The sequence below is a fragment of the Choloepus didactylus genome, chromosome 3 (genome assembly GCF_015220235.1).
Source record: "Choloepus didactylus isolate mChoDid1 chromosome 3, mChoDid1.pri, whole genome shotgun sequence".
NCBI lineage: Eukaryota > Metazoa > Chordata > Mammalia > Pilosa > Megalonychidae > Choloepus > Choloepus didactylus.
In genome coordinates, this window is record NC_051309.1 from 50,640,580 (window position 1) to 50,784,758 (window position 144,179).

Consider the following 144,179-nt stretch of genomic DNA (forward strand, 5'->3'; position numbering starts at 1 on the left):
CCTTATAAACACATTTTTTAAAGAGCTTTTGAGTCAAACTGTGTATTCATACAAAACTAGAGTTTAGTTTTTTCTGTTACTCAACAACTTACTTTGCACAAATAGAAAAACCAATAACTAAATTTATTTGGAAGGGCAAGGTGTTCCAAACAGCCAAAAATATCTTGAGAAAGAGGAAGGAAGTAGGAGGTCTCATACTACCTGACTTTGAAGAATACTGCAAAGTAACAGTGGTCAAAACAGCATGATACTGGCATAAAGATAGATATACCAACCAATAGAATCAAATTGAGTGTTCAGAAACAGACCTATGGACAATCGATCTTTGATAAGACATTCAAGCCAAAGCAACTTGGACAGAGCAGCCTCTTCAATAAATGGTGTTTGGAGAACTGGATATCCATTTCCAAAAGAATGAAAGAGGACTCCTCTCTCACACCTTATACAAATTCTAATTCAAAATGGATCAAGGACCTAAACATTAGCACTAAAACCATAAGACTTTTAGAAGAAAATGTAGGGAAATACCTTAAAGATCTAGTGATAGGAGGTGGTTTCCTAGCCTTAGGAAACCTTACACCAAAGCACGAGCAATCAAAGAAGAAATAGATAAAAGGGATCTTGTCAAAATTAAACACTTTTGTACATCAAAGGACTTTGTCAGAAAATTAAAAAGACAGCCTACACAATGGGAGACAATATTTGGAAACCACATATCAGATAAGGGTTTAATATCCTGAATATATAAAGACATCCTACAACTCAACAAGAGAAAGACAAACAACCCAATTAAAAAATGGGCAAAAGACATAGACACTTTTCTGAAGAGGAAATACAAATGGCTCAAAAACATATGAAAAGAAGCTCAACTTCACTGGCTATCAGGGAAATGCAAACCAAAGCCACAATGAGATATCATCTCACACTTACAGTAATGGCCATTACTCAAAAAACAGAAAACTACAAGTGCTGGAGAGGATGTGGTGAAACAGACACACTTATTTACCATTGGTGGGAATGTAGAATGGTGCAGCCACTCTGGAAGGCAGTGTGGTAGTTCCTCAAGAAGCTAAGTATAGAATTGCCATATGATCCAGCAACTCCATTACTAGGTATATACTCAGAGGAACTGAAAGCTAAGACATGAACGGACATTTGTAAACCAATGTTTATAGCGGCATTATTCATGATTGCCAAGAGATGGAAACAGTCCAAATGTCCATCAGCAGAGGAGTGGATAACCAAACTGTTGTATATACACACAATGGAATATTATGCAGCTATAAGACAGAACAAAGTCACAGAACACATAATAGCGTGGATGCAACTTGAGGACATTATGTTGAGTGAAGTTAGTCAGAAACAAAAGGACCAATACTGTATGGTTTCACTAATATGAACTAACATTGATGAACAAAATTTGAGAGTTAAAGCTGAAAACTCAGGTTATCAGGAGAGAGAAAAATGGTAGAGATCAGGCATTTGATGCTGAAGGATTATACAATGTTCAACAGGATTGACTGTGTAGATCCAGAAATGGAGAGTGCAGTGCTGTGTGATGGTAGGACAGTATTGTAGGTATACTGACCAAAGATGTCTGTGAGGAAAACTGAAAGAGGAGAGCTGGGGACATGGATGATACCAGAGGGAAGGATGGATGATAAAGTCTGGGACTGTGTAACTTAGTGAAACCTAGAGTGGTCAGTGATGGTGATTAAATATACAAATGTAAAAATGTTTTTATATGTGGGAGAACAAATGAATATTAACCTTGAAAGGTGTTGAAAAAGGGATGATATTGGGGAAAAATAGAATCAATACAACTGGAATCTGGGGTTAATAATAGCATTGTAATATGCTCGCATTAAATGTAACAAAGGCAATATAACAAAGCTAGATGTCTGTGAGAGGGAAGTGTAAGGGAGGGGTATGGGATTCTTGGCAGTGGTGTTATTGTCTGACCTTATTGCTGTATTTTATTTTATTTTTACTTTTTCTTTTATCCTTTTTATTATTCTTTTGTTTCAATTCTTTTTTTAAGAAATGAATATGTGTAAGTGCTAACTATGGTGATGAATGCACAACTGTATGATGATACTGTAAACAATTGTACACTGTGGATGATTGTGTGGTATTCGAATATATCCCTATAAAATTGCAGGGGGAAAAATAAACAGAGGGATACAGTGCTGGAGAGAACTTGGAGAGAGAGATATATGTATTCACTGTTGGTGGGGAAATAGAATAGTATAGCCTATCTGGAGGACAGTGTGGTGGTTCCACAAGAAGCTAAGTATGTGGGTGCCATAAGGTCCTGAAATCTCATTATGGCATATATACTTGGAAGATCTGAGAGCAGGGACACAAATGGACACTTACATACCAGTGTTTATGGCTGCTGTATTCATGATTTGCAATGGATGGAGGTGGCTTAAGAGTACATAGAGTGATGAAGAGAATGATGAACTTTGGTGTATGCGTACAATAGAATATTGAGCAGCTACAAGAAAGAATGAAGCTGTGAGACACACAACTAGGTGAATGGATCTTAAGTACAACATTTTGAGTGAAGTACACCAGAAATGAGAGGACAAACATTATAATGCCTCTCTAATATGGACTAATTATAATGTGTAAACTCTGAGAATTCAATCTTAGAGCACAGCTTATGAGGGGAACACTTACTGTAATGGTCCCTAGATTGCATGCTCTTACAGCAGTCACATCTATTCCTGAGTTGTAATGGTTATCTCTAAATTCTGAGATGCTGAGTTCTTGTGTATAGCCTGATCGGTCTCTGGAACTTTGGGTGTCTGTGTGACACCTGAGGCTAGGAGCTAGAGCTTGGCAGCTATCAGTGTCAGTAATACCCCATATGGCAGCTGTTGAAAGCTGAAAAATAGTTCAGACTTCAATCATAGATATGAATGAGGCAGATCTAGTTAGGACTAAGGCAAATCAGACCAAAGGGTAAAGGACGATACTGATTGGGTTTTAAAACTACAACTTTTTTGTGAAACCAAGAGAAGAGATGTTTATTTGGTGCAGGATCTGTATTTTCTGTAGCACACTAGATAATTTAATTGTATGATCAGTTTGTTTGAACACCATACGTGAATGGAGCTTTGAATGGGAAGTGGGATTTGGTGAGTTTGTACAGGCTGGAGTGAAATCCCCATACATCCCAGAGTGAAATGGGCAGAGAGTAAAAGTGTATTTGCATCCCCTCTCCCACAAGGAACTGAGGATAAATGCAGAAATGTACTTCCCCACCTAAGTTACTGCTGATTTTCTTGCAAGCATTGAGGACTGCTAATTTGATGGGCTGAGCCCTCCATCTGGAGATTTTCCCTTGTGAAGCTTTTTGCTGCAAAGGAGAGGCTAAGACTACTTATAATTGTGCCTAAGTGCCTCCCCCAGAGAGCCTCTTTGCTGCTCAGATGGGGCCCCCTCTCTGTCTAAGCCCACTTGGCAGGTGAACTCACCTATCCTCCTCCCCTATGTGAGACATGACTCCCAGGGGTGTGAACCACCCCCCCCAAGCAATGTGGGAAATGACTCCTGGGGATGAGCCTGGACCCAGCACTGTGGGATTGAGAAAATCTTCTTGACCAAAAGGGGGAACAGAGAAGAAACAAAGTAAGGTTTCAGTGACTGAGAGATTTCAAATGGAGTCGAGAGGTCACTCTGGAGGGTATTCTTATGTTCGATATAGATACCACATTTTAGTTTTGGGTGTGTTGGAATGGCTAGAGGCAAATATCTGAAGCTACTGAACTACAACCCAGTTACCTTGATTCTTGAAGAAAATTGCATAACTTGCACAGTGTTGGTTGTGTGATTCTGAAAACCTTGTGGCTCACACACCCTTTATCCAGTGTATGGACAGATGAGTGGAAAAATAGGGCCACAAAATAGGTGAAGAATGGGGGGGGGTGGAGGGAATGGAAAGTTTTAGGGGTCCTTTTATGCTTTTATTTTTATTTTGGAGTAAGAAAAAGGTTCAAAAATTTATTCTGGTGATGAACACACAACTGTATGATGGTGCAGTGAATAACCACACTGTGGATGACTGTAGTGTGTGTGAATATATCTCAATAAAACTGTATTAAAAAAACTAAATGAACAGTGAAGAGGAGAAGGGGAATGGGATGTTTTGGATGTTCTTTTTTATTTAAATTTTTATTTTATTTCTTGGAGTAATGAAAATCTTCAAAGATTGATCGTGGTAATGAATGCACAACTATATGACGATACATGAACAGCTGATTGTACACTTAGAATGATTGTATGTTATGTGAATATATCTCAATAAAATTGCATTATAAAACAAAAAATGTGGATTGTTGGTCTGCTTTTAATGAGAGGTTATAAAAAGTTTTTCTTAATCATCTGAATACTCTGTCCAGAAGACAAAGATTTTATATCATATCAGAATAATATCATTGTTGATGTTTATTTCAGAAGACAAGTCTTCTCACTTTTAAAGGAAAACTGTTCCAAAAGATTTGTTCTTTCACCTTGTAAAAGTGAGGTGCTAAAATAGTTTAACCTATTACATAGGAAATGTTGGGGAAGTATTACAATAATAAAAAGAGATTTTCTATCCTTCTGTGGTTAATTTGTATGGGTGAAATGTTACTCATATATTTAGAGATTGTATAAAATTCCTAAAGACTTGAAAATATTCTCACTGTCTGTGATGGTTAGGTTCATGTGTCAACTTGGCCAGGTGATGGTACCCAGCTGTCTGGTCAAGCAAGCACTGGCCTAACCATTGCTGTGAGGACGTTTGTGGCTGGTTAATAAACGAACAGGCTGGTTTTTTAAATCATCAGTCAATTAGCTGTAGCTGTGACTGATGACTCAGTGAAGGGCATGTCTTCCACAATGAGAGAATGCAGTTGGCTGGATTTAAACCAATAAATCAGTTGAAGACTTTTAAGCGAGACAGACAGAGGACCTTCACTTCTTGGGCTGACCAGTGAAGTGTTTCCTGAGGAGTTCGTTGAAGTTGCCAGTTCATTTCCTGAAGAGTTCATCAAACCTGTTCATCGAGGATTCCAGTTCATTCCCTGAGGAGTTCATCAAAGTTGCCAGTTTGTTTCCCAAGGAGTTCATCGAACATCTTCATTGGAGTTGCCAGTTTGCTGTCTGCCCTATGGAATTCAGAATCATGCATACCCACAGTTGCATGAGTCACTTTTATAAATCTCATATTCATAGATATCCTCATTGATTCTGTTTCCCTAGAGAACTTTAACTAATACACTGTCCATGTTATATTCTGATACTGATCTGCATGATATTAGGCAACAATATGATGTTGTTAGTCATGGTTTTGGTTATTCTTAGAAAAAGGTTACAGATCATGAAAACAACCAAATTTACCTGTCAGTTATACTACTTTGCTCTCACACTTCTCTAAAAGTATATATGGTCAGCTATAAGTCAGAACTTCGTCTTCAACAAAAAGAGACTTTAAAAGATTAGCAAGGCAAGTTTATAAATTATGCTCTATCTGTTAATTACTATAACCTTGGTAAATATGGAAAGGTGAGACAGGACAAAACTTCTGTATGGTTTGTAGTTGATGACTCCAATATAAGTCATCTGTTGAATGTTTTTATTTCTGAAAATAGCTTCATTTAGAGTGCTTGTAAGAAAATTAGTGCCTAGATTGTAAACTCTTACAGCAGTCACATTTACTCCTGAGCTTTAACTGTTATTTCTAAACTCTGAAATGCTCAGCTTTGTGTGTATCACCTGGTAGTTCCCTGAAACTTTGGGTATCTGTGTGATGCCCGAGTCTCAGACCTATAGTTCTGCAGCTCTGAGAATCAGCATTACTCCAGACAGCAACAGTTAAAGAAGCTGAAAAAGATATCGGAGATGTGAATGAAGCTGATCTGGTTAGGACTAAGATAAATCAGAATATAGAGTAAAGGATGATACTGTCTGTATTTTAAAACTTTAACTTTCACGTGAGACCAAAGGAGGAGATATTTACTATGTCCAAAATTTAAATTTTCTATAGTACATTATCTAATTTAACCTGCCTGGTCAATTTATTTAAACAACCTAATTAAATGGAACCTAAATAGGGAATGAGATCTTTATATTCTGTAAAGGTTAATGCAATTCACTGATGCATTTCAGAGTATTTTGGGCAGAAAATGAAAAAGTATTTGCAATGTCCCTTGAGGGACTAGAGAAAAAACATGGACCCATTAAACTTCCTCACCTGGGGAATTCCTGCTATTTTCTTAAGCAACAGGGACTCCACATTAATAAGCAAAATACTTAATGCCTAAGAATCACCCCCAGAGAACCTCTTTTTTGCTCAGATGTGGTTGCTCTCTCTAAGCCAAACTCAGCAAATAAACTACCTACCTTCCCCCTTATGTGGGACATGACTTCTAGGGGTGTATGTCTCCATGGCAACATGGGACATGACTCCCAGGGATAAGCCTGGCCCTAGCATCATGGGGGAAAGAAAGGGGAAAAGAAATAAAGTGAAGTTTCAGTGGCTGAGAGATTTCAAATGGAATCAAGAGGTCATCCTTGAGGTGACTCATGTTCAAGTTTCAGCCAGATATTTAAAACTGCCCCAGTAGCCAAGACCCAAACAACAGCATTCCCAAAATCCTGAAGAATATCCTGGGCTCTATCCAAGACTCTATAAAAGTTTTACAAACTAAGTTTATTTTTCAAAGACTTAAAGCCTCTGGATTTTTCCTATGCCAGATAAAACCTGAAATTCAAATGTGCCATTCTCTCTGTGAACAACAACCAGTTTCTTTCTTCTACCCCATAATGTCAACACCCTTGTTCTGGTTTGCTAAAGCTGCCATAATGCAATATACCAGAAATGGACTGGTTTTTACAATGGGGGTTTATTCACAAATTTATAGTTCTAAGGCCATGAAAATGTCCCAATTAAGGCATCAACAGGACAAAACCTTCTCTGAAGAAAGGTTGATAGCTTCTAGGGTTCCTCTGTCACATGGGAAGACACATGGCCAAGTTTGCTGACCTTCTCCCAGGTTTAGCTTCTGGCTTCCATGGCTTTCTCCAAAATGCTTCTGGGCTTATGTCTTAACTTCTCTCAGCTCTCTGCTTGTTTCACTCAGGTGTTTCTGTCTAAGTGTCTCTCTTAGCTTCTCTCAGCTCTTGTGGGTCCTCCTTGCTTCTCCTGGGAGCAAACTCAGATTACATATCTTAGTGTCGCTCCAAAATGTCTCTCTCAGCTTCTCTGTGCTCTCTCTTTCTGGGAGCTCTCTTAAAGGACTCCAGTAAAGGATTAAGACCCACCTTGAATGGTTGGGGTCACACCTCCATGGAAACAATCTAATCAAAATGTCCCATCCACAATAGGTCTGCCCCCACAAGATTGGATTAAAAGAACATGGCCTTTTATGAGGTACACAACAGATCCAAACCAGCACACCCCTTTTCGGCATGAAGAAGTTAGAACGGTCATCACCCAGATATTACTGAAGATTGAGAGAATGATCAAATGAGAGGGAGGAGTTGTAACCAAAAACTGAGGATTTAGGGAATGATTATTATTACTGAATCACTTTACAGGTATTTCTTTTGACATTCTTGTATATTAGAATACACAGAGGGAAATACCTGAAATCTCTGAACTGTAATCCAGCTGCCTTGATCTCTGATAATGGCTGTGTAACTATATAGCCTTTGTCTTGTGATCCTGTGATTGTAAAAACCTTGTGACTGACCCTCATGTGTACCTCTTTGTCTGGTTTTTCAACTTTAGAGTCTAATGATCATTAAAGACAGCCCCAATATTTATTAATGAAAAGCCTTTATCAGCCCAGAAGTAATCCATCCCAATTCCAAAGCTCCACCATTTTCTTACATATGTTCTGTAACTCATGTAATCAATCTGTGCATGCTCAATATTTAGATCATCTCTAACCTCATTATCTCCAGCCATTGTGCTCATTATCCTAACATCTGCCCATCTTTTGATACTATAAGACTATAAGAATCTCTGTAGTTTGGAGAGACAGATTTTTAGGTCGATAGGCCATCTGATTTCCTGCTTCGTGCCTAGCAATAAACTCTCTCTTTGATACCCCAGCATTTCAGGAATTGGTCATCTGAGCACCTCTCCTCATTTTTTCTTTACTTCTTCTTTCTTTACTTCTCATTCAAAATAAGGTCCAACTCATGTACCATCTCCTCCACTAAATATTTCCAATTAGTGTGCAACGTATATTGATACTTCCATTTTCAACTAACACCACTTTAAAATGTCCTATGTTGTTACTCTGCACATATGATTTCATCTATAGTAGCCTTGTCTTTCTAGCTAGATTTTAATAGTACCCCATATTCTGAGAAACTGTCATGGTATTAGGAAAAAAAAGAATTTGAAATGTTATAACTAGAATCTAAAAGATTAATTAAGAAAGGCAAGTGAATAAGGGATTAGGACACAAAATGTAAGTGATGATGCTATTTCTTAACTACTGGGCTAAGATAGTAATACAGAATACATTAAGTCTCAATGCTTTGGTAGGCATAAAATCCATTGTGAAGATGCTCTGGAGAAAAGGAAACCTAAGTGCACCTCAAGGAGGCAAGCTAATAATCAGTCAGGACTTCTTATGTGTATGTATGTGTGTTTGTGAGTGTGTTTAATTCTGTGTGAGAGATATCTATACATGTAGGTGAGTGGGAGAGGGGAGTATGTGAGAGATATCTGTGCATGTATGCGTGTGGGGTGGAGTAGGGGAGCAGAGTGTTTTTTCTTCAAGGAGGGAGAGGCAGGGAGTAATGAGCTAAATAGTGGCCATCCATGGGAAAATGTAAACTACTCTCTGGAGCATCATGATACAGCTCGTGGCAGATACTATGTGTTCTAGTTTGCTAATGCTGCCAGAATGCAAAACACCAGAGATGGATTGGTTTTTATAAAAGGGGGTTTATTTGGTTACACAGTTTACAGTCTTAAGGCCATAAAGTGTCCAAGGTAACACATCAACAATTGGGTACCTTCACTGGAGGATGGCCAATGGCCTCTGGAAAACCTGTTAGCTGGGAAGGCACGTGGCTGGCATCGGCTCCAAAGTTCTGGTGTCAAAATGGCTTCATCCCAGGACATTCCTCTCTAGGCTGCAGTTCCTCAAAAATGTCACTCTTAGTTGCACTTGGGATATTTGTCCTCTCTTAGCTTCTCTGGAGCAAGAGTCTGCTTTCAACAGCCATCCTCAAACTGTCTCTCATCTGCAGCTCCTGTGCTTTCTTCAAAGTGTCCCTCTTGGCTGTGTCAAGCTCACTTCTTCTGTCTGATCTTATATAGTGTGCCAATAATTTAATTCAGACCCACCCAATGGGCGGGCCAACACCTCCATGGAAATTATCCAATCAGAGTCATCACCCACAGTTGGGTGGGGCACATCTCCATGGAAACACTCAAAGAATTACAATCTAATTAACACCAATAGGTCTGCCCACACAAGATTACATCAAAGATAATGGCATTTGGGGGGACATAATAAATTCAAACTGGCACACTATCCAACCTAAATTTTCAGCCACAATACAGGCAAATAATGAAATAAATGACTTTAAAAGTACTTTCCATTTTAATCATTCTCTGCAACACTGACAAAAGCATTTTTAAAATCTTAAAATATTAAGTACAATAATTATAAAAGGGTATTCACTAGGTCCCAGGTATATTGTTTTAAGCTTTATCCAGCAGAAATAACAAGAAGTCATGTAATGGATGTGTGAGGAAATAAAACATCCCTGAATAGCTCAGTCTTCCTGTAAATGTCTGAGCCCCCTATGATTCAGAAATGTATACACCACAAAGCTAAGGAATGTCGGCTTTCATTTCTCCTGGAAACATTTTCACATGTCAAAAGGATTACATCTGTAACCATTTATTTTCCTAATGACAGAGCTAACTGCTATAATCCAAAAATAAAAAAATAATAAAATTTCCCTTATCTCCCCCAAAGCCAAAAGATTACCTCCTAGGACAGATACCAAAGTTAGCTCTGGAGGGACTGGAACATCATCTTCCTAGGTATTTACATTTCAAGGAACAATGTGACCAAGGATTTGGAAACTACCCAAGTCTGAGACACAAGGGGCTAACTGGCTCCTGGGGAGATTATTTATATACCAAAGGGTTCCTGTTAGGATTCAAGTCCATCATGTTTCCAGGGAGACTCTTTGAAGAGGGGAGGGAAATGGCTATCCCCTATTCCCTAAATAAGCAGAGAATTTGTATTTTCATCGCTCATCTATGGACTGTTTGGCTACTCACAAAGAACAATTGACCTGTCTTTCATTGCATCACCACAAGGTAAGGCCTGGGCAAATGGGGGAGGGAATGATGCTCTTACTATTAAGAAATCTGTCACTGATACAGAACAACTTGTGTGTACTTTCAGAATAAAATTTGTAAAGATGAATATTAAAACCCAACAGGATGTAAACTTCAGGGATTTTGGCAGTTCTGAAAACTCAGGTGTAAAAATAATACAATTTTTTCTAAATCTCACCATAATTTCTGCCTCCAATTGCCTTGCCTAGCACAAAACTTCAATCTTGGCTTTAAAAATTTAGCCTTTCCTGTAGTTTCTCACATCATCACTGTTCCATAATTTAGTAACCTGATTTCAAAAACAACATATGCTACATTGAGGCATCAAGGGTGGTATGCAACTGATTCTTGCTCATTTTTCTAGAGATTTTTTTGTGGTAATATAACTTGTCATAGAGTTCCTCCACATGAATGTTGAACATGGATTGCTATTGGAGTAGGTATTGAAAACAGTGATTTATCTTGCTGATTTGATCCCCACCTCAGCTATGAGGCATAAACATGCTTCTGAAATTTCAGTTCAATAATTCTAGTGTCCTCATCATGGAATTCCCACTCTGTTGGAGTTAAGGATGAGAAAGGTCAATAACTGGCACTCTCTTCCATATTTCTTAAATACCAAGCAATTAAGAGAAACAAAGGAGTTGGCTTAATGAAAGACCAAAATATCTGATAAAGGAGATGTTGAAGAATGGGGTTTTATCCTGATCGATGGGTTTCCTAATACTGAATCCAAAATTAGACAGACCTTCCCATTCTGTCCCAGCAGTACAGTACAGAGATGGTCCTTCTCTTACTTCTGTTAAATGGGAGAGCAGAGTAGAGCAGCTTCCTGAGCAAAGCTCACTCTGAACAGCCAAGGGATAAGGGAGTTCCAATTTCTTCTAAACTCAACAAATAACTCATTTAACTACTCAGGTAGGAGTTAGATTCAAGAGGCTACATGTATGCCAACAGATCTTCCACATAAAAGGAAAAATCAGAAGTGGGGAGGAAGCATCCCACAATCCCTCCCACACACCAATATTACAAAGCATTCTGTTCTCCTAAACCAGTGGGCTTAATCATTAAGTTTATGGTCAGCCAGGGGAGTAACTCTCCACCAAGGAAGGAAATTAGCACCTATCAGGGTATTCCTGCTTCCATCTTTATGAGTCACCTACCCTATTTGTGACTTTGGGTATCCTTTCGGACCTCTACTGGCAGTTTATAATTTTGAGCCCAGAATCCTACAATATGTATCAAAACACAATAATGATTAAATTGAATCTGGAAGGAGGATCTAAGATGGTGGCATAGAGAGGAGTAGAAGCTAAGTAACCCCCTTGGAACAGCTTAAAAAAAACAGAAACAACTAGTAAATAATCTGGAGTAACTGCTGGGGTACAAACATGACATCCACTCATCATACACCAACCTGAATTGGGAGGAATGCCCGAGATCACAGCATAAAACCTGTAAGTAAAAACTGCGGATCCAAGTTGGGAGACCCTTCCTCACACAGTCTAAGCTGCAAAGCCTCATGGTGCCAGAGAGACGCTTCCTCCCAGCAAGCAAATATAGCTCAGCTGAGCTCCAACTGGGGTTTTAATTAGCGAGTGTGAACTGCTCACTATGAGATATGAATCCCCAACAAGCAGACAGAGGCTTTGGGTGATGACTGACCTTGGAGAGACAGAAAGTCACCTCAGACTAGCTCTGAAGGGGACTTTCTGTTCCTTTTTTGGCTCAGTGAAGAAAGCCTCAGCCATTCTCAGTTCCCAGTGCTCTGACCCAGATGAGGGCAGAGATAGCACAGGCAGAGAGAGACCATTGAAATGCTAATAACCTCCCCCTAGGGAGTCTATCTTCTCTAAGAGGAAAGGAGTGGGGTCCAGGTCTACTACCCACCTTCCATTCAGAACCAGACCCCAGAGCCTAGGGGAAAACAGCCACACCTCCTTACACCAGTAAAGAATTACAGGCTAATAGCCACCACCTGCTGGGCAGAAAAACACTGTGATCTGAGGCATCACAGGGTGTACAAATTTTCTAAGACACACTCTCAGGGAAACCGGATATTGAATAATTCTTCCTCCTGGGACCTGAGCCCAGTCTGGTCTGGGAAAACCTGATTGGAGTAACCAAGGAAATTAGATGCCTAGACAACAAAAAACTACAACCTACACTAAGAAAAATGAAGTTATGGCCCAGTCAAAGGAACAAACTTACGCTTCAACTGTGATACAGGAATTGAAACAACTAATAATAAACCGATTCAAAAAGTTTAGGGAAGATATGGCAAAAGAGCTGAACTGTATAATGAAAACACAGGACATACATAAGGTAGAAATTGAAAGTTCGAAAAACCAACTAGCAGAATCTATGGAAATGAAAGGCACAACACAAGAAATGAAAGATACAATGGAAACATACAACAGCAGATCTCAAGAGGCAGAAGAAAACACTCAAGAACTAAAGAACAAGACACCTGAAAGCCTATACACAAAAGAACAGATAGGGAAAAGAATGGAAAAATATGAGCAACATCTCCAGGAACTTAAAGACAAAACAAAAAGGAAGAATTTAAATGGAATTGATGTCCCAGAAGGAGAAGAGAAGGGAAAAGGGGTAGAAGCAATAATAGAGGAAATAATCAGTGAAAATATCCCATCTCTTATGAAAGACATAAAATTACGGATCCAAGCAGTGCAGTGCACCCCAAACAGAATAGATCTGAATAGGCCTATGCCAAGACACTTAATAATCAGATTATCAAATGTCAAAGATAAATAGAGAATCCTGAAAGCAGTAAAAGAAAAGCGATCTATCACATACAAAGGAAGCTGGATAAGACTATGTGTGGATTTCTCAGTAGAAATCATGGAGGCAAGAAGGAAGTGGGGTGATATATTTAAGATACTGAAAGAGAAAAACCACCAACCAAGAATTCTATATCCAGCAAAACTATCCTTCAGATATGAGGGAGAGCTTAAAATATTCTCTGACAAACAGACAATGACAGAATTTGTGAACAAGATACCTGCTCTACAGGAAACATTAAAGAAAAAGACAGGAGTGAAAGGTTTGGAAAACAATTTTGGGAGATAGTAGCACAGCAATGCAAGTACACTAAATAAAGATGACTGTGAATATGGTTGAAAGAGGAAGGCTGGGATCATGTGGGACACTAGAACAAAAGATGAACAATAAAGACTGGGACTGTGTAACTTAGGGAAACCTAGGGTGCTCAACAATTGTAATAAAAGGTATAAATATGTTTTTACATGAGGTAGAACAAATGAATGTCAACATTGCAAGGTGTAAAAATAGGGTGGGATTGGGGGGAGAATACAATCAATACAAACTAGAGGCTAGAATTATCTGAAACATTGTATTATGCTTTCTTTAATGTAACAAAGGCAATATACCAAAGCTAAATGCATATGGGGGGGGGTGGGGAATAGGGGAAGGGTATGGGACTCCTGGCATTGGTGATATTGTCTGACTTGAGGTTAATGCTATCTTTCCTTTTGCCACTTTCTAGCTATCAAGTTTTTGTTTGTTTTTCTTTCTCTTTTCTTTTTCTCTTGTCTCTCTGACTTCTTTGACTCTTCCTCCATCTTTGTGGAAGAAATAGAGATGTCCTTATATAGAGAGTGGTGATGGTGCTCAATACATAAATATGTGACTATACGGGGAACCACCAATTGTTTACTTAGAATGGAATGTATAGTGTGTGAACAAAACCATCTTAAAAGAAATGGATTGAGGAAGAAACCTTGAGGGTACTATATTGAGTGAAATAAGACAGACACATAAAGCAAATATTGCAGGGTCTCACTGATATGAACTAATTATAATATATAAACTCATAGACATGAAATATAAGTTATCAGGATATAGAAATGAGGCTAAACAATGGGGAGCGATTGCTTATTATGAGCAGAATGTTCAACTAGGGTGAACTTAAATGTTTGGAAATGGACAGGAGTGATGGTAGCATGTTATGAGAATAACTAACAGTGCCGAAAAGTGTGTGAAGGTGGTGGAAAGGGTAAGCTCAGAGTCACGCATGTCACCAGAAGGAAAACTGGAGGTTAAAAGATGGGAATGTATGAAACAGTGAATCTTGGGGTGGACAATGTCTGTGATTAACTATACAAATATTAGAAATCTCTCTCACAAACTAGAACAAATGTATGTCATTATAAGTTAATAATAGAGAGGCATATAGGGTAAAAATATATACCTATTGCAAACTATATTCTACAGTTAGTAGTATTTTAACATTCTTTCATCAACAGTAACAAATGTACTATACCAAAACTATAAATCAATAATGGAGAGGGGCATGGTTAGGGGTATGGGAGGATCTGAGTTTCCTTTTTTTGTCTTTATTTCTTTTCTGGAGTAGTGAAAATGTTCTAAAAATTAAAAAAAAATTAATTGTATTGATGGATGCACAGTTGTATGGTGGTGCTGTGGGCAAATGATTCTACACTTTGGATCTTTGGATAGTTGTATGGTATCTGAACAATCTCAATTAAAAAAATTAAAAAATAAATTAAATCTGTAGTCACCCAATGGTCAATGCTGTTAATTTATTCCCAATTCTATTTCTTATACCAAATTATGACCAATACATTATCTAGCACAACATACCAGAGGTCCTTCAGTGAGATCAAATAACAGACTTTTAAGAAATTCCAAGGACAAATTCTGATATTATAAAGACATCCCAAAATTGAAACTAACTCCCTTAACAATTATTATACTACCAGGGAGGAATATTTTGCAAGCTAAAATAAGAAAACATACAAACAAACAAACAACAAGAAAACACTACATACACACAACTTAATTTTCATGCTCTTGTGAGCTACAGCTCAAAGACTTTAAATTAGAATACTTAAGTGAAAGTCCAACAATTATCCTGCCAAATTTCTTCTGTGGCTTCCTCATCCAGAGGCATTCTCCATGCCTAGAATGGGTAGAGTTCCTTCAGAGATTCTGAAATTGTATCAAGTCAAAGACAATTTTTTACCAGCTACATTTTAAAGAGTTCAAAGAATAGTGATCTGGAAAAAGATGAAGATGAATCTGTATCATACTCTCGGGTCCCTGATAAACTTGAAATATATCAAAGATTTAAACATAAAAAGAAATGAAAAATAAAGCCATACTAAAAGAAAATACAGATAAATTCCTTTATGAACTCAGACTGAGGAAGACATTTCTAAATGTGATCCAAAATCCAGAACCCATGAAAGAAAATATTGATAAATTTTACTACATTAAAAAATAAGCAGAGTCAAAAGACAATACTGGGATACTGGGGAAAAAAACACATATGAATCTCACATCACAGTTTGCAAAAGGCCAGTCTTCCTCATACAGAAAAAAGAGCTAGAAATCAAAAGAAAAAAAGAACAATGCCCTAGAAAAAAATGGGCAAAGACCATGAGTGACAATTCATAGGAAAAGAAATTCAAATGCCCTTAAACAAATGGAAAGATATTCAACTCATTCATATCTTATTATTAAATAATAAATACAAATTAAAGCAACACTGATAGCATTTTTCACCCATCAGATTATGAAAAGTTAAAAAATTTGATAATACTCTGCTGATGAGGTAATGAGATGCAGATCTCTCACAATGCAAACAGAATACAAAAAGATACAACTTTTATTGGGGGGAGGGGGTGGGATATGGCAATATCTAAACAACACTTTATAAGCATTTATCTTTTGAACCAGCAATTCCACTTCTAGAAATTTATACTACAAATACACCTGCCCCAAATGAAAAATACACAAAGTTATTTACTACCACACTGTAATTGGAAAAAAAAAAAAGAATGGACACAGTACAAGTGTTCAAGAGAGAACTATTTAAATAAAGTGTGATTCATTCATATAACAAAATATTAATACTATGCAGCTGTAAAAAAAGAACCTACATAGTGATATGGAAATATTTCCAGGATATGAGATAAGTAAGCAAAAACAAGGTGCAGGACAGTGTATAAAATTTATTTTCTGATGTAGAGAAAAAGAAATATTAAGAATACATATTCACAATTGTATGCATTTGCATTAAAAATGACACAGAAGGTATATGTAGTATCACAGGATCTACTAAGTAATTAACCAACCTAGTCTGACTCTGGAGCCAAGCTGCGTTAAGTATATCTGCCACTTACAAATTAACCTCTTTAGGCCTATCTATAAAATGAGAATTCTAGAATTCTTACCCCATAAGGTTGTTACATGGAATAAGTGAGTTAATATTTACAAAGTACCTGGCACTTAATAAGTAGAGTGTTTTTTAAAAAAATAACCAAACAACTAAATAATTAAAACCTGTAGAGGTGGGTAGAGACATGAATAGGAGTAAGATGTTTCAATGTACCTTTTTTATTTTACTTTAGTTTTTGACCTATGTGTATGTAAGTTAAAAAATAATAGTAAAAGAATATATAAACTTAACAAAGCAACTGGCCCTGAATCTATGAAATTTAAATACAAGCTTTGTCTAGATCCTAGAACAGTTACCTTAAAAGAATATTATGTTCTTAGAAACCAGAATTTAATGGCATCTAAAGAGGACAACATGGAAATATGCTTGGTTGCAGCCTCACCAGGATACTTGTAAGTTTATATCAGTAACACAGAATCCAGAAAAATCTTACCAAAGGTTAATTTTGACACTAAAAACTCATCATATCTGGGAAGAAAATACACTTACGCATACCATCTCTTCTCTCAGAAAATGACATTTGAGACATTCCTACATTTCTGAAAAGTTTAAAATTGTGCAATGAAGATCACCAGGTTTTACTTGAAATATAGTTTTTTTTTCTTATATGACATGATTAAAAATCTTCTTCATTTCCATTCCCCTCTTGAGCCCTGTTTCTGGCGCTCTGGGGCTGCTGGAAGTGAACTCTCTGAGGAAATAGGGTCTACTATTTCAAGTGGGCAGACATTTTCTATCCTATTGCACAGTGGTTCTTGCCAGTCTCTTGTTAAGGAATTGCTGAGCTAGTGAAACCTGCCTTATTTGTTTTCTCTGGAAAATCACTCTCAACAGATTCCTGAATTGAAGCTGCAATTGATGCTTCTGAAGCCTAAGTCCCGAGGGGCCTAATGAGAACTAGCACCTCTTCCCTGTGCTCCTTTAGGCACTGTCTTTCATCACTGAACTCTTCAGACCTTGAATAGCATTTTTCTGCTACATATTCTTCTGCAGCAGCAAAATATGCCTCTAGTTTTTCTTTTCTTCTATTTTTCCCAGGCACCTTTTAGGAAGTTTTACCTGAGTTTTTTGTTTGTTTGTTTGTTTTTTACTATTTGGGCTGCTTAGGAAGTTGAGTTCCTAATTAATTTTCTAAATGTTTAACCTGCTTATTTAATTGGTCTCCTCTCCAAAACATATAGGATTAATGCTGTTTGCTGGAAATCAATACTTGTTTTCTTATTTTTTCTAGGTATTAGGATGTTTTCCTGATATACTCCTCTATTTCTTAACCGTCATCTTCTCCAACCATTATGATGAAATCACTAAATTCTGAGTTTACTAAAAGCAACCATAGTTCAAACCAATAGTTTCCCCTCCACCACCCTGAACTGGATAATTCCACTCAAGGAATATTCCACCATCAGATTAACACCAAACCCACCCAAGCTTGTACTGACTTATCACTTTCCTGCCTGCCTGCTTACAATATGCCTCATCATCGCTGAGCCTTATCTTTGAGTCCTAATTCTCCAGCACGTTCCTTCAAGGCACAAATTATACCCGTATGTGTACTTAACAATGGCTGCATTTCCTTGAAACTCACCTGATGACACTTTGTGTATTCTAAGATCTTCCTAGGCTTCCCCAATCTGTTCCAATTGCTGATAGAATTGCCCCTTACCTGTGACCTCTCCATAATTTCCAATTTCCTTGCTAATTACAAAATCATTCCATCTGAGATCTTGCCTCTCACTCTTTGATTAATCTGGTACCCTTCTCTTTTGATTTAGTAACAACTAAACATCTCTCCCTTTTCCAATACTCTGTTGAGTATTTAGATCTCCTTCAATCTCCATTTCCTTCTTATAAATGTTTACCTAAACTTAATTTATCTGTTACTTCTGTCAAGTCTGTGCCCTAATTTCTCAAGTCTTCTCCTTTTAAAAAGTTTTCTTTTCCAGCTCTGGCCTAGCTTTTTCTTTTGTCTCCAATTTCCATTGCTCTATATTAACAATAAAGCCTAAGTTTTAAATTACTCTAGCATCTCAAATTCCTAAGCAAATTGATTAATCACAGCCAGAACATTCCAAGCATAAGCTTTCTGACTTGCCTTCTTAGCCTCTGTTTCTGCAATAATTTCATTGAGTTGTTTCTCTTTAACTCAAGAGGAAAGTATATGCTCTTTATTGTAAGGGCTCCCATTCTTTTTAATTTGATACCACCAACATCCTATTGGCAGAGTCACAGTTTGTATCTAAGAGATCACAAGTCATGGTCAGAGCATTTTTAATTATCAAATTCAAAACCAACTTGATCACCTTGTAGGGGTAACTTTCAAACTTGTGGAAAAGTCACAAGACTCCAAGATTAGTCCCCTCTAGCATTCCCTCTCTTGACTATAAAGAAGAGTCAAAACAATATAAAAGAGGATCAGAATTTGGGCAGACTAGTATGCCACCTAACCAGGTCTGGCACTACATTATTTTCTTCAGAACTGCTAGATATAGTAAAACACTTGGAGACCTGAAAGGCCGGTACATGAAAAGGCTCTCTCTGTAATCAAATCCTTGTCTCCAATCAAGCCAACTTAGGAAAAAAATATGTAGAGTTTAAGTTTAAGCAGCAACAATCGTTTGGCCAGGACTGGATATAATAAGGAAGTCTCAGCACGCTTGGTAAGATTTTACTTGCTGAGGCCTATGCCATTGCTTACAACCAAAAACCTGCAGATATACTGTTCTAGTTTGCTAATGCTGCCAGAATGCAAAACACCAGAAATGGATTGGCTTTTATAAAGGGGGTTTATTTGGTTACACAGTTATAGTCTTAAGGCCATAAAGTATCCAAGGTAACACATCAACAATCGGGTGCCTTCACTGGAGGATGGCCAATGGTGTCCGGGAAACCTCTGTTAGCTGGGAAGGCACGTGGCTGTCATCTGCTCCAGAGTTCTGGCATCAAAATGGCTTTCTCCCAGAACATTCCTCTCTAGGCTGCAGCTACTCAAAAATGTCACACTTAGTTGCTCTTGGGACGTTTTCCCTCTCTTGGCTTCTCCAGAGCAAAAGTCTGCTTTCAACGGCCGTCTTCAAACTGTCCCTCATCTGCAGCTGCTCTCTCAGCTCCTGTGCATTCTTCAAAGTGTCCCTTTTTGGTTGCAGCTCCTCTTCAAAATGTCACTCTCAGCTTCACTGAGTTCCTTCTGTTTGTCAGCTCTTTCATATGGCTCCAGTGATTTAATTTAGACCCACCCTGAATGGGTAGGGTAACACCTTCATGGAAATTATCCAATCAGAGTCATCACCCACAGCTGGGTGGGGCACATCTCCACAGAAACACTCAAAGAATTACTATCTAATCAACACTGATACATCTGCCCACACAAGATTACATCAAAGATAATGGCATTTGGGGGGAGATAATACATTCAAACCGGCACACAGGAATGATATTTGCTCATATAAATAAATAGCCATTCTCCTTTGGATGAAACTGCCATAAACTACAATAATCCACCAAAGACAAAATATGCAGCCACTGCCTAGTCCAATACTGCCAAAGCTTAACACCTCCCACTCAGCCATGCCAGAAACAAAATAATTCCACAACTTGTTCTACAACAACTAGATTCCCTCTCCTTTTTCTCATTTTCACTCTATACCCTAGATGTTGGGATTTTAGGAGGGTCCAATTATGTGATGTCTGTCTCACCCTTTGAACCAACTGAGATATAAAACAAATGGAGTAAAAAGCAGGAAGGAAAATCAAAATATTTCCTTAAAATTGCAGAGTTCATTCTGAAGACAGCGGCTTGTAATTGTGGGAAAAGTCAGGTTTACCAATATTGAATCCTAGAATTCGACCCACCAACGACGTCACAAGGAACATCCAACAGGAGAAGGACATGAAGGGAGATTCTATGTTTATAATGTTACACCCTGCAGGGGGCAGAGTAAAAGGCATACTTCCTGCAGGCAGCTCCTTCCCAAGAGGAACAGGAAAGGAAGGGGTAGGTCACAAATGCCTACTTTCTCCTTCCAAACTGACCAATCATAAACTAGCTGCCCCTCCACAGGTGGAAGTAAAGTGATGAGAGATGTTAGGAGTGTTGTTCTAATACAAGTCTTTCTATCGTGAAGGAAAAAACAACATTGCGAATGTGTTTCCATTCCCCAACATGCATAATCACTTCCGCTGAGGGTCTTCTATATCACAGCATCCTTTGCTACTTCTTCAACTCCACTTGGTCATGAGGGAACTTTGATCCTGCTTGTGACCCAAAGTGAGTTACAAGTCTCTTGAAGTGTATCTGACCTCTCCAAATCATTCTACTTAACTATCTCTAATTATTGTGACCATATAATATATTGTCCATCCTGGGATCCTTGAAAGTGAAAAGGGGGCACTAAATGTAATTCAAATTATGTGTTTTTGAGATCTTTATCTATTATCCCTCAAATTGGTTTTACATTGATGGGCCTACAAACAGCACAATTCAACCTTCATTTTGAAAAATAAAAAATACTTCTAAAATTTAAAATAACAATTCTTAAATATATTATTTTTTAAAAAACTTCTTAAATGTCTTCATATTGATAATATAAAGGTTAAAATCACATAGAGTGATTATTCTTGTTACATATTGATGTATTTTAATTAGTTTTTCAGCCTTAATTGTCTCTGATAATGAGTCACTGGTATTTTTCTAAAATTTAAAAGAACAAGTTTTAATATGGCATCATTTTTAAATTTTTCATAAAATTGTCTAGTCTCAAATATGCATTTTATGTTTGATAAATGTGAAATTGTTGACACTTGAAATACATAAGGTAGATTAATATAGTATATGATATATTATCTAGTATGTGATATGTGTTATATATAATAATTAAATTGAGAAAATGAGGTCAGAGAAATTCTGCTGAACAAAAAAAATCCTCATTTCTATTTTTTATGTTGAAATGTGTACATTTAGCAACCCAAAGATTTCGTGAATACTGTCTTTTTGCTTCTGTTCAGTGTACCTATCTTCAACAGATACTTGCATGAGACACACCTCATCAAATAAAGTTTCCTTATTTATAATTCTTTTGAATGTTTTGTCAAATTTAGATGCTGCAAATTGGAAAACCTCTTCAAATTCATTTTATTCCTCTAAGAATGTGAATTTATCCAATTATAATACAAGCTCTATCAAAAGCGTCTTCATATAAGGTAAAATATTCCAAAGCACACATACAGAATTTCAAAATTAAATCTTTACCTCATTTAAGATCCAATTAAAACTTTTAGCTTATCTCTTAATTTTGTACAGGTAAAGTTAAATGTCTTCCTGTGTCATGAGCTTTGCTTTCAGTGACTTCAATCTGCAAAATCTACAAAACCTAAGTTTTATTTGCAGCACAGTTGTTGAATTTTTTAATTAAGAATTTCCAAATGATCCTGAACACAATTCAACAAAAATCTACACATCTTTATAGAAGATAAATACCTTTGTAGGCCACTTAGATTTATTTTTAAAGTTGTTTTTTAAACAATCAAATATTCCTAAAATTCTTTTTAGAAGCAACAAAGAGAGAAACATGCATAGTATATTTGTCTATTTTTGCACTTAATTCTAGTTTTATCACAGAAGATTTAGTAGTTTGATTCATCCAACTGCTTTATATGACAATATTTGTGAATATTGAAAATTATAGCTTACATTTCAATTACAGTTTGGATGCATTTATTATGTTCATACCATAGCCAATCCAAAGGATATCTTTGCTCTAAAGGTTTTTCAATTTAAATAAATTTGTTGTAGTATGCCCTTGTGCTCCACCCAATTTGAATTCATGTTATACTGCAAATAATTTTATTTTAAATGCTATTCCTTTTTAATTGAATTAAAAAATAGCATTCACAATAATAGCAGGTTTCACTTTTGTAAAATGAACTTTATAAGCTTATAATTCGATTCCATGAAGTGAAAGAAAAAATTTAAATATCATTGAATGTTAATTACCTGATTTTCTATTTGAAGCATGTGATAACTGACACAAAACTGACATAATGTAAATGTGACGTTCTTCATCTGCTTATATATTCAACACATCATCAGCCAATATGTTTCAATATGCATGTACTAGAAAACTCAGGATTAAAAATAAGAAAAAATGATTTGATGAATAATCATTTGTCCTAAATGAAAACTTACATTTCATTCTTTATATGTGCATGTACTTTGTATAGCCATTTGTTAATTTCTTGTCTTCTAATACAGAATTTCCTAGGTTGCTCCAGCAAATGCCATGCAGACAGATGACTTACACATTGGGAATTTATTAGTTCATGGTTTTGAGTCTGAGAAAGTCCAAATAAAGGTGATGTCAAAGCAATGCATTCTTTATGAAAATGGAACTTATGGGGCTGGTTCCTGGTGATCCTTGGTTCTTGGCTCCTCTGTTACATGGCAATGTATATAGTGGCATCTGCTGGCACTTTCCTACTCTTCAGCAGCTTCTGGCTACTCCTTCTGTGGCTTTCTATCCGTCTGATGTTTCATTCTGTTTATAAAAAACGCTAATAATAGGATTAAGACCCATCCTGTGCTACACCATAACTGAAGTATCCTCATCAAAAGGTCCTATTTACAATGGGCTCACACACACAGGAATGGATTAAGATTAAATACATGTTTTCCACACAGCTCCAAAAAAACACCATATACAATCTTCTTAAAATAACTACTAACTTTTGAAGTAGATGCTGATGATTCTTCATCAGATTTATGTCTTCTGGCTTTCATATTACTAATGGCCCCATGGAGGATGATAAATGACACATTTTATGTAATTTATGCATTATTTATCGACTTTCTTGAAAACAGAAATTTAGTATTTAAAATCTCATTAAACATGAACTTTTTTTTAGCTCATTGCTCCTAAAAAGATGTATTGAATACCAAAAGCTTTACCAAATCAAATATTTATGTATTTATAACTATAGTAAAACACAAAACAACTGTAGCAAGAGCATTCAGGCTCTTCTGCTGTTCTCTATAAGCTCAACAGCAGCATGATTCAACCTTAATTTCCTACATATTTTCTATCCCCTTAACTTACAATTTTCCACAGTACCCCATATGGACAACAAGACCAGAAAGAGTTAGCTGTCCTCAGCTGCCAGAGTCCCAGAGAACCTTATTTTATTAATGAGTGTGCTGTATAATATACAGTACATGCTAGGAAGGTGTAAGTTATATTGCGTCTAGAAAGGTAAGGAAACAAAAGATAAGCTATTGTTGACTGTCTTTCAGGGTTTGACTCTGTGTTAACATCAGAATTTTGAATACCATACACATTTCATGTATTTCTAAATGACATCATGGCAGAAGCCAGAAATACAAAGACAAGATCTAACCCATGTATGGGATTCTTGGTGTTAGTGTTGTTGTCTGACCTTTTTATTGTAATTTATTTTATTTTTCCTTTTGTTTTTAGTTGTCATTTTTTTTCTTTTTTTCTTTTTTCTCCTCTTCCTCTATCTTTGTGGAAGAAATGGAAATATCCTCTTAGGGGTTGTGGTGGTGAATGCCTAACAATGTGATAATACGAGGAATGGTGTTTCAAAATGTGAACTGTGTGAGACCAAAGAAACTGATGTTTATTTGGTGCAAAATCTATCTTTCTGTAGCACACTATAAAATTTAACTTGCATGGTCAGTTTATTCAAACACTGTAATTACACGAAACTTTGAATAGGGAGTGAGATTTGAGTGGTTTGTACAGGTTAGTGTGAAGCCTTGATACATCTCAGAGTAATTTGGGCAGAAAATAAAAATGTGTTTGCAAAGCCCCATTGAGGGACTAGGGAAAAATGTGGGAATATTAAACTTTCTCACCTGGGGAATTACTGATATTCTCACAAGCATTAGGGACTACAAATTTAGAAAGCTGAGCCCCTGATCTTGGGGCTTGCCCTTATGAAGCTCTTTACTGCATAGGAGGCTAAGCCTACTTATAATTGGGCCTAAGAGTCACCCCCAGAAAACCTCTTTTGTTGCTCAGATGTGGCCTCTCTCCTAAACCAACTCTGTAGGTAGACTCACTGCTCTCCCCTGTACATGGGACATGACTTCCAGGGGTGTAAATCGCCCTGGTAACATGAGGCATGACTCCCAGGGATGAACCTGGACACTGCATTGAGGGAATGAGAGAGCCTTCTTGACCAAAACGGAAAGAGAAATGAAACAAAATAAAGTTTCAGTGGCTGAGAGGTTTCAAATGGAGCTGAGAGGTCATTCTGGAAGTTATTCTTATGTGTTATATAAATATCCCTTTTGGGTTTTTAGTGTATTGGAATAGCTAGAAAGAAATACCTGAAACTGTTGAAATGCAACCCAGTAGGCTTGATTCTTGAAGACAATTGTATAAGTATATAGCTTACACAGTATGATGATGGGATTGTGAAAACCTTCAGCTCACACTCCCTTTATCCAGTGTATGGACAGATGAGTAGAAAAATGGGGACAAAAAGTAAATGAATAATAGGCAGGGACGGGGGAAGGGATGTTTTAGGGTATTCTTCTTTATTTTCATTTTTATTCTTGTTCTTTTTTGTGTGTGGTAATGAAAATGTTCAAAATTTAATTGTGGTGATGAATGTACAGTCATATAATGATACTGTGAACAATTGATTGCATACTTTGGATGACTGTATGGTATGTGAATATATATCAATAAAATTGAATAAAAAAACTAAGTAAAAAAAAGATCTAACATACCCACTCTGAAGTACATTAATGCACATGAACAAGAATTTTTCACCAAAAATCAGAAATCTTCAATATGCTCAAAGAGATGAAAGAAAATACAGAGAAAGAAAGGATATCAAAAAAACAATGAATGAACAATATAAGAAACCCAATAAAGAGAGAAATTTTGAAAAGCAACCAAACAGAACTATTGGAGTTGATGACCACAATAATTGAAATGAAAACTTGTCAGGAGGGTTTCAACAGCAGTTTGGAGATGGCAGAAGAAAGAATCATCAGACTTGAAGATGAGACAATTGAAATGAGTCAGGCTGAAGAACAGAAGAAAAAAAGAATTATAAAAAGTAAAATAGACAAAGAGACCTCTGGGACACCACCTAGCATACCAATTCAAGCAAGAAGGAGAAGAAAAAGAAAAAGAATGTGGTGGTTTGAAGCTGTATGTACTCCAGATATACATGTTCTTGAACTTAATCTTTTTCTGTAGGTCTGAACCCATTGTAAGTAGAACCTTTTGATGAGGTTACTTCAGTTAAGGTGTGGTCCACCTCAATCAGGACAGGGACTTAATCCTATTACTGGAGTCTTTCAAGAGCAGAATGAAATTCAGACACAGAGAGAAAGCTAGAGGGAGCAGCCAAAAGCTGACAGTCTACAGAATCTGGAAAAGAAGGGAGAGGTCAGAAGAGGCTATCATGTGCATTGCCATGTGGCAAGCTAAGGACCAAGAATTCATGACAGCCAGCCTGAGATTGCCACAGTCTTCAGGGAGAAGGCATCGCATCACTGATGCCTTGATTTGGACTTTCTTTTAGCCTCAACACCATGTGGAAAATAAATCCCCATTGTTTATGTCAATCAATTCCATGGTGTAAGCTTGAGCAGCCACAGAAACTAAAACAAAGGGCAGCCACAGAAACTAAAAGGGCAAGAAGGGATATTGAAAGAAATAATGACAGAAAATGTCCATAACTTAGCAAAAGATCTGAATACACACATCCAAGAAGCCCAGGGAACACCACACAGGATAAACTTGAAAAATACACTCTGTTATGTATTGATCAAATGGTCAGCTGCATGGCACATGGAGAGAGTTCCAAAAACTGCAAGAGAAAAGCAATGTGTTATGCATAAGGGAGTTGCAATAGATTGAATGCCAATTTCTCATCAGAAACCACAAAGTCAAGAAGGCAGTGAGTTGAAATACTTGAAGTGCTGTAAGAAAATAGCTGCCAACCAATAATTTTATATCCAGCAAGACTGTCTTTCAAAAATGAAGATGATATTAAGACATTCTCAGATAAACAAAAGCTGAGGGAGCTCATCACCACTAGAACTGCCCTATAAGCAATGCTAATGGTTTGCCCTACAAACAATGCTAAAGGGAGTTCTTCCAACTGGAAGGAAAGGACATGAGATGGTGGTTCAAAGTAGCATAAAGAAAGACCTGCAGTAAAGACAACCATTTGGATAATTATAAATGTCAGTGCTACTGTATTGCATTTTTTAGTATGTAACTCCATTTCTTACTTCCTGAAGGTGCTAAAATGCAAAAGTATAAAAAGTAATGATAAATTTATGGCTTGGGAAATACAATGTCCAAAGGTATAATTTGTAAGAAGTACAAAAAATGGTGGGAGTATGGAGGAGTATAGGATAAGTGTTTGGGTATGCTATTGAAGTCAAATCAAATATGATTGTTATATATTTAGGATGTTAAATATTATCCCCATTATAACCACAAGGAAAATATATGAAAAATATATCCAGATAGAAATGAGAAGGCTTTCAATATGGTAAAACACAAAAAAATCAAATACATATAAAAGTAGGCATTAACAGAAGAATTGAGGGACAAAACAGGTATAAGACTTTCGAAGACTAAAAAACAAAATGGCCAAAAAAGTCTTTCATTATTACTAGTAACTCTAAGTGTAAATAGATTAAATTTACAGTCAAAGACAGAAATTGGACAAGTGTTGAAGAGGATGTTGAGAAAGAGGAACACTCATTCATTGCTGGTGGGAATGTAAAAGGGTGCTGACACTGTGGAATTCAGTTTGGCAGTTCCTCAGAAAGTTAACTATAGAATTCCTGTATGACTTGCCAATCCCACTTCTAGATATAAACCCAAAAGAATTGAAGGCAGGGACCTGAACACGTATTTGCACACCAATGTTCATTGTGACATTATACACAATTTCCAAAAGATGGAAACAATCTAATTGTCTATAAACCAGAGAATGGATAAACAAAATGTGATATATACACATATGGAATACAATTCCTATGTTAAAAAGAATGAAGTTCTGATACATGCAATGATGTGGATGAACCTTCAAGATATGATGTTCGGTGAAATAAGCCAGGCACAAAAAGACAGATATTGAATGATATCATTGATATGAAATAATTGGTATAAGCAAACTCATAGAGTCAGAATCTAGAATATGGGTTACCAGAGGATGGTGAGGGGATAAGAAATAGGGAGTTGTGCCGGCTTATATATATTATGACCCCCAGAAAAAGCCATACTCTTTGATACAATCTTGTGGGGGCAGATGTATTCATGTTGATTAGGTTGGAACCTGTTTGTTCAGTGTTTCCATGGAGATGTGACTCAATCAACTGTGGGTGACACTATTCATTGGATTATTTCCATGGAGATGTTGCCCCACCCATTCAGGGTTGGTCTTTATTGGATCACTGGAGTACTTTAAAAAGAGCCACAGGCCCAGATGCAGCTACCGCCAAGAAGGACACTTTGAAGAATGCACAGGAACTGAGAGAGGAGCTGGAACACAACCTGGAATCAGCAGACCCCAGCCATGTGCCTTCCCAGCTAACAGAGGTTTTCTAGACGCCAGTGACCTTTCTTCAGTGAAGGTATACTTGTTGATGCCATAGCTTGGACACTTTTATGGCCTTAAGACTGTAACTTTGTAACCAAATAAACCCCATTTATAAAAGCCAATCCATTTCTGGTATTTTGCATAACAGGCAGCATTAGCAAACCAAAACAGGAGTTAAGGCTTAAAATATACAGAGTTTCTAGGTAGAACGATGGAAATGTTTTGGTAATAGATGGTGATGGTAGCATAACATTGGAAATGTAATGAACAGCACTGGAAATATACATCTGAATGTATTTAAAGGAAGAAATGTTATGTTGTATATATGGCACTAGAATAAAATTTTAAAAAAAATCTATGGAACTGCACAATGCAAACACTGAACCCTAAGTTAAATTGTGACCTCTAGTTAATAGTACAGTTATAAAAATGTATTTTCATCAGTTGTACCAAATCTACCACACCAATGCAAGGTGTTAATAATTGGGAGGTGCATGGGAATTCTGTATTATATGCATGATTGTCCTGAAAATCCACCACAACTTCTCTAATTAAAAAAAAAAAGAATTATATTAGAAACCAAGATCTGGATGCTGTGTACACTCACTACTACTGGAGTGTCATTGCTTCTTAGGCCCTGTCAGTGGACAGAACTAGAAAATGTACATGTATACACTAACCCACAGGGAATTTTGCTTCATATATTTTTAGGCCATATGCTAGATAGACTCAAACTTGGATTTGTTATAAATTACTCATGAATTAAACAGTGTGTCATTATGAAGCTTTCCTCTTTCTCTCTAGAAATGCTTTTTTGCTTTAATGTCTGGTTTGATAGTAATACATTGACCTAAGTTTTGGAGAGATCAATATTTGCCTATTATATTTCATCCATTTGTTTTCTTTCAACCTCCCTATATCCTCATGTTTAGATGTAACTTACAAACAGAAAATAGTTGATTTTAAACACTAGTCTGACAATCTCTGACTTTTTGTTGGAACATTTAGTACATTTGCATTAAATATAGTTATAGATGTATATGGATTTATTTTTACTACTGTACAATGTCATTTTTTCTGTCCCATGTATTTTATGTTCTTTTGGATTGATTTTCATTATTTCTTTTATTTTGTTACTTTAGAAGTTATACTCTCTGCGGTGTACCCCAGAAAACTATGTTCATAATCTTAATCCATTGTAAATAAGACCTTTTGATGAGATTATTTCAGTTAAGATGTGGCCCAACTGACTCAGGGTGGGTCTTCATCCTATTACTGTAGTCCTTTATAAGCAGAATGAAATTTAGAAATCACAGGAAGGAGCCAGAAATCAACAGAATCCAAAGAAGCCATTAGAGACTGCCATGTGCATTGACATGTGACAGAAAAGCCAAGGACTAAGGATCACCTGCAGCCAGCCCCAGAATGCCACATCTTCTATGAGAAAGCATCACTTTGATGATTTTCAACTTCTGTTAGTATCAAAACTCTGAGCTAATAAATTCCCATTGTTTAAGCCAAAAAAAAAAAAACAAAATCCCCAACAAATGGCATATTAATATAAGGAATTCAACAAATCACTTTAAAATTAAAAGTGCTAATTTTGGTTTTATACACATAATATCCTCCAAGTACTTCTGCACTTACTTTACTTTTATTCCCATACCTTCCTTCTATCTTTATTTTTTTACATAATAATATAAAGATCACTTTGTATTCTAAGGAAATCAGTTAGGAGAAAGGGCTGATATTGTTTTATATTTCTATCTATAAAACCAGCAACATTCAAAAAAGTAGCTATATTAGCAACAATTAAATTGTGTCCCCATCAGGACCATACTATGCTTTCTGTTCATATGTATCTGTACTTCTGTGTAGGTACCTGAACCACAATACAAGTTAAATATATATCACTTTATATTAATTGAAAAAGATTCTTTTCATACTGTCCTTTCCATCATCAAACTTTATGTATTGTTGTCCAAGGTAACTTTTAATTGTACAAGATTTAAAAATTGATCTACGAGTAGTAGAATAGCATTCCTACTTTATGTAGTTTTCAATTTCATGTATTCCTGGACAGCTTTAAAGCCATTATGAAACTCCTTTGAAAATACCTATTGACCACTGTTTCTCAATGTTCCCACAATCTTAAAATTCTTGCTATCATTTTTTTTTATTTCTGCCCTCACTCTAGGAAAGCATTTTGAACGTGCTAGTATGCCACATGCACCAATATATTCTTACTAAAATACGATTTTGATAGAACAACAATATAGTGCCAATGTTCAATTTCTGAAAGCAATGGAATCAATTCTGTCCTATAATCACTTATCAGAACATTTGCTTAAAAAGTTTGGTATCATCTGAGTAAGGGGTGTTTTGTATGATTATTGTCAAAGAATCAAAAAATTTATAACAGCCATCAAATGGCAAACAATATTCTCAGAGATATAAAGAAAAAAGATTTTTAATCATGTTAAGATGTGAAGCTTGTTCTTATATTTTCTAAATATATCCCTTTATCAAGTGGTGGGTGAGAAAAAGACAGTCAAGAATGTTAGAATTACATTACTTCTCAAAAATCTGTAAGCTTATAATAACTTTAAAATCTATACATCTGAGTCTTCCTCAATTTCTAAGCAAATGTCAGAATTATGATTATATAGCCATTTTAATACCTTCAATCCAGAGCATTAAAAATATCATGGTTACACAATCTTTCATTGGAACTGTGTGTAGTATTTTGTTTTGCAAAAATTTATAAATGAAATAAATAAATGTCAAAATGTTGGCATGCTGTCATAGGTCAGTTCTGAGATTTTCTTAAATCAAGATTTTATTGAAAATTATGTTCAGTGACATACTACTGAGGTTGTTAGTTTTTAATGTAACTATTTTAAATGGAATACATCGCTTACTGAACCTAGAGAAGGTTGGAATTTGATTTTGTTGAAGCCACCTGTCCTCTTTGTTAATCAAATAAACCTACAATTCAAATTTTCCAATCAACTAAACCTACTAAGCATCATACCAGGATCCTCAGTTTTTCAATGGACAACTGGACATGTTGATATCTTGTTACACTTACAAGATAAGACTGTGAATTTCTTTTGATTAAGGAGCATATCGTCTTATTCTTTATCCGATTTCATTTGAATAATTCTACAAAATGGGTGTGGGGAACATAAGAAAAATGCCATGAATTAAGTCTACTCTGGAGAATCAGAAATGGCCTCAGTGAGTGGAGAATTCTTGCTGTAGTTTATGTAAGGTTGCCTGCAAAACAAGAACACAAGAAAGGTAATCCATGCGAAGGATTTACTTGACAAAGGCACCAAGGTATGGTAATGAAGATACTTTCAGAGAATGGCTCAAAATACTGGGAGGTTAAATCATAAAATAGGTGGAGAGGGTGAAGGTGATGTCTGAGTTGGATTGTGTTGGGTACTGAATGTAATGGTAAAGAATTCATATTTTATCCCAAAGGTGATGGAGAACCAACAGGAACTTTAAGGCAAGTGTGAAATCATCAGAGACATCCTTTTGAAATATTTTGACGTGAGTATGTAGAACCGGCAGGGTTCAACAGACTTGAGATTGAGAAGCTGGTTAGAAGGCCACTACTTAGCACAAATACAGGGAGTAATTGTATAATGGGAAAATAGCTTTCATATCAATCAAACTTAATGATTAATGCCAGCATTGTAAATATGTTCTTTGAGGAATATATTTAAATAATTCGATTAGCATGGTATCTAAAGGGCATTTTCAATTCTATGTGTGGTTCATTATCTTAGAGTGGCCAGAAGTTATTATTCTAATAACAATGCAATCTTTTTAAAAATAAACTGCAATAACTAACCCCCATATTTGCTTTTCTGCTATATGAAAATTATTCCTCATCTTACTTACGAGAGAAGAATACATTTTTTGTATTTGTGGAGGAGTATCACATATTAAATGATGTATTGTTTAGAAAATTGTGTACTTGAAAATATGCAAAAATTAAATATGCCTCCACCCTTTTTGTTTTGCATGAGGAGGAGAAGGGGATTTTTGTTTTCTTTTCTCTATGGCACTAGTAGGAACACCAAAAACTATGATGGCAGGATTTTTGACACCTTGTTCACATTAAGGGGACAGCAGGCAAAATGGAGGAAAAGGAAAGCAAGGAAGAAATGAAGTATATCAAAATGTTGGAGTACCATGCCAAATGAGGAATCTTCCTCTGTTAAGAATACACATGTATCAGACTATTTAGTTTTTAACTGATAAATACATATGAAGCATCTTAATGATAATATTATTACACAAGTAGAAATATGGGCCTTGTTTAATAAATGATGCAACTGATTAGCATTTATCTTAATGCTGATGATACAGATTGATGAATCTCTTTGCTTAGAATGCCCAGTTGATGAATATTACCCTGAAGTATTTTCGAACGTGAACACCATCTAAACCAATGTTAAATGGATGACATTTTACATTCTCCAGATTCAAATGAGAGCGGTAACATTTAAAAACTCACATGGCGGATGCATCTTTGATATCAGCAAAACACACTAGAATATAATAGCAACAATTTCAAGTAATTTTTCTTGTGAGAAAGATTAATTTTCAGAATATATAGAGGATGATAATTAAGGTTGGGTAACATTGCTAACAAGTTCACAATTACTGAACCACCTTGGGTTTATTTTCATAACCAAGTGATTAGCATTGAGCTTCTGCTTCCAATTAATCAGAAAGAAAATTAACCTTTGACAATTATACTCCTCAAAAAAATGAGTTAACTATACAGAAATTATTTATTGAGGGTTAAGATAAAAGACACCAGCATAATATAAATGATTGAAGTAATCCAGTTTGAAAAGTCATTATACCTCCATATCTTCCATTAATTTATTTTCATGGCATCTCTGTTTGTGGCTGTGTTTGTGAATAGTCTTAGAGTTTTGTTTGACTTTGATTTCCACTTTCTTCTATATTACACGTGCTTCTCTATTGCCAATATTGAAAATAAGAGGCAGGCACTTTCTGACTAGCATTCTATTCAATTGGAAACAGGATCCGGTGATCAATGAGGCCTTCATAAATTAAAAAATAAAAAAAGATACAAATCCCTATACAAAAAGGGGCTATACACTTCAAGTATTAGAATTTTAGTAGAAATGTTCTCCCTAGAGCAAGGAACCACATTTGACTGAACAAATGCAATTAAACATAGCAGGAAATTAACCAATTAATGTCATACAATAAGTGAAAAAAAGAACACTGTTTATCTTATGTATTTTACTAGTATGTGTTCCTATAGGAGTGTTTTTGAATATGTGTGTGTGTGTGTGTGTGTGTGTGTGTGTGTGCATGTGTTGTGGACAATCAAGGTCAACTTTTTCTTCTTCAGGTACTTTCCCTTTTTTTAAAAGGAATAATCAAAGGCCTGAATTTTTTTTTTCTTCAGAAAATAGTTGTTCAGCACTCGGAGAATTACACCAGAATGTTTCCTGGTATCTTATTAAACCTAGAGCAAAATTTAAAAAAAACTCATAGTTTTCAGTGTGCTTCATCTCATCAAAATAATTATAGCTAATATTCTGAGCTGGATCTATAAAAGCATAAGCTCACTTATTTTCATTAGAAGTAGTCCCCTTCAGTTTCTCAGAAATTTACTTTGTACTTCCATGTTAGGATTAAACATAGATTGCTATACTTTATCAATCTTAACCCTCTCCCTCAGGTTGAACACATTAGGGAAATATATATATATATATATATATATATATATATATATATATATATATATACACATACATATACATACACACACACATTTATTTTTATATTATGCCTTTAGTTAATGGAAATCACATATCAAAAAGTTTGTCTTATGCCCCATCAGGTATCATGAGACCTACAACTTTTCTTCAACCATGCCACCCACAGAAAATTTTCCCTACCATGAAAACTTGGCAAAACTGAAATCTAGATAGTGGTATTAGTCATGCTGGGAATTAGAGGTAAATGAAAAACTGGGAATACTCATGAAAGGAGCAAGGCTTCAAGAATAAAATATCATTGCATAAAAAATACTGTGACAAATTTAAAAAAAGGATATTTATACAAAGAAAAAAAATTCTGAAACCAAAAAAATATTCTGAAGATATTTGTGTTTATTGTTTTCAATTTAAATAGAAAAATGCTTTAGATGGATACAGTATTTTAATGATTCAAGTTCTGCCCCAGGGCATTTATATTAAAATATAAGTATCTTGGATTAAATTTTACAGAAATTTAAACTCTTAGTATTTTAAAGTCTCTCTCTCCAGTGAATAATTCAGACCTGAATTGTTACACAATGCCATGATCATTTATCATAGATATACATTTTGTTTTAAGCAGAAAAGGAAGCTTATTGCCATGAATAAGATTAGTTTTGTGAAGCAAAGGAAGTTTGCTTAGAGACAAAAATAAAAAAACATCATTTTTGATTAATTATTTAAAATTGCTAATTCAACATCTTGTAATGTCACTTATTTCAAAGCACATTTGCAAAACCAAAATCGTAATAACTATGTGCTCCTCACCATAATGTAACAGAGTAATGCTCTTAGATAGTATTATTTCATCGGTTTCAGAGGGTCAAATTGTTGCTATGAGCTCAAGAAACATGTACTTTGTAGGAAACTGTATTCTCTGTAAAATCAAACACCTGTATGTCTTAGCAAACTTTAAACTATTTTAAACACCACACATCACTTTTGCTATTCTGATTGCACAAAATTATGGCACACAAAGTATATATCAAATATATTTTTATGGTATGATGAAATATGTATTATTATTTTCAATTAAACTCCTAAACAAACAATTTAAAATTATTCAAAGGGAGAGAGAGCTTCATTTATAATCCTCAGTTTGTGCAACACTCCAGTTGAAACAAAGACAAGACTATTTCTTTTTGAACTCTCAGCATTTTCAGCATCAAATGAATTACTAAGGAGTTTTCATCATTAACGATAAACCAGAAAGTTTAACCTATTTCAAAGAATGGCCATTCAGTGTCTTATCACATAGAGCATGACTTTACATGAAGACTGGATTTTGATTAATTTTTATATATAGTGAAAATCTGTTAAAATCATCAAACCTTACCTTATCAATCAACAATAATTAGTCTCAAAAAAATGAAAGCTCTGATATATTGTATGTTTGAATTAGCAGACCACTTACATAATCACTAAAATGACAAGCCATTTTACTACACTGTGTCAGCAACATCTGCAAAACAGAATGCAGAATTCAGTTCACAAATACAAGACTGAAAATGGATGTCAGTGAAAGGTTAATTGCAATAAGAGATATTTTCTGTTATCAGAGTTTGTTTTTCTTACCCCAAAGGAAAGTGTTCTTTATTCATCCCAAGTAATGATTCATGTAGATACCATGAAAACCCAATTTGCATATTTAAATTGCCTTTTAAAATAGTATTATGTAAGTGGTAAGATAGTGATATCTTATATTACTGTGATGGTTAGGTTCATGTGTCAAATTGGCCAGGTGATGGTGTCCAAGTGTCTGGTCAAGCAAGCATTTGTCTATTATTGCAAGATATTTGTGTCTGGTTAATAAACCAGAAGGCTGGTTTATTAAATCATCAGTCAACTGAATGCACCTGTGACTGATTACATCAATGAAGGGTGTGTGTTCCACAATGAGAGAATTCAATCATCTGGATTTAATCCAATCAGTTGAAGACTTCTAAGGGAGAGAGAGAGAACCTTCACTTCTTTTTCAGCTAACCAGCGCCTCCTGAGAAGTTCATTGAACACCTTTGTCGGAGTTGCTAGTTTGCTGCCTGCCCTACGGAATTTGGACCCATGCATCCTGCCCTACGGAATTTGGACTTGTGCATCCCCACAGTTGCATGAGACGCTTTTATAAAATCTTAAATTTACAGGTATCTCTTGTTGGTTCTGTTTCCCTAGAGAACCCTAACCAATACAACTACCATCAACATAACTCAGTCCTATATATTTGCCAGACTCTTAATTACTACTATAGAAAGAATAAAATGAGATGTATTTGGGGAATTATATAAACAAATAAGTCCAAAAAAAATTACATTAAAGAGATGATGTGGATTGGTATTGAAAAAATTCCCCCATTGGACCTCACATTACATGTTATTAGTAAAGTACAAGAGAAAATTTTTATCAATGTAAATCCACATCATCTGCTTATTTTAAATAATATTTTACTGACACCATTTGTTTATTCTCTCTGATCACACACATGCAAAAATCCCAATACATTTCGGAGAAATATTTCCAAAGTAGGTCAAAATTTATATAAACCATGAAATAAGTAGAAGTAATGAAAAGTCTCTTATACCTAACACTAGCTGAATTATTACAGTAGAAAAGTGGAAGTAGATTATAAATAGTTTTAAATTCTAAAGTTAAATATACAATTTAATTTATCCTATATAATAAATTATTTATATTATACATAAAAATTATCCTGTATAGTATAATATAATATAGCCAACACTGGAATACCCTGGAGTGTTGGTGACATTTGAAATACATTTGTTTCGTGCAATTCTTTATCTAAAGTTATTATTTTCAATAAAATTACTGGGTTTATTAGTAAAATAATACTCTTGAATTTTCATAAATTTCCTACATTTCCTTTTGCATAGTTTTATCTCCATTTTGATGTACAGATACTTGTCATCAGTAAAAGGAAAGGGCATCAATTTGATTTAAAAGTACTTAAATTTCGCAAAGGTGTGTTCCCTTTATTTTTAGTGGAAATTATTAGTGATAGTGGAAATGTATATTATTAAGAATGCATCAACATTTTCTAAATTTCCACTAAACTAATAATTATTAAAACAGAACTTAAACTTGTTTATCCTTATAATTAAAGGACTGCATACTCTACTAATCTACTGATAAATTGAAAATATAAGCAATGTAAGAGAATCAGCACAGGGAGTGAAATACATGGCTGAAAAGTGAAGCCAAAGAATCAAAGGAGAAATAAAAACAAAAGAGAGGCAATCCCACAGACATAACTCTAGAATTCCCTAAGGGAAAATAAAGAAAAGCCTGCACAAATTCTACCCAGAAAAATACAAGAAGCATTTCCTTGTACATAGGAGTTCTTTCTAGCAATGCCCTAGGCCTTTCCAGTATTCTGAGATGCCATATGGCTGGTTTAATCCAGATGCCAGCCTCCAATGCCACCAGATGTGCAAAAGGTAAAAGCCACTTAGCTCTGGTTATCAAATCAGTAATAGATACTCTGGTCAGCCACTGATCTAAAGGAAATGCAAATGATGGATGATGCTACTACCAAATCAGAAGGGGGCTCAATTAAAGATGGTGAAATAAAAGCATTTTCAATTCACTCCCCTCTAATGAAGGCCCTCCAAGAATAACAGAAATGGTGGAAGGTTGATTACAAAAACAAAAAACAGAAAACAAAAAGCATGCCCATAATTATACAAGCAATTGACCACAAACTGCATAACCAATAGCTTTCAAATAGGGAGACATTTGCGTGTAACTTGGACCAGAAAAAGATTTCACTGAAAGTAAGTGTTAGGGCCCTGAGAAGTCTGCCAAAAACTGATGCCACCATCAGACAGAGTGTGGACAGGCAAGAGAAAAACAAACCTGTCCTCATAGAATTCCAGTTATATATTCCTAAATGGTAGAAGATGGAAGGAAAAAAATAATAGGCTACCTTCTTCAATAGCTAGGATACAGTCATCTTGGTAATATAAATGGGGTGGGGGGAAGAGGGAACAATAATCTCTAGAACAGTATCAACCCAGGGAGACTAAAACTGAAAGAGCTTTACATTATGATCTACATAGACTACCTGAATATCAAAAATAGAGACCAAATATGGCCCCGGGCAGAAAATATAACAGATTTGGGGAGGCAGGCTTGAAACCTGAAATTCAAATAGCTGTGGTGGACTAAACTGGCTCACCCTCCAACCACTTCCCACACTATAGTTCAGTAAAACACTGTCTTCATTCAATGATTAACTGAAAGAAAACATCCCAGAACATAGGCAGAGGAAGCAATAAATTAAAAAAAAAAAAAAACTATACATAATTAATCCTCTGTAGCCTCAAAAAATTATAGACATAATCTCACTAATAGAAAATGAGAAGCTCAAAGAAGAGATGTAATGTTGCAATAAAAAATTATAAAAACAACAGAATGAGATGAAACATTAAATGGCAGAGACCAAGCAAGCAACGGAGAAAAAAAAAAAAAAAAAAAAGAAAGAAAAGAAAAAAAAACCATTATGAAGTTGAAAGTTACAATAGAAGTTACAAAACAAAATAAACATAACAAAAAACTCAGTTATGGTTGACAAGAGTTGAATAAATAATACAAAAAATTTAGAATAAAGATACAAAAGTGACTGTAGAGCAGTCGCTCTGTAAGCAGAGCAGTGACAAAATAGATTCAACATAACTAGCACTCCTAAGCACTTTTTTTTGTTTCCTAAAGAAAAACATAAAAACTTAGACATAAAATAGAAGAAAACTTTCCTCAAATAAAGATTGAATCTCTTACTTTGAAGAAACTATCTAAAATTTGACAATTTTTTCAATTTTACTTTAGTATTTTTATCTTAAATTGAATTAAAAGTAAATTTAATTTTTTTAAAATTTAATAGTAGTATATATTGTATATATGACCTCTATGTTTATAAAGTTATCTCTTTTAATCAATCTACTATTCTATAAAAACATATCTGACATGATATTCATCAAATATTAACAACTTTTGTGTGGTAGGATTTTGCAAATCTTTTAAAATTTTCACAATGCTTGTTTTTATTTTTAACAATCATGTATCATTTTACAAATGATAATGAAGACATTGGTGTTAAAAAAAGAAATGGAAGGAAAATTTTAAATGGGAGAGAAAAGAAAAATGGGACTCAATTATTCCACTACCTCTAAATTCATGGCCCTCCAGCCCACAGTTTACAGAGCAATCAGGTCATCTCTAATATAAAAGCATACTCATATACTTTTTATCTCATTACCCTTCAATGTATTCAGTAACTTGCCACCAATCCATAATCAAATCCAATTTGTTTAATAATTTGCACAAAACTTCTAATCCTGCAGCAAGAGGTCTTTCCCACCTCAACAACTCTCACTTCCCCACACATGCCCTTTTCTCCAGCTTCCCTGAACTGTTTGTAGTAAAAGTTCCCCCATGATCTTTCAAATCTCTATCCCTTTTAGTGGTGATAAAAACTCTTTCGATTTTTTATTTGTGTCTACATGAGAGGCTAGAACTCCCAAGTGATCCTACAAAATTCAGTTCAATATCATCTCTGTTCCAGTTTGCTAATGCTGCTGTTATTTTGCAATCCAGAAATGGATTGGCTTTTCTAAAGGGGGTTTATTTGGTTACAGAGTTATAGTCTTAAGGCCATAAAGGTGTCCAAGCTAAGGTGTCAACCACAATAGGGTACCTTCACAGAAGAGTGGCCCTACATCTGCAATATCTCTGTCATCTGGGAAGGCATGTGGCTGGGATCTTCTTTCTTTGCTCCCAGGTTGTGTTTCAAAATGGCTTTCTCCCAGGACATCTCCCTAGGCATCTGGGGGTATTCTCTTAATTTCTCCCAGGCAAACTCTGGAGTAGCAAAAGTCTACTTTCAACAGCCATCTTCAAAATGTTTCTCTTGGCTGCTGTACCAAGCTCCTTCTGTCTGAGCTCTTTTATAGGACTCCAGTGTTTAATCACTCATTCAGGGTGGGGTCCAGATCTCCATGCAAATAGTTTAATCAAAGGTATTACTCACAGTTGGGTGGGTCACATCTCCATGGAAACAACCTAATCCAAAGATTCCAACCTAATCAACACTAATACATCTGCCTCCACAAGATTTCTGTAAAGAACGTTAATCATGGAAATACACTTTTGGGGTACATAATACATCCAAGCCAGCACAATCTCTGTGAAGCTTTCCGTGCCATCACTCTCCTTTCTTCCCCATCAACGTTATATGCATTCTTGTTCTACCCTCTGTATCAGTGCCTTGCTGATGTAAAAGGAAAACTACTAATGCCGATCCTCTTTACTTACAATTTGGGTGTTTTGTTTATGAATGGATTACTTGCATTAAATTTGATTTTTTAAAATATTTCATTAAAACCTTATATCATGATTATAATTTGGGTACCCACTTACATTTTTGTGCCCAAAGCTAGCAAGTGCTCACTCACTTCTCCCTAGTCCCAGCCCTGCTCTATATTACTGAAACAATTATAATATTCTATGATTATTTGTCTTCACATCTATCATCACTGTCAGATTATGACTGACCCATGAGAAAGGAACCAGTATTCATTTATCTTTGTATGTATAATAAACAGCACCAACCCCAACAATGGACAGGTGCCCATTTCATGGGGGAAACAAAACCCCACAAAAAAGAAATAAACAATAGTCTTTAGTCTTTAGAGAATAAAATCTTCCATGAGGAAAAAGTCTCCAATATAAATAGAAAGATGTTATTTAAAAAAAGGGGGGAGGGGGAGATAACCTTAGTTTGAGGCAAGGCATGGGCTTAAGTAATTGACAAGTAGAACTAAAATTGGTTGCTTTTTCCATAGACATCTATTTATGGCACAAAGTTCTTAGTGTATCTATTGCAAGAATATGGTTGTATTTAGGCTACTATGAGAATTAGAGAATATTAAAATGGAAAGGAACCTTAAAGATCATTTATTCTATGCCCTACCTTTTATAAATGAGAGTTCAAGCCTAGAGAGTTTAAGTGACTCATCTAAAACCACAATACAGTCAGAAAAAGTCAGGTGATGTGTCTCTCAACCTGGTGCTTTTCCACTGGAGATTATTCAGAAATTTAGAAGAGAGAACCACTGGAAAATAGAGGATGGGAGAGTATAGATGTTTGTCTAGGCCAGGCAAATTAACCAATTCATGGGTAAAATACACCATAATTTTTAATGTGTTGTTTGAAATTTGGTTGCCGCTAAGGTGAAGTGATTGAAAAACGACATTTCAAAGTCCATTCCAGCCCCTGCACTTTTATCTTTGTAACTAACTTTTCTGTGACTCACTTCCATCTCTAAAAGAGGGTGACTCTACTATTATTAATAATTCCAAATTTGTGAAGTCCAGTTTAAAATGTGCATTATTCAAAGTACTATGTGAATGAATAAATGCAAGGCATTTTTAACTATGGATTAATCATGGAAATACATTTTTATACCTAATCATGCCTGGAGGAAATTGGAAATAATAATGTAGCAGTTAGTCTGGAATTGAAATCTAGAATATATACACTTGTACTGAATAAAACAATTCTAGATGTAATCTTTAAATGATAGAGACATACATAGGTATCATTCTCAGCCAGAACTGTTCTACTTTAGATATTACCAGGACTTTGAACTACCCTATTTACTCTTCTGAGATTTTATAATGTTTAAAAGTGGCTGGTAGTCATTGAAACAGTGTGGTTCTGGCCCAAGGATAGACACATAGACTGACAGACGGAATTGCGGATGAGGAGATAAACCCCCACATTATGGTCCATTCTTTTTTGACAAGGTGCCAAGACCACTCGATAGGCAAAAGTGTGGTCTCCTCAACAAACGGCAGGCAGATAGTGCGGCATGCCGAAGCCAAAGAATGAAGCTGGACCCCTTCTTCCTGCCATCGACAAAAGGTAACTCGAAATGGGTCAAAGACATTTATGCAAGAGGTAAAACTAAAACTCTTAGAAGAAAACATGGGGGCAAATCTTCATGACCTTGGGTTTGGCAATGCACTCTTAGATATGACACCAAAAGTACAAGCAGCAAAAAAACACAATTAAACAGATGGCACTTCCTTGAAATTAAAACTTTTGTGCATCAAAGGACAGTATCAAGAGAGCGAAAAGAAAATCTACAGAACGGGGGAGAATATTTACAAATCATTTATCACATAAGGGTCTAGTATCCAGAGTGTATAGGAACTCTTACAACCCAACAAGAAAAAGACAAACCACCTGATTAAAAAATGGACCAAAGACTTCAGTAGACATTTCTCCAAAAAGATATACAAATGGACAGTGAGCACAGGAAAACATGCTCAACATCATTACCAATTAGGGAAATGCAAATCAAAACCTCAATAAAATACTACTTGGCATGACCATGAAATAAGAAGAAGAAACAGAAAATAAGAAGTATTGATGAGGATATGGGGAAACTGGAACCCTTGTTCATTTCTGGTGGGAATGTAAAATGTGTAGCTGCTGTGGAAACACATTGGTGGTTCCTCAAATAATTTAACATAGAACTTCCATATGACCTGGAAATTTCCTTCCTGCATAAGTATCCGGGACAACGGAATACTGGTGTTCCCACAGACACCTGTCCACAGTGCTCAGAGCAGCTCTAGTCACACCAGCCACGAGGTGGTAACAACCCAAACGTCCCTTATCGGGTGCGTGGGATAAACCCAATGTGGGGAACCCACACAGCGGAGTATCACTCTACCAAAAAAAGGGATGAGGTGCTGGCCCAGGCCACACAACAGATGAACCCCGAAAACATGCTGAGCGAAAGAAGCCAGACACAAAGGGCACGGATCGTTGGTTCCGTTTCCATGAAATGTCCCGGATGAGCAAATGCTTAGAGACAAAGGAGATGAGTCTGTGCCTGCGGCTGGTGTCAGAGTGCGGGAACTGGGTGACAGCTGAGGAGTGTGGGGTTTCTTCCTGGGTGATGAAAATGTTCTGCAGTTAGATAGTGGTGATGGCACACAATTTGTGAATATCCCGAAAAGTGCCAAATTGCACACTTGAGAGGAGTAGATTTTATGGTTTGTGGAATTACATCTCAGTAAGAAAAAAAATAAAAAATAAAAATAAAAAAAATAAAAGTGGCTGGCTTTTCACAAAAGTGTTTCATTTAATGTACCTTTGAGGTACTAGGAAGATTGAAATGATGACTAAAATAAAGAATTTAGCTTTGAATGAGTTTGATGTAATTCAGTAGGAGAAAAGAAACCACACATTATTATAACCATTGTACATAAATTAAATAATTCTTTATTTACCAACGATTAAACTTTCTGGTCAATTTCATCTTCAAATTAACAGTTAGGAATCCTTGGTTAACTGTCCTTAATGTTTGTTTAGCCACTTGATTTATTTTAAAATCTTCTTCATATACAAAGGTAAGAAAAAATACAAGTTCAACTGGATCTCTGGCCTACAAATCTAAATTCATTTATTTTTTATTCCTTTAAAATCTAAAAAGATTACAGAAGAATTAAAAAGAAAAGCCAATGGAATATCTCTTAAGAACAGATCAATAAATAAGAAGGAGAAAATGATCCTCATCAAAGAAATAAGGCCATTTCATCAGAATAATGAAAACAAACAGCTTCCAAACGCAATTTCAAGGATTGTCCTCAAGCCTGGAAGCCAATTCACATTCATGAAATAATTTATGATAAACTTTTTTGTGCAGGTACTCTTTATTAAATATATACAATATATACAAATTTATTGGGCCTCAATTTGTAAATGAGGGGTTTGCACTAGATAATTTCTAAATCTTCTTTCAGCCTTAAAATGTGATAATTCTATGAAACATCGAGAGACATAGCCAAGAAAAAGTTCTCAGAAATGACTAACAATTAATAATTGGCATTTGTACATTTTACAGATCTCATATACAACCATCCCAAGATAATCTAACAACTGAAAAGTCAACATCAATAAATTAATAACAATTCTTTTCTAGAAAATAAAATCCTGTTTGCAAGGTGTCCATTACTATCATAATGCTACCCCAAACACTCAGAAAACATTCACTGGCACATCCCCAGATTGGGTAGAGAGGTATAGAAGAAAAATTTGGAAACAACACAAACAAAAAAATGAGACCTGGACTGAGCTTCATAAAACAGCTGCAAAGAATGAAATTAAGTTGTTAAGCCTATCCAATGAAAAAGAAAAATCATTGCTTGAAAATCCTTTTAAATTGCATATCAGAGTCAGCAGCATCCTGCCCTTTTGTTGTGATTTTTTTTCTTTTCTCCATTGTTTTGCTGCTCCTTTAATTATGAAATCTTCCAAAAACTCTCAGAAAAACAAACACAAAAACTGTTCAGAAATACAGAGCTATGGACACAAAAACTCTCCAGAAGGTAGTATTTCACCAGATAATGTAGATCTGTGTTGGGAAAAGCATCTAAATGCCTTATGTTGAATATATGTTTCTGATGTTTCTATTCTGTGATTCTGGTCAGATTTGAGACAGGTAATCTGTCAGATCTTACAGTGCCCCACATTTTAGTTTCAGGTACATGGTGCTTGTCACATACAGAATAATCTGTAGCACATTTTCATTATATTTTCAAAGTCAATTGTCCAAGTTGTACTAATGTTTACTTATCTCAAAAGTATCAAATATACTGATTATCCTTTATCAATATGGAGGAAATATATATTGTGAATATGCTGCCATACTATAAATTAACTTCCTTCAGTAAAGAACGCAAAGTTCTCTGCTAGTTTATGGCTCCTGAGCATGCACTATTTTACTAAAGTAATATTGTAGATAAATGCAAAAGAGCTTTCCTAGAGGGATAGTGCCTAGCATAGCAGTGAGAACACAGAAGGCTCTGAATAGATGTGTTGAATGAATACATAACTGAAAGAACTATTATCAAAAAGAATTCATACGAGCTAAACTTTGGTTGAGAGCACAGATTTTCAAGTCAACGGTTCAGTACTGTTTGGCCAACATATGAAAGGGAACATATTTTCCCTGGGCTATGCCTTTGCTTTTTGATGTAGCAGAGGTTTCAGTCTCTTGGCCAGTGTTTGTTCTTGTTTGTCTTTTTTTGTTGTTTGTTTTTTACTCCATATTTTGTTTAAGTGGGGAAGTCCTTTGCTTGCAGGTAGTAAGAGACTCTCCAAAGGTCACTGTGTATGGTACCTGATAAACAGTTCTCATTAAGGGCAGTGCCACTGGGTAATTCAGGTGGTTGTTTGATATTTGTAGTGTATATTTAAAAAAGTCATAGTCTGTTTTCAAGTTTCAATGCACAGATATGCACCACTTATCTCAAATAGCCCTATTCCCCTTGACCAAACTTTCCATGATGGGTCAGCATTTCATCTAATTCAAATGAGGAACTGATTCAAGAAGGAAGGTGATTTGTTTTCTCTTCACTGAGGAATAAACCACTTCTCCCAATTAGTGGCTTGCATATTTTAAAAATGGAAAAAATACATTGACTTTTTATTTTAGTAAAGAATAATGATTTATCTCTGCAAACATTTAAAAAGACATCCTTTTCATCATATTTTACGAAACTACTATAGTAATAAAACTACATAAGACTTTCTGATTTCTCCATAGTGTCCTTAGATAAATAAACAACCCAATAAACCATGTTAAAGACCCCAAATGTGACTGGAAAGAGAATACGGGCATATTTGTCTATTTTACTTGTGCCAGATCCAGATGGTTGTGGAGCAGAAGGAGGAGCAGTGGTTGACAACTTTCCTGAAGTCCCTACGATATTAACCGTGGTCTTAATTCGCTCTAGTCTTGATCCAAACACATGGTGGATAGTAGCAGATCCAACTGAGGCTTGTTGGGACACATACATAGCTTGACAAGGAGTGGAAGGAGGAGCAGACGGAAGTGCTCTTGCAGCAGATATGGCTTCAGCTGCATTTGCACTGCTGAATGGGTTTGGACTGGAAGCTAAGTAAGACTTAGGTGTGGTTCCAGAAGATTCCTGAACAACTGTGGAAGATTTGCTTGAATGGTTTCCCACCTCAGTTCTCTTGTCAACTGCAGATTCAGAGTGAACCAAGGCATTTGTTCTTTTTCTCATGTTCAAATTGGCATCCAGGTTCTGAAAAGTTATATCAAAAATTATACTGGTTACATAATTTTATGTAGATTTATTCAGTTTTGTGAAACCAAAATACTTAAAATTAGTCATTTCCATAAAATAAACCTTTATTAATAGCCTATAGTCACTCAACTTAACAGAAAAGATTAAAATGCAATACCTAACTAAAAGAGAATGTGCCTATATTTGAAATTGTAAATAAAAAATCTATTTCAAAATGTTATCCATTGATATATATATAATTAGAATTTAAATTTATGAAAAGATTAAGTTTTTAAAACAATAACTCAGGTCATACTTGATTTTATTTTAGGAATTCATAGCTGTACAAGTTCTTTGCTCAATTTTATTGCAAATAATACTCTGCAATATGTTGTATAGATTTAAATGAGTTTTGTATGTATTTGTTTTTTAAGCAGGAAGAAATATACATACTCTTGTGCACAGAATAACAACAATAATCATCCACGTGCATGACACTTCTTTTAAGAAAACCCAAAAAGCTTTAATTTCCAAATCTCTCTAATTTATCACAAATCACACACATTATTCTAAAATCTAAAAATTCTGACACATTTCAGTTTTATCACAATAGTGACAATAGAAAGGCAAATTGATTTTAAATAAAATGTTGTATTAGACATATAAATAGTATAAGCAAATAGTTGCATAAATAGCTAAGTTCAAACCACTAACAGAGTACTTAAATTAAAATGGAATTCACTATTTTCCATGCAATTTTTAGTTGTACATAAAAACTATATTTCAATAAAGCTGCATGTTAAACTATAGAAATTAATTCCATTATATTTTGTTAGTCATAACTATATGGCTAACTACAGATTGTCCATGTCAATGATGGATAGCAATTGCTCAGATGATCCCCAAAATTGTCATGTTTGACTCTAAAAGATACTATGATGTTTTGCAACAGTTCATCCTCCCTAATTTTGTTTATTCTAAGTAATATTGAGGTTGTATTGTAGTTATTTTCTGTATCCTCTCCCCCTACCATTTTATTATATAAATGATGGGTGATGAGAGAGAGAAAGAGAGAAGTAGCTCATAAATGAGTGATTGGAAGGAGCCAGCCAGCCTAGAGGGACAATTCACACATAATACACAAAATAGATAAAGTAGATACAATTAATTGAGAGCTGACTTTACAAAGAAAGTTTCATTCTACAAATATGAATCTTTTTCAGTACTACAGTACATTTACACACTCATCAAGCATGTCAAAAGTGTCCAATCCATATATCATAAAGTTTTGAATTGTGACTTCAAGGTTGCTGAGTAGAGAATGAAAAGAAGTCACACAAAACTCAGACCCAAAGCAGGCTTTAAGAGGTTTAGGAGGCATTCTTCATGTCAGCCAGGAGTATTTTTCTAAGCACATTGCAACACAACTAATGAGAATTCGTGCTCTAAAAATGGCACCTAATTTTGGTGTAGATAGCTGAAAACAAAATTGACAACAAAGCTGTAGACACCGTTACTTGCCCTGCACATTTCCTCTACAAAGCACTTTATAAACCTCATGAAATTAATCTTCAGATTTTGAATCCCATTTTACAGAATATAATAATCACTTATCAATTATCATTAATTCTAAAATGTTATACACATGGTAAGAAGCATAAGAGAAAGATAAGATATATCCCAAACCTTTAAAGACCGTATACTACCATTAGCCAGATAAAATGCACACTTACACACATAATACAACCAAAAATATAACAAAAAGTAAGATATGATCAAGAGCCAAACTGTGATGAAATGCTAAATACCATAAGAAAAGAAGGAATGAGAAAAATAAAGGACCAATGGAACAAAAAGGAGAGAAATATATTTTCAAATATAACCTGGTATTTACATACGGCCCTCTTCAAATGAAAGTTAGGTTGCCCATGACCTTTAGAGATCCATGTTTCCTAAGACTAAATTCTAAGAACTGGAGAGTTTCACTTCTAGCCAAAGTAGCATAATGAACTGAATTTAACCCTCCTGCCTGAAATGACAAAAAGAAAGGGAGAATAAAAAGTATGAAATAACTATTTCCAGTTAAACAATTATTTTCAGGACACTGGATATTAGACAATGTAACATCATAATCCCTGAGAGAAAAAACAAAATAAAACAAAACAACAGAAACCAAACTTGAGAGAGTTTCCATGCTGTGGTCCAGGGAGAACAGAGGAAGAAACTGGCCAATTCCCTGAATTGATGTGACGGAGCTGAGAGTCTGTGGAGAACAAGGTGGCCAGAGTTCACAAGTCAGAGTTCCAGAGAGGAGAAGGATGGACAAAGAGGGAACTCCTAAAATCTGAAGAGTCCCCATCAAGTATTTTATTGAGTGGTGATCAGTGCACTCATGTGGAGTAACTACCAAAGGTCAGGGAAAGAACCACCCCAAAAGATTAGAGAGAACACTAATCCTTTTTTTCTTTTTTCTTTGGGTGTGATATTCATACAAAGCCAGGAATAGTGCCTATAGTATGGAATAATTAGTTTTAACACTGTACTGGTCCTATCTAATGAAATTTAAAAGCAAGACCTCGAATGATGAAACTGATTCCACTTAACTGTACCCCAAAACAAAGCTTGGAAATAACTATCAGATCTTTCTGGAACTTCCCAAAATCCCAGCTGTGAATCATGTTCTATACGGTAGATTGAATACAAAAAAATGGCACCAATTCACTATCCTGCTCCATATTTATGCCTTTTGTAAGGTGACTTTCCAACTCCTTCCATCAAGAGGTGGAGTCTATTTCCTCAGCACTGGAATCTGTGTGGTCTTTCTTTGACTTTCTTTGGCCAACAGCATGTGGTGGAAGAAGTGATGGTATGTCATTTCTGAGTCTGGCCTCAAGAGTCCTTGCTCTCGCTTGCTTCTGCTCTCTCTCTTGAAATCCTGCCACCTCCACAAGAACGAGCCCGTGCTAAGCTGCTAGAGGATGAAAGATCACTTGGACCAGAGTCAGTCATCCCAGCAATGCCATCCTACATCAGCCAACAGTCAGCTGGACACTACGGATGTGAGTCAGTCCCAGCCAAACCTACTCAAGATCAGCAGAACCGCCCAGTTGACTCATAGACTTGAGCACAAAAAATAAATGGTATTGTATGCTACTGAGGTTTTGTGGTCATTTGTTATGTAGCATTATCATGGCAATAGATAAATTACATATAGCTTAATCACATAAAGGGCCCTGAAAGGAATTTTTGGCAAACCTATTTGAAGGCAAGATCCTCAGACATTCTAGGGTAACTAGAAATCATAGGGGACCTCTAGGGAGTACTGTTGTCTAACTCCACACACTAGTATAAACTATCACAATTTTTTGCACTTTATAATTCCATTCTTTTAGAATCATGTTTTAAAACTGGGAGAGATTTTAGGGATCAGCTTATTCCAGATATTCATTTTACAGTAGAGGAAATAAGAGCAGAAAGGTTGTGGTTGGCTGCAAAGTCGTTTGGCAAAGTAGTTGCTGCTCTGCCTCATTGTACAGCCTGTCACAAAGTGGAGGAGGCTTTAAAGAACTTAAAAAAAATTGCACTTATCTATTTGAATCAGCCAAGTATTTATAACAGTCAAGTATACTGTTAAGAAAAATTATTCAGGACTTGGAAATCATTAAGGAGTACAGTGTGTCCTTTGAATGTCATAATGGAGCATTGTTTAACAAACTCACCCGAGGATTATTTAATTCCCTAGAATTTACCTGAGTTTGATTTTGCTAGTTAATATTTGATTCAAGCCCAAACACTGTGCAGTTACAAGTTAACTTGTAAATTTTCTGTCCAGTAGAAAAGATAATAACCAAAGGTTATGGTTTTATTATCCTGTAGGATGGTAACCCGTTCTGTATCTAACCTACCAATCTTCTTTATTATTTTTTTATTGTAGAATATAACATATATCTAGAAGTAATAACTTTCCAACTGCAATTTAACAAGCAGTTAGAGAGCAAACTTCAAAGAATAGTATGGGTAACAGTTCCACAATTTCATCCATTTCCTTAGTGTGAAATATAACATATATACAAAAAGATATCTTTCAAAGTATTATTTAACAAGTAGTTATATAGAAAATTTCCAAAGTTGTTGTGAGTTAAAATACCATAGTTTCAGTTATTTTCTTATTGTGAAATATAACATATATACAAAAAGGTGATAGCTTTCAAATTACAATTTAACAAGTAGCTCTAGAACAAATTTCAAAGATGCTATGGGTTAGAGTTCCACCATCTCAATTCCTTCCTTGTAGCTATTCTAATACCTTAGCAACCAAGAAAAAGAAAATATAGAGATTCAGTATTCATAATCCTTTGTTAAATTCCATCTTGTCTGTTGCTACCCCTTCCTCTAGTTTAATCACTTACCCAATCTTCAGGGATGTCTAGGCAGTGACCTGTTCATGTTGAAAAGGGTTGTCGACTCTATGAGGAAAGGGGACACATTTGGTTGATATTCTTGAAGAAGCTATTGACTCTGGGTTTTGGGACTTAGCTGGCATAGGAGTTCCCTGAAGGATTTATGTTTCTGAAGAATAAACTTAGTGAGTGAAACGTTTATAGAGTCTCAGATAGGGCAACTCTCTGTGCTAGTGTCACATTTTAGAAATACGCAAGCATATCTCAGATGTATGCAAGCACCTATCTATATTTGTGGTTCTGATCTGTGGGAAACATGCCTTTAAACAAGCCCTTTCAATCCTATTCACCTTCAATACAGCTCTGATACTTATAATCCCATTAACAAACAATCATCACCCCATCCATTCCCATACCTTTGAATTCACCCTCATTTACATACCTGAACATATTAGATTATCATTGCCCCTCACTAGCTTCTCTGTCTATCACTAGGTCCCAAATATTCTACATTATAAGACATCTTATTTTAGTATTCCTTTTATTCAAAATGCCTAAAAATAACCACTCATCAAAAATATTTTGAGCCAGATTTATCATTTTAGTGGTTCCCTGATTAATGTGTTGAACAAATCCTTGACATATATCCATTCCATATTTGCATGAGTCATATTTTCAACATTTTGAAAACTATATTTTGACAACACCTACTTTTGGAAAAGTTACGTATATCAAAGAAATATATGCAGATTTAAAGAATATGCCTAGAAACAAGGGAGAGCCCAAGCCAAAGAGATAGGATCAGTCTAATGTGTTTGAAAAAAGGAATCCATGGAGCAAGAGATCTCATAAGAAAGGAGAGAGCAGAATGCACAGTGCCACTAGGATTACCAACTGAAAATAAAGATCAAATCCTTTTATTCCCAGCTTAAAAGCATTGCAGAATATAAAGGCTGTCTTATTAATCATTGCAGGCTAATGCACACAGTAGGAACCCAATTCTTATTTGAATAATTGCACTGAAATGAATACAGGACACAAGCAAGATACTTTTTTAAATTAAGGAATTAAGGAGAAAGTTTCAAAAACTTCCTACCTGTCTTCTGGATTACTTTTTTTTTTTTTTGTTTATATGGCACATTTCTAGATTACTGTGGTAGAGCCTGAGTGCCCAGCCAGAGAATGCCTCAGAAACCTTAATCTATATATCATGACCTATGTAGAGTAAAGCAGAATTAGATTGAATAGACTGATTTAAGGCTTAAATATTTGCTTTCCATAAAGCAGCCAAATGATACTCAGTTATTTTGTACTGACCCAAGGTTTACTCCTTAGAGAAGTAGTTGTCATTTTCTATAGTGACACACTGCAAAAGACTGAGAAATCTGCTGGCCTATGCGGTACAGGACTAATGAGGAATAAATATGCACATGGCCTTCAAGTTTTGGAGCAACTAAAGTGTCAGGCAGTGACGTTAGTTTCACACAGAGTGTAGACTCAGTGACTCTATCACTATTCAGCAGACACACAGTGGTTTCAAACAGAAAATGCACTTAAGCATCATTTGAATTTTAAAAAATGATTTACTTTGAAATCATTTTGTCATTAATCAAAATAGCCCAAAGCAAGGAAACTTGTGGGATAGAGATGCAAGGTGGCAGATTCAAACATCACCAACAAATTAAAGCAGCAACAGGCAACCAGGAGCAGATCCAAGCAATTCGTCAATCACGACTGTTATCTGACATAATTTCTGCAGAAGTACTGTCAACTCCAAAAAACGCCCATCTCAACGTATTACTCTAGCAGCAAAGAGATAAAGTGACTAAGACTAGATTTGCAGAATGCAAGTAGCTGCATTCATATTACTTGCTTGAAAAGCTAAAGAAGTTTAATAAAATGTAATTTAACCCTTTAAATTAAAAACAAGGCTAATAATGAACAGGTTCATCTTTGAAAATATCAATGAGTCACATTCTCAAAAAGTTTTTTCCAAATCTAATAATGTAAAAGCATTTATTCAAGGCCATTACTGCAGGCCTTCCGGAGTTAGCTACATATCTTATTTAATAAGGAAATAAGTATAGGAAGGGCAGCTGAAATCAAACCTCAAGGTAAAAATTTACTGAGGACTATTGGTAGTGTTTTTGGAAAGTACTATAAAGTAGGAATGAAAAACATCACCTCCAAATAATCATGCTAAATATTTCATAAATAGTTACAAAAGATTTTTCTCAGACTTTGAGCTCCAAAATGTAGAAATGTAAATGCTGCATTTCCTATTTATTGTATGTCATTTTCCTCCAAAGTTAGCACTTAATTCAAGGTTTGTATTTCCATAAGCTATACACATACATACTTTTCAATATAGGGCATTGAGATAAGAAATTTGTCTTTAATTTGGAATTATGAGAAAACAGTAAGCTTTCAAAGAATTCATTCATTGTGATTTTACATGTATATTAAGAATAGAGTTTAAAACATTGTCTTTAAGAGATGCAATTTTGTGGCCAGACAGTTTTGTTCTGTAGTGATACATAGTATATCTTTTTATCTGCAAATGTTTTGTATATGAAATAAATGGTTCTACTAGAGGAAACTACATTGTCAAAGACTTCATTAGTCAGAGCAGAAGTTTCCAACGTGATCAAGAGAACTCATCTGGGATGCTACCTGGAATTGGGCTGGAAGCTATGTTCATCAGTGCTGCCAAAATCACCCTGAAGAGGGAAGAGGGCAAAGGACACTCCATTGCTTTCTCCATATGCAAACACTAAGCCTGGATTAATCTTTTCTCTTTCAAGAATGAGAAGCACTATTGGAGATTTACTAAGTGTTTATAAAAATAACTTGGCAGCTAGTTAAAAACTCAGTCTTAGGCCATATTTGCAGGAAGTCTTATGTTATTACCAGTGAGCCAGGGTTTCAGAAGTTAAAAAAAAAGCCTGACTAAATGGTTAGGGCCGTGGGCTCCAAAATAAGACCTGAATTCAAATTTTGAATTTGCCATTTATAGCTGTGAGATATTCAGCAAGGGATTTAACCTCTTGAAATCTCAACGCTCCTCTTGCTAAATTAGGGTTAATAATGGTACCTTACTCCTAATGATTAGATAAGCTAATGCATATAAACAGCGCATTGCCCAGGGTATAATAGGTATCAAATGAAAATTACATAGAAATATCCAAGCATGTGAGAAGATTCTGCCTCCAAAAGAAAAGAGTATATCACTCAGAAATGACTTCTTACAGGTAACACAATTTTAGACATTTACTATATATCTACAAAAATATGGCCACAATCTAAGAATCAGAAAGGTGTGGGGGAACACTGAAGCAAAGGATAGTTTTGAGTGAAGTCGGCCATGAAAAGATGTTGCCAGCTGAAATGAGAAATAAATGTGAGGAAATACAAAATGCAATAGCAAAAGTAAAATACATATTGAATTACAGTAAAGGAGAGGATGAACCCTAGAGTGAATCCTAAAACTTATGTGACAGACAAAAAATAAAAAACTGTTCTAGGGGAAAAAAAGCAATAGTAATGCGACAACAAGGATGAACTTTTATTGAGTGGTTCTTCTACACCTGACACCCTAAAAGCTGGCATACTTTTATCTGAACTAGCTACCACAATTATATAACATGCTCCATTTAAGAAAAATTATAGCCACAAGTATTTCAGTGTCTAAAAAGATGTGGATTACATATGTACTATTATATCAAACCATGGTCTCTCTCTGTGACTTTTCCAACTATCAGAGAATTCCAGAAACTGGTCATCAGGCAAACAGCAAGACTGAAGGAACTGCTGTAATATCAACCTGTTGAATGATATTCACACTTCATCGTGCTAGGAAAAGACATACCCAGAACAGTGGCTCGCTTTTACAACTTTGGCAACCCAGTTTGGCTGGCCCACTTTCTAAATATAATGGAATTATTAAAAAGAATTGCATCTGTGAATATATTTGTCTGGTACTATAGTGCCACTCTTTTTCTTTTACCTCTTATTTCAGTTACAGTAGTCAAAAAGACTTTCTTCTGCATACAAGTTGTAGGAACTAGGGCAGTAAAGGGCACAAGACTGGGGATGACAGAGGGCAACAAATGTCATAAAAGGTCAAAAATTCAAACACTGTGAGTGTTTAATATTCTAACTGCAGTAAAATTAAATTCAAGACACACAGATTTCAACTACTTTTAAATAAAGATTTTAAACAATTTTAAATAAAGAACATTACACTAACCTGCCCAGAGGGAAAAAATAGATGAAAGCTAAACAATCTGCAGCTTTCTCTTCTTTCGGTTATCTTCTGTTTCTAGTCTGTTCTGGCCTCCCTTTATCACTAAAAGGGCATACTTTTCTGGTAATCCCAAATCCTAAGTAGAGCCACAATCAAAGACATACAGAGAAACTGACACGCTTTTGACATGCATTAAGCATCAATTCCTTATTTATATTTTTAGCTGCACTTGATGAAAGAAAATACCACCATACCCTGGAGGCATCTACCACCTCTTCCTAAATTGTCAAAGTTGCATGGATATAGGGCCCTTCAGGAGACCTCTGGGACACTTTTTCAGCTCCTTTTCACCCAGATGAGAGGAATTCAGTTCCCTGGTGCCTTTGTTTAGTTTCTAGTTAGGACTTAGTTACAGCTCATTCATCAACTACCCTATCTTTTTTCCCTAATTTTATTTCATTTCTACATCCCTTCAGACTATGACTCTTATGTGGTGACTAAATGTGTATATGTGTGTGTGTGTCTATATATATGTCTGTGTATGTTCATGTGTTGTGGGTTTCAGAGCATGTATATGTTTAAATATTGGGAAAATATAATGAACATAATGTAACTTTCCTTTTTCTCATTATACATTAAGAATATTTGAAATCCTTCCAAAGTAGTTAATAGATACAGATAAAATATTTCTAAATAAATCTTGCTAGGCTTTTCTAGTCCTGACTGGAGTTCCCAAACAAATTCACTTTTAAAGCATCACATTATCTTATGAAAAGGATTTACACCAGTTTAAAAATTATTTTAGACTCAGAAAACATTTGGACAACACTTTATTCTTAAATAGACTGGATATGACTTGATCATATCAAATAATAAAATTGTGATATGATAAATAGCCTTTCAGAAAGATTCAGGTCTATGCCAACCCTATAAAAGGCTAGCATACCAAGTAGACTGACTCAAAAATTTATTTGTATCAAAAAAGCCAACAGAGGAACTGTCTGAAAAGCAGTCATTCATTAAGACTAGATCTTCAATATACTTCCACTGGGGGAAAAAAGTCTATAGCTCTAGCATCATCAGCCATATCTATCTGTAATATCATAGCAATGTAAGGTAAGAAAGATTTCAATGGGCAAAGAACCTTATCTAAAACAGGCTGAATTTCTTTGGAATATCAGACAATGTATACCTACTGAATATAAACATTTACAACAGCTTTAATAGTTTTGATTTAAGGAAAATATGTTCAAGTCCCAAGTTTCCTCTTCTATTAGAAGTGGATAATAGATCTACAATTAAGCTCATAAGCAATAAAGAATTTTTAAAAGACATTGATCCATCATTTCACTCATTAATTCAACAAATATCAAATTTGCATTGAGTGTCTACTGTTTCAAGCTATTTTGCTAGACATTGAGGTTACAGAGATGAAAAAAATATAATCCTTAAGTTTTGCCCAAGAATTATAAAAAGTTATATAATAATCAGTGAATTCTATACAGGAAAATGAAGAGGAATTAGGAAGTATATTACCTAGTCTGAGGGCTGGGAAAGCCTCTGAGAAAGTGACATATGAGCTAAGACTTTAGGGGTGACTAAGACTTAAGCATGTGAAAGTGGGGGTGTGATGCAAAGTGAAGAATGTATCTGGTGGCAGTGGAAACAGTTTTCAAAAATTTCTTCTAGTGGTATAAGGATAAAGAAGGCCAAGTCAGTTGAGATACGTTGAGGACCATGCTGATTTGTATCTGTTATGCAACCCAGAAGAGCCATGTTCTTTTAATCCAATCCTGTGGGTGCAGACTTATTGTGGATGGGACCTTTTGATTAGGTTATGTCCATGCAGATGTGACCCACCCAATTGTGGGTAAGACATTTTGATTAGATTATTTCCACAGAGCTGTGATCCCACCCCTTCAGGGTAGGCCTTAATTAGTTTATTGGAGTCCTCTATGAGAGGATAAAAGGCACAGACATTTTGAGGAGAGCTGAGAGCCAACATAGACCAAGATGTTTGGAGATGCTAAGCTAAGAGATGAAGCCCAGACTTTGCCCCAGAGAAGGTAAGAGAGGACTCTGAGATGCTTAGACAGAAACAAGCAGAAGGACCCAGAGAAGCTAAGACAAGCCTAGAGACATTCTGGATAAAGTCATTTTGAAACCAGAGCCTGGGAGAGAAGGACAAGCAGATGTCACCACCTGCCTTCCCATGTGACAGAGGAATCACAGATGTCATTGGAATTTCTTCAGTGAAGGTATCTTCTTATTGATGCCTTAGTTTAGACATTTTTATGGCATTGAATTATAAATGTGTAACCTAATAAAACCCCTTTATAAAATCCAATCCATTTCTGGCATTTTGCACTCTGGCAGATTTAGCAAATAGGAAGAAGGATGTTCTAAAATCTTGCCTTTCTCTTCTTACTGATTTTTTTAAAATGGACAAATACAATGAAACCAATGAAATTGAGAACAGGAAAACAATACAGAGAGTCAACAAAACCAGAAAATCAATAAGATTGATGGACTCTTAGCTAGGCTAATAGAGAGAGAGAGAGAGGATGCAAATAAATAAAATAAAAACTGGGAAAAGAGACATAACTACTGACCCTGCAGAAACCCAGAAGCTAATGAGAAGATACTACAAGCAACTATATGCTAATAAACTAGACAATGTAGATGAAATGAACAACTTCCTAGAAAAGCATAAACAACCAACATTAACTCAAGAAATAGACAAACTCAACAAAACAATCACAAGTAAAGAGATTGAGTCAGTCATCAGAAAGCTCCCAAAAGAGAAAAGCTCAGGACAAGATGGCTTCACATGTGAATTCTAGCAACCATGCAAGAATTAGTACCAATCCTGCTCAAATTCTTCAGAAAAACTGAGGAGGAGGGAAAGCTACCTAACTCATTCTATAAAGCCAACTTCATCCTAATACCAAAGTCAGACAAAGATCCTACAAAAAAAGAATATTATAAACCAAACTCTTTAATGAACACAGATGCAAAAATCCTCAACAAAATACTTGCAAATCGAATCCAGAAGCATATTGAAAGAATTATACACCACAACCCGGTGGGATTTATTTCTGGTATGCAAAGCTGGTTCAACACAAGAAAATCAATTAATGTAATACACCACATCAATAAATCAAAGCAGAAGAACCACATAATCACTCGATTGATGCAGAAAAGACATTTAACAAAATTCAACATCCTTTCTTGATGAAAACACTTCCAAGGATAGGAATAGAAGGGACCTTTCTCAATATGATAAAGGCAATATATGAAAACCAACAGCTAACATCATACTCAATGGGAAAAGACTGAAAGCTTTCCTTCTAAGATCAGGAACAAGAAAGGGATGCCCACTATCACCATTGTTATTCAACATTTTGCTGGAAGTTCTAGCTAGAGCAATTAAGTGAGAAAAAGAAATAAAAGGCACCCAAATTGGAGAGGAAGAAGCAAACCTTTCACTGTTTGCAGATGACATGATTCTATAAGTAGAAAATCCAGAAAAATCTACAACAAAGCTACTAGAACTAATCAATGAATAAAGCAAAGTGGAAGGCTACAAGATCAATATGCAAAAATGTTTAGTGTTTCTATACACAAGTAATGTGCAACAAGAGGAGGAAATCAATCAAAAAATCCAATTACAATAGCAACTAAAAGAATCAAGTACTTAGGAATAAACTTAACCAAGGCCACAAAAGACCTATACAGAGGAAACCACAAGAAACTGCTTAAAGAAATCAAACAGGACTTAAAAAATGGAAGAAAATACCATTTTCATGGATTGGAAGAGAAAATATAGTTAAGATGTCAATCCTACCCAAACTGATTTATAGATTCAATGTAATACTAATTAAAATCCCAACAACTTACTTTGCAGAAATAGAAAAACCAGTAAGCAAATTTATTTGGAAGAGTAAGGTGTCCCAAATAGCCAAAAATATCTGGAGAAAGAGGAACAAAGTGGGAAGCCTCACACTACCTGACTGAAACATATTTCAAAGCTACAGTTCTCAAAACAGGAAGGTACTAGCATAAGGATAGATATACTGACCAATGAAATTGAATTGAGGGTTCAGAAATAGACCTTTGCATCTACTGACAATTCATCTTTGATAAGGTAGTCAAGCCAAAGCAACTGGGACAGAGCAGCCTCTTCAATAAATAGTGTTTGGAGAACTGGATATCCACTTCCAAAAGAATGAAAGAGGACTCCTATCTCACACCTTATACAAAAAGTAACTCAAAATGGATCAAAGACCTAAACATTAGCACTAAGACCATAAGACTCTTAGAAGAAAATGTAGGGAAATATCTTAAAGACCTTGTGTTAGGAGGTGGTTTCATAGACCTTGCACCCAAAGCACAAGCAACTAAAGAAATAAATGGGATCTCCTCAAAATTAAACACTTTTGTACATCAAAGGACTTTGTCAGAAAATTAAAATGCCAGTCTACACAACAGGAGACAACATTTGGAAGCCACATATCAGACAAGTGTTTAATATCCCGAATATATAAAGGGATCCTACAACTTGACAAGAGAAAGACAATCCAATTAAAAAGTGGGCAAAAGACATGGATAGACACTTCTCTGAAGAGGAAATACAAATGGATCAAAAACATATGAAAAGATGCTTGACTTCACTGGCTATCAGGGAAATGCAAATCAAAACCACAATGAGATATCATCTCACACTTACAATAACGGCCATTATATAAAAAACAGAAAATTACAAGTGCTGGAGAGGATGTGGAGAAAGAGGCACACTTACTCACTGTTGGTGGGAATGTAGAATGGTGCAGCCACTCTGGAAGGCAGTGTGGTGGTTCCTCAGGAGGCTAAGTATATATTTCGCATATGACCCAGCTATTCTATTACTAGGTAAACACCCAGAGGAACTGAAAGCTAAGACACGAATGGACATTTGTAAACCGGTGTTTATAGCGGCATTATTCATGATTGCCAAGAGATGGAAACAGCCCAAATGTTCATCAATAGACAAGTAGATAAACTGTGGTATATACACATGATGGAATATTTCGCAGCTATAAGACAGACAAAGTCACAGAACATATAATAACATGGATGGACCTTGAGGAAGTTATGTTGAGCGAAGTTAGCCAGAAAGAAAAGGACAAATACTGTATGGTCTCACTAATATGAACTAATATTAGTGAGCACACTTTAAGAGTTAAAAGCTGATAACACAGGTTATCAGGAGATTGAAAGAGACTAGAGATCAGGCATATGATGCTGCAGGACTGCAGAATGTTCAACAGTATTGATTGTATAGATCCAGAAATGGATAGCATAATACTGTGTGTTGGTAGCACAATACTGTAAGTAACCTGAACAAAGATGTCTGTGAGTAAAGCTGAAAGAGGAGGGCTAGGGGCATGTATGACACCAGAGGTAAAGATAGACAATAAAGACTGGGACTGTATAACTTAGCAAAAATTAGAATGGTCAATGATTGTGACTAAATGTACAAATACAAAAATGTTTTTACATGTGGGAGAACAAATGAATGCCAACCATGCAAAGTGTTCAAAAAAGGATTGTATTGGGGAAAAATATAATCAAAGCAAACAGTAACATTGTAACATGCTTCCATTAAATGTAACAAAGGCAATATACCAAAGATAAATGTGTATGAGAGAGGGATATAAGGAAGGGATATGGGATTCTTGGTAGTGGTGGTGTTGTCTGACATAACTATTATAATGTACTGTACAATATTTTATTGTTTTTTATCTTTTTTATTATTCTTTAAAAAGATTTTTTGTAGTAATCAATATGTTCAAGTGCTGATTGTGGTGATAAATGCACAACTATAGGATGATACCATGAACAATTGATTCTATACTGTGGATAATTGTATGGTATGTGAATATATCTCTATAAAATTGTACAAAAAAATATAAATAGGGATAAAAATTCTGGAGAAAACATGGAGAGAGGAATGTACCTATTGACTGTTGGTGCAGAAGTAGAATGGTATAGCTTATCTTGAGTGTGATGGTTCCACAAGAAACTAAGTTATGTGGGGCCAATAAGGTCCCCAGTGTGAGGCATATACTTGGAAGATCTGAGAGCAGGGACATGAATGGACATTTGCAACCTGGTGTTTATGGGGGCAGTATTCATGATTTGCAAAGGGTGGAGGTGGCCTAAGGGTACATCTTCGGATGAACAGAATGGTGAACTGTGGTGTATGCATACAATGGAATATTGAGCAACTGAAGGAAGGAATGAAGCTATTAGACATGTAACCAGGTAAACGAATCCCGTAGACAGCATTTTTAGTGAAGTACGCCAGAAACAAAAAGACAAACATTATAATGCCTCACCAATATGGACTAACTACAATGTATAAAATAAGAATTGAATCTTAGAGCACAGCTTATCGGGGGAATGCTTATTGTAATGATCCCTAGATTGTAAGCTCTTACAATAGCCACATCTATTTCTGAATTGTAATGGCTATCTCCAAATTCTGAGATACTGATTCCTTTGTGTATAACCTGGTTGGTCTCTGAAACTTTGTGTATCCATGTGATACCTGAAACTCAGAGCTAGAGCTCAGCAGATATGAATGTCAGTATTAGTGCATACAGCAACTCTCAAAAAAGCTGAAAAAGATTCCAGACTTCAATTAGAGATATGAATGAAGCAGACCCAGTTAGGACTAACACAAATCAGGCCAAAGAGTAAAGGACAATACTGACAGTGTTTTTCAACTTCCATGTAAGACCATGGGAAGAGATGTTTATTTGGTGCAGGATCTATATTTTATATAGCACACTAAATAATTTAACTTGTATGGTCAGTTTATTCAAACACCATAGTCACATGGAACTTTGAATAGGAAGTAGAAATCTCGTGGGTTTGCACAGGTTAGTGTGAAATAGCGATACATCCCAAAGTAATTTGGGCCAAGAATAAAAAATACATATCCAGGGCCCCCCTGAGGAGCTTGGGGAAAATGCGGAAATGTTGGACTTCCCCACCTGGGTTGTGGCTGATATTCTCACAAACATTGATGACTGACAGCTTGGTATGCTGAGCCCTCTATCTTGGGGCTTGCCCTTACGAAGCTTGTTACTGCAAAGGAGAGGCTAAGCCTACTTATAATTGTGTCTAAGAGTCTCCCCCAGAGAACCTCTTTGTTGCTCAGATGTGGTACTCTCTGTCTAGCTAAGCCAACTTGGCAGGTGAACTTACTGCCCTCCCCCCAACTCCCAGTGGTATAAATCTCCCTGGCAACGCAGGACATGACTCCCGGAGATGAGCCTGGACCTGGCATCATGGGATTGAGAACATCTTCTTGACCAAAAGGGGAAAGTTAAATGAAACAAAATAAAGTTTCACCGGCTGAGAGATTTCAAATGGAGTCAAGAGGTCACTTGGGTGGGCATTCTTATGCACTATATAGATATCCCTTTTTAGGTTTTAGTGTTTTGGAATAGCTAGAAGTAAATACCTGAAACTATCAAACTGCAACCCAGTAGCCTTGACTCTTGAAGACAATTGTATAACTATGTATCTTACATGGGGTGACAGTGTGAATGTGAAAACCCTGTGGATCACACTCCCTTTATCCAGTGTATGGATGAATGAGTAGAAAAACGGGGACAAAAATTAAGTGGAAAATAGGGTGGAATGGGGGGGGATGATTCGGGTGTTCTCTTTTACTTTTATTTTTATTCTTTATTTTATCTGGTGTAAGGAAAATGTTCAAAACTAGATTGGAATGATGAATACACAACTATATGATGGTATTGTGAACAGTTGATTGTACACCATGGTTGATTGTATGGTATGCGAATATATCTCAAAAAAACTGAATTGTTAAAAAATGAATTGGTATCACCATTCAAAAAAATTTGCATCTTCTAGGTGATAAACATTTTCCTGCAATGTTCTTCTTTAAGAGAGAAGCTATTCCCCAACTCTCCCTTATGTCTGAATACAACACTTTAAAAAGCTACTCAAAATTTACTATTCAAAATAGATGGAAAAACTTAAGGAAAAGCTTTCCCTTCTGCAAAGGACAATGTAATTTCAGCTCTAATTTTAATTGAGAGAAGGTGCACTAGCTTTAGTTCCTAACTTCTGAATGATTCTTCAAACACCGAAGTTTCTACAAATAATCAAAGTTAATGAAATTCAGAAATGAATGTGTCAGTTTATGCATACGTGTGTGTACACGTGTACGTATCAGAGGAGGACTCATTAACCACCTATTGTGAAAGCTCTTATATTTTTAAATATAATAATTTTTTAAACCAATTCCCTTCCCTAGTCTTTAGGAATAAAAGGACAGTCAGTTGGTCATAAAACCTATGTTGAATTATCCTTTTAACACAATTCATTACAAATCTACTCCATCTAGTGTAAAACAGCACATTAATTCAGCAGAACAAATTCACATTCCACCATGACACCAGTTGGTAGTGCTTGCATTGTCAAACAGATAACACCAACAACAACACCCCAACCCATAGCTGAAACTATTTGGGTGTTCTCTAAGAATTAATCTGACTGGTCCTGAGGAGTAGGCTCCATGCTATCAGCTATAGTTTCCAAAGGGGCATTATCAAAACCATTCAACATTTAACAAGGCTTTCATGCTGAAACAGTTGTTCATCCAAAGAGAAAATTTTAAAACTTTCTCTAAGCCTAGGTAATTTTACTTGAGCTAGAAAATATGGTATTAGACTGTTTTGCACGTTGTACCAATTTATGACAAGAAAGCCAATTTTGCACTTCAGTAAAGGCAGATTGCAAATTTAGCATGAATTGAACCGGTAGCTGAATTGCAATTTATGGTAAATTGCTCATCAGCACATTAATGTATAGCACCAAGATAACCATCTCAGCCAGGCAGGCATGAAACTAGAATATGCAATATATCTGGTAAGCAACAAGGGAAATGTGCCTTATGTAAACATGTATGAGAATAAATCATAAACCACAAGCTACCAATATATATCTTCATTATCATTCTTATATGGCAGCATAATGTGGTTAGAAACCCAGACCCAAGTCACCCTCCACTTTCATTTGGGGTCATGGAAGAGAGTTGTCAGTGGTGTAGCTCCCCACAATCCTTTGCAGTGGTTAAAAAAAAAAAAATCAGAGCCTTAGGTTCTAGAATCAGGAAGATTCAAGTTTAAGATATAAGTTCAAGATATAAAAGTGGGAAACAAAACCTCAAAATTCCTACCCTTATGGAACTTAACATTGTTGGCTATGTCCAAAGTCTAGTATATGTCCAAAACATATTCATGTCCAATGAACCCAATATATTTGTACAAACAAGTACATCCCTCCTAATACAGTCTAGATCTTAAATACCAGCTGGCTGACTTTGGGGAAGCTATTTAGCCTCTCTGTGTTTCAAATTTCTTCTAGGTAAAGTGAGGAAAATAATATAACTACTTCATAGGGTTGTTGGTAAGTATATCCATAAAACACTTAAACACTGCCAAGCATATAAGTGGTCAATAGTTGTTACATATTTTAATTATATTGTTATTTAATATTATAAGATAGAAATTCAGAAAGTCCCTGTGAAGTAAAATGCTACTATAGAAGTTTCCAATATTTAAATACAGATATTCACTGTATTTTTTCAACAGAATTATGCTAAATGACTACTGTAACTATCACCTCAGAAAATGTTAGAAATACATATAAATTCTACTTTTTCTAGGTGGAGATACTCAGCTTCATTCCTTGAAGCAATGCTAAGAACTAGCTAAAAACCAACTGCCCAGATCTGCCAGTTGTAGGAAGAGATAAGTAAAGGATTCCCATTTAAAAAATTTCCTCCTGAACTGCTGGATGCTTCAAGAGAGGCTTAAAATCAATAATACGATAGGTATTATTCTACTTAATTATATTCGAATTTTAAAATATTCACGCCTTCTCAACATACAACATGCTAAAATTTCTCTCAGATTATAAAGAAGCAAACAAAAACTCCAACCCCCCAAATTCCTCAAAACTTTGGCTACTTCCAGAAACTACTCTATCATAGCCAATTTTGGGAAAAATTGTGTACTTATTGTTCCTACATCCTTACCTGCCATATACTTTTCAATCCATTGTTATTTTATTTTCCCTCCCATCTTTCCCTTGAAATTCTTTGTGGATTATTCCAATAGGTGTACTTTCATATGTTATCTTACATACTCTTTCAGCATCATCTAATACTGCTAATCACTTCTTCCTTCTATAAAGTTTTCCCACAATTCCACACCTGAACAAGGTTACCTTTGCTTTTCTCGGTCTCCACTGTGAGGCGCTCTTCTTCTACCTAATCCTATAATGCTATATTTCCATAGAGTTCAGCAATTAGTCATTATCAGTTTCCTGGATCTTCCCTCTTACCCTAGGTGAATGAGTCTGTCCAGGGGCTCTGATTATCACCTCTACATCAATAAAATAAAATCAATATCTACTTCCAAATCTTTCTCCATCCAATAAACTAAATATCCAGCAGGCCATCTTCCCTCAGATGTCCTGGAGGCATCCCAAGTTCTTCATTTATTCATCCATCTACCCAACGAGTCACTCATTCATTTACACAACAAATATTTATTGAGTGTCTACTTATGTACGAAGAACTGTTCTTGTCTCTGGGGATATAAAAGTGGGAAAAAAAACTCAAAATTCCTACCCTTATGGAATTCAACATTGTTGGCTATGTCCAAAGTTTAGCATATGTCCAGAACATATTCATGTCCAATGAACCCAATATATTTGTACAAACAAGTACATCCCTCCTGATATAGTCTAGATCTTAAAGAATAGCATACTATTTATATAGCTTTCCAAGTCAAAAACATTCAACTATGCCCCATTCCCTTTGTATAATAAATCATTTTTTTCCATTCATCTGTCTCAATATCTTTCCAATCTGTCCATTCTTCTGCACAGCCATTTTAAACGTATTTAGCACTTCTTACCTGACTACTGCACAGGCTATTAATATTCTCAGAACTAACATCCTTACCCACATTTCCTTTTTCCACTTTCCACTAAAATAATATTTATACAATGTAAATCCCATCATGTCACTTCCTGTTTAAACTGTTTCAGTGGTGCCCTATTGTTTTCAGGAAAAAAAGTAAACTTATACGGCATAGCATTCTATATGATCTGAGCCCTGCCTACCAGTCCACCCTCACCTCCTTTTATCACTCAGACCATCCTCCCAACACCCCAGGTACCCTAGTGTGGCTGGTGCTATCAGGATTGCACCCATATTTACTTGGCTCACCCAGGAGGTATTCCAGACAGGCTGATGGCTTACTGCCTTTCTCTGCCAGAAGGGTTCTCTCTCTATGAAGGCTTGGAAGAGATGGAAGAGAGAGTTTGACCAGAAGTGCAAGAGAGTTAATACCTGTGGCAGATTGAATTGTGTACACCAGAAAAAACAACAACAACAACAAAACAAGTCCTTAATCTTAAAACACATTCCTGTGGGTATGAACCCATTGTAAATAGGACCTTTTGAAGATGTTATTTTTAGTGAAGGTGTGACCCAACTGGATTAGGATGGGTCTTAATCCTATTACTGGGGATCTCCTACAGGGGGAGGAGCAGGAAGCCAGAAGTCAATGGAATCTGGAAGAGAAAAGAGAGGACATCACCATGTGATGGGAAAGCCAAGGAACTCAAGGATTTCCAGCCAGCATGAATGTTACCAATCCCAGGAAGAAGCAAGCCTTCTGGTCTCTGAAACTGTGAGCCAATAAATTTCTGTTGTTAAATCAACCTGTTGTACAGTATTTGTCATAGGAGTATTCAATATCCCTTGAGTAACCCTCAACCAATAAGAGTGAGGAGCTGGTAAATTAATACCCCAGCTTCTTTGGCAACCAGTGGGACAGTTATGAGGTATGTCCCACACATACCCTTGGAGGTTGTCCCGCATGATGAACCCTCAGGAATAACCTGATCAGTAATCCACACTTCAGCGGCTTTCCTTCTTTTCCATCTCACTTCACCACTCCCTTCCAGTCCCACCTCAAAAATAAATAGTTTGCACACAAATCCTTGTCACAGAGTCTGACTTGGGGGGGATACCCAAATTAAAATCCCTGGATTCTTAGCCAGGATATCTCACTTTAGTTCTACATGTACGAGCTGAATTCTGTATTCTCTTGCTTCTAAGTCTTTGCACATTCTCTTCTCAGGCCCACTTTCCTCCATCCTTCTTTGCATCCCTTATATGTTTTCCGAGATAGTATTTAACCATTGCTTCCTCAGAGAAATTTAACCTGACACCCTGATAACCTTTATCAGAATCCCCTCTGCCATAGAAACTGAATCTGGATTTTTATGTCTTCACAATCTTTTATGCTTTTCTCTAGCTTAGCATTTAGCACCCACTGTGTAAGAGCTGCTCTCAACTACAAGTTTCTTTAGGGAGACAACTGCATCTTATTGTTTTCCTTTCCCCACCAACTAGTACAGTTCCCAGCACTAAGAAGTACTCAGTAAAAACAAGTGGAGTGAATACATAATAAATGATGAATAAACTGTATTGAAATAGATCAACAACAAAATCATTCCCTCCAGTATATTCAAAACAGCAAAAGTGAGTTTCTCACAATGTGTCTCAGGAGGTAAGTAGTTGGCAAAGCTATATAGCCAAAAGCAGCACATTTAAATCCACTTGAAAACCAGATGACAGTCATTTATTCTTTCCAGATTATACTTCCTGGGCCACTACAGTAGTTAATGGACTGTTTAATGAGTCAGTCCTGGAACATTAACTGATAACCGGAATGAAATGCTTTTCCTCTCCTGTTTCATACATCGTCCTATTTAAAAGCATGATTGAATGATTGCTTCTGGGCAGGAGAGGGTCACCTTTTGGATCAAGCTCTACCTTCTTCTCTGCCTGTGGTGCTACTCAGCAAATGCATGAGACCCATGGGCACCAATCTGCCTCTCCAGAAGCAAAGTGATGAGAAGTGTGAGCCTCTCATCCCCACACTGCTTGGAACACACAGCCAGTAGCTGAAATAGCTTGTTTAACAAGGGCTGGATTTTTCCTCTCAATCACAGTTCTAAAGCTATCAGTTATTGAAAAGCTGATTTTCAAAGCACACACTAGAACAGCTTTTCTATACAGCTGCAATGCTATTTAAATCTTCCATGAATATCTCTACAAACACAAGAAAATTCTAAGCTGAAATACTGCACTTAGGGAGGACATAGTAAAATAAGGCCCTATGGGGGAAAAATCCAGGGATGAAATTTGGTTGCTAACTTTAGTACTGAAATTATAAAATCAAGCACACATGGTGTCTCCTACTCCTCTGAGCTAAAAGAAATCTTTTTTTTTTTATTTATTTCTTCTAAAATCCTGAAATCATTTTTTTGGAAGCTCAGCCTAGAAGGCCCTTTTGTGAGACTGTATGGTGGACATTAACAATCAGCCTCGCACTCAGCTGAAATGCCTCACCTTCTACTGCAGTGAGGATGGAAGTGGATGAAGAATCTGAAGCAGTAGAAGCAATGTTTTGGAGACACTAAGCAGATCAAGAGAAGGCAACATCATCCTTGGGAGTAATTGACTGCTGACCCCAAGTTTCTGCTCCAGGGTAAACCTCAAATCCTTATCGCCCGCACTATTTTGAAAATCTCCCAGTAGCCTGTAAGTGATCCCGGCCACACTGATGTGATGCTTTAATCTCATATAACCAGCGGCAACATCCTCCAGCAGTGATCAGCCAGTCATACTACAACCCTTAAGGCTGACTGTGTAACATTTTATAATGTTAATGCTTTCAATCTTATCACAGTGGAATCTTTTAGACTCTAACCAGCTGTATTGTGGCTTGAGTTTTCACCACTTAAGACATTCAATTTTTGTCGAATGACCTACCAAATGAAAGTATATTGAGAATGAATCACTACTGTATAATATTTTGGAGCCATTCTCATTGAGGCTGCTGATGAAAATAAGCTGACCATATCCAAGAGCGGTCTATGAAATCACTGATCAAAGAAAAGGGATGATGAGCATTGTTTTGTGCCCCATCAAGTATTGTGCAGTCCTATGGTTCATTTCTGCAAACTCTTAGGTCCCAATATAATAGGTTCTTCTGGGTGGTGCTAAATGCATACTTGCTAAATTATTGATTTACTTCAAATAAAGAAATTCCACAATATCCCACGGAAATGACATGGTGATATAAGACAAAGGGTCTACCCAGCTTCAATACCTAGCACAATGCTTGGCACATATTAGACACTCGACAAATATTTGTTAAATAAATGGATAAATGAATGCACATAAGGGGAGACCCTGAAGTTTATGAAACACTTATAAAGCACTTGTGCATTGAAAGTTAAAGACAAATGGCCTGAGTCATCATTTGACCACAAAAGCATGAATAAAAAGCTCAGCAGGGCCAAAAAATAAGAATTTAAAAATTTGGATCTAATCCATATCCTAAAGCATTGAGGAATTAATAAATGAAAACAATGCCATTTTGAGTTCTAGATTTGTGTGGACGCCTGATGGTCCCTCCGTTTTAAAATACTTACCCAGCATACTAAAATCAGAACTCTGTTTCTCATGTTGTTCTTTCCTTTGTTTCCGTAGGAAACAGTGACTTCCAGGCATCCAAGATGACACAACACAGATTGCCAAATTGCATGCCCCCTGCAGTTGCCAAGGAGATAATGTATGTCATTCCTACAAATAGCATGTTGCTCATGCCTTCATTTCCTTTATCTAGCTTTTTAAGATATTCTTCGCCTGAACTGAATGCAGATTATGTTCACCATGAACTGATGGAAACATTCCTTTTTTAAAAATTTGTTTATCCCATTTCCCCAAGGCACTTGATCACATTGCACACACCGTCTGCACACGTTTTATGCCGATGTGATTCAGTAGTTTTCAGTGACAAAAAAACTCCTCCTGAATTCTGTCTGCCTGTTAAATCTACACCTGACACTAACCTATTCCAGTTTAAAATGGCCTAACACAAAAGCAGCTGCACTCGGTTGAATTTACATGGGAAGGAAGAGAAGGAGACAAGGAAGCAAGAGAGGAAGGAAAGAAGAATGGAAGTAAGATAGAAAGAAAGGAAGGACAGGGGAAACAGATGGAGGGATGGGAGGTGGAAAGGAAGGTAGGGAAACCCATGTTCATTGAGCAGCTACAGTATTACAGATAAACATCCTAAGAATGAGCAAACTGAGAATTAGGGAAATTTCACATCTTGGCTGACATCATCCCACCAGCAAGAAATCTCTCCATGTGGCCTGAGCTTCTTTAAAGTAACGATGTCTGGGTTCCAAGAAAGGGGTTCCGAGGAAGTCAGGCAAAAGCTGGATCTCCTTTTATGAAATTGCCTTGAAGTCATATACCATCACTTCCATCATGGTCACAGGCCCACCCAGATTCAAGGGGAGGGAACACAGACCCCAACCCTGAAGCAAAGAACATCATTGCCACATTGTAAGCAGAGTACGTGGGATGGCAGATGAAAGGGCTGCCTTATTACAACCATCTTAAAAAATGTTATCTGCCACAACCTGTTTCCGCAATATCCAGTAATGGCTCAGATAGCTTGAGGTCCAAGATTCATAGGCTCTCGTTGTTTGGTTAGAGGAGTAATTTGCAAAGAAACTGTTCCAACGACCAGTCTGTAAAGAGGAATGAAGTGACCTTTAAGGTCAGCATGATAAGTTGTGAAAAACTGAACTTCTAAACTGAACTTTGGATGAATTTCTGATTCTTTTTGGTGCTTAACAGAATCACCTTTTAGTCAATATATTGCCAATTTTCAAAGCATTAGGATATCCTAACTAACAGCACAAAAACTACATGGTGATATACTCATACATAAAAAATTTAGCTCTTTTGGTTCTTTGGTACCTGAATAAATTGGGAGTTTCCTACATGAATTTCAGGCCTACTCAGTTCAGCATGGGAAATGCATATTAGAATTGGAAAGAACACCATGGAGTAAACATAATAATTCGATTGCTGACAGCACTCAAACTAGGGAAAAACATTATGGTGTGCTAGTGCCGCTTAGTGAAAAAGAAGCAACAAATTACATCTCACTGCTCCCATCACTCTGAGTGGAAGATTGCATTCATTCTACTGTTCTGTCAGATTGCCCTGGAAGAAACATAAATATGTATAAATATATATAATGTTCATATTTACTGTAGCTAGTTCTGAGATGAAAAGCTATATAATGAATTAGGCTGCACTGCACAGTACTAAATGAAGTCTATCAAGTCAAGTTTCATAATCCCATATAATGGCAGTGTTCCAGACAGAACATAATGTTTGGATTTTATCTCTCTTCTCCCAATACAAGTCCAGCATCTATTCTCATCTAACTGTAAAATTCTGTCAGGCCAACATATGTGATGGAACCTTAGAATATCGTTGATTATTGCTTCACAAAATGCCTAAAACTTGAAGCACTTAGGCAGTGCTTGAGACAGATCCCAACGAGTAACATGGAAGAAAGACATTTTAGTCAGGATTTATCTTCATTTGCATACTTCTGATTTCACCATTCATATTTCAGTCCCAAATTTTACTTCTTTCCTTCTCCTTTTTCCCTAAATGATGAAGACAGCACAATAACAAAACCTCTGAGAGTAAAGCGACAGCAGCTATCTGTCTTACATTATAAAACAATCAGCCTGTATCTTGCACAAAGATTGCAGCAAAATGAAGACTTGAGAGCCTATTTACTTTCTATTTTCTTCAATTTTATATATATTTGAACATAGAAACTTTACAATGCTATAATTTCTAATATTGTGAGTACACAGTTGTATTTAATGACTGTAAATAATTGGACAGTTACCAGGAACTTAACTGTAGTCAATAATTATCTCAAATAGCCTCATGAGACTTTGAAATTCATAATTTTAACTTTCAACACCACTATAGTGTGTCTATTACAGTCATATATACCTATACTGCTCTTTGGAAACATTAAACTTAAAAACTTGAGTAAATTTTCAGTGTTAAAAGAAGATTGCTTTTTCCATTGGCTCCATGGTTTGGGTGACTATCTATTGTGCAAGCCAGGACACTTTTGTCCAGAACAAATGCTAACGTGGATAGGTCACAAGCACAACAAGCATAAACTGGAGCAGTTTCAGGCAGACAAGGACAAAGTCAACCTGTCTACTATACATTAATTGAAAAAAAAAAAATAGGAATTTTCAATTTCTTCAGAATCTGAAAGTCATATAGAAAAATTATGTATTTTCACTGGAAAAAAAGAATTTTTAAATCTTTCCATAATCTCTCAATGTATAGATGCACTTCCTTAACAATATTAGTAGCAATGTATTTCATAAAATAAATTTTGACTATGGTACAAAGGATATTACCCATTGCAAAAGTGCAAAATGAATGATTTATTGAAATTTGAAAGATGAATACAATTCATAAAGAAACACTGAGGGAAAATAAGTATAAGAGAAAAAGAAATTAAATATGGTAAGGTAGAAAAGGAGAGGCTCATATTTTTTGATTAACAAAAACAAACAGGATTCACCATATAAAAATCTCATTTTATTTTTATGAATTGCTGGGGAGTACCAAAATAACTTTCTTTTGGCAGATCAAGCCCCTACTGACCACAATCTATTTTAGTCCTGAAATGTATTCTTGTTCTGTGGATAATAGGTAACCTCCTTAGTGCCATTTTTAGATTAGCCATTGGCAAACATTAAGCAGAAAGCCTGTTAACATTTCTCAGGATCAGCTAAGGCTTTAGCAAAGTGGGTTTTTTGCTTGCAGAAGCAGCGATAGTGAGCTATGCACAAGGGAGAATGTCTGACGAGGCTCTGAGTTCTTACAAGCCTCAACTGCTTCAAATCAAATAAAATATAAAACATAAGCTAACAAAACAATTCTACTGAGAGCATGAAGATGCCCACAGCGGAGGAACCACCCACCAGCCCCAGGCATATAGGGGACAGCGCTGAGGTTTTGACATTTTCAGTTCAAATCTACACCTCTGTCTTAAAAACAAATAGACAAACAAACTTTAAAAAATGCTAATCACTGGAATCACTAGGACAATTTCTTACTAATTACCTATTTTGCTGTTAAAATGAGGCAGCTGATTAAGGCAATCGTAAGTTATATCTAGGCCTCACCTTCACTTCAAAAGACTATTTTCAACTTTCTTTTTTTTTAAAACCATTTTTGACCAGCAAAAATGGCATTTTCAGATGGTGCAACCTAATAAAACCTGGCTTTCCCCAAAAGAAAGCCCAGGATCATTTTCTCATGAAAGGAGTAGCCTGCAGAGGTCAAATGCCGAACCCTTGCTCTCCACTTATCACTGCTGTCTCACAATTTTTAGTTAAATACCTACTGTATGAAAAAGCTATCAAGTTACTATAGGATTAACCTGCTCTTGCTTACTATTCAAGGCAGCACATCAGGCCTTGCAGGGAAGCGTTCTTTACCTGGCCTTCCAAAAAGGATGCCTTATCATAGCCTCCCATTCCAAACCAGCTCTGAGAAGAGAACTGATTAGAACCATTCTTTCATATACAATCAGAGACCATTTACTTGTGTTCCAGATGTAACCTGACCGGCAGAGTAGAGCACAACTCTCACTTCCTATCTAGCAGCCCATCTGCATAGGGAGACGGAAATAAGCCACACAACTAAACTAAGGGTCAAAGGCACAGCCAATGGGGGGTTCCAAAGCAACAAGATGGTTTGGGATCAAGAGAAGAGTTCAACAGATTTCCCTCAATTATCCCAAAGTTCCACATGGGCCTCAAAAAGTAAAATAACATGCCAGAATGGGCTTTGGAAGTTTTCTCTATTTCTTATTGTTCTCATCTGGATCTTTTTTTTTTTTTTTCTGTCATATTATTACTGTTGTTGTTATTATTTTGCAGAAACAAGTTTCATGCATTCGTGCATTTAGTCATTGACTCAGTCAACAAATACTGGATAAGCATTTATTGGGTACCAGTGCAGATGTTAGGCTCTGGTTTCCAAGTATGGGTTCTTCAAATTGCTGGAAGTGGAGTGGGGAGAGGGTTCTTATCCACTAGAGTAATTTTGGATGCTCACATTGCTTATAGTTTGGTAAGAGATAATAATGTGCTCATTTTTTTATATGAAGAGCTGATTTTCTGCTTTTTGGATGCACAGTCTTCACCACCCTTTGTCAAGTCCCCTTTGGAAATGTCAATCCTCAAGAATCTGGCCAAAAGGAAAGTGAGTATTGCCAAAATGGTGAAGCATCTTCTTCTTCCACATACCTCTTTCCTTTACCTAATATCTTATGGTATATTTTTTTTTACTTTCAAAGGAACCCTTCATAGCAACATTAAACTGATTGGACTTAGAAAAACTTGGGAGGAGGGGTCAAAAATAGAAAATGCTCACAGGGAAATTAATCCTCTCCTCTGTCTTCACATCCCCATTCCCAACTCTGAATCCCCTAGGAACCTTTTTTTTTTTTTTCTCTTATTACAGAGCCTACAAGTATTTTCAATTATCCAAGCAAAAAAAAATAAATAAATCCCCAAGCTAGTCATCCATATGAAGATATTAGCTTTGCACAAATTGAAGTAAAAATTCAAGAGAGAGTAACTGAGGAAGAAAGCATAGTGTTCTACAGAAAAGTATGCAATGGGAAAGCGAACATTCAGGGTCACTAATCAGAATACCAAAAGAGGTTTGGGCAAGCATTTGATTTGGAATTTGAGTCAAGAAGGCAGGCAGAATAAGAATCTTCTGGAATCAAAGATACCAGAAAGTTTTAAGCATCTCATGCAATAGAATCTGAGTGGAAAGGGTCCTCTTCTTAAAACTTTTGGAAAATTGACCAAAATGTGTAATAATTCTCTTTTAGCAAAGACATTTATTTCACAAATAATATACTCTAATTCAGTGCCATACCCTAATTGATGTTTCTTGAAATTTCGATAACATCTGAGGCTGAGTGAAAAGCTGGAGATTTAGTGATGTATTTTATGTTGTGGGAAATTAGTCCCTCAAAATAGCAAAAGGGAAAATTGGCAGCTTAGTCAAATAAACCAGAAGGAATGAATAAGCTTAGTAGCTTAGAGAAGAGAATTTGCTGAAAAATGTAGCTAAACATTGAGAAAATGCTTCAAATGTCTTTATATTTTTGAAGCTGAAGATTTATCCAACTCTAAAAAGAAGTGTCAGCCCACTCAGATTGCTGACATAGAGGGGCTAAGATCACCAAATTAAAAATGTCATCATTGGAAATAAGCAGCTTATATATATGTTTCTGTCCCTGGCAACTGAATCTATATCTCAATAGTATAAAGAATGAAATTAATTAGTAGGTGTTTCTTGAGCACCTGATATGCCCTTAGCAAATCTGTGCCACATGTGCCAGAATATAAAGTAATAAAATTTCCAATAATATAAAAATAGTTAATTAATTATATGGCAATTCTAAAATGGCACTTAAGCTAGTCCACAAATATCACAAACCAGTGAAAGATATTTACACTAATGGGGTGGCTCATTTCATTGATACTCTCCTTCAGTTAATGACTACCACAAAACTACAGTTTACAACTGGGATGAGTTTTCTCTCACTGGCCCCTTCCAAAGATAACCACACTCCTTTACCAAGTCCCTCAGTACCCACAAAATATTTGCTCCTCTTAATTTTTTTCATCACTCTACTCCATCTCCTGAATGTATTATGAATACTTTAGGGCAAAAACTGTCCCTTGAACTTCTTTAAAGTTTTCCCCACAATCTTTAAAACAGAATTCTTCTGAACACATTTAGTAAAAACTATTGTTAATTGACTATATTGATGCATGTAAAATAGTTTATTTTCAAACCAAAATTAATAACAATATTTTTAGGGTTTTTTAAATCTATAAAACGTCAAAAAAAATTTGGGAAAACTATGAATTGGTTAATGCATTTTTTTTTTTTTTGTAATGGCTGTACTAAATCAACTGGTGCCTTTAGCCTTGACAAAATCCACATATATTTTATTTAAAGCTGAAGATCTGGAGAGCGTGACTAATTTTCTGAGACTCTGGCTTCCACGTAAACTAAACCTTTGGGTAAGAGATACGGATTGTTTATACATGGCACGCAGTTTCAAAGTTTTGATTATACTTTCAAAAACATGAACGTTAAGACAACCTTCAGAAATACTGGAGATGGGTATGAGAGCGAGTATGTAGCAGCGGACACAGCAGAGGATCGGCAATGGTGATGGTGGGTTATAAAAATTATAACAGAGAAAGTTAAGCGAAGAATTAAAATTAGTCCTCAAAAAGTGACAAGGGATATCCTTCAAAAGGACAAAGGGAAGAAACAGTTTTATGGGAGTGAGTATGTTGCAGTGGACACAGCAGTCTGTGGCAGCTGAAGACATATACGTTGGAGCTAGGCTACCTGCTTTTAAATCTTGGCTCTGCTACTTACCAGCCCTGTCAGTTTAGGCAAATCACTTAAGCCTTTCTGTGCTTCAATTTCCTCATTGTAAAATGGGATGAGGATAGGAAAAGATTGCTGTGAAGATTATGAGTTAATATATGTACAATGCTTAATATCATGTCTGGAACATGGTAATTACCATAACAATTGATACTCTTATGGCTGTTGGAGCAGAATGGATTTTTGCTGTATAGTGATCATTTAAATATGAGCTGACTCCATGATCCCAGAAAGAACTACCCTCCCTCTCATCAGCTCTTGATATGTCATGTGTGCTAAAGAAAGTACATGTTAATGAGTATAAAACAAACTTGTATTAGTTGTGGAACATGAACGAGTTTGTACTAACATAGATTTTTAGATCACAAGAAAATGTAGATATAATCTTGCCTGACCTCATCATCCAACAGATGGAGAAACGGAAAACCAAGTCTTGGCTGTGTGATCAAAGCTACACAGGCGAACTGAGACTAGAGACAAAATCTCTTAATACCTGTCTGCGGCTCTTTCTAGGTGAGAGGCAACAACATGAATCAGAAAGCCTCCAGTTGTTGATGTCAGACAGACAAGGCTCAAACCCAAGTTCTCCTATCTACCAGACTTATAATCTAAACAGCTTACCAAATACTTCACTAAGGCTCAAATTCCTCAACCATAAAATTAAGTGTATCACAAAACAACAACTCATCTGGGACTTATTTTGAAGATTAGCCATAACACATGAAAAGCAAATAGCACAATATATCATACACTGTCTCTCCAAATTCTATTTACTATACAAACACACACAACTTCTTCCTATGCCATGCTCTTTATTAACACAGAGTACATGAAAATGAATGAATTTACTATGAATCTATATCTACATCTACATCTGTATATCATTTATATCTATGCTACCACCCTCCCCTCTCCACACACCACACACTATATTATATTGTCAGAATGACTTACTCCTTCCTGAACACTCACTAATATATCCATCCTTCCTAATACAGAATTAAAATTATGGCACTTCCTTCTGTGGGAGGAAATATCAGTCTAAATCTTCTATTAAGATGCTAATGTTGGCATCTTTCTTCCCATGTGATGTTATCATCAATTACCAAAATACAAATAATATTGATCCAATAAGCTACTAAAATTGCTTTGTCCTTTTGAATGATATCCCTTGTCACTTTTTGAAGACTAATTTTAATTCTTAGCTTAACTTTCTCTGTTACAATTTTTAATACCATTATTCTTCTCTTTCACAGCCTTTTGCTTTGTCACTTAATTATTTGAAATTAATTGAAATTAATTGTTGAATTCTATTCTCCATATTATCCACATATCCACAAAGAGTGATCACAGTGTTCTCAGCATACTGACACCTATTGGCAGGTGTTCCAAAAATATACCAATAAATATTAACAGTTGAAGCTTCCTACTATGTAATTAAATGTACATATCTGTATTTTAGTAGACAGATGCCAGTAGAGATTTGAGAGTAAGTCTGTACTGCTATAAACATGCTTGAATTATTCCCATACCAACATTCAGACCATACTTCTGTATTCTAAATGTCATCTCACTCACAAGGTTAAGAATCCATCTGCCTCACTACTTGTTTTTGTCTTTGAATCCTCAGTTCCCTGCATGTTGACTAATGAATAGTACTTGCTTGGTAAGTACTTGTTAACTGACCAGCTGAAATTTTCTCTCATGCTTTGGCAACATGAATTTGCATGTAACAAAATAACAAAACTGATAGATAAAAATATGACTGGAAATGAAGCATAATTCTGATATTCTTGACACATAAATCATACCATTTAATAATTGTGCAATTAAACAATTACTCATTACATAAATAGCATTACTAACTACAGAACATTCAGTGCCAAAAGAAAGGTGTAAGTTTGGGATGGTACTTATTTATATAAGATTTGAAGAATGTCATTAAATTACCATTACAAACACACTTAGATGTCAAGTCAACTGGCATCTGCTTCATGTCCCTTTTCAAATTGCTAAGGAAAGAGATTTTAAACTAAGTTAAGAAATGAGAGAAAGATAATGAAAAAAATCAGTTTTTGCATGGTAGTTTAAACTATTTAAATAACAGCATTTCTAAGACTTTTCAGAATGACTGATGTGAAAATCTGAAACTGACTTAGTTTGTATACCCTGCTAGGAATAGAATGAAGCTTGTATATTACCAACCACTGGGGAATCATAATATTTAACATTGATAAGTGATATGAATAAAATGACCAAAGGACATCAAACTACCCTCTCCTTCACAACACACAGCTGCACTTGTGGATTTGCTGAGGTTTTTTTGTTTTACTGTTTTCTGATTTCAAAGAGTCCTACTCAGTTCTCTGTTGCTATCCTCTAGCTAAATCCAAGTGCTGGCATGTGTATCTCAAAACGCTTAGAAAGATGTTCTCCTGCTCACAATAACCCTGCTCTAACTTGCTACTTAACAACTGTCTGATGTTCACATATACTTCTGGCAAGCCAGAGTTTTGCATTAAAGACAAATGTTCTGAAAAGCAGTGATAAATATATTGTTCTTTAGAGGCACCAGATCTATTGTTTGATTCCTGAAGTTGGCTCATTATAATCAATCAATAAACTGCAACTATTAAACACTATGCTATGTGCTGCATAGAAAAATTAAAAGAAATGATTGTAAGGAGATGCCCATTTTATTAAGGAGCTTGCCATTAGCTAGGTAAACATAACAACTGTATAGGAAACAAAAATACTGCAAAATATTATTAAGTGATAAATTATATAATGCATATTTTAAGTGATGATGATGCTTAAGGAAATAAAAGCTAATAATAATCACAGCTGTTGATTGCTGGGCACTAAGCACTGTACTGAGAACTTTACATGCATGCATCACTATAAGATTTTCTGGTAATTCTATTATTATCCTTATTGTATAGACATGGATCCTTCAGACCATGCCCTTGAGATCCTTGAGCTTAGTTCGAATGAGTTTCATATGGAAAACAGGACTGAGTTTGTCTTTGAAGAATGGATAGTAAAAAAGGACATTTTTAGGAGGGCACTTGAGTTATTGAATCCAAGGTGTACCTTGACTCAATTATATTTTCTTTTTTTAGGAATTTTAATTTTACAAATAGCCTTATATGAATCGGTGAACACTTTAAAATTGAAGAGACTATAAAAAATAGTTACAGTGAAATGGAGACAAAGAGAACAATTAATTAGGTAGATAAGAAAAGAAAGGTATGCAGTAGAGAAATATGCACTTGCAGGTTGAAAAAAGAAATTCATTGTTACAATGGAGGAGAAAATGCCCCATAATAGAAATCTCAACCTATCTAAACTTGAACTAATAGCTTTTTCATAAAATGTGCTTCATCTTTCTTCCCTATCCTAGCGAATGATGTCACCAACATCCATCTCATCCTCCATTTCCCTCACTCAATATATCTAATAAGTCATTAAGGCTTGAAGCTGAAAATGCATGGGGTTTGTCACTTATCAGATGGGTGACCTTGGGCAGGTTACTTGATCCATAACTACCAAATTCCAAATTGTTAGTACATAAATAATAATAGAAAATATTTTATTAGAAGTTGCCATAATTAGATTTTACATACAATGTTTGTAAAAGTTCTTATTACTGGCACACAGAAAGAAAGCATTCAAGATATTTTGCTATTGCTATTTATTCATAGAAATATGAATAAAAAGCCTCTTAAATGAATTGACCATTCTATCTATACATACACACAAGCACACATTCTAATGTCTATTCTTTATAAGACATAAATTAAATACTAAAAGATAGAGTTTAAGAGAACAACCTCTGCACTCAGACACAGCTTAATTAAATTAAACATTGAGTTTGTTACTTTCTAGCTGTGTTATCTTGAATAACCTACCCCCACTGCAAGTCTCAGTTTCTTAATCTGTAAATACCTATCACAAACCTGAAATTAAGTAATACATGTCAAATAAATTGCATAGTACCTGACACAAAATAAAAGCTCGATTGTTGTTAGTGATTGCTATTATATCATTGAATTTTTTTGCAAGGTACAGCATGCATATTTTAATGCATCCTTTGTGGCTGAACAAACATTACAGAATGTATTTTCAAATAACCTTAAAAATATATCATTTTGTTAAGAAAGCTTCTCTTTAATTTTTGTTAAGCTTTTCAACTCTCAAAGAATAAAAATAGTTACCAAGCGCTTTTGCCAAGCCATTAACAGTCCATAGATCACATATGGTGACAATGAATCAAGCCACTAGTGAGCTTACCCAAAGGCTTATTGAGTTATCGAATGTCCTGTAGACTCTGAAGGCAATTTCCAATGAGGAGTTAAATACACTAATTTAAGCAAAGGCAACATAATTGGAATAAGTAAATGACTATACAAGATAGAACACATATTTGACAAGGAAATTTCAGCTGGCTGATTACAATCTCTACTGAAACTCTAAACCTTAACAGATTCTTAGGATGTTTTTTTCCAGTTACACACACACACACACACACACACAAATATAAGTATGTATTTCTCATAAACACTCTCTTTCACCTTCTTGACTTCCTTCTGTCTATCCACCCCACCCTCCACCCCACCCCCAGTTTTAATTTGTTCTCAACCTTCAAAGTTGAACTTACAATGAAGCCATCTAATAACCACTGTCACTTCAAAGCCAGCTGCACTCTGGCAGTGTTCTGGAGTCAGAAGGATGGGTGGGCCAACCAGTAATCACTGTCTTTAAAACACAGATATCCTTCAAGTAAACTACTGTGGAGATCCAATATATCAAACACACATACAATGTAGAGGACCTGAAGCATGCAATGCATATTTTGATGGGATTTATTTTGAAGTCCTTACCAACCCTTAAATGCAATGATTCTATGCTCCTCACAAACAAATTTCTACTTCCTGATCTGGGTTATACCATTTTCACACAGCATGTGGCCGATGCTACCGAAAGGAGTTACTGAATCAGAGTGGACTTAGCCAACCGGATGTGCTCAAACAAGTATTTATTCCAGCAATGGCAATTGCTGTAGTGAAGAGATATGTTTCAGGGAGCAAACAGATATTAGCAGTCTTCTTCTCACCTCTGGAAATTGTGTAGAATAGTTTTATTCTGATTAAGTGGTACTTTCAAATATTATAATATCCCATTATAACACTTGTGCAAGGAGGCATACCACTTTGCATAAAGGAAAGGGGGCAATGTCAACTCACTATATGCAGAAAAAATTGTATTTATAAATATATGCATATATGTTCCAAATTTGGTCTTAAAGCAATCTTTGGCTTAGGAAGCATTAATAGCTACATGGGAGAGACATATTTTTAAAATTTCAACATTAGAAAAACATAATTTCAATGTTGTTTAAAAACTTAAAGTTAACCACTAGTAATATAAAAATATTATATGCAGCTTCCAAAGTATATGAGAAAAGAAAGAATATGGAAAGCAATAAAAAAATTAGGAAAGTCAATATTAAGAAATTAAAATCATACCAAATAGAATTGAAGAGAAAAATCACTATAGGATTAAAAAGGATTATTTTATGATTAAATGTATAAACCAATGTGGAAATTATGAGTATTTATATGTTGAATATCATAGCATCAAATATATGAAAATAGTTAAAACACAAATTAAAATGAAAAGAATCTCATATTATTAAAATTTTTTTTTCAGATCTTTCTTAGTCTTTGAAAGACCAAGAAGAAAAAAGGTGACTTACTAAAAGGATGAATTAATAGTGTTATAAGTAAAACTCATTTAAGAAATAAAAATTAACTCCTTTCAAATTGCCATCAAACATTTATAAGGTTTTAGCATAACTGAGGGCACAATGAAAATATCAGTAACATATCAGTAATATACAGTTTAAAACTGTATAGCAACATGTTCTCACCCCAATGTAATATGACCTAAACTTAACAAAGGAGTTAAAACAAAAATCCTAATTGGGAATTTTAATATTATCTTCCAAATAATTCATAGTTCATATTGAAATAGAGTAACAAAATTGCAAAATATTTAGCAAACAATTGGGATGGTAATATAATACATAGAAGTTATGAGTTATGACCAAAGCTGCATGCAAAGGAAATCTCATTGCAATAAAGACATTTACTATCAAATAAGAAAAAGTGAAAATAAATTAATGAGTTAAACTCAAGAAGTGAGAAAAAGAGTAACAAAATTTATCTACAGTAAGCAGAAAGAAGGGATTAAATAAGTTACAATTAGAAACAGTAAAATCAATCAATCCAAGACTTAATCTCTTGAAATGACAAGTAAAATAATGCTTCTGTCAAAGCTTCAACACAACAAAGCCAAGCAACATAAAACAACAGTAAAAGGAAGGGAGAGTATAAGTTTACCTGTGGGAATGAGAAAGAGAGTAAGACTTCATACACTCAATGAATTTTTCTAAATAAAAATAGTTTATAAAATACATTCTAATAATTTTGAAAGCTTTGATGAAATGGATACCTTTACAGGAAAATATAAGTTATCCAAATGTACTTAGTAGGAAAGTTATTTTCCTATCTGCTCACATGCCATTCTGAGAGAACCAGGACCCAGAGTCCTGTAGGCACAGAACTATAAACTACAGGGCCCTGACCATTTAATCTTACCCAGTGTGGACACTTAACCTAATTTATTTAACTGTCACCTTCTCTCTGAGGACTTCCATGACCACTTTTATTCCAAATTGAATGCCATCCTTCCTACCCTACCCTAGCACTCTCTTCCCCCTTTAGTGCTTTAGCACTGTCCTAGCATTATGACTATCTAAAAACCTTTTTATTTTATTATTTATGTTTTTAATTGTTTGACACCCTCAGCCCCCCTCCTCTACTTGAATTTAAGCTCCATAGAGCAGGAACATTTGTCTTTTCTTTTGTACACTATTGATTCCTAGGCCCTAAACAGGGTCTTGCTCAGAGTTGGCACTAAATACCTATTTGTTGAATGAATGAATGAATGAATGAATGAGGGAATGAGCTGTCATCTGTAGAGAATAAGATTGATGGTTTATATAAACTTTGGTTTGTAAACATGAAGCTACAGGGATTTGAGCCCGCCGTTTATGACACCTACATTTGTTGCTCTGCATAAATGACACAGACATATGTCTTCTAATTCAAGAAAGAAGCTTAGTAGAACGTGACAATGGATGGGCAGGGTGGGGCGAGGGGAGCAGGAGGAAGAAAAAGAGAGAGGAAAAACAGAGAAAAAAGCTGTGTGCTTGCTTTCCCCTCTATAAAGACCTTGCTACTTTTTCTACAAGTGGAAAGCATAAAGAAAAGGCAACTTTTTCATGTTTTGGTTTTGTTTTAAATCACAGAATCACTGATGTGCCAAATGTAAATTCAAGTAGCTCTTATTAGGCTTTCTACATCCTCTTGGAACTTTCCCTTTAGGACACTAAATTTCAATTTTGGATATACAACAGCTATGGGTCATGTTTATTGGTTTTGTTTCCTTTATTAATATAAGGACACAGGAGACACCCAGCCCATGGGGTAGTTCTGCTGAGTGCCCAGGTTAAGAAACACTGCTTTACTTTGTTCGTGAACTCTACAAAAATGCCTTTCTAACCCACTCAAAGACTTCTACCTGTTCCTTTTAATAATATACATAAGAATGTTCCCCTTTACGTCCAAAAAAACATTCTTAAAGTAGCTTTCAAACAACCTGATCCACCTACATCTAGTTTATTCTGGCCTATTTAATTTTAAAGCCATTAATTACAGTTTTAAAGTTTAAATTCATAACTATCTTTTATGTTTTTTTTTAAATGATTTACACGTTCTTATTGGGATTTTCATGTTCTCAGTTTTCTCCTTGGCAATGCAAACTTGACCAAAAAGATGAACTCTCAAACTGAGAAAGTTTAAGTCAAATACCTGCAAAGGTGCTTCAGGATGCTTTTCTCTTAGCACTGGGACAGCCGGAATTTCCTGAAGAGGTTTTGATGTCTTCCTTTTGGCTTTTTGCATTTGAATATTCGTAAAATAGTTGACAGCAGCAAACTCAATAAGGGCCGAAAATACAAAAGCAAAGCAGACAGCTATGAACCAATCCATGGCGGTTGCATAGGACACTTTGGGCAAAGAATGCCTTGCACTGATGCTCAGAGTGGTCATGGTGAGAACTGTGGTTATTCCTTCAAAGCAAAAAAGCAAAGAGACAAATTATTTCTACACAATGAAACAAACAAAGAAAGAAACCTGGGGTTAGGTGGGGTGGGGATGGGGTCACAATTTTTACAATAACTCAAAACTATCTTCATGGAGGACTCAATAACATTAGCACAGGCTTTCCAGTGAGAGACATACATGGGTTTAAATCCCAACTCTTTTAATTGTTGGCTTTCTCTATGTGACTTGGATTAAGTTAGGAAAACCCACTGGGCTTCATCTGATACCTACCTATTGGGTTTGCCATAAAGATTAAAAATATGTAAGGCACCTGTTACATAGTGGGTAGATATTAATATCTAGGGACTCAGTACACACACCTAACAGGAAGAGTGGCTCATTGAAGCCCCCTGGTATTGAGAATCACTGTCAGAACAAAAGCATATATTATGGATCTTTTAATATGTATTATCTATTGAGTTAAAATAATAAACCTACTAGTTGTTAAGAAGTATAATTTATATGAAACAATAACAATATATTCATGGACAAATAGAATTTTGAGCAATTTGGCTTTAAAAATATTGAGCATCTACCACCCATCAGTTTACAGCTGGCAGAAAATTATTAGTGCCAAGAAGACAGCTACTTCTTTTCCTTCAAAAGGCTCCTGGAACATACCACCTCCAGGAAAGCCCTCTCAGACTGGACGAAAGGTTAGACCCCATTCTCAGCAGAGAAATTCCACTTGCCATTGGAACTACAGAGAAAACGCATTATTTAAGGATTTTAATTTTTGTACAGCAGTTATCCCTCTGTGCATCTATGTCTATCTGTTTATTCAATCCATGCTATCAAGTTACATTTGGAAATTTTTGTTGGGATTTACTATATGCATTTAAACTCATTTTATGTAATGTCTGGGTGGCCCCTGACATTTACACCCCCAGATTTTTGGGAATGATGATGGTGATGATGATGATGGCATCTAAACTGTGTATTCCAACCCCTAGAATCCCCAGCTGAAAGGCGAATAATGTATGTTGAACTGAAGAGATAGTGAGCCCCATGCCACAATAAGGGAGACATACCTATTTTGATTTAGGGAGAAATAACATTGTGCCCCTCAACTTAGACTTTAATTGTATTCTGCCCTGTATTGTTCCCTAATTGTTCCACATATGTAAGCTTTGTTTCCACACCTGGACTGAATGTAGCCCCCTTGAGGGCAGATGTGTCTCACACTCCTTCTGGGTTTATCATAATAGTAATGTTTTACATAGAGCTAGAGACGCAATAGTCATTTTTCCAGTTCCTTACCAATTCATTTTCTCCAAATTCCAGTTCCCTTCCAAATTACTGGTATTCAAGAACATGAAAAATATGAGCAACTGTAGCATACAAGCTACATATTGCTAAATATAAACTCTATATAGAAAGAAATTTGAGGACTTGGTTGTATTACTTTTTGTAAAAATTGTGATAGTGTTAGCATTTATTAGTCTAAAATATACTCTTAAATGCTAATTCAGTCAAATACATAGCTATCTATACATCCATAAAAAGCAAGTATTGAGAATGTTTACTGGACTTCAGTTCTAAAAGAGACCCTAGAACTTTAACTTCATTATCTTGAATCTCAGAAAACTGGCATCATTCCCACACTAGCTGAGAGACAGAAGCATAAACTGCAAATTAATGTTGAAAAAATTTAGCTACAAAATTTGAAGGTAAATCAAAATTTTTCTTCTAATTCATAACAAGTTAAGCTTAGTAGGCTGATTATTGCAAAGTCGACATTGCCCTACAACTTTCTTAAATACATAAGAAATATTTTTTCTCCAATATCATAGAAATTATGCTGAAAGCACTTGCAAACAAAATATGAGCAGAGAAATCTGAATAAGAATGCTACCCAGAACTCAGAAAATTGTACACAGACCATAGTGTGATAGCTGAAAGGGAAACCCAAAATCATATATAAGCAATTTGGCATTCCCCATGTTGCTTTGAACATTTTTTGGTAGTAGAATGTTTTCTCCTGGGGAGATCCTGGTCTTCATCTTCTATTGTCATGTGAAAATTCCCTTATTAATGCCAGCTAGGCAGAAAATGAATGTAATTGTTGAGCCAAGAATCCAAAAATTACTTGTCAAGGGAAATAATTAAAGGTTAAGGAGATAAATCACCAGGTTCACAAAGATGTTAAATGACATTACGGACATCAGCATGCAAATCACTGGATATGTGGCTACTTTCCCTTTCTTTTTCATTGGTTTGCATCAGTTTGATTTTAATAACCTTCCAGCTATTATAGTTCCAATCTTATGGCTAGTGGCAAAATTAGGAAAGTAACTGTCATAAACAATTGGCGAAATATAAAATACACCATCTCTCTAGACATTGAAAAGTTCTCTCTGCCTGGTGTTCGAATTTGAAGAAAAACACCAGCATGACAGGGGTGTGCATATTATACCTGATTTTAGGTGGAATATTCGGTTAAATGCACACTAACAGAATAGCAACTGGAAGCCACACATCAAATATAAATCCATGCTTTCTCTGCCTGTAAGAAGGCAGTGTGTCTGTTGTAAATAGCTTAGTTGGCATCTACCCTGACATCATTTCAATAACCATAGAACGCTCTTTTATTTTTTTGATACTTTCAAGTACCGATGCCAGTCCCTGTGTTTAGAATGCTTCATATGCACCACGTTGGCTGGTCCAGAAGCTGGGAGAGGATATGTAAGAGTAGGCTAAGGCTGTATACAGAGAGTAAATTTTTGGCTAGCCACTCTCAGAAAATGAAATAGTAATGACTTAGATATGCCAGCTGGAATTTACTCACATCTAATGTTTAACTATACTGGAATAATTAGAAAAGTTAGAGGCATACAACTTTTGAGATAGAAGACCCTTGGAGAGAATTTAACACTCTACTTCTCATATTGACACTGATTCTTTTGGGGGGCATGGTCTTTAGTGACACCCCTTACCCAGCAACTTCTCTCCTGTATTAGTGAAGAGAAGAATGAGAATAGGGAAGAAAAAAACTAGCTCAGAATTAGTTTTCACCTAAACCCCATATGAAATAGATTGCTAATGCACCAAAATCTTAAAATTTAACTTCCCTTGGAAAGTACCCTCCTAGGTTCTTAATGAATCGGTTAATAACTAACCATTCTGATACATCTTAGGTCTTTGAAGACTTAATTACTAGACATAATTTCCCTGTTCAACCAAAACCAGCATCCTGGCACATGGACACAAGACAGGGCCATATTCCAAATGGGAAAAGCTTCCCACAAAGTATCGTCAGCATACACCTATCCACCCTCAATCAGCAACTCTGGAATTCTCCACATGCCCCCACATCCCCAGAACCCCTGTGATGATGGAATGGCCAAGTAAAAATGGCACAGACCCCAAAGTTACACAGAACTTGTCTTGGGTCTACCACTTACAAGGATGTTTCTTTATACACTTTTCTTAATCTCTTAAGAATAAAAGATTATGGATAAGTCATTTTCCTTATCCATAAAAAAATTAATGTCTACCTTGTTGAGCAATTGTGAGATTAAATAAGGCTACTCTTATAAGTATCTGGAAATTTAATCATTACAAATACTAGTGTTACCATTATCTTTACTACATCCTACTTAATTTCCTTACAATCTCTTATTTGGGTAGGAAATGCTGTGGGACAGCTATGATTATTGCTGCCCTTCTCCACGTCACTATAAATTCCTGTTATCTGGGACAAGTAGGATAGAGAACATGGCTGCCAGTTTAGAAATCAATCAGGAAAGCATTCAAAATGTATCAACCAATCGCAATAACCATAAAATACAGAGGACATTCACACTATCATATCAAACAATGAGCCTCCAATGAGAGAGGTGGTGGCATGATATATCATAATAATAACACTAAAACAGTATTTACTGTGTTCTAGGCATTGTTCCAAACGCGTTATCCAAATTAACTCAATTAATCCGCATAGCAACCCTATGAGGTAGGCTCACCCATTCATCCTGTTTTTACAAATGAGGAAACGGGCAGAAGAAACTCAGTGAAGGTTTAGTGCTAGTTAGTGGTAGACCCCCGGGGATAGGACCTGGGCTGTCTGTCTCCAGAGTCTGGAGTTATGACACCATCACATCTTCATCAGAGGCACCTAAAATGATGAGTATTTGCTATTCTAGATGGTCTGTAGGACCACAGAAAAAAGATGATATATGTACAAGCAATATTTAATGTATAAATCCTAATAGAAACCTAAGTACTTTTTAAAATTAACAATGATTTCTGAAATATTAATATTATTTGTCCTGAGAAAAGTTAAGGGAGTTTGATCTGATGTTCAGCCTCAAGATGAACTTCCTGCCCAATCAGGCTGCCCTTGCTCATGATGCTGAAAGGACCCAAGTATTAGTGTGGACATTAAATGAGATACTGAGCATCAAGAACTTATTAGAGTGCCTGGTAATAAACAATAAAAAGCTATACATTAAAAAAAAAAAAAAAAAAAAAACAATTAAGGAGCAAGGAGATCAAGCCAGAGCAAAATAAATCTTCCCTTCACATGAGAAATATGGGAAGGGTAACTTCTGTGTACTGAGTGCTCCATATACTCATAATGAGTACTGTACATAGCTCTTTAAATCCTCACTAGTCTATGTGGTAGAGATTTATCAACTCAGTTTTATGGATGAAGAAAATATGTGGCAAATTTGGGTTTTAAACCCTAACCTGTTAGAAGCCAAAGCTTAGATATGTTGTTTTCTGTCTCACTTTCATACCTAGGTTAATACATGAGCACTTGGAATGTGCAGTCATCCTTTAACCGAAGCCTCACAGTTCCCTGCAGTAGGTAGTGCATTATCCCGCTCACTGCCTTCTTAAGAATCACGCGCGCCTCCAGCATTGACTCTCCTGTAAGGTTTTCCCCAATATGACTCCAGTACCTTCTTGGTGGAACCTATGATTTATGGAGGAAATAACTCCAATTCAGGTCCACTGTGGACATTAAATTTACCCTGAATATCGATAATTCTCTAAAAGTATGGGAGCACCAGAATTTAGAAAAAGTGCCTCCAGTCCCTTCTTACCAGCACCCCTTCAGTTGTTGTGATAAGGGATATTATACCATGGCTTTGATCCCACTAAACAGAAAACAAAGGGATAGGCATCTCTTCTGGGAACTATACTTCCATTCCTGAGGAATTCTGATCATTTCCCTTCTTATCACACCACTGAATACTTTTGCTACTCTCAATGACAAGAGAAAAAATTCTGATATTAAATTAGATAAATACTGTCATATCTAATATTATTGTTTAAGGTATGACTTGATACATAGAAGACATTAACAGCTATAAAAATTTTTAATTCACATGTTCTGGGCTTCATATGGTTTAGAATATCATACATCAGAAGCCATTATAAAAATAAAAAGGATTATTTAGAATATAACAATGAGTTAATAAACTAACCACATAATACCTTCCAAATCAATGCACTTAAACCATTTGTATTTTTTCCTCTTCATTAAAACCTAAATTATACTGAGGCTTTCATACTCATTCAGCCATGACTTTTATTTGTCTTATTTTAAGCTCCCAGTGCATTTCATTTTAACACCTAGATATCACTTCAATTCAATTATACAACATGAAGCCAGGAGCCCAAGAATATCACCAAAAGTGAAATTAGATCTAAAGTCATGCTTAGTCTTCACATGTCTGGTTCGCAACAAGGAAAATCTGATGGGGCCCCACAGGGAAGGATGGATTGCCCATATCCCCCTAAGCCTTATTACTTTTTATTACCTAGATAAAAATGAGTACAGCCTGATACATGATTGCTAAATGCTTTCTTAGAAATTAATTCTAAGGGCTGTTCCCATGAATCATGATCAAAATGTAATGTGGGCAAAAAAAAAAGGAAAAAAAAGAAAAAACGAAGAAATAAAATGCAATTACCAAATACAGTCCTAGCTGGAACCGATTCCTTATTTATCCAGAATGAAACTTGAGAAAGAATCACTGTCATAATGCATGGAATATATGTCTGAATCATAAAATAACCCATCTTCCTTCTGAGGTGGAAGTAAACTGTCATAACAATATATTCACCTAAAAATAAAACAGGAGGAAAATGTGTTATTGATTCTACAGGCAACTTTTCAAGGGCTTCATAATAGTATTGCATTCTAACCAAGAGTAGTCCAAGCAAAGAAATAATCTTTTGTGCATAGCAACTGAAACATTGAGAATTATGTAGTTTCTTAACCAGGGGGAAATGGTATTGAACATCATTATACAGAAAAATAATTTTGTTCTTTTTAGTGATTTAGCAATTTAATAAATTGGACTATAACTGCTAAAAGAATTCTTACAGTGCTTTTTTAAATTTTGAAGCTCTAATATTGCTAAAGCAGTTAGCCTTCATGTTTTAGCATTTTTTGAGGGTAGAAATTAGACCTTACTAACTTTATGGAAAATCACTAGAAACAAATGGAAATACACACACATGCATGCACATACACACATTTTATTTTCATTTGGGCCAAAAACCTAAAAAGCTAATAAGTGAAAAAAATGTAGGTAGCTGTTGATAAAATATTTTTAATAATATTTTAATTTAATTTTATAATTCTATAATAATATCCATACAAAACGAACATATTAAGAAACTTATTTAGGAACCAGTAGTCTTATTCATAGACTGTGACAGCAAAGGTTCAGAAGCTTCAAATCCTCCCAGACATATTTTAAATCCCACTTTCAGACTAGAATATAAATGTCACTGATTCAGAAAGTATTTTTCCTAGTGATATGTGAATGTAAGGAATAATCTTAGAACAAGAAGTAATTGGCAGTTTTTTTCCTATTAAACAAGATAAAAACTAAATCCTATGTTTCTTTCCATTCATTTTGCCAAAGCACATACAAACCAAGAATTGTCAATAAATCATCCATCTACTCTTGTGAAAACTTTAATATACACCCTTAATATTCTTAATAATTAATCTTTAAATTTTGCTTTCGAAAAGGGGGGGCAGTTGCAAAATTAGGCAAGATAAAAAAAATTGGGGGAAGTACAAAAGTCAGGTAACTTCAGAGTTCAAGAATCAGTGGTTGGATTTCCTACCTCCTAAATCTGGGTTGAAAGCATTTTTTAATAAATCTGATTACTGGCTTTTGTTTCTGAATAAGAAAATCAACTCATTTCTCTCATCTTCTCAACTCACAATTCATTATCTACTTTAAATGAAAATTTGTATTTATAAATAAAAAGAAATCCGAAATGTGATTTATGCACCAACTTTATTTCTAGCAGCTTTTTGTGGCTCCCCTGAAAACACTTGATATTCCATGAAAAATCTAAGACAAAACTTTATTGCTAATGCTGAGTAGCATATTAACTAATTGTTAAATATCTCACCTGTAATTGATTTGATAGTTTCACTTGATACCGTTTGTCCAATTAAGTCATACTGAACTAAGCTGGAAGACTCCTTTGGAACTTCTACCGATTTCTCAGGACCTTTTGTCCAGGTATAGATCATCTCACTCTTCGGGTATGCATCTGAATGAAAGCACAGAATGAAGTTAGAGCAGTGCTCCTTTTTCATCAGCACGATGGTCAACACTTAAGAATATTACACATGTTCAAGAAATATTGAATAAATGAAAGCAATAATCATTATGAGTCATTCAAGAGACGTTTAAGATTTCAAAAACTGGAGATTAAATAAATAGCGTTGAAGCTCAGCAGTATTTCTTTTTTTATGCCAAAGAACTGGGGGATGGGAGACTAAAGCTAAAGCAACTAAAATGCTTTGTATGCATGAATGCACTTGGAAATGTTTCCATACCAACAGGATAAGCAGTTGAGAAGTAAACTCTTAAATCCTCCAAAAAAAGTACTATCAAATTGCTACATCTTTCAGTTCTAACTTGCTTCCAGTGCTTGACCAATACTGACTTCTCCCATCTATATGCAGCTCTGCCAGTTAGAAATGGACCAGATGCTGCCTAAATAATACAGCAACAAAAACAAATTCTGGTGTTGGGAGAGCTCACCAGGGGTCACCTATTCCACTCTGCCTCTGGGCCCTACCCGTGCTGTTTGGGAACCATTCTGCATCGACATCTGGCTATGCTGTTTGTATAGCTCTCCAGGGAATATAATTACACAACCAGTTCCACTACTTTTAAACTCATACAATCAGGACATTTTCCCTTCCATCTTCAACAAATCCCTCCCAGTGGCAATTTAAGCCCATTTTCTATTATTCCACATTCATTAAGAACGGAGACCAGCTGTTTGCTTACCAGTCTATCCAGAACTGATATTGGTTCATACACAAATCAGTTCAAAAGAATCAAAATGACTTGTGTGCCACTTCATTCAAGCCTCCCTAAAATGGCTAGAGCAGCGTAGGTCCTTGGCAGAACTGTTTGATCTCAAAAGGAAAGGATCCCTTGGGACTTTCTTTACAAATAACTTTGCAAGACAAACTATGAGGTTTATGTTATCATTTAGCAATGTACAGTTAAGTGTCAGTGTTTACCTCCTGAAATATATTCATGCTTTGTCATATGTTTAAAAGCCCTGTATGCTATGTTCCTGCTTGTGATACTTTAAATCAGGTATCCTCTTGCTGCCCTGTCTTGGTGAAATAATCATTTTCTTTCTCCGGTTTTTCTCATTTCTATAAACTGTAAACATAGGTAAATGATGTTTTGCCAGAGTAATTAAGTATCCTTATTTGCTGAGTATGGTGTGCCTCTCTTTTTTATTTCCCAATCCAGCAGCATCAGCTGATTTCTTTATTTTACACAAGCCCTGCTTAAGCATCTACTACATTCAAGTCACTGTGAAGAAAATCACTTTCTATGAGAACTAGAGGGAGGTGGGTGGTGGAAAGGACTTCCTCTAGACAAAAACTACCTTGGATAAAATTTAAGTTATTATAACACAAATGGATTTTAATTCTGGCCCCAGTGAGATCACCCTTTTATCTATATATTTTTCTGTTTTTATCTTGTCTCTTATTAGATCACTGAGAGCAAATGACTCTCTCTAGCTTCTAGTTAGCCTGCTGAATAGTATGATTACGAGAAGTTATAAAAAGAATGGTGACTGCCAGTTCTCATTTAGTTAAGCAATGAGCAATGATAATAGCAGGCAACAGTTTCAAAATCAGTGCAACTAAGAGTTTGAAGCAATAGTAAAAGCCAGCATCTATTTTGGGTAGATTCGGATTGACTAAAATGTGTGAGGCAGACATTAGAAGAGGCAATTACATTTTGCTGCCATCTCAGAGAAGGGAGCTTGAGGAGAGAATTCCATATTCGTTCCATCCATTCGTTTCATCCTCTTGTTTCCACCTCCACAAAATATCCCAGTTTCATCTATTTCACACCACCCCTCTACCACCATCCTAGTCTAAGCCACCACCATTTTTGCCTGGACCAATACAATAACTTTCAAACTCCTTTCTGTTTCCACTCTGGTCTTTCTACATTCCATTCTCCCTAAAAAAGCCAGAGTGATATTGCAAAATGTCAATCAAGCATGCTGTGCCCCTTTGTAAAACTTTCCAATGGCTTCCCTTAGCATTTAGAATAAAATCCAAATACTGCATAATCTGGCTCTGCCTATATCTCACACCGTATCCCCTATTAAACTTTTACCATGCTCCAGTCACTTTTATATTAATAGTTCTATTTATGTTTTACTATCTTATGACATGTCAAGAAGCCCTGAACCTTCTGCAGCTTTTTTCCAAACCTTCCATAAAAGACTCTACTTTCAACAAAAACTGTTAAATTAGGAAAGCAAAAATCTGATTACAATGTCTATGTTACACTAAGCACTAAGAACACAGAGTTCAGAAGCCCCTAAATTTAACCACAGACCACCACCCTATTAATTATGAGTTAGTTTACCTAGGCTATCTGAAGAAATAGGTTTGGTTGTTATGGGGGGAGGGTGGTGACGAAGATGTTCTGCTACTTTATTTAAAATTTTTAGTTAATAAACCGGCCCCTGTAAAGCAAACCTTGAATAGTTGATATCATGGACAAGAATTTAAATATTTGATTATGAAAACTCATGCCATATATAAATACCAGCTTGGATGAGGTAATCAAAAATATAAAAACATTTTTATTGTAACTTACAACTCCCAAATTTCAAAGGACAGGCATGACCATCCATAGGGAAATCCACCAATCTCATGGGACATTCCGCACTTATGGTGAGTCTATGATGGAAGAAGGCAATTAAAGAAAATCCACCCTTTCTTAAAAATAACTTTATAAATCCCTTAAAATGGGAAGGAAGGAAAGAAAGGAGGGAGGGAGGGAGGAAAGGAAGAAGGGAAGGAGGGAGGGAGGGAAGAAAGGAAGGAGCGAAGGACAGAGGGAGGGAAGGAAGGAAGGAAGAAAAAGAAATAGAAAGAAAAAAGAAAGAAAAAAAATGATTACCTCATTGTATATAAAATAGTGCCATTTCTCATAATTCTGAAAAGCTTATTTGGAGCTGTCATATTATGTGAGACAGATTTTTTTCCATTCCTGAAGAAAGTATCAGGGGTCCATACTTTTGTTACCATCATATTGTTCAATCTCAAAATTTCAATGGGGCCATCATATTTTAGTCTTTTGTCAATCCATGTCTGTCTAAAGAAGACATCCATTGTGTATTCCTAGGGAAGGTAGTTTGTGGCACATTGAAATCACAAACGAACAACACATAAATATCAAAAAAATGCATTAAATTCTATCCTCTTTTCCACTCATAAAAAAGACCGCCCCACATAAAAACTAAGTTAATAGGAGCATAAATTATCTTAAATCATTGTAGCAAAGAGATTCTTAGCAAGTAAACATTTTATGTCCAACCTGATACCTTAATCTTCTTTATTCATCAGGTAAGTTACCATACATATTAGTCATTCAAGAATAATTAACATAATTTAATAAAACTGCCAGCAGCAAGTAATTACAGTTGTACTTTAATTTAGACCAGGTAGCAAAATGAGTAAATGTGTAACAAATGTCATTGCATAATTAATCATAAAATTGTAGCATTTCTTTAAGACAAAATAAAATATATAAAACAAGAGAAATTTTATGCTCTCCAAATTTATTAAAATTAGTCAAATAATCCAAGGATTTGAAATTACTAGGAGCTTAGGGTCAAGGACAGAAACAAACTAGTTTCTTTGTCATATAAATGGAATAGGTTAAATACATGAGAGCAAAACTGAATGGGTTAATTTATCCTAACCCAGTGCTTGGTGTTCCAAGCTCTTTAAGCATAAGAGAGCAGAAGGGAAGGAGGGACACACACAGAGAGAACGTGCGCACACGCACACACCAGAAGTTGGGCCAACAGAAAGTATTGAACTGCAAGTCTTTTAGGACTAGATATAGTTTTATGCCCAAACTAGTTATAATCTAATTTTCTCCACCTTAATAGTTTTCTAAGAAGAAGAAGGAAAAGGAGGAGAAGGAGGAGAAGAAACTGCACACAGGTTGTACAATGGGTACTAGTAAAATAAGAAAGTTAAATTCTTTATTGAGAATGACTCCAAACAAAAAAATGCTCATATTGTTAGAGCTGAAGTGCAATTCAATGTCCTACACCTTATAAACTTTTGAGACTAATTAGGCTGTTACTTGAGTTTCTAACTTCGTGTGATTGACAATAAAATAAGTATTAATTGCCTTCTTTCCTGTATATTTTCTTTAAACTTCAAAAGTCACATTAAATTTCCCAAATACCTACCATTTCAACATCAGAAACAGGTCCAAAGCTGGTGACATATATGTCAGTTTTCACTTCTGTAACAGGACCTAGTAAGTATAAAGTAAATAAGTGTGAAAAAATAATTACCAATATTACAGGCTAGGTGGGTGTGATAATTAAAGAGTAAATAAAGATCTGATCTATCATGTTTTTAGAAGAATTGTAAATTTTTAGTGACATAATGCATCTCTACAAAAAAAATATAGGCAAAAGAATAATGAAACCAGGAGAGAGTATTTATTTACAGTCAAGAAGAAACCCTAGTTACTTACCAGGAACCTGTTTCTTCAACGATACATCACCCCTGGGCTCTATTAGACAGTGCAGAGACACAAAAACTTTTAGCCTTTGTTGATTTTTATAGCCCATCATTTGATACATCTCTAATAAAGAAGTGAGCTGTTAAAAAGAAGGACTGAGACCATGGGAGTGAGCGGAGGAAAACCATAACTGCAGCAAGGAATGCATCTTTGGAAAGCAAAGGACAGTAATACGTGACTTAAGCACAAAAATGATTCCAGTCATCTTGAACAATAGGTGGATCATCCACTGGTGATTGGGATCAAAGAGAAGCTCTCCTTCAAATCAGACCCATTCATGCCCTGCCACTTACTAGCTGTGTGATCTTGGACAAGTTGCTTAACCTCTCAATAACAGCAATAATACCTACCCTAGCAAGAGAGTTGATAGAAATCATTTGAAATTGCTCATATGAGACAATGAACAAAGTGACTCTTTCATGAAAGTGTTCATTAACTGCTAGTTTCCATTTGCTTCCAATAATGGCCACTACTGAGATTCTTTCCTATGTGTAAGTAAGGCTGGTTCATGAACAAATGTATGGATGTGTCTGGCAGAAGAAAAAGGCAGATTCATCATGACAATGATTTTAGACAAGAGAACATTGCCACAATCTGGGGTTAGCATCATGCTGGAAAAAAAGGATGTCTGCAGTTAGTTCAAATCTGGTCCTAACACTTCCAACTTGTATGACCTTGGTCAAGTCATGTAGCCTCATCTGTCAAGGTTTTAATGAGTGTTAACTGAGATAATATATGCAAATCACTGCCCAGTCACTAGAACATGATGTGTTCATAATGAGAGTAATTAATATATATATATATATAAATAACATTTTATTACCAATAAAAACATATAAATTGTTGCCCTCTTGAACATCATTCCTTAAATGAATGGTTTATAACACTGCTACTGAATGGCCAGGGACTAGATTCACCAAACTGGAAAGAATCACATATGCTACAAGGTGAAATATTTCTCTTGGATACTATTTGGACCCTTAGATACATGCAAAAAAAGGGCAAAGAGCAGTTGATATACTTAAGGGCCTAATTCTTAGGTTATTCCTCATAAAAATGAATCAGAACATTTCTCACTCTAAAAAATGAAGATTAAACCACACGAAGAAAAGTAGTTTAAGGGAGAATGAGAGCATGCTTTCTTGAAGAAGTATCCTTTGGAAGTATAGTCAGAGAAAACATATAGATCAGACTCATCTGTCATGAGTTTTAATTAAGAAAAAAAAATAACACCTTTGTAAAAGAGAGAACGTGTGAGAAACTTGAATTTGTATGGTGAATGAGAAACTGGAAACAATGAAACATGGCAGTAATAAGCTCCCTAATGCCAAATTGTTCCAGGAATAATTAGGTAATCCAGGAGGTAGATGATGTAGATTGAACCTTAAAAGATAGAGATCCACTCAAGTAGGTTCAAGACAAGTAGAAATCACTGCCAGTTTTTGAAGGACTTGTATTAAAAAGCAGAAAACACTACTACGTTACTGCAAGTCAGGTCAAGGGAGATGCGTTTGTCCTGATAACTGGATTATTTGACAACATTCTTGAGAAATTAAAAGTAACTTGGGAAGTAATTTGGGCAGAGAATAAAAATATATATGCAGGGTTCCCCTGGGGAACTGGGGGGAAATGCAGAAGTGTTGGACTTCCTCACCTGGATTGTTGTTGATGTTCTCACAAACATTAAGGACTCACAGTTTGGTATGCCAAGCCCCCTATCTTGGGGCTTGCCCTTATGAAGTTCATTACTGCAAAGGAGAGGGTAAACCTACTTATAATTGTGCCTAAGAGTCTCCCCCTGAGTATCTCTTTGTTGCTCAGATGTGGCCCTCTCTCTCCAGCTAACCCAACTCGGCAGGTGAACACGCTGCTCTCTCCACTATGTGGGACCTGACTCCCATGGGTATAAATCTCCCTGGCAACGCAGGATATGACTCCTGGGGATGAATCTGGGCCCAGCATCGTGGGATTGAGAACATCTTCTTGACCAAAAGGGGGATGAGAAATGAGACATGATAAAGTTTCATCGACTGAGATATTTCAAATGGATTCGAGAGGTCATTCTGGTGGACATTCTTACGCACTATGTAGATAACCCTTCTTAGGCTTCAATGTATTGGAATAGCTAGAAGTAAATACCTGTAACAATCAGACTCCAACCCAGTAGCCTTGACTGTTGAGGATGATTGTATAAAAATGTAGCTTGCAATGGGTGACAGTATGATTGTGAAAAACTTGTGGATCGCACACTCTTTATCCAGTGTATGGATGGATGAGTAAAAAAATGAGGACAAAAACTAAATGAAAAATAGGGTGGGATGGGGGAATGATTTGGGTGTCCTTTTTTACTTTTATTTTTTATTCTTATTCTTATTCTTTCTTGTGTAAGGAAAATGATCAAAAATAGATTGGGTTGATGAATGCACAACTATATGAAGGTACTGCAAACAGCTGATAGTACACCATAGATGATTGTATGGTATGTGAATATATCTCAGTAAAACTGAATTTAATAAAAAAAAAAAAAAAAGTAACTTTGGAGATCAGTTTAGAGCAGTGGTTCTCAAACTTGATCTTTATCAGAATCCCCTGGAGGGTTTGCTAAAGCAGTTTGCTAGACTCCACCCCCAGATTTGCTCCTTTGGTAGGTTTAAGGTAGGGTCTGATAATTTGGCTTTCTAACAAGTTGCTGGGTGACACTGTTTACTTTTCTTTAGTTTATAGGCAGTGTATGTCTGTCTAGAATAGTATTTCCCAAACTCTGTCTTATAAAATATTAATACCATACGTGTTCCATAAAAGTAGGGCAAGTTTACAGGTGGAGGGAATGAGGATAATGATAGTTTTCCTTAGAAATTTATTTTAAGGTGTGGGTATGTGATAATTTTTGTAATTATAATGATTTCATGATAGTAATGGGCATCTTCAAATTCTTATATAACATGCTACTTTCTCAATGATTCTTGGGAAATGTTTTTGAATTATAACCTCAACATTTGTTTATGATATTATTTAGTATTTAACTTATATGATCATATGGATAAAATTGTCTACCATTTCTTGAAAGAATTTAATCTGAAACCATTTTTCCTGTCTTAGACAAATGTGCATTATACTGTTATAGGTCATAATTACTTTTAAATAAAGAAAATACCTGGAAGCAAAAGGTAGTCTGGGGATCATGGCCTGAAATCAGGAGATAGGTTTGGGAATTTGAAACTGAAGAACTGGCTGAAATATGGGGGAAGGGTCCATTTGTGGTTCTCGCAGATCCCGTTTCATGATCATGGAAGAGGTTTAGATGAAACCTCTCTGCCTCTGAACATATGCAGGCCATGCCTGAACTTCTCCAAGCATAATCAGGGAGTGAACAAATGAGCCTTTCTCCATGTATATTCAGTAGTTACTTGGGAAAGGAAAGGCATTGGAAAAGTCACAGAGACAAAAATTATCTTTAAGAACTATAAGCCAACATAAAAGCATCAATTGCTAGATTTGACAGCATATTTGCCCATTTTGGGACAATGTTATTTTTAACATAGAGACTAAAAAGAAAAATAAAGATAAAGGTTGTGACAAAACAAAGACCAGACTTAAAAGATGTTTCCTTTAATTACTTTATACTTTAAGCATCATATATGTAAGCTACCAACAACAATTTGTTCTGCATTATTTGAACAGAGCCTGAAGCTAAGTCCAAATCTCCAGCTGACATTGAACTATAGACAAAGCCAAACAGAAATGTTTGGTGCAGAGTTTTCCAAAGGAACATTACATGGAGAAATAAGTCAAAGGATATTAAGCATACCATATACCTCTTTTAAAATTCCATAATACTCATTAGAATATTAAATTCACTGAGTAAAGAAATTTATGAATCCATTTAATTTTGAACTAGAACCCTCAGAAGCTTCTTTCCACCTATACAGATTAGCCTCTAGCTGAACTATTGGTATAGAGAAAAGTAAACTGCAATAGGAGTCAAGGGTTTTTTTAGTCCCACATCATCTCTAATTAACTGTCTGACCTTGGATGGAAAAACGTAAGTTATAATGTGGTTGAACTTTGGCCCTAAAGTTCATTTCATTTCTAACTTTCTCTGTGACATCAAGAATTGACTGAAAGTACTCAGGTGTTTATAAAATACCAATTTTTTTTTATATTGAGAGGGAAGTTTTGTTAATATTCCTAACCTACGATAAACTCAAGATAGATAGATAGATAGATAGATAGATAGATAGATAGATGAGTGCATTTCACATTTGCATGAATAAAACTGAAGTCTGCTTTCAAAATACATTTAAATCAATCTTTCTCTTTTCTATTGTCCTCATATTTTGCTCTATGACTAAAGGTGTTTACACCTAACTTATACTCTTCTGTCTTCCCATACTTAACGGAGAACTAGTCTGAGTTAGGTTTGTATACAATAGACTAGTTCTATATTACTCTTTAGGTTGGAAGATTTTCTTCTTTGCCTTACAAAAAGTATATGGGTCTAAAGATCATTTCAAACACAATAAAGAAGCTTGATTCAGGAAGACAAGATGCATAAAGTCTCAAATTATTCCTTCATATATCGACTAAGTAGAGAATATAAAGCATATCAAAGATAAGATAATACCCAGTTTTTGTATAATTCTTAGTGCTTTGCTAATTTCAAAGTACCTTTATGTAAAGTTTCCCATTTAATGATTACCACCACCCTGTAAAGTAAGCAGTACAGTGCCATTTTTATAAAATAAGAAATCAAGTCTCAGAGAGGTTACATGGCATCCTAGATGTCATGTGAATAGTAAATGGCAAGGGCACAAACAGAACTCAGGTCTTCTTAAGCTATTTCCAGCAACTTTCTCCCTCTATACAGTGGCCAAAAAGTCTCAAGCAGACTGGATAGAAGTTTTCTGTAAGCACAAAACAAATTTTTAAATGTACTCTTTTTCTTACCAACATCTTCCAGGTTGATGGTTGGAAATCATCAATGCAGCCCCTGATTTGTAGCTCTTCAACTGCTATTTGGCGAAGTCTTACGTGTACAACCTATGTCCACCAAATAATAAAGTCTTGCACGTGTGTTGAATGATGTGAATTAGTGTGCTCAATAAATGATTAAAATAATAGTCTTTTAATGCCTCTTTTCACTCTATTGCCTTTATGCAGTTTATATTTTTCAGAAATTTTCTTCAATTTGGTGTTTTTTCTTACCACAAGGTCTAATTTATGCCCCCCAAAATGAAGCTTTTTTGTTGACAACTAGTTGGTGAATTGATGCACTTGCTTGGTGTTGGGCTTTTAACACACACATCAGCCATAATAATAAATAATAGCAGCCCTTCCAATTTAACTGTGATTCATAACCTTAGTGATTTGGGCTGGGCATATTTACAAAGTGGTTGATTAACTCCCAAGTAAATTCTCTCATTATAATCGGTAAATTTGGATGATCTGACTCCGAAGTTCTAACAAAAGTTTATTTTTTATCACTATTTGTTATTATTAGGATTTTAACCTAAACTATCAAATAAGTACCTCAATTCCATACTCCGTTTTACCTGCTCTAAAAAGGGTGATAAAACATTTTCTTCAAACTTTAATAACTAATATTATTTTTAACTGAGTTTACCAATTCAAAAATTCATTGAAATCCAAGAGAACTACCAAACACTTTTATAAAATGTATAAAACCAGTGTAAGGATTCTCAACTCCTTGAGGCATAAATAGGAACTTTCTCCCCAATAACTCTATTGACCCTCTCTTTCCTGCTAGGTGTTGAAATGCTACTCATAAAGACATTTCAGTTTGATTACATAACTTCACCTCTTTTACTCTCATTTTTTAATTAAATGTCCATTTTAATACATCAACTTTTAAAAATTTTATGGTTTTTCCCTTCCCTCGAGGACAGGCAAAACCGTGGATTCGATAGTTTGGACTAGACAATGCGCAGAAAAGATCATCCTTACATTCACCCATTTTCCAGCTCTGAACTCTACATTTTCCATAAATGTACTTATTTAGGAAGAGAGTAGGGAGAAGAGACAAAGGGGGTAACCACACCTTCACCTGCTCATGACAAGATTCCATGATCTGCTTTCTGCTGGTCATCATGGTTGATCTAGGCCATTTTCTATCAACCAAATTGCTGAGGATGAATTCATGGTCCAACAGGCACTGCTGATGAAGAACTAAATCCCAAATAGCTCCTAGAGACATTGGTAATGAAAACCCAGCTGTGTCTTCACTGGAGCTGGTAGCTTCAGGCTATAATCTGTGATACAAAATACTCTGTTCCTCTTTTATGTAATCCCAGTCAATCCAGAAGCCTTAGATCTCATTGTTTTCTAAGGTTCCAACACTGAGAATTGTGGACACATGAAATCTATCCTCTAGATACTTGGGTAGCCTAGCAAGTCTCCCTTCCCCTAACCATGGAATATGCCTGTGTCCTGTTTTCTTAGACACCCTCAAACTTTAGAGCAATTACCTTGAAATGAAAAGTAATTCAGAGAAGGAAAGCAGTGGAATTATTTCCCTACTCTCCAAAAAGGAAGGAAAAGAAGGAGATAACCTCTTTGGGAATGAAACACAGCCTAAAAGGAGATCTATTTCCCAGGTTTTTTCCTAACTCTCCTTGGTAAGGCCATCAAAGCAGTTTGGTATCTCCAACATTTGAAAAAAGAGTATGCTCATATCCTGGACTTCTAACTTCATCCTAGAGAATTTACTAACTTTGGTCTCAGCAGGCTTACTATATCTATTTTGTAATCTCCAGGGACAGGAAAAATCTTAATCCATCTTTTCAATGCCATTCTATAACATGTAAGTTTTAAGCAACTGGGAAATCTTGTATTTACACTGAGCTATTAAGTGTTTATTTTTCAGAAAGCAAAATGTAAGTTCTTGTAAAAGTGGCTATCTTGAAATTATAGAAAGAAATATACACTAAAAACTTGCAAACATAAAACAGTGATGTGTGACATATAAATAAAATGCTCTATTTTTCCACCAAACACAAATGTTTAAATGCTTCCTAAAAATAAATGCAGATATAATTATCATTGCTAAGGATGGCACTTAAAAATTTTAATGTCTTGAGAAATCACTGTAGACAAGTGTTAATTGCTAAAAATGTTAATTGCTAAAATTAATGCATATGAATATTGGGTACAGAAAAGTCACAGTAAACTAAGATAACCAATTACAATCAAGAACATAAAATGCTGTAAACAAGGCATTGCATCTAAATTTGTAAAAAAAAATAATGGAAAGGCTTCAGTGAGAGAATGGGTACAGCACTGAGCATGTGTTTCAGAGTTATGTCAATTTCTAGTTCAGATCAATTTTCATAATGTTGAGCCCTACCCAAGCTGCTATAGAAATGTTCTCTCAACAATTGAAATTGTCCTGGAAAATATTATGCAGCTAGTTCTACTGTGAAGCCACCACTTCTAACTAATCTCAGAAGCATGGTCTATTAAGTCTTTAATTCAAGTTAGTAAGAAAAGGAAGGAAACATTTTGGGAATTTGTGATTATCATAGAAAATGCTCTTTGAGAGATTCTAAATACTGGACTGGTAAAGGGATTTCATGTGGTCACACATTCAACAAATATTTATTGATGAGCCCCTGCTGTGTGCCAGGTTCCATTGCTAGCTTCTGGCACTCCAGTGGTAAACAAGACTCACAAGTCTTCTGCCTCAGGGAGTTAACATGCTTTTGGGGGTCAGAGTATAAATAGTAAAGAAAGAAATTAAATGACAGAATGTGATCATTCATAAGAAGGAACAAAACAGGCAAGGCAATGACTGTTAAGCAGAGACCTGGGGGATGAGTCTGAGCTAACCAGAGGGCTGGCAGAATTGCATTCCAAGCACATGCAAAGGCCCAGAAGTGGGGAATTGCTTAGTGAGTGCAGGGAATAGAAAAGGGCAAGTGTGGTTGGAGCAAAGCAAGTGAGGAAGAGAAGGATACGAAATGAGAGCACCATGGAGAGAATGAAAACCAGGATGCGGTGGACAGAGCACCTACTCCCCAAGACCATATTCTGAAAAGCGGCATCTTTTAAGTAGCATGTTTAGAATATATGTCAAGGTGATAGTCGTTAAAACTATGTGGAAAAGAACTTGTAGAAATTACAGTGAAAGATGGGAAGACGCATAAAGAGATTAATCATTTTTCCCATGTTTTTCCTCTGATATTCAGTCCAGCTCTTCTTCTACATGTATGGGTGGCAAGAAGCTTGACTTTATCCTATAATCATTGAGAGGCTAACAAGGTTTGAAGTAAGGAAATTATGTGATCTGAATTGTAGTTTTAAAAAATAGCTTTAGCAGCTATAGGGACAATGGAAAATAAATGATAGGGAAAAGGGTAGAGGAGGGCTCTTAACTAGTCCAGTTGACAGATAATGGCCTAAACTAGAGATATGTCAATGGGGATGACAAGTGGACAGATCAAGAGGCATGGGTGTGTGTAACTGCTCACAGGGGATGGATTGTTTTCCAAAAACAAAACAAACAAACAAAAAGATATAATAATTACTATGTATCGAAGGCCTACTTTGGGTCAGGTAGGATAATAGGCTCTTCCCATATGTTATTTCATTTAATCCTCACAACACCACTAAGGGAAGTATTGCTATCAGAAATTTATGGCTCTGGAAACTGAGCTCACAGAGGTTAAATATTGTATGCCAAAACTAGAATTCTAGCTTCCTTCCATCAATCTCCAAAGTGTGTTCTAGTTTTACCACACTGGACTATATCCTAAAATAACAAATTAAGTGAATTATTTCAGCAAATGTGTAATTCCATATCTATGACATAACACAGCATACCCATATTTTGTTCAAGAGTAGTTTCTGCACTATGTTCCTTTAGCATTCTTTATGCCATTATACTTAATCTTATTACAGCCTGCTTGGGTCTGTCTTTCTCCCCTTGAGAGCAAAGACAAGGTCTGAACACACTTTCAAGTCCCAAACTAGCATAATCCTTTGCACATACTAAGTGTGAAATAACTATGCATTTGATCCTGTGCCTATGATCGTCTCTGGTAGTGATTTTAAAAACTCCCAGAAGGAAAAATTGCTGGGATTCATTTGCTGTATCATTTAAACCAAAAATATTTCCTAACTAAAGCAGAAATCTTGTCTTATTTACATTTGTATCCACTCCCAGAACCAATGACCATCTTAAATGTAATAGATTTCTGATAATTCAGTTTTCAATGAATAGTGGTTGCTATGCAATTAAGAATAATTCTTAGAGACTCTTCCTCTGATGCTACTGTTTAAGATGTTCAAATCAACCACACTAAGAGCATAATTACATAGAAACCTGATAATTTTGAGCTTGGAAGAATTTCTTCCAATAATTTTATATGCATTTGTGTAACACTGAAGACATCTTTTATTTTAAAATCCCATTTCTTTGGTAATAGGGAAATGGTTTTTAATCCCTGAAAAATGGTGAACAGTTCTTAAGGCAAACAAATGGATTTTCAAAAGTCTTTGAAAGAAAAAGCCAAGACCACCAAGATCAAATTCAAGTCAATGCTCTCATCTAATTAATTAATCTAATTTGCTTGAAAAGTGGGAAGACTGTCAATAATGTATAAGAATATTTACCACTGTTTATTTTACTTTAGCAGGATACACCTGATCAAAGGACATCACTTTTTAATTTCTTCTCCAAGTTCAGTGTCCAGGAAGAGGACCTAAGATGGTTTTGTTGAAGTTGAAACTAGTCAGTCCTTGTTTTCCATGTTGCTTCCACAGCTACACACTTAAAAAAACATTCCCAGTTTGACAGTCCCCTAAATCTGTGCATCCAGCTACATCTTTCAAATTAATATTGTGTTTCCAAAAATCAAGAGATTTAAAATATTTATGAAGCACAAGGATTCTTTGTAAAATATTTAAAGAAATCTATAATTTTGTTTGCCCTTTATAAAATAGAAATACCAGCCTTCCTAATAATGACAATAGCTATCCACTGATATTACGGACAAAGCAGAAACTCTATAGGGTTCTAGAAGGTTCTAGTACTTGGATAACATTAACCGTCAGTGCCTATTATGTCCTGTGATCTTTTATCAATCCAGGTCTGTTTTATAAATAATTAAAACCATCAAGTCAATAGGAAAAGATAAACAACCTAATAAAATATGGGCAAAAGATGAAATCAGGCAATTCACAGAAGGAAAGTTCTTGTGGCCAATAAAGATTTGAATAGTCAAAAACATAAATATTAAGAAAACTGCAAATCATTTCACAATAAAACACCATTTCAAGTACTCTGCTGGCAATACACACATACAAAGAACACACACACACACACACACACACACACACACACACATATATATATAACAAGTGTTAAATATGTTAAACAGTAAGCAGTATGAAGCAGTATGTGGATCCTGGATCTCATATTCATTGTAAATGGGAATTTGTGAAACCATCATGGAAAAAACAGTTTGGCATCATCTCATCAAGTTGAACTCCCTCCTAAATCCATTCCAGGATGTATATGCAAAAGAAAATCTTGCACATTTACAGCAGGAAATTTGGGCCAGAATATTCATAGCAACAAAATCTTGGAAACAAGCAAAATGCCTGCCAACAGAGCAGATGAATAAGCTGATTCCCATGCAATGGGAATATCACACAGAAGTCAAAATGAATGCTCTATAGCAATATGCAACAGTAAGAATGAATCTTGGCAAGATAAACTTAACTGAAAAATGTTTCAAAAAATTGTATAAAAAACATGTTACAAACAATTAAATTTTAAAAATATATTTTTAAAATGAAGGATGAGATAAAACAATATTCAAAGAAAAACAATGAAATAATTTAAAAAGGATTCAGAACGGTGATTACTTTGGGTGGGGAAGACAAGAAGATAGGATGGTGCTGTGAGTTGAATTGCGTCCTTCAAAAAAAAAAAAAAAAAAACAGTCCAAGTCCTAATCTCTAGTCCCATGAACACGACCTCAATTGGAAATGGGATCTTTGAAAATGTATTGGTTAAGGTCATGCCAAACAGGATGAGGGGTGCGGGGTGAGCGTGCTTAATCCAATTATGCCTGGCTTCTTTATAAGAAGGGGAGAATGGAGCACACACAAGTAGAGAGGAGAACGCCATATGATGACTGAAGCAGAACTCCACGAATTACCAGCAAGCCACCACCAGAAGGCCGTAGAGAGGAAAGAGACAGATTCTTCCCTACAGGTTTCAGAGGATGCATGATTGCCAACACCTTGATTTTGAACTGTAAGATGATATATTTCTGTTGTTTTAAGCCACCCAATTTATGGTACTTTTTTACAGCAGCTTTAGGAATCTAAGACAGATGGGGAAGAACACATATCAGAATAAAAGATGCTGGCAAGATACCTTGTCTTTGTGCTGATTGATAGTTTAACTGGTGTTTGTTATATTATAATAAATGAATGAATAGATGGATGCATGAACAAGTTATGAATAGACCAATAATGAGTGTGTTATGAACCCAGGATTATGAATCCAGAACCTAATTCTATGTACCTGAGGATTATTAACTAAGTAACTAAACCCTAGAGAATAAAATAGCTATTTGTTTAATAACATACAAAGGCAAGTTGATATAATTTTCATGTAAAGGAAATCAACAACCCAGTGAAGTATTACCTAAATATCCACCAAGTCATTAATATGAGTTTAGAGTTTACAGTGCTTGTTTCACGAAATATATTTTGCATACCCATGCACTAAACAAATATAAATATGTAATAACACCAGTACATGTCTTTTGTCAAACCAAGAGCATAAGAAAATAAATTTGCATTCTGGATTCTATCCTCTCCTGTCTTCTTAATCACATCTTTCTTTTAGTTATCCCTTCTCTTCACTCTAATACTAAATTATCCTCTACCAGATTATTCTCATTAGTAAACAAACATATAATAGTATTCCTAATCTTATACAACACAACTTCCCTTTTTCTCTCCTCTCTTTCATAGCCAAATTTCTGGAGGAAAAGAATCTATACACCCTGCCTCCAATTCTTCCCTTCCTATTCACTCTGTCATCCATCATAACTGGTTTTCATTTTCAGAACCCATCAAACTTCCTTTTGTCAATATCATAATTTTTTTCCTTTCTAGAACATTATTCCCATCAGCTTTTAAGAAATACTCTTTTTTCTGCCATTTTTTTGAAAAAGCTCTTGAATCTACTTCTCCCTCTGTCTACCATCCCATTTCTCTCTTCCCTTTTACATATAGCCAGAAACAAATTCCTCACATTCCCTCTTGAACCTACCCACCCAGACTTTCACACTCACCATGCCACCAAAGCTGCCTCTTGCCAAAATCACTGAAGGTATAGACATTGATAAATCTAGTGGTCAATTTTAAGTTCTTATCTTATTTGATCTATCAGTAGCATTTGATGTAAATGATCAATCCCTCCTTCTCTTTGAAACACTTTTCTTTACTTAAGATCCAGTATACACTCTCTCTGTTTTCCTCCTACCTCACAGACCACGCCTCAGTCTTTCTGGGATTGAAATGCCTCCTTATCTCTCCTCACCTCTTAATGTTGGAGGCTTTGGAGCTCAACATTTGTACTTCTTCTCTAACACCCTTAAATGCCTGGTAATTTCTTTAGTTTCATAGCTTTAAATACCATTCAATATTGACATACACTTCTACCCTGGATTCCAGGCACATCTCTACTTGATATCAAATAGGTATATAAAACTTCACATATCCACACACGAATTTTTCATCTACACCCTTAATCTGTTTATTCCAATTTTGGCAACTTTCTCTAGGTGTTCAAGTAAAAAACTTTGAAGTCGTTTTGACACATCCTTTTCTCTCACATTCCACATTTTACCTGTCATCCGTTGACTCCAGCTTCAAATTGTAGTCAGAAACCAATCACTTCTTACTACTTTACAAACTTCCTAACAGCCAGTTTGGACAAAATCTCCATCACCTCTCTCTCAGATTATTGTGAAAACTCCTCTGTACTTCCCTTGCCCCTGACTGCCTATTCTTAACACAGCAACCAGGGTGATCCTTTTAAAATTAGTCAGTTAAGGTCTTGCCCCTGCTGAAATCCCTCCAATTACTCACTCAGAGTAGAAGCAAAGTCCCTACTGGCCTGCCAAGCTCTATGTGACCTTATTCCTTCATCCCCCTTCTTAATTCTTTGTTCCATCAAAATTTATCGCAGCCACACTGACTTCCTTACTCAGCATGTTTGCACTTATGGTTCCTTCTAACCAGAAGACTCCACACCATGCATATCTCTTACCTACTTAGGATAATTGCTCAAAAATCACCTCAATGAAGTCCTCCCTAACTACCCTGTTAAAAACTGCAACCTCCTTTAACTTACTCAATAAGAGTTATAGACATCTGACACATATTTTGCTTATTTCTGTCATTATTTTCTGTCTCATCTACTGGAATGTCAGCTCTTGAAGGCAGGAAATTTTGTCTCTTTTGTTCACTAAAGTATCCCCAGTGCCACCCTAGAACAGTGCCTGGCACATATTAGATGATTAATGAATATTTGATGAAAAAATGAATGAAACAAAATATCTCTCGGTGGCCAGTCTTATCTTATTTAGTATCTCAGAAGTATTTGTCAGTGCCTCATCCTTCCTTAAGACGCTCCATTCTCTTGGCTTCTGTAACTTCACAGTCTTGTCATTGACCTCTTTTCTTAGCATCTACCCTTTCTCGTTCTCCTTTGATAATTCTACCTTTTCTGCACTTCCTCAATTGTTGATGTTCCTTGGGTCTTGGTGCTGAGCTCTCTTCCTTTCTCTCTTTGAGCTCCTCTCTAGACTTCCATTCTACAGTTTTATATGTTGATTATTCTCCTGCTTCTCTCCAGGCAAACCTCCTCCCTGGGTTGCAGACAAGTATAACTGTTGGGATGCTGGACATGCTCAATATGCCACAATATGAACTCTTGATTCCCACCCCCGACTTCGTGTTTCTTCTCTAGTCCTCCCAACTTTAAATAATACCATCCTCTTCCCAGTTTCCTCAAAATAGAAATCCAGGAGTCATTTTTTGATTTCTCTTTTTCCTTTACATCCCATATCAACAATTCTTCATTAAATTATATTCTAAAATATATATCCACTTACATCTACCTTTATTAGTCCTACCTCCTTTTCTAAGCCTCTCTTCAGATAGCAGCTAGAGGGATCACATTACAATCTAAATGAGATCATGCCATCCCTCCACTTAAGGAACTCCAATGGCATCCAGTTTCACTAAGAGAATAATCTAAGCTCTTTACCGAATCTTCAAAGACATTGTATGATCTGGTCTCTGCCTACCTCCCCAGCCTACTCCTGTGAGATTCTTCCCCTTGCTTTCTGGCTGAATCACACTAATTTATTTTCCACCTTAGGACTTTTGCACTTACTTTTTCCCTGCATGAGAATAACTTTATTTCTACTTTTTCTATGCCTGGCACCTTTAGGTCTCGACTTAAAGTCCTCCTTGGCCAACTTTAGCTGAAATAGTTTGCTTACCCAATTTAATTTCTATTTTAGCATACTATTGCATCATCCAATAGCATTTTATTTTGTTATTTATTATTGTAATTATTTTGTTATTTATTATTTTTACCTTTCTACACTGCTTAGCTCTAAAGTCCATGAAGTCCTGTGTCTGATTCAATTATATCCTGACAAACTAACATGGTTTCTGCAATATAATAGGCTCTCAAGACATACTGGTTCAATAAATGGATGGATAAATGAATGAATCAGTGTGACCTAGCAGAAAAGAATGAAGCCGTATTTTTCTGTTGCTCTATGGACTTGAAATGTTCTTTTCACCTTTATATTTTTAAAAATATAATCCCTGTTGACCATCAAGTAATAAAGCTAGCACATGACTCTTTAATTTTTAGATTGGGATGTAGGTAATTTGAAAACACTGTAAAGATGCTTTAATGTGCATGATAAAAATAATCCAAATTCACCTAAATGTATAAATGTTCCATGTTTCTTTTCCATTTAAAAATGCTATTAAGTTTATAATAAAAGTTAATTCGACCCTTTGGGGGAAATGTAGTTTTGCTTATTTCAATGACCTACTTAACTTAGTAACAAGAGGGAAAATTTGCCACTTGGAAAACAGGATAGGTCAAGAAGGCCTCAGAAGCAGTTGTAGCTAGCAATAGCCTGACTTAAGGGTTTGATGATTTGGGGTTTGAGTTGTAGCCTTTTCTACAACCATCTGTAGGGTTCTTGGCAACTCACTGAACTTCTTTCAACCTCCTCTCTAATAGAGGGACGATGCTTCTTTGTGCTGTTGTAATAATCTTATAATTGTATGTGAAAATATTTTCAAAAGTATAGAGGACTCCACTATCGTGAAGCACTACTATGTTGATGAGCAACCTTGCAAAATTGACCCTAATTCTCCTTTTCCATTTCAGAGAAGTTACAGAAGTTGAACTAGGGCAACTGGCTACATTTAGAGTATTTATCATTCCAGATAATGTGTCTTGAAAACTGTGGCATGCATAAAAGGCTCTGCAACCTTTTAATAAACAGAAAATGGGTAAGGGCAACCTTCCTAAACTATCTCCTGGTGGTTCATACCCTAGCTTTGCATTTTTTTGCAGGCCTAGAACAGTGTTGAAATTGGATAAGAGCATGGTAGAATGATTTCCTAGCTCCTTTATGGAAATGTTCACTTGTGTGCCACTTCTAAGCAGGCGAAAGCTACTTCAAAATGACAGCAGGTCAACTTGTAAGAAAGCTGAAAGAACTACACTCCTTCAGAAGTTCCAATCCAGCTTCTCTCCCCATGCCTCCTTCCTTCCCTTCTCACCTTTTCCCCTTTTCCTCTCCAATGGGAGAATGTGGGACACAAGGGAAAGGAGATCCTGGAGGGATGAAAAGAAGAGAATCATTTCAGTTCCTTTTATTTCCCCACTGAAAGCTGTGCTGCTGAGTTAAAAATATGTAATTTAGTTTCCAAATCTATTTCAATCTTTGCCTGGCCTACTGAACAGTCACAAACCATCTCATTTCAGTTCAAATCTTTGCTTTTAGCTTTATTTTAAATGGAACACAGTGAAGTTGTATAAACAGATATAAAGTAAATGCTCCACAAAGAGTAGAAGCAGGATTAGAGGAACCAGGAAGTAAATCCATATTTATAGCATACTGGTCAAATCAGAATTGTTTTCATTTTATTTTTAGAATGCCAGACTTTTCAGAAAGCGTAACATGTCAAAGAAGGGATCAGGCTTGTGGTATCTAACAGTGTGTGCTAATAAGTTTTCTTATTAATTTTCAGTGGTGCACATTTATAACATCATGTAAACAAACTGCACATTTTCCACAGGTGAGAATTTGTATTTTTCTTCACATTTGGAATATTATGCATTTACAGAGAATGACCCACTTCTAAAAAATGAATCACATTTACCACAAATATTTATGAGTAGAGCCAAAAAAAAGTGCAAAGTAGTAAATTTTTAATGGTTAATCAACTATTAACACAGAGTAATTCAATCTGGCCTCATAAAACTATAACAATATCCCCAGGTGGGTAATGCAAATCATTTGGCATTAACAAGTAAAATGACTAATAATGCCCTTGAGACATTTTAGCCATGTTGCAGTTAACTAGAATCCAGTAATGGCTTACATAGATTGATTTCATTCATTTTATTGTTTATATAATGTAATTGGGAAAAGATAGATGGCAAAAAGGTAAAAAGGAGCCATCTGTAATGGATCCAGTTGCATCCTAACCAATTGGGAAGATATTATTTTACTTGCAACATTTAATAATGAAATGATATACTCTTAATTATAACTTTCACTTATTTTTCAGGTACATCAATTCTCTAATGTATATTTAAACTACATGTGATTTGTTACTTGTGTTACTTTTTGCCCTTTACTTGAAACATCAAGTTTAAAATCTTTATGGACAGATAAATCCATTTTTAAATGATATAATGTAGCTTAAATGATATTATATCATCTGAAACATTCTCCATAAAACTATTTTTGATCTAAAATGATAATTTCCAAGTCATGTATGAAAGATCATTCATTGACAAATTATTCACTTTTGTAATGAAGTCTGTCTTCAGATCTGCATGAAAGCAAATGCAGAGCAGCCTACACCTGGAGAGGCAACAAGAACCAAATCAGGAGATTGTCATCCTTCTCATCCCTCTTTACCAATGCCAACACACAAAGACTGAAGTAATACCCTCAATGGCTCCCCATAACCTCCTGAATTAAATCCATAAAAAAAATGGTCTGGAATTCAGATGACCTGATCCCAGCCTGTCTCTAATTTGCAATGTGACTCTGTATAAATCACTTTTCCTTTCCATTCCTCAGTGTCCTCATCTGTTAAATAAGAAAAATGAGACTAGATGGTTTCCAAAGGGTGACCCAGCTCCACTCTATGCATTGTATCTTTAAGGATGTTTTCTAACCTGAGACCTCACTCCCCCACCCCATCTAACAAGAGCAATTCTCTTCAGCCTGTAGGACCACATGCCTTCTACTATCTAATGTTGTCCCCTATCATGAGAATGTCTTTCTCCCCTCTTTTTCACTTTCTCTATTCTCCCATCCATCTCCTCTACATCCTCAATACAAAGTTGAAAATTCCTCTGAGCCACTAACATTATGTGATACTTGTCACATAATGTCTGATACTATCCCAATCTCCTTGTGTGTGTGTGTGTGTGTGTCTGTGTGTGTGTGTGTGTCTTTTCACATACAGCCTGACCTGGATTCACATCCTGCCTCTGTCGCTTACTAACTGTGACCTTGGACCAATTACTTTCCTAAGCCTCTATTTCTCCATCAGTATAACAGGGAAGGTAATAACATTCTCAGAGTGGTTGTGAGAATTGAACAGAGTACTGCCTGCAAAATACCTGGCACATATGAAAATGTCAATAAATAAAATATTAATGGTCATTATTAGTGTCATTTCTACACTAGGATATAAGCTCCTTTAAGATAGGGCCCAAGTCTTTTCCAGCTGGTTGGCTCAGGGTAACTAGCTCAGTGTTGTGGAAAGATCAAAGGGCTTTGCAGTCAGAAGAACTGGGAGGACCTGGTGCTGGACCCTAGCAAGTCACTTGCCCTCTCTGAACTGGACTGGGTGTCTGAGGTCAAGCATTGCATCTTAAGACTTCTTTGAACCGAGTGCCTAGCACAGTGCTTGCAGTATAGATGCTCATTAGGTAGGCAAAGGAAATATGAATATGAAAAAGGGCAACAGGATGGTTAAGGTGGATATGCCTCAAATAGGCCTTAGATAAATATTTGTTGAAGGAAGGAATAATTCTGAAACACCTGTGGTTCCAAAGTCTTAGGAGACAAGTAAATGACATCTTTCCACTGAAAGTAAAATCCATCCCTTCTGGAACAGGATAGGACGGGGTTGTCATCGAGAGCACGGCAGGCAGCTCGGCGTGTGCCCCAGAATTCGTCGTCCTAGGTTGAACACAGGGTCGTGGTTTTGGCAGAGGTAATGGACACGTGGGGAGGACAAGGGACTTCGGAGCAGCAGCCTCAATGGCAACCTGCTCTGAGCAAAGTGGCCGACCTTCAGCGAAACTTAACTCCGCGCTCACGGGCTGCAGCATAGCTGGGCTTGGTCTAGAGCTCAATTCCATTTTTCACGTTTCCCCGCCAACCGCCTCCACTGCATCAGTCAGGTCCCAGGAGGTAATACTACTGATGGGGGATAGGCAAAAGCCCTGGAGGGGGCAGGGAGAATGGGGAAAGTACTGTAGGGGGGTGGCTGGCGCATTCGTGTCACAGGTCTCAGCAAGGGTGAGGGGAAGAGGAGGAAGAGAGACAGGAGAATAGGAGAAAAAGTGAGGGAGAGAGAATTTTCATTTTTGCACGCGAAGCATACCTAATAATATTCCCACAGACAGACAGACAGGCAGACGGAGAGAGGGAAAGACAGGACACACTTGCGCGTTTGAAATCGTTCATACCCCCAAATCCGGGACGCAGCCTGTTGTCATAACCATCGAGTAAACTGTCCAGGATGCGGGTAAAATTTTCCGGGCATAATTTCTCGTCCTTTTGGTTCTGTCCTGTGTTTTCGTTTAAACTGCAAGCGCAAAAAAACGAGGCGAAGGGGTTATTGTACGAACCGATTAGAGAACAGGTGGAAAAGGTTTATCTTCTAGGGAGAGATTCGCTTGCCCCAAGCTAAAGGAGGCAGATCTGGGGGCTGGGATGTGGGGGGGAAGAAATGGTGAGGAAAATCTCAACCCGCGCACACGCACCCCAATACCCACAAGCTCGTTGAACCCCGCGCCTCTCCTGCTCTCCGGGTCTATGAGACCACAGAAGAGCCTGGCTCTGGCCCCCCACCTTACAGTGGAGACGGGAGGGTCTGGCTCGCCCTGGGAGAGGCCGGCAGCCTGAGGAGGTCGGTAGCTGTCACTTCTCCACCTGCCCCCTGCCCCCAGCACCCCAGAGAACTCACCAAGCCGCCAGGCACAGGAAGCGCAGGAGGGCGAAGCTGACCCCGGTGAACATCGCGATCGCGGGCACCTTCTTGGCAGAAACCATCTTTGCAACATGCCATACTTTAAGCGTGTTCACGTTTCCAGGCTCTCAAGATGCCCTGATCAGGGTGCGAGGAGAGGGCAGAGAGGCGCTCCGTGGCGTGCGCACACTCGCGCTCACACTCGCCCGCGCTCAGCCAGCCCGAGCCACGGTGGGCGTGTGTGTGCACGCGGGCCCGGGGGAGGCGGAACCTGCCTTTCTTCGCCCCCGGCTTTTCTCGCTGAGCTTCCAATGTGTATGTGGAGCTATGTATACCTCTCAACACCCTTTCGTGCCCGCACCGTAAGGATTCTGGGGTTAACATTGGCACGCTTGCGATGCAGAGCTGAGCAAGTTTGTCCCCATCCTCAACTCTGGGGAGGAGGATGAGGGTCCCTCAGCCTCTCCTCCTCCTCCATCCACAAACCTCCATCCCCTAAACTGGGCCCCGCCCACATCAATGCTTAGCCTCCACTCTTCGTTCTCAGAACTCCGCTGGGATTTGGATCTAACCAATGAAGCTCTTCTCGTGTTAGCTTGTGCGAGAAATGTTTGTTTAATGTACGCATTTTCAGGGCTGGAGGTGGGGAATGGGCAGGACGAAGGGGATTACTGAGGGAGGAGTTGGGGACAGTAGTCGGGGGAGGAGATCAAGACAGGACTGAAACAACTCTTGGGACCCTCCCCAGGTCCTGGGATGCGGCGAAAGTAATACTCTCCCTGGTAAAAGGAGTTACAACTCACTGGGCAAACTCTCTCTAAACTGATACGCAGTAGACTTGGGCTTCACTCTGCAGTCACCGCATTTGCCAAGTTACTGCTTTAGACATCAAATTCTTCACTATACCTGCCCCCACCCGGCGTACGCAAGCCCTCTGCAGAACAACACCATCCTTTTATAGAGGGCAAAGGGGTGGGTGGAAACGGGCTACATCTGGTCAAAGTCACTTTCACTTCTTAGGCAGTCAACACCCTTCCCTTGCAGCATGTAGCTGACCTCCTTCCAGAGGCTGATTGTTTTCAGGAGGGGAAAAGAAGGCTTGGGAGAGGGAGAAGAGGGAGGAAAAGAAAGAAATGTATGTATATGTATATGTGTGTGTGTGTGTGTGTGTGTGCGTGTGATGGAGAGGAGAGAGACCCATAAATTAAAGTGAAGGGGAACACGTTTCAGTTCACTGATGACTTGAAAACTAAACAGTACTATTCTATTATATAATATAATAATTATAAAATGTGATGCATTATCAGTGTTCATGTGGAGATTATGCAGACAAATACTTTTACAGCATACTTGAGGAGTACACTAGTACCTCAACTTTTTTCCCAAGAGAATGAGCTTGAATTTCATCTAAATTAAATAGATCTAGGAGCAAGCAATTCATTCATTTGTTTAATTGTTCATTCAACAAATACTTATTGTCCTCCTGCTGTGTGCCACACACTGTAATAAGAGATAAACACAGATGACCAAAAATTACATGGCTTCTGCCCTCATGGAGATTGCAGTCTACTTGGGGAGAATGATACAGTAAAAACCTTTAGTGTTTTATTGAATAGAGATAAGCAAGTAACCAAGAAATTAAGAATTAACAAATGATTATGATTACTGAATCATTATATGGCTGTTTTTTTCTTATTCTCTAGTACCTTATAGAAAAGCCAAAAGGAAATACCCAAAATTACTTATACCCACTGAATTGCAAATTGTAGAAAACCCAGGACTTGCCAGGCCTTGTACCCTTTGTAGTCTTATAATCACAAAGGCAACCCCCTAATGTTATTGAAGGAAATTGAGTCAGCACAGAACTTACAATTGACTTACTGTAACGGTTATTGCACCTTTGTTCTAGCCTAGCTCCACTCCTTTACATTGTCGAATTGTAGTTGCTTATACTTGTTATTGTAATGGTAACAACTCCATATCCCCTTGCTTGAATTCATAAAAAAAAACCTAAACTCCTTAGACTTGGGGACACAGATTTTTAGGCCCAGGGGCCATCTGCTTCCTGCTTAGCAATTCTCTCTTTGAAACCCTGGTGTCACAGATTGGCTGTTATGTGTATTAGGCAGAGAACCCCACATTTGTTTGGTATCAAGTACTTTCAGAAGACATTGTTAAAACATTAATTGTCAGTTCAAGAGAGAAAAGTGTCTTCACATTAATAGTGATGCATGTGGAAATTTTCATATCCTAGATCAATGACCTCAGTAATTTCCATTCATGCTAGGTTTCTGGAACCAGGCACCGGTTATCATGTTCTGTTTAGAACTTTGATGGCTTGTTCAAATTTTGGGCTGGTTTGATATGGAAACATACTATATTAAAGGGGGATTTGAGGGTTTTGTTTTTGCTTGTTTCCGTCACCTGATTAAAGTTTTCATTTCCAAGGGGGAGGCTTTCCTGGCTGCCAAAACTGCATTAGGAGCCAGATGTGTGGGCTCTCATGATAATCTGAATTGCTTCAGTCCTGACATTTGTGATAATTCATCCTTATTCCAGCTGTATCATTCTCCCCATATAGACTGCAATCTCCATGAGGGCAGAGGCCATGTAATTTTTGGTCATCTGTGTTTATCTCTTATTACAGTGTATGGTTCATAACAGGAGGACTATAAGTATTTGTTGAATGAACAATTAAATGAATGAATGAATTGCTTGCTCCTATATCTATCTTAATTAATTCAGACGAAATTCAAGCTTATTCTCTTGGGAAAAAAGTTGAGGTACTAGTGTACTCCTCAAATATGCCATAAAATAATTTGTTTCCATAGTCTCCACATGAATGCTGATAATGCATCACATTTTTATTTATATAAATATAAATTATTTATATAAAATTTTATATAAATTCATATAAATGTATATGAAATTATGTATATGTATATTATTTCTCCAATCTTAATGCTTTCTTTCTCTCTCTAAAACCTAAATCAGTTTTCTCCTGATTATTTTTCCTTACAATTTCCATGTAAAACATACACATATCAAAAAATAAATAAATAAATAAAAAGAAATGGCAATGAGAAAAAGTCCCATATCTTTGGTTTAAAGTTATGTTTAAAATTCCAGTTTTGAATACATGAAGCTAATCCCTTCAAAGGGATAAAAAGATTTCTTCCTTCAGTGTAGTTATTTCCAATGAAACTTCTGTTATACTGAAAGTCAGCTGAAGATAATAGTACAGACATTCATATCTCATTTTATTATACAGCCTTTTGTTTATGCTACCCTTTGTATTACTTAAAGAATTTGTATGTTGGATTTTACTGCCCTGAAATCTTAAAACAGCATATTTCTTTTAAATATGAGTTTTAAAATAAATCCAACATTTCAAGAAATTACAATTGACCTTAAGTTACAAATGTCACTGAATATGATTGCTTCTACCTTAAATTACACACATAATTAAATATGAGATTAATTTATATGTAAACTCCTCTCCACTATGGTCAAGATTATTATTATGAAGTGATTCTTCTGATTGCTTATATAGCTGTACAGAAATATATAAGTTCCTTCTCTGAAGTTAACATAAACTTTTGATTATTATGTGTTCTGGCCCGCAGGGGCTGGTCCAGCAGGGAGATGAAAGGAAACACTGGGAACAAAGTGAGACATAAACTTTCCTATAGGAACTTACTTACAGGAGTGGACTCACGAGTAGTCATTCAAGCTGCCCTGACAGCAGCTGTTTCAGAGCTCAGTGTGAAAACAATCTGCAATTAAGCTGGAATCAGCAAGGCCAGTAATAGAGGCCTGAAACAAAAACATTCCAGTGGGTATGAGATAAAGGGGTCTTGTAACATTTAGATTAACTACACGCTAGGAAGGGAGTAACGATCTCAGTTCTGGGATCTGGTGGACCTTGGAAAGGTTTAGTTAAAACAGGCTTACTGGGTCCCTTTAAGTGTATGTGGAGGTGGGGGTGGGGGTGAGGTGGGGGTTCATAATATTTTGACTAACTCCTCTGGGTCATGCAGGCTGCTGTGTGCTTAAGTTTCACAGAATTCTAGGGAAAGGCCGAGGCTCTGGTTTTACACATATGTTCAGTAGATATTGAATTGAATCCGAGTATACTTTCCCCAAATATCATTATGTGAAGCCAGCCACATATTATAAATTTAACAGGCTGGTTTACATGTGATAAGATGAGATGGAAATAATGCAGATCACTGTACTGCTGAAGTCTAAGGATGGGCATTGCAGCATCACAGTGCCCTGAAAATGAATACAAAATCATGTATTCAGGTAAGTATGTGCATTTTTTCAGTGGGACATTTCATAGCTTTCATCATATTCTTAAAGGCTATGGACCACTATAGTATGGACTAAGGTTTTAATGTTTTCAGATAGATACAATTTAATGCAACCAATTTGGAGAGCAGTTTGGAAATATATTAAAGTTGAACATGTTCATATCTTATGACCAGGCAATTCCATGTCTGTTTTATAGCCCACAGAAACTCTCAAACATGTTCATAAGGAGATACCTAAAAAAACAGTACATTGTTTGTAATATTGGAAATTAGAAACAAATTACATTTCCATTAACCAGAAAATGTATGCATTATATTGTGGCATTAATGGAGTACTCCAACTAAAATTAAGGAAATACGGTATATGTATCAATATGATTAAATGTCAAGAATATAATGTAAACAAAATAAGCAAGTGACAGAATAATACCATCAGTAAAATATAGATCATCCAAAATGTAAAACATAAAAAATAATGATGGACATTTTTTATGGATATATATATATGTAGTGAGATGAAAAAAACCTGCATGGAAAAAATAAACACCAAATTCAAGAGAGTGGGTCACTGTGAAGGAAAAAATTGAGTACTGTAACAGGGGATAGAAACATTGGCTACTTCATCTGTTTAAGTAATGCTTTATTTCATTAAAAAACAGAACTGAAGAAAATATGGCAAAATGTCAGAATTTGACAAATCTAGGTATTAGGGACTAGGGTGTTCTTTCTTGTATTGTTCTGGTCATCTATTGCTGTACAAAAAACCACTACAAAGCATGTTGGCTTCCATACATCCCAAAGTAATTTGGGCAGAGAATAAAAATATTTGCAGGGCCCCCCTGAGATACTGGGGGAAAATATGGAATTGTTGGATGTGAATATATCTCAATAAAACTGCATAAAAAACTAGTGGCTTAAAAAAAACAATTTATGATAATTTCTCACTGTGTCCATGGTTCAATGGGCTCATCCAGACCATTTTCACTGGAGATTCCTCAAGCAGTTAGTTAGATGGTAGCTGGGGCTGAAGTCATCTGGAGGTTTCACAGTTCTGGACATAAAAGATGGCTTATTACCTCGCATGACTTGCATCTAAGCTGGGATATCTGCAACCATCAGAGGTTGGCTGGGTATTTCTTTCCATTCCGCCTCCCCATCTTCCCTTCCTTCCCTCTCTCTCTCTCTCTCTCCCTTTCTCCCTCTCTACTTCCCCACTATCCCCTCTCTCTCTTCTCCTTGTGACTTCTCCACTTAGTTACCTTGGATGGCTGCACAGCAGACTTTTTACATGGCAGCTGGCTTTCCCCCAGAGGAAGCATTTCAAGAGTCAGCTTGAAGCTGCAAGACTTCATTAGAGGTAAGGCCAATACTTGGAAGTCATACAGTGTCACCACTACTGCATTTTATTGGTCAAAGCAAGGTACAAGTGTAACCAAGAAGTTAAGACTTAAGAAATGATTATGGTTACTCAGTCACTAAATAATTATTTCTTTCTTTTAATTTTTTGTATATTAGAATAGACAGAGGGAAATAGTTGAAATTTCTGAACTAATCCAGCTGACTGGATCTCTGATAATGATTGTATAATTATATAGCTTCTATCTTGTGATTGTAAAAACCTTGTGACTAGAAACATTACTAGAAATTTCCCTTCACCCCAAACAGAAACCCTACACTCATTTCTTAACTCCTCATTGTCCCTTCCCCCACTTCTCAAAACCCACACTCCACTTTTCATCTCTATGGTCATATTCTCTGATACTTCTTTGTGTTTACCGTGGGGCTTAAATTTAACCTCTTAAGTCTATAATAATCTTGTTTTGCTTTGATACCAACTCAACTTCAATAGGGCACATAAACTATGTTCCTTTACTCCTCCATTCCCCCACCTTTATGTAGTTCTTGTCAAAAATTGCATATTTTATGCTGAGTCCAAAACCACTGATTTCTCATTACAGTTTATCTATTTTAGATCCTGTAGGAAGTAAATAGTGGAGTTACAAATCAAAAATACAGTAGTATTGGTATTTATATTTACCAGGTGATCTTTACTGGAAATCTTTATTTCTTCATGTGGTTTCAGTCAATTGTTTAGTGTCCCTTCCTTTCAGCCTGCACGATTCCCTTTAGCATTTCTTATAGGACTGATCTACTAATGATGAAGTCCCTCAGCTTTTGATTATCTGGGAATATTTCATCTCCGCCTCATTTTTACCCTCCAGGTGTTTGTGAATTTTCTTAGTCTCTGATGGTTATTGACTTCTATTTGTATTCATTGTGGTCAGAGAATGTACTTTGAATAAATTCAATTTTAAAAAAAAACAAAAAAAACCTTACACTCACTTGTATGCTCTTACCCTGTTTTTCAACTTTAGAGTCTTATGACCACTAAAGACAGCCCTTAATGTTTATTAACAAAGGAACTTGAGTCAGCCCAGAACTAACCCACCCCAATTCCAAAATTATCTTGTTAGGCGGAACTGGATCTAACCAAAAGTAGCCTGCCTGATCTGTGCAGTAGCTTAAACTCTAACCTACATGTGACCTATACCTCATTATGATACTAAAAATCATGCCCATCGTCATATTAAGGCTGCCATTTTCTTACAGATGTTCTGTGACTAAGCATGTAATCAAGCTGCACATGCTCAATAATTAGATCATCTCTGAACTTGTCACCTCAAGCCATTATGCTCATTATCCCAAAATCTGCCCATCGTTTAATACTATAAAACTACCAGAGTTACTGTAGTTTGAGTAGACAGATTTTCAGGCCAATACGCTGTCTGATCGCCTGCCTTGCACATAGCAATAGACTCTTTCTCTCTTTGAAACCCCAGTGTCTCAGGAATTGGTCATTTGAGCACACTGGGCAGAGAACGCACCACTTTTGATAGGTACCACAAGCCCAACCCAGATCTGTGCTGACAGGTAATGCAGAGATGGGAGGATTGGAGACATGGTTCATTGTGCCCCCATCTTTGAAGACTAGCTGCCATGTATACTTTTTTATATATGTGCCTAAAATAGTTCACAGAAAAAATTAAACATTTTATAAAAGTGGTATGGGGCTACAAGACAAATATTTATTGAATCTTTTGGTTCAAGTAAAAATTTGATGGCTGTTTCCATTCAAACATAAAAGTTTGTTTTGCCTGTCATATGCCATCCAACTATTCCAAAAAAGTGATATAGAATTCTTGTAGAACCCTGAAACTTATACACAACTTATCATTGAATTGCTGCTAGGATGGGCAATTATTTTTTGACACATACAAGGACTCACAATATGTGAGCATTTATAAATGTTAAACATGAAATAAACTTTGGGTTTGAAATGAACCACTATACTTGTTTTTTAAAATCATTTTTTAATCAAACAAATAATGCATACTGATTATAGAAAATTTGAAGAGTTCAAAACACTGAGAAGTAAACTATGTACAGTGCAATCATTCAAATAAAACACTTATTTTCCTTTTAGTCTTCTTAAAACTAAAACACCTAAGCCTTTGTAGAATATCACCATTTATTTTAAATGCTTTTGGAAAAGCAATAGTCAGTATATTTAGCAACTAAATAGCCCAAGAAGCAAAGATATGGAATTTATTGTATGTTGTATACAATTTTATTGCATTTGTATCAGATATTTTCATTTTATCAATGTTTTTTTACTGGTGATATGAAGAGATTCCTAATTCAAATACATTAACAAACAAACAAACAGACAAAAACCCATTTAATTAGCCTAAAGGATACATTTATTTTCACTAATCATCCTATACAGAAAATATTTTGACCTTTCAAATGTTTAAAAACAATAACATCTGAAGAAAAGCATAATGGCATTTATATGGCTTTTTTAGTATTTTAAATTTTTCAGTACAGAACTGATCACACAACCAGGTGCACACATATTTAATACTCAAAGTATTCCAAGTGTATACTAGCCTGTCCTCAAACCAACCCAGTGTTCAGAACTAAACTTCCCATACAAACCTGTGGAGACGAACATGACACAGTGGTAATACATTTGGTTCTCGGAAGACGAGGAAGCCAGACTGCTCTTCATTACCATCTGGTGGCTACTGTATGGAGTGGCATTAACCATAATTTTAAAAGAGAATTAAAGAGACTGCATGTCATACTTGAGAAGAGAGAGAAGAATCTCAGTATGGTTGATGAATACTTAAAATGCAGGAGGATAAAGAGCAAAGAAAATTTGGGTACTTTCCTTACTTTTAAAAGTTATTTATTGGAAGCAATTTACAATGAGCAAAAGTTGAATGTCTGGTAAATGTGATTCATGAATAGTGTAAGACTTCCAAATCATTCATTTGTTTTACAGTAGAAAAAGGCAATGGACATTTTTTTTCTTTTAGTGATAAATGGATGGAAAATTTTTCTAGATTTACTAAATCTTTCCGTCATCTATGCACCTGCACATGCCACTTGTCTCAGTAACACTCTTCTCCATTTTATCTACCTGGAAAACACATAGGTTCAAAAATTTTAGCTTAAATGACACCTTGTTTGGGAAGTCTGCCTTCGGTCTTTCCAGCTAAGGGCTTTCTTATCTATCCCTGCAGAATGTTTTTGCATGTCTGCTGATCATTTGCTTAATTGTTTGTTTTTATGACTGTCTGAATTTCTCAAGGTTGAGGATGATGCCTTATTTATTCTTGTAAGACCCAAGAATAAAAGCATTTAGTATATATTCATGTAAGGACTAAAAGCACCAAGTTCATTGTTATTTAAGAAGTTTAAACTGAAGGAAACTGCTCACATAAGAAAAGAACAGGGTTTGATTTTGGAGAAGGCAAGTATTCATTGTGACCTTTCAAATTTCTTACTTTCATCATAGAATCACAAAGCCAAAATGGAACCAAGAAACCACTGAGTTCAGTCATATTTTACGAATGAGTCTGATGCTCAGAAAGCATCCTAGAGAATACATGACTTGCCCAAGTTCCCATAACTAATAATTACCAGAATAGGGATTTGTGACCCTGACTTCTGATTCTTCATCCAGTGAAGTTTTTATTCTTGTTTTAATCCCTGACTTCCTTAAGAAAAATCTTAATTCTAGAAAATTGGACTTTACACCAATTTCCAGTTGGTTCCCTAAAAGGGAAATACCTTCTTAGGGATCTGAAAGCTAATTGATCTATGACTTTGAACCCCAAAAAATCACAGGCAGGTTTGTAAATAATGAATTGCTATAAGGCAATATGCTAATATATTTAAAAAGTTTTAAGTGCTTGAATTTTTGCCAGCAGTTCCACTTCCAGGTATTCATCCTAAGTAACTATCAAAGAAAGCTTGCCAAGATTATGAGCATCATTATTAATACTTTTGACAAAAAGAGTACACCGATATAATTTCAGATATCTTTGGCTACTAAGCAATATACTTTAGGGCTTAGTAGGAGGTTTTTAAGTTGTTCAAAACATACCTCATTTTTTAGCCACCAATTCTACCTATCTGTGAGGCCAGACCCATCTGATACCACCATTAAAACATAGTCTCCCTTCATCTGTTTTTAAAATAAAATGTGTTTATTATAATCCAGAACTCAGTTTTCTTCTGTGTGTATTTGATTCCTAAATCCAGTATTTCCAGATTTAGGAATTATATTTCTAGGAAGAAGGATGCACCTTTGGAATTTACAGATTTAGCATGTACCATTTCAATAATTTTTGAGTTTCCACTTGGTTCACAGCATGTGGTACATTGGGATTTCCCAGGAGACATTAATATAATAGTGGATGTTGAGAGGCAAGGAGCAAGCAGAGCCGGTCACTCATCCTGAGAGAGAACCAAAGCTAAGGGCAGGCCCAGGCTGGAGTATAGGTACAACCTGGCTTTGTGGTACCCAAGGTTAAGGTCCCAAGTATAGAAACTCTCCCGGAAATAACAACAACAGAAGGGTGCTTCTTATTGAAGAAGTGACCATCCAGTAAGATATTCTGGAACATAATTTAGTATTAACTAAATTACTTAATGCTGAAAAGTAGCTAATTTGCGGTTTGAACACAGTAACTGAAAAGGAAGCATTTGAGGCTAACAGAAACAGGGATTAAAAAGAAAGTAGTGAAGCTGTGCAAACATTTTGGTATTTATAAAGCAGAGATTTATCAAAGGTTTATCTTAATTTACGGGGAGCTTTTAGAAGCTTTCTGAAGATACAAGCACTAAAAATGTTCTTTTTTTTTTCAGTCACATAGTTCATTGTTTCTATTTATGCACATTCTCAAAAATTATGAACTAATGACTCCGCAATGACTAGAAAATCTCTTTACATAAGCCTTAAAGAAGGCAATCTGGAACATATGGAACTTAGTTAAATAATTACTTCATTTAATTTACCCTCTACTACACATTATTTACAACCAACACCCAGCATTTTAATTATTTTCTATAATATAAAAATTCTCTTCTTTCATCCCTTCTTTATTTTCCTCTTGCTTTTTTTTTTTTAACATGAATCTTGGAAGTATCAGATTTTGGGAGACTTTTGTGATTATATATTTTCAAGTCATCTAATAAAGAGACAATAATTTTATTTTGTTTTCCCTTGCTTAATATAATCAAATACTATTTTCCTAACTTGTTTTGATCTCCTTTAAAAAGCAATGCCATCAATTGGGTTGTGCAGAACAGAATTATGATAGAACATGTATTTTCTTTCCTTTCCATATTGAATTATGATCATAGATTTTGATTCTAAGTTGGGATTGGCTTTCAGAATTTCATGAGACTGCCTGACTCTCACAAACTGCCCCCTCATTATATTATATTGAAAGAGTCTGGCTCTTGGGAAAGATATTTAACATATTATACTATTATTTCATTACCCTAGAGTGCATATTACCATGAAGTTCACAGTAACAAAAAATGAAAAATGTATAATAATTGCCCTATAATAATCCTGGAGGAAGAAGTCTTTATATTTATGAGTTCTGATACTTCCACTATGTTTGTAATGTGTCTGACAACATGAATACAAAATCACTCAAAAATCAAATTGCTTACTTGCTTTTGAGTGCAATAACTTAAATTATGATAAAGAGTGTATCCTGAGACAAACTCTTTCTGAAATAGGAAATATTATAGAGACCAGGCTTGAAACGTATTTGATCTGGGTTTGGATATAAGGTTTTATAACTAACATGTTGTTTTCAACATGTTTGGTTTTACTTGTAACATAAAATTCTGCCATGTGTGGACACAAGCAGGACCATAGAAGAAGTTGGACAAGTAGAAAATGTATTAAGATGATAGCTTCAAAAATTTCAATAATTGATGGAATACAAAAGTAAATATTACGACTAAAAAAATAAAGATTCTCAGTATATGTCCCTTAAAAGAGACTCACTTTAAATGTAAGGACACAGAAACTTTAAAGGTAAAGTACCTCATGTTGCCACTATATTAATATCAGATGAAGTAGAATTTATTCGTAAGAAGCATTATTAGAGATAAAGAGCAACATTTCATTTTGATAGTGAGGTAAACCTACCAGAATCATATAATACTTTTGAATTTGATTGCATCTTAATCCATAGCTTAAAAAAAAAAACTTAAGGAAATATTTACAAAACTAAGATCTCCAATCATAGCGGGAGATTTTTAAATGCCCCTCTCAGTAACAAATGGTACAAAAGACCCAAAAAGGTCAGTAAAGATATAGATAATTTTAACAGCACTGTAAAACTGGACCTTATTGACACAGAGCAAATGCTGCACATAACGACTACAGAACATATATTCTTTTCAAATGACAGGGAACATTCCCCCAAATTGACCATATGCTGGTTCATAAAGCAAATCTCAACAAATTTCAAGGGATTGAAATCATGCCAAGTATGTTCTCGGACCATTGTGAAATTAAGCCAGAAACCCATTTCAAGTAGAAAACTAGAATACCCTTCCAGAGAGTGGAGGGAAGTTGGGGGCAGGCTGGAGGCCAGAGAGTTAGGTGGGATCCAGGTCTTGAGTAGACTCAAGCCTTAATTAGGGGTTTGTATCTTAACAGCATTGAGAATCCATTAGAGGATGTTTATCTTGGAATTGTTATACGCAAGCTTGCATTTTGGGAAGGCCATTCTGGCTATGGTAGTGGAGAGGGGAGGCCTGAGACTGGATGAAGAATGATTTGGAGCAAGGAAAAGCCAAGAAGCAGGGAGGCAAGTCAAGAGGCCCTTACTATATTATAGACGAGGCTGGTTGCCTGAACTAAAACAGTGGCAGTGTGGGCGTGGGGGTGGAAATAAGAGGAAAGATTAGAGAAATATGAAGGTGACAAGATAGGTATGGTTGGAAATTGTTGACAAGGAGTGAATCCCAGAATTTTGTCTTGGTTAAGTGCTGTGGGGAGGAGATTGTATCATTCATTTAAACAAAGAATACAGGAGATTTGAGGGCAGGTAGCCAAAGATGATGACTGCATGGGGATCTGTAGTCACTAAAATTCAGAAAATGATTCTGGACCTAAAATATATATTTGAAAATATAATTATAAGGGTAATAAAACCATAAGTAGATGAGACAGTACAAAAAATTGAGAGAAGGAAGCTTGTATTGGAATCTAAGGAACTATAACATTTATTTTAATAGACTTTATTTTTAGAGCAGTTTTAGATTTTCTGAAAATTTGTACAGAAAGTAGAGAGTACCCATATCCCTCCTCTCCCTACTTCTATTACTTCTGTTATTAATATATTGCATTGGTATGTTTGTTACAATTGAGGAACCAATGTTGATACACTGTTGTTGACTAAAGTCTATAGTTTACTTTATGGTTCGTTCTTTGTGTGTGACAAATGCATAATGTTACACGCCCACCATTATAGTATCACACAGTAAATTTTAATTCCTTAACAAATGCCCTATTCTCCATCTATTCATTCTTCCTTCCTTCCCTATGACCCCTGGCAACCACTGATCTTTTCATTTTCTGTAGTTTTGCTTTTTTGAGTCTATCATATAGTTTGAATTATAAAGTATTTTGCTTTTTAAATCTGGCTTTTTTCACTTAGCAATATGCATTTAAGTTTCCTCTATGTCTTTTAATAGCTTGACAGTTTATTTCTTTCATTTTTTATTGGGGTAAATACACATTAATATAAAAATCATTTTAACTATTTTTAAGTGTGCAATTCTGTGGCATTAAGTACTTTGATAGTGTTGTTCAACCTTCACCATTATGTATTTCCTGACAAATTTCATAATCCCAAAGAGAAACTTGCATGCACTCTCCCCTCCCTCTGTCCCTGGTAACCACTGTTCTACTTTCTGTCTCTGTGAATTTGCTTATTCTAAGTAATTCATATAAGATAAATCATACAGTATTTGTCCTTTTATGTTTAGCTTATTACAGTCAACATGATGTCTTCAAGTTTCATCCATATGAAAGTTGTAACATACATCAGCACTTCCTTTCTTTCTACAACAGAATAATATTCCATCGTATGTATATAGTATGTATTGTTTATTCATTCATTTCTTGATGAATACTAGGGTTGCTTCCACCTGTCGGCTACAGTGAATAATGCTGCTATGAACACTGGTGCATAAATATCTGTTCAAGTCCTTGTTTTCAATTCTTTTGTATATATACCTAGAAATGGAATTGCTTACCAAAAATGTACAAGAGTTCCTATTTATCACCAAAAATGAACAAGCATTCCTATTTCTCTGCATCTTCAGCAACATTTGTTATTTTTCATTTTTTAAAACAGCAATCCTAGTATATGTTAAGTGGTATCTCACAGTTTCAATTTGCATTTCTCTAGTAGCTAATTATGTTGAGCATGGTTGAGCTTACTTAAGGATGGCTTCTACCAAACTCTCTTTTTTTTCCTGAAAATGCACCATACTTTATGTGTTTGTAATTTTTCATTGAGAACTGGACATTACGAGTAATAAATCCTTGTAACTCTGAATCTCTTTCTCTTCTACAATTGCTGATTTTTTTGTTGCTGTTGTGAACTGGAGCCATCAGTTTGTGACTTTTCAACATTATTTTTACTTCCCAATGGAGAAAAGAAAGAAGTACTATTTCTTTAAGCCTCCTCCGCCTGCATCTGGCTGAGGGGTGTAGAAACAACAGCCACTCATTCTGTGATCAAAAGCAACTTATCAAAAGCAGTGGTCAGAAATCAGACCACACACACTTAGTTTTTGGAGGACTAGATCCTTATTGTCCACCCTGGCACTAACAAGTCATACCAGGATCATGTGTTGCAGTATCCACAGCTGCCTACCATGTGGTTGTGGGACGGGAGAGGGTAGCTACTATACGGAAGGTAAAATCCACCAGTACTTACTTTGATTTACCAGCCTCTTCATCTAGCTTTTCTCTGGATGCTTCAAATATACCACTGGACTCAAGGGTTCCAAAATAGTATATTCAGACAGTTCCTGCCAGTTCAATAGTTCTTTTGGTGGAAGGACTAATTCTTGGAGCTCCCTACTCTGCTACCTTTCCACAATCCTTGATAAACATTTCTTTTTATTGCTGAATAACAGTCCATTTTATGGATATACTATAGTTTGTTTATCAGTTCATCTACTGAAGGGCATCTTAGTTGATACCACATTTTGGCAATTATTAATAAAGCTGCTATAAACATTTGTGTGCAGGTTTTTATGTGGCCATAAATTTTCATCTCATTAGGATAAATACCTAGAGCGTGATTCTGGAAGGTTTGATAATCATATGTTTTGTTTTGTAAGAAAGTGCCAGATTGTCTTCCAAAGTGCCTGTAGCATTTTGCATTCCCACCAACAATAAATCAGAGTTTCTGTTTTTCTATATCCTCACCAACATTTGGTGTTGTCGGTGTTTGTATTTTAGCCACTCCAATAGGTATGTAGTGGTATCTCACTGTTATTTTAAATTTCAATTCTGTAATAATATATGATGTTAAGCATTTTTTATGTTCTTTTTTTGCCATCTGTACATATTTGGTGAGCTTTCTATTCCGATCTTTTGCTCCCTTTGTAATAAGATTACTTGTTTCCTATTAAGTTTTAAGTTTCTTTGTGTATTTTGGATACAAATTATTTATCAAATAAGTGTTTGACAAATATTTTCTCCCAATCTGTGACTTGTCTTTTCATTCTTTTAACAGAGCAGAAGTTTTAAATTTTAATGAAGTCCAACTCACCATTTTTCTTTTTTTCTTGCATTGGCTTTTGGTGTTGTATCTAAAATACCATCATCAACAAACCCAACATGATTTTATCTAGGAGTTGTACACTTTTGAGTTTTACATTTCATTCTATGATCCATTTTGAATTAATTTTTGTGAAAGGTGTGAAGTTTGTGACTGGATTCGGTTTTTAAACAGGCAGATGTCCAGTTGTTCTAACAGTGTGATGATTAGTTTCATGTGTCAGCTTGGCCAGGTAATAGTGCCCAGTTGTCTGGTTGTGCCAGTTTGGATATATTATGTTCCCCCCAAATCCATATTCTTAAATACAGTCTTGTGGGGGCAGATGTATTAGTGTTGACTAGATTGGAATCTTTTGATTGAGTGTTTCCATGAAGATGTGACTCAATCAACTGTGGGTGAAACATTTGATTAAATTATTTCCATGGAGATATGGACCCCACCATTCAGGGTGGGTCTTCATTTAATCACTGGAGTCCTATAAAAGAGCTCACAAACAGAAGGACCACATAGCAGCTGAGAGGGACAGTTTGGAGAGAAGCTAAGAGCTGACACTTGGAAATGTTTGAAGACATTTGGAAATGCCAGCCTAGAGTTTGCACTGGAGAACTAAGAGAGAACCCCTGATGCTTAGAGGCACAGGATCTAAAAAAGCTAAGAGAGGCAAGCCCAGAGACATTTTGGAGAAAGCCATATTGGAAACTGGAACCCCAGAGCAAAGAATCAGCAGACACCAGCCATGTTTGCCTTCTCAGCTAACAGAGATTTTCCAGACGCCATCAGCCATTCTTCAGTGAAGGTATCATCTTGTTGATGGCTTAGTGTGGACACGTCTATAGCCTTAGAACTGTAACTTTGTAACCTAATAAATCCCTTTATAAAAGCCAGTCCCTCTCTGGTATTTTGCATAATGACAGCATTAGCAAACCAGAACACTGGTCAAGCAAGTACTGGCTTGTTACTGCCAGGACACTTCACAGACTTAAATCACCAGTAAGTTGATTGCATTTATGGCTAATTACACCTACAATCAACTAAGGAGAGTGTCTTCAGCAATGAGAGACATTTAATCCAATCACTTGAAGGCTTTAAAAGGAGAAGTGATGACTTCAACAGTCAGAGATAGAACTTTCAACTCTACTTCAGCCAGCCAGCTTCTCCTGGGGAATTCAACCACAACCTTCATTGGAGTTGCCAGCTTGCAGCTTGCCATACAGAATTTGGACTTGCGCATCCCCACAGTTGCATGAGACACTTTTATAAAATCTTATAATATTTACAGATATCTGTTGCTTCTGTTTCTCTAGGGAACCCTGACTAATATAAGCACCATTTGTTTAAAGACTATCCTTTCTCCACTGAATTTGCCTTTGCTTCTCTCTCAGACAAGGCTAAACATATTTGTATGGAACTATGCCTGTTTCTTTACTCTTTTCCACTGATCTATTTGTCTGTTCTTTCATCAATATCACACTCTCTTGATCACTGTAGATTTATAGTAAGTCTTAAAGCCAGATAGTGTCACTCCTCTGACTTTGTCCATCTTCAGTACTGTGTTGTCTTTTCTGGGTCTTTTGATTTCCCATGTAAATTATAGAATCAGTTTGTCAATATCCATAAAATAATTTGCTGGGATTTTGATTAGGATTGCTTTGGATCTATAGATCAAGTTGGGAACAATTAACGTCTTAATAATTTTTAGTCTTCCTATCCATGAACATGGAATATCTATTTATTTAGATCATATTTTATATCTTTCATCAGGATTTTATACTTTTCCTCATGTTTTTTACATATTTTGTTAGATTTATACCTAAGTATTACTCTCTATTTCATGCTAATGTAGATCATGTTTTTTAAATAATAAATTTTATTTTTATGACAGTTGTAGGTTCATAGAAAAATTGCACAGAAAGTGGAGAGTTCCTATGTACCTACCACACACATAGTTTCCCCTATTATTAACTTCCTGCATTAATGTGTTATATTTGTACAATTGAGGAACCAGTATTGATATATTATTAGTAATTAAAGTATATTGTTTACATTAACATTCACACTTTGTGTTGTACAATTCTATGAACTTTGGCTTTTGACAAATGCATAATGTAATTTATACATCATTGTGGTATATTATAGAATAGTTTCACTGCCCTCAAAATGCCTTGTGCACCACTTGTCTTTAATTTTAAGTTTCAGTTGGTAATTGTTGGTATATAGGAAAGCCATTGACTTGTTTTTTGAAAAAAAAAATAATATTTTATTTGACCTGGATAACCTTATCTCACAATACTAAATTATGTAGAAAATACATGTTTAACAAATATTTTAACTCCTGGACAATAAAAGTCTGTTTTCTTTTTATAAATGAAAATATTAACATCAATACAATACTCTTATTTAATCCATAGACCTTATTCAAATTTGACTAATTTTTCCACTAATGCCTTTTTTTTGCTATTGTGCTTTACTTTTTTTTAAAATATTCACTTTTATTGAGATATATTCACATACCATACAATCATCCAAAGTGTACAATCAGTTGTTCACAGTACCATCATACAGTTCACATTCATCACCCCAATCTATTCTTTGAATATTTTCCTTGTACCATAAAAAGTGAAAACAAGAATAAAAAAAAAAGTAAAAAAGAACACCCAAATCACACCTCCCCCCAATTCTTCACTTAGTTTTTTTGTCTCCATTGTTCTACTCATCCATCCATACACTGGATAAAGAGAGTGTGATCCACAAGGCTTTCACACTGTCACCCCTTGTAAGTTATATTGCTATATAATTGTCTTCAAGAGTAAAGGCTACTGGGTTGCAGTTTGATAGTTCCAGGTATTAACTTCTAGCTATTCCAATGCATTAAACCCTAAAAAGGGTTATCTATATAGTGCATAAGAATGTCCACCAGAGTGACCTCTCAACTCCATTTGTAACTGCTCAGCCACTGAAATTTTATTTCATTTCATTTTGCATCCCCCTTTTGGTCAAGAAGATGTTCTCAATCCCACAACGTTGGGTCCAGATTCATCCCTGGGAGTCATATCCCACATTGCCAGGGAGATTTACACCTGTGGGGGTCAGATCCCACATGGGGGGAGGGCAGTGAGTTCACCTGCCAAGTTAGCTCAGCTAGAGAGGACCACATCTGAGCAACAAAGAGGTTCTCTGGGAGAGACAATCAGGCAAAACTACAAGCAGGTTTAGCCTCTTCTTTGTAGTAATGAGCTTCATAAGGGGAAGTTCCATGATAGAGGGCTCTGCACATCAAACTGCCAATCCTCAATGTTTGTGAGAACATCAGCAACAATCCAGGTGAGAAAACCCAACACCTCTGCATTTCCCCCAGCTCCTCGGGGGGGGGGGGGGGATGCTGCATGTATATTTTTATTCTCTGTCAAAATTACTTTAGGATGTGTCACTATTTCACACTAACCTAAGCAAACCTAAGTCTCACTTCCTATTAAAATTTCCATGTAATTATGGTATTTGAACAAACTGTAAGAGTTAAATTTTTAAGGAAACATAGATCTTGCACCAGCTAAACATCTCTTCCCTTGTTCTCACATGGAATTTGAAATTTTAAAATGCAGTCAGTATTGTCCTTTACCCTTTGGCCCAATTTGCTCTAGTCCTAACCTCATCTGCTTCATTCATATCTCTAGTTGAAGTGTGGACCCTTTTTCAGCTTTTTTAACAGTTTCTATATGTGCTAATACTGACATTCATATCTGCTGAGTTCTAGCTCTGAGATTCAGGTGTCACACAGATACCCAAAGTTCCAGAGACCAGCCAGGTTATACACAAAAGGGATCAGCTTCTCAGAATAGACATTACAATTCAGAAATAGATGTGACTGCTGTAAGAGCATACAATCTAGGGACAATTACAATAAGCCTTCCCCTGATAAGCTGTGCTCTAAGGTTCAATTCAGAGTTTAAACATTATAGTTAGTCCATATAGGTGAGGCATTACAGTGTTTGCCTTTGTTTCTGGTGTACTTCACTCAAAATGTTGTCTACAGGTTCCATTCACATCTTTGCTTGTCTCACAGCTTCATTCCTTCTCACAGAAGCTCAATATGCTATTGAAGCACACACAACAGTTCACTATTTTGTTCCTCAGTCGATGTACCCTTAGGCCACCTCTACGCATGGCAAATCATGCATACTCTCTCCATAAACACCAGTGTGCAGATGTCCATTCATGTCACTGCTCTCATATCCTCCCAGCAAATGCCCCCTAATGAGGTTGCAGGACCTTATGGCACCCACATACTTAGCTTCATGTTACTACCCTATGTCCTCCAGAAAGGCTATTCTGCCTCCTAACCAACAGTAAATATTTCCATCCCTCTCTCCATGTTTTCTCCAGGACTTTTATCCCTGTTTATATTTTTCCATACAATTTTATAGAGCTATATTCACATACCATATAATTGTCCACAGTGTACAATCAGTTTTTTGCAGTATCATCATGCAATTGTGCCTTTATCACCACAATCAGCACTTGAACATATTTTTTAATGAATAATAAAAATATAAGAAAAAGAAAAATGAACTATCACCTCTTTCAGCTTTACTCATGGACATCTTTGTTCAATGTACTTACAATATTGTGCTACCATTACACAGTATTATGCTATCTATTTCCAATCTATAAAATAAATTCTGCTGAACATTCTGTAGTCCTTCAGCATCAAATGCCAAATCTCTGCCCTTTTTCTATCTCTGGTAGCCTGTGTTATCAGCTTTTAACTCTCAAAGTTTGCTCATTAATGTTAGTTCATATTAGTGAGACCATGCAGTATTTGTTCTTTTTTTTCTGGCAAACTTTGCTCAACATAATGTCCTGAAGGTTCATCCATGTTATTATATGTTGTGTCTTTGTTTCATCTTACAGCTGCATAATATTCCATCTTGTGTATGTACCACAGTTTGTTTATCCAATCATCCATTGATGGGCATTTGGGCTGTTTCCATCTCTTGGCTATTGTGAACAATGCCACCATAAACATTGGTTTATAAATGTCCATTTGTATCTTAACTTTCAGTTCCTCTGAGTATATAACTGTGCCGGTTTGAGTGTATTGTGTCCCCCAAATGCCATTATCTTTGTGGTCTTGTGTGGGGCAGACGCTTGGGTGCTGGTTGGATTTGCTTGGAGTGTGCCCCACCCAGCTGTCGGTGATAATTTTGATGAGATGTTCCCATGGAGGCATGGCCCCACCCATTCAGGGTGGGCCTTGATCGGTGGAGCTATATAAATGAGCTGACTCAAAGAGGAAAGAGAGTGCAGCTGGGAGTGATGTTTTGAAGAGGAGCAAGCTTGCTAGAGAGGAACGTCCTGGGAGAAAGCTGTTTTGAGGCCGGAGCTTTGGAGCAGATGCCAGCTGCCTTCCTAGCTAACAGAGGTTTTCCGGAGGCCATTGGCCATCCTCCGGTGAGGGTACCCGATTGCTGATGTGTTAACTTGGACACTTTGTGGCCTTAAGACTGTAATTGTGTAGTGAAATAAACCCCCTTTTTATAAAAGCCAATCCATCTCTGGTGTTTTGCATTCTGCAGCATTAGCAAACTAGGATAGATTTTGGTACCAGGAGTGGGGTGCTTTTGCAGCTGAGTTTGCAAATACCAAACATGTTGGAACAGCTTTTTAAATGGATAAGGGGAAGATTCTGGAAGAATTGGGACGAGCTTGATAGAAAAGGCCAAAACTGCTTTAAAGAGACTGTTTATGGAAATATGGACTCTAAAGATACTTCTGATGAGGACTTGAGCAGAAATGATGAATGTGTTGTTGCAAACTGGAAGCAAGGCGATCCTTGTTTTAAAGTGGCAGAGAATTTGGCAAAATTGAGTCCTGGTGTCAGATTGAAGGAAGAATTTAAAAGTGACAACCTGGAATACTTAGCTGAGGAGATCTCCAGACTACATGTGGAGGAGATACCCTGGCTTCTCCTTGCAGCTTATAGTAAAATGCGAGCAGAGAGAGATAAACTTAGAACTGAACTCTTGGGTTCAAAGAGACCAGAAGCTGATTGCTTGGAAAATTGTGAACTTCCAGGGAGTGGAATCCCTGAAGCTACAGCCCAGTGTGAGGATATAACCAAATATGGAACCCAGCCGCCATTTCAGTACAAGCCAAGATTGGAGATGGAATTATCCAGAAAGGATTTGTGGAAAGTCCTATTGTCTAATGGCTTTGACCCCTGTGTGCTTCATGCAAAGCCAACAGAATTTTTGCGAGATCTTTATAGACAGAGCCATTGCCGGTCTGGACTGGAGGAGACAGACAAGGAAAAAATTAAAGGAAAAATCTCTTCAAAGACAGAGCCATGGAGGTTGAGGTCTGGAGTCAGGAGGTCTCGGGCTGGGAGAGCAGAGCAGCCCACATGCATGGAAAGGGTGAGTTTGACCTGGAGGTTGAGGGCTGGCTTTCCGCCTCAATGCTCTGGAAGAGTTTTGCCATCTGAGGTCCCAAAGAGGGTGGAGCACATTCCCAGGGAATTGGGGAGAGCCTGGCTGCCACCACACTGTTCTGAAGGGGTTGAGCATGTGTCCCGGAGATGGAAGGGAATCCGGGAGCTGCCCCGATGTTTGAGGAGGGTGGGGCCGAGAAGGTGGTCTCCCCAATGTGTGGATATGTTGGAGCACTCACCCAAGCATTTGGAGAGGAAACGGCTGCCAAAAAGGCCCTTGGGAAGGGTTAGACTCCTGCTCTCTCAAGCCCCAAGGATGCAACGTTGTTCTGTTAATGACTCTCAGACTTTGAAATCTAATGGAGTTTGTCCTGCGGGTTTTAGGAACTGTTTTGCTCCTGTTAACCCTGTTTTCCTTCTTGTTTCTCCTTATGGCAGTGGAAATGTTTATCCTATGAATGTCTCTCCTTTGTATATTGGAAGCATATAACTTGCTCTAAGTTCACAGATCCACAGCTAAAGAAAGATTGTGCCTTGGGACTGACTGTGCCTATAATTGATTTTGATGGGATTTTGTACTTAACTTTTGTTACTGAAATGATTTGAGTTTGTGTGGTATTGTGATGGAATGAATGCATTTTGTATTTGGAAAGATAATGTCATTTTGGGGTCCCGGGGGTGGAATGTGCCGGTTTCAGTATATTGTGTCCCCCAAATGCCATTATCTTTGTGGTCTTGTGTGGGGCAGACGCTTGGGTGCTGGTTGGATTTGCTTGGAGTGTGCCCCACCCAGCTGTCGGTGATAATTTTGATGAGATGTTCCCATGGAGGCATGGCCCCACCCATTCGGGGTGGGCCTTGATCGGTGGAGCTATATAAATGAGCTGACTCAAAGAGGAAAGAGAGTGCAGCTGGGAGTGATGTTTTGAAGAGGAACAAGCTTGCTAGAGAGGAACGTCCTGGGAGAAAGCCGTTTTGAGGCCAGAGCTTTGGAGCAGATGCCAGCTGCCTTCCTAGCTAACAGAGGTTTTCCGGAGGCCATTGGCCATCCTCCAGTGAGGGTACCGGATTGCTGATGTGTTACCTTGGACGCTTTGTGGCCTTAAGACTGTAATTGTGTAGTGAAATAAACCCCCTTTTTATAAAAGCCAATCCATCTCTGGTGTTTTGCATTCTGCAGCATTAGCAAACTAGGACAATAACTAATAATGGAATAGCTGGGTCATATGGAAAATCTATACTTACCTTCCTGAGGGACTGCAGCACTGTATTCCAGAGTGGTTGCACCATTCAACATTCCCACCAACAGTGAATGTGCACCTCATTCTCCACAGCCTCTCAAGCACTTGTCATTTTCTGTTTTACGGATAATGGCAATTGTGGTGGTACGAGATGATATCTCATTGTGGTTTTGATTTGCATTTACCTAATAGCCATTGAAGTTGAGCATTTTTTCATATATTTTTGAGCCATTTGTATTCCTCTTCAGAAAAGTTTCTGTCCATGTCTTTTGCCCATTTTTCAATTGGGTTTTTATCTCTCTGTTGAGTTGTAGGATTGCTTAATGTATTTGGGATGTTAAACACTTATCTGATATGTAGTTGACAAATATTGTCTCCCATTGTGTAGGCTGCCTTTTCACCTTTCTGACAAGGTCCTTTTATGTATGAAAGTGTTTAATTTTAAGGATATCCCATTTGTCTATTTGTTCTTTGGTTGCTCATACTTTGGATGTAATGTCTGAGAAACCACCTCCTATCACAATATCTTTAGGAAATTGCCCTACATTTTCTTCTAAGAGTCTTACAGTCTTAGTGCTAATGTTTAAGTCTTTGTCCATTTTGAGTTAATTTTTGTATAAGGTGTGAGATAGGGGTCCTCTTTCATTCTTTTGGAAATGGATATCCAGTTCTCCAAACACCATTTATTGAAAAGGCTGCTCTGTACTGGTTTCTTTGGCTTGACTGCCTTATTAAAGATCAGTTGTCCATAGATGTGAGTCTATTTCTGAATGCTCCATTCTATTCCATTGGTCAGTATATTTATCCTTATGCCAGTACCATGCTGTTTTGAGCACTGTACCTTTGTAATATGCTTCAAAGACAGGTAGTGTGAGATCTCCCACTTCATTCCTTAATTGCAAGATATTTTTGGCTATTCAGGGCACCTTGCCCTTCCAAATAAATTTGGTTATTGGTATTTCTATTTCTGTGAAGTTGTTGGGATTTTAATTGCTATTGCATTGAATCTATAAATCACTTTAGGCAGAATTGACATCCTGATTATATTTAGTGTTCCAATCCATGAACATGGTATGTTCTCTTTTTTTAGGTTCTGTTCGAATTCTTTTAGCAGTTTCTTATAGTTTTCTTTGTTTAGGTCTTTTGTAGCCTTTGTTAATTGTATTCCTAAATACTTGATTCTTTTGGTTGCTATTGTAAACGGAATATTTTTCTTGATTTCCTCCTCTTGTTGCACATTATTTGTGTATAAGAACACTACAGATTTTTGCATGTTGACCTTGTAGCCTACCACTTTGCTGTATTCACTGATTAGTTCTAATAGCTTTGCTGTAGATGTTTCTGGATTTTCTATGTATAGAATCATGTCATCTGCAAAGAGTGAAAATTTTACTTCTTCCTCTCCAATTTGGATGCCTTTAATTTCTTTTTCTTGCCTAATTGCTCTAGCTAGAACTTCCAGCACAATGTTGAATAACAATGGTGATAGTGGGCATCCCTGTTTGTTCCTGGTCTTAGAGGGACAGCTTTAAATCTCTCCCCATTGAATACAGTGTCAGCTGTGAGTTTTTCATATATTGTCTTTATCATATTGAGAAAATTCCCTTCTATTCCTATCCTTTGAAGTGTTTTCTTCAAGAAAGGATGTTGAATTTTGTCAAATGCCTTTTCTGCATCAACTGAGATGATCATGTGGTTCTTCCACTTTGATTTATTGATGTGGTGTATTACATTATTTTTTTTCTTCTGTTGAACGAGCCTAGCATACCTGGAATAAACCACACCTCATCGTGGTGTATAGTTCTTTTAATGTGCTGCTGGATTTGATTTGTGAGTATTTTATTGAGGATTTTTGCATCTATATTCATTAAAAAGATTGGTCTATAATTTTCTTTTTTTTTGTAGTATCTTTGTCTGATTTTGGTATTAGGGTGAAGTTGGCTTCATAGAATGAGTTGGGTAGCTTTCCCTGCCCTTCAATTTTTTTGAAGGGTTTGAGCAGGATTGGTACTAACTCTTTCCTGAATGTTTGGTAGAATTCACATATGAAACCACCTGGTCCTGGGCTTTTCTTTTTTGGGAGCGTTTTGATGACTGACTCAATCTCTTTACTGCTGATTGGTTTGTTGAGGTCGTCTATTTCTTCTCAAGTCAGTGTTGGTTTTTTATGCTTTTCTAGGAAGTTGTCCATTTCATCTAAGTTGTCTGGTTTATTAGCATATAGTTGCTCATATTATCTTATCATTATCTCCTTTATTTCTGCAGAGGCAGTAGTTATGCTTCCTTTCCCATCTGATTGCATTTATTTGCATCCGCTCTCTCTCTCTGTTTTTGTTTTTTGTTTTTTGTTTGTTGTTGTTGTTTTGTTGTTGTTGTTAGCATAGCTAGGGATCTATCAATTTTGTTGATTTTCTCGAAGAACCAACTTCTGATTTTGTTGATTTTCTCTGTTTTTTTCCTGTTCTGTTTCATTTATTTCTGCTCTAATCTTTGCTATTTCTTTCCTTTTGTTTGTTTTGGGGTTAGTTTGCTGTTCTTTCTCTAGTTCCTCCAGTGAACAGTTAATTCCTCAATTTTTTCTCTCTCTTCTCTTTTAATATAGGTGTTTAGGGCAATAAATATCCCTCTCAGCACTGCCTTTGCTGCATCCCACAAGTGTTTTCCTTGTCGTTTGTCTCAAGTTATTTACTAATTTCTCTTGTAATTTCTTCCTTTACCTACTGGTTTTCTAAGAGTGTGTTGTTTATTCTCCATATGTTTGTGGAGTTTACAATCTTCTTCCTCTTATTTATTTCCAACTTCATTCCATTATGATCCAAGAAAGTTTTTTTATAATATCAGTATTTTTTAATTTGTCAGGACTTGCTTTGTGACCCAACATGTGATCTATCCTAGAGAATGTTTCATGAGCACTTGAGAAAAATGTGTATCCTGCTGTTTGGGGGTGTAGTGTTCTATAATAGTCTGTCAAGTCTAGTTCATTTATCATACAATTCAACCCCTCTGTTTCCTTATTGATTCTCTGTCTAGATATTCTATCCTTTGATGAGAGTGGAGTATTGAAGTTTCCAACTATCATTGTAGAGGTATCTACTTCTTCTTTCAGTGTTCTCAGTGTTTGCCTCATGAATTTTGGGGCACTCTGGCTTGGTGCATAAATATTTATGATTGTTACATTTTCTTAATGAATTTACCCTTGTATTAATATATAGTGTCCTTCTTGGTCTCTTTTAATTGTTTTACTTTTGAAGCCTAATTTGTCAGATATTAATATAGCTACTCCCACTTTTTTCTGGTTTCTGTTTGCATGAAATATCTTTTTCCAGCCTTTCACTTTCAGCCCATTTTTGTCCTTGTGTCTAAAGTGAGTTTCTTGTAGACAATATATAGATGGATCTTGTTTTTTAATCCATTCTGCCATTCTGCCCTTTTGTTGGGGAGTTTAATCCATTAATATTTAGTATTATTACTGTAAGGGCAGTACTTACTTCTACCATGTTGTCATTTGTATTTTATGTGGCATGTCTTATTTTTCCCTCTTTCACTTTTTACCCTTCCTGATACTATTCATTTCTATACTCTTCTCCAGACTTCTTTCTCCTTTGTTTCCTATCAGCCTGTAGCATTCCCTTTAGGATTTCTTGTAGCACTGGTCTCTTATTCACAAACTCTCTCAGTGTCTGTTTGCCTGAAAATATTTTAATCTCTCCCTCACTTTGAAGGACAGTTTTGCTGGATATAGAATTCTTGGTTGGCAGTTCTTCTCCTTCAGTATCTTAAATATATTATACCACTGTTTTCTCACCTCCATGTTTTATGCAGAGAAATCTGTGCATAATCTTATGGATCTTCCCTTGTATGTGGTGGATTGCTTTTCTTTTGCTGCTTTCAGAATTCTTTGTCTTTGACATTGGACAATATAATCAGTAAGTGTCCTGGAGTAGGTCTATTGGGATCCATTCTGTTTGAGGTGTGCTGTACTTCTTGGACCTATAATTTTCTGTCTTTCATAAGAGTTGGGAAATTTTCAGTGAATATTTCTTCTATTATTCTTTCTGCCCCCTTTCCCCTCTCTTCTCCCTCTGGAACACTCATAACATGTATATTCATGGGCTTCATGTTGTCACTCAGCTCCCTAAGACCCTCTTGTATTTTTCCATTCTTTTGTGTGTATGAATTCAAATGTCTTGTCTTCCAATTCACTGATCCTTTCTTCTACCTGTTCAAATCTACTCTTGTATCTCTTCACTGTCTTTTTTGCCTCTTCCATTATGCCCTTCATTCCCATAAATTCTTCCATTTGTTTTTTCAAGTTTATGAATTCTTCTTTATGGTCATCCTGTGTCTTTCTTATATCCTTCATCTTTTTTGCTATATATTCCCTCAGTTCATTGACTTGATTTTTTAGTTGATTTAGGAGATTTGTTTGAACATCTTTAATTAGTTCTTCCTACAGTTCATTGAATTGATTTAGCATTGGTTGCCTCAACTCCTGCATCTCAGTTGAACTATTTAGTCTGTTCCTCTGGCTGATCCATATTTTTGTGCTTCCTAGTATGGCTTGTTATCTTGAGCTGTCTAGGCATCTGACTTTCTTGATTATTTTATTCTGGAGCTTGTATTTCACTCTTTTATCTGGGGTTTTCATGTTGGTTGGCTTTGTTCTCTAACCTTTGGTGTTAAGTTCAGCTTATTCTAGGTCTCTAACTTAGGTTCTATTTAGTTGATTGGAATTTTTCACCTCTTGTTTTTCTGTTTCTTGCCCTGCCTCTATGTATCCTTTTTTTGTGAGGGTCTCCTCAGATATGGTCAACCCCTGTCAGGTTTTCCCAGTCCAGAGAGGCCCAGGTCT

General features: G+C 36.1%; 1 protein-coding gene across 3 annotated transcripts; it reads right to left on the reverse strand.

Annotated features, from left to right (window-relative positions):
• Positions 1–43,318: 43,318 nt before the first annotated feature.
• GABRA4 (gamma-aminobutyric acid type A receptor subunit alpha4) lies at positions 43,319–116,460 on the reverse strand. 3 transcript variants are annotated; one of them, XM_037829728.1, is made up of 10 exons: positions 116,158–116,460; positions 115,658–115,776; positions 96,293–96,360; positions 94,987–95,207; positions 94,681–94,763; positions 91,934–92,077; positions 90,469–90,621; positions 84,251–84,510; positions 69,398–69,515; positions 45,977–46,165 (listed from the first exon to the last, which is right to left on the reverse strand). In XM_037829728.1, exons 1-10 carry the CDS (start codon positions 116,241–116,243, stop codon positions 46,110–46,112), a joined length of 1,308 nt encoding a protein of 435 aa, XP_037685656.1. In that variant the 5' UTR covers positions 116,244–116,460; the 3' UTR covers positions 45,977–46,109. The 3 variants fall into 3 exon arrangements, 2 of the variants coding, with proteins under 2 accessions (XP_037685655.1, XP_037685656.1); XR_005215850.1 differs by lacking the exon at positions 69,398–69,515 and adding an exon at positions 66,114–66,184 and having other exon boundaries at positions 46,133–46,165; XM_037829727.1 differs by lacking the exon at positions 69,398–69,515 and having other exon boundaries at positions 43,319–46,165; positions 116,158–116,459.
• Between the last annotated feature and the right edge of the window lie 27,719 nt (positions 116,461–144,179).

Bases quoted from the DNA above. Each gene is read 5' to 3' on its own strand.
- GABRA4 (XM_037829727.1), bottom strand. From the start codon at position 116,243: ATGGTTTCTGCCAAGAAGGTGCCCGCGATCGCGATGTTCACCGGGGTC. The intron at 94,764-94,986 runs GTAATCATTTTT...CTTCCATCATAG, and splicing joins ACTATTTTATATACAATGAG to ACTCACCATAAGTGCGGAAT. The intron at 90,622-91,933 runs GTGAGATATTTA...TTTTATTTTTAG, and splicing joins AACTATCAAATCAATTACAG to GTGAATATATTGTTATGACA.